The 121,851-nt window shown below is 43.6% G+C and overlaps 3 protein-coding genes across 3 annotated transcripts; all 3 read left to right on the top strand.

Moving 5' to 3' along the window:
* Positions 1-12,081: 12,081 nt before the first annotated feature.
* SMG1 (SMG1 nonsense mediated mRNA decay associated PI3K related kinase) lies at positions 12,082-88,413 on the top strand. The gene is made up of 62 exons (XM_070955270.1): positions 12,082-12,259; positions 19,976-20,139; positions 20,768-20,923; positions 21,354-21,490; positions 22,658-22,716; positions 24,075-24,288; positions 24,864-24,989; positions 25,073-25,145; positions 26,088-26,185; positions 27,305-27,478; positions 28,832-29,056; positions 29,852-29,953; positions 30,212-30,481; positions 31,910-32,040; positions 33,361-33,522; positions 33,907-34,025; positions 34,497-34,584; positions 34,683-34,784; positions 35,443-35,583; positions 35,982-36,181; positions 36,882-37,078; positions 37,335-37,499; positions 38,414-38,568; positions 40,358-40,503; positions 41,067-41,268; positions 42,959-43,068; positions 43,224-43,371; positions 43,466-43,625; positions 44,298-44,418; positions 45,178-45,426; positions 46,362-46,646; positions 47,653-47,797; positions 48,279-48,414; positions 48,824-49,054; positions 49,164-49,341; positions 50,143-50,304; positions 52,505-52,722; positions 53,430-53,584; positions 54,737-54,959; positions 61,749-61,995; positions 63,186-63,415; positions 63,887-64,129; positions 64,940-65,188; positions 66,180-66,398; positions 67,617-67,807; positions 68,497-68,669; positions 69,657-69,936; positions 70,528-70,800; positions 72,129-72,363; positions 73,110-73,333; positions 74,991-75,141; positions 75,881-76,070; positions 76,761-77,230; positions 79,444-79,581; positions 80,191-80,343; positions 81,011-81,190; positions 81,809-82,036; positions 82,565-82,776; positions 83,083-83,189; positions 84,244-84,423; positions 84,548-84,654; positions 85,531-88,413. The coding sequence occupies exons 1-62, from the start codon at positions 12,129-12,131 to the stop codon at positions 85,606-85,608; spliced, it is 11,016 nt and encodes a 3,671-aa protein (XP_070811371.1). The 5' UTR covers positions 12,082-12,128; the 3' UTR covers positions 85,609-88,413.
* Positions 88,414-90,397: 1,984 nt separating this feature from the next.
* Positions 90,398-101,758, top strand: ARL6IP1 (ARL6 interacting reticulophagy regulator 1). The gene is made up of 6 exons (XM_070955082.1): positions 90,398-90,504; positions 94,436-94,569; positions 97,507-97,626; positions 98,483-98,600; positions 99,314-99,398; positions 99,567-101,758. The coding sequence occupies exons 1-6, from the start codon at positions 90,469-90,471 to the stop codon at positions 99,683-99,685; spliced, it is 612 nt and encodes a 203-aa protein (XP_070811183.1). The 5' UTR covers positions 90,398-90,468; the 3' UTR covers positions 99,686-101,758.
* Positions 101,759-104,018: 2,260 nt separating this feature from the next.
* Positions 104,019-116,624, top strand: RPS15A (ribosomal protein S15a). The gene is made up of 5 exons (XM_070955214.1): positions 104,019-104,086; positions 106,754-106,891; positions 108,326-108,405; positions 113,963-114,048; positions 116,484-116,624. Exons 2-5 carry the CDS (start codon positions 106,759-106,761, stop codon positions 116,575-116,577), a joined length of 393 nt encoding a protein of 130 aa, XP_070811315.1. The 5' UTR covers positions 104,019-104,086; positions 106,754-106,758; the 3' UTR covers positions 116,578-116,624.
* Positions 116,625-121,851: the final 5,227 nt, after the last annotated feature.

Raw genomic sequence — 121,851 nt, 5'->3', positions numbered from 1 at the left:
TTCAATAGGGTCTATGACTATTTGCCATGGCCAACTCGCCACGGCCAACTCGCCACGGCCAACTCTCCACAGCCAACTCTCCACGGCCAACTCTCCATGGCCAACTCACCATGGCCAACTCACCATGGCCAACTCACCATGGCCAACACCATGGCCAACTCACCATAGACAACTCACCATGGCCAACTCACCATGGACAACTCACCATGGACAACTCACCACAGCAACTCACCATGGCCAACTCACCACAGACAACTCACCATGGCCAACTCACCATAGACAACTCACCATGGCCAACTCACCATGGCCAACACCATGGCCAACTCACCATAGACAACTCACCATGGCCAACTCACCATAGACAACTCACCACGGCCAACTCACCACGGCCAACACCATGGCCAACTCATCATAGACAACTCACCATAGACAACTCACCATAGACAACACACCATGGCCAACTCACCATGGCCAACTCACCATAGACAACTCACCATAGACAACTCACCATGGCCAACTCACCACGGCCAACTCACCGTGGCCAACTCACCGCGGCCAACTCTCCATGGCCAACTCACCACAGACAACTCACCACGGCCAACTCACCACGGCCAACTTGCCATGGCCAACTCGCCACGGCCAACTCACCATAGCCAACTCACCACAGCCAACTCGCTGCAGGACAAAAGAGTTACACCATTAAATGAATAGGGGAATGGAATCCTTAAAGGATGCAAAAGGAAGGAGAGAATGAATTGTGAATGGCAAAAATTATAATTATTTATTTTAAATAGTTAAATAGAATTGTTAAAATTGTCTTGTAGTGAGTTGTATCATGGTGAGTTGGCCATGGTGAGTTGGCCGCAATGAGTTGGCTGTGGCAAGTTGGCTCATTCTGACTTCAGCAAGACCTGAATAGGTGAAGAGAGCTGACAGAATATCAGTACCATGGACAGCCCCTGTTGGAACACTAGAATTGGGGTATTCAACTAGCTAGCCCAAAACAATGAGATAACAGAGTAACAGAATACACACACTCACACAAACACGCAAAGATATCTATCTATCTATCTATCTATCTATCTATCTATCTATCTATCATCTATATAGCTATCTATCTATCTATCTATCTATCTATCATCTTTCTATCATCTATCATTATCTATCTATCATCTATCTATCATCTATCTATCTATCTAATCTATCTATCTATCTATCATCTATCTATCTATCTATCTATCTATCTATCTATCTATCTATCATCTTTCTATCATCTATCTATCATTATCTATCTATCTATCTATCTATCTATCTATCTATCTATCTATCTATCATCTTTCTATCATCTATCTATCATTATCTATCTATCTATCTATCATCTATCTATCTATCTATCTATCTATCTATCTATCTATCTATCATCTATCATCTATCTCTCATCTTTCTATCTATCTGGCGTGATGTGATATGGTAGGTGTGGCTTGGTGGGCGTGGCAGGGGAAGGATACTGCAAAATCTCCATTGCCATCCCACTCCTGGGGGAAGGATATTGCAAAATCATAATATTGAAAATTATTCCCCAATAAAAGCAAAATCAACATTGTCCGATGTCATCAAACTCCACCTTCCATTCTCACCAGGAGCAGCCTCCGTTCCCACGGGAAAGAAAGTCACCTAGCCAAAACAATCCTCACTATCTATTCCTTCCTCCCACCTTAAGAATGTGGTGAGCCCGAAAAAAACCCCTTCCAAATCAGAGAGAAAAAGAAGGAATAAATGAATATAATATAAAGCTAACTAAAATGGCTATACGTATGTCAATTTCGGGTTCGACAGTCATGTCTTTGAGAAATGTCTTCATTTTGCAGCCTTGGGACATGTTTCTTGATTATTGAGTTATAACCAGGGGTGAAATCCAGCAGGTTCTGACAGGTTCTGGAGAACCGGTAGCGGAAATTTTGAGTAGTTCGGAGAACCGGCAAATGCCACCTCTGGCTGGCCCCAGAGTGGGGTGGGAATGGGGATTTTGCAATATCCTTTCCCCAGGAGTGGGGAGGGAATGAGGATTTTGCAGTATCCTTCCCCTGCTATGCCCACCAAGCCACGCCCACCAAGCCACACCCACAGAACCAGTAGTAAAAAAAAATTGGATTTCACCACTTGTTATAACACAGGTAGTCCTCGACTTACGACCCACAATTGAGCCCCAAATTTCTGTTGTTAAGTGAGATATTTGTTCATGGAGTTTTGCCCCATTTATACAACTATTTTTGCCGCCGTTGTTAAGTGAATCACTGCGGGTGTTAAGTTCCTCACACAGTTGTTTAGTGAATCTGGCTTCCCCGTTGACTCTGCTTGTCAGAAGGTCACAAAATCACGTGACCCCGGGATGCTGCAACCGTCATAAATATGAGTTAGTTGCCGAGCGTCTGAATTTTGATCACATGACTACAGGGATGTTACAACATAATTGTGAAAAACAGTCATCGGTCACTTTTCTCATTGCCGTTGTAACTTCAAATGGTCACTAAGTGAACTGTTGTATGTCGAAGACTATATATTATTGGGTTGCTCGTTAGTTACTTAGGGTAGTTCAGGGGTCTGCAACCTTAAACATTCAAAGAGCCATTTGGACCCATTTCCCACAGAAAAAAAAACACCGGGAGCCACAAAACCCTTCCTGTGCCTGACTATTTCCTGAGGGGCCACAAAACTAGCATATGTAGTTGAATTCAACGTTCTGTTTTCTTCTGAAACTTTTCTTTTCTTGGATTTATCCATGCTTAACCTGCCAGCGGTTGAAAAGCTCAATAAATCACGTGCCGGCAGGTCTCGCACATTGGCGGTTGCGACGCATAGTTTGAGTGACAAGGAAGCTGAAGCAGAGGGGTTGAAAGAGCCACATCCGGCTCCAGAGCTGCAGGTTGCTGACCCCTGGGGTAGTATATAATTAACCAAAGTCGGAGGTGAAAAAGGTAATAAAACAATCCTTTAGCATTTCAAACTTTTGATTTCAGATGCTCGTCGTGGCACAACAGATCTCATGCAAGTGGTTTTTATTTTGGATATTACGGAGAACGAGTTGTGTAAAATTATTCAGGTATCCAACAGGATATGGTGCAACGTTACTGATCAGGTTAACCTGACCAGATTATTGTCCAGCCTTGACATTTCCTAATGTAAACTGGCAAACAAAGAGCAGTTCCAGGTCATTTCTCCTTTATTTGTTTCCTTCTGCCTGGTCTTTACTTCTTTGGGTTAAAGCTGCATTTTCAAGGTTTCCAATGCGTAAGGCCAGGATGCTCTGGAAACGGATATTAAGAATATTTCTAAATATATCTTAGCATGGGTGGTTCCTGTGATTTAAATCTCACCTGAGACCTGACATACATAAATTTGAATACACGCACGCACAGAGACACACAGAGACACAGACACACACCAAAACAACTCCTTTCCTGGATTAGAGGAAGAGAACCTCTCCAGATGGGAATTGATTTTTTCTTCCCTACTCTCATTTAAAAAAAAAAAAATTAAACTACTCATTGAAATTAAACTGACAACTCTTAGAAATTCTCTTTCCCTCCTCCATGTAATCCTGATTTCTAATAATAGCTAATTCATCTCTTATTTCTATGACACTTAATTCCATCTGAGTTTCAATATGCCTAAGGGGATTTTTAAAATCTAATTTAGCTTTTGAAATACCTGGCCCTGTTCAAACAGTGAAAGAGTCATTATTGATTCTATCTATCTATCTATCTATCTATCTATCTATCTATCTATCTATCTATCTATCTATCTATCTATCTATCTAGTGTAATGATCTCTCTATATTATCTCTCTATATTATCTATTTATCTTCATCTACAGTATTTATCTTCTTCATCATCATATCTATTTCTATTATCTATCTCTACTTTCTCCCTCTCCCTCTCTCCCTCCACCCCTCCTGTCTCTGTGGGACTAGAACTCACCACCTCCTGGTAATTGGCTCTAAGTTATCCAGCTGGCTTTCATGCCTAAGGTAGAACCTGAACTCAGGGTCTCCCACTTTCTAGCCTGGCGCCTTAACGATTGTACTGGCTCTATGTTCTACTCTGAGCCACAGTGGTGCAGTGGTTAGAGTGCAGTACTGCAGGCTACTTTTGCTGACTGCCGGCTGCCTGCAATTTGGCAGTTCGAATCTCACCAGGCTCAAGGTTGACTCAGCCTTCCATCCTTCCGAGGTGGGTCAAATGAGGACCCAGATTGTTGGGGGTGATATGCTGACTTTGTAAACCAGCAGTCACCAACTGGTGGTCCGTGGACCGCTGGTGGTCTGTGAGAAAATTTTGGTGGTCCGCAGAAAAATTATTTGCGTTTTTTATATTGCACTAAATCAGGGGCCCTCAAACTACAGCCCCTGGGACAGATACGTGCAATGAACGCTTGTATTGCTGCAGAGAGTCTCCCCCTTCGGAGTCTTTTTGTGCTGGTTGGAGGGGGGCAGAAATTCTGACTTGGGGTCTGCTTCAGCCTCCTGGTGTGGGGCTTTGGGCGAAGGCTGGAGGGAAGCGCCGCTGGTGGCGAAGAGCCGGAGGGCCTCGTTCCAGTGGGACTGCATCATGGCCTGGAACTGGCTGACCATCTCAGCCCGCTGAGCCTCCAGGCGCCGGTACCTGGCCTTGCACTCCCGCAGGTCTTCCCTCTGCTTGGAAAGCCTATGCTCCTAGTCCTCAGTGAGGAGCTCCTGCTGAGCCTCCTTCTCGGCCAGATCCAATTTGAACTGAGCAGCTGTTTTGCCAACTCTTTCTCATGGTGGCTGCTTAGCTCCAATAACTGCTTCCTATAGGGGCCCTAAGGCGCCCGGGGCAGGCAGGCGCGGAGTTGACCACGCCCACCCAGTCACATGACCACCTAGCCACCCAGCTGGTCATTAGGCAGATCATATTAGTAGTCCGCGGGATTTAAAATTATGAATTTTGTGGTCTCTGAGGTCCGAAGGTTTGGTGACCCCTGCTGTCAACCACTTAGAGAGGGTTGTAAAACACCGTAAAGCGGTATATAAGTCTAAGTGCTATTGCTATTTTTGGCCCATGATTGAGAGCAAGGGGCTTAGAATGCAGCAGTTGGCAACGTTCTGAGCAGCTGTCCATCTACCTCTTCCATTGAGATGAATGGGGATCTGGGGGTGATTTGTTTACTGTTCCTCTGCTGCCCCCATCCCCACCCCCGCTCGGTCCAGTCCATGGATGATCTCAGTCTTTCTGTACTTAGCTTTTCTTCCCCCTGCCAAATCTGGTCCCACAGAGTTGTGCTTTCAGAAAGACGTCTCGCTGATGGATGGATGGACTGACATTTTCCGTTAATTCCTTCCAACCTTCTGTTGGGTGGGTTGGAAATTTTACAGAGGGGCCGAAGCTTGCCAAACTTTTCTGGCCACCTTGGGGGAGCGTTCTGAAGCCTTTGTATTTCAGAGAGCATTAAACAGTTTGCTTCCGCCTGACCGGTTTGTTTGAGCCGAGATTTCCTAAGGAGACAAAAATGTACATAATTGCCTTTGCAGTCTATAGCTGGCACTTGGCTGAAGTCCTGGAGCCTTTGAAGTCAAGTGATCCAGGATTTCGGTCCAGGGCACGTGAGCAATCGAAGTCTGCAAATGAAGGTTGTGAACTTAGGACTTGAGAGGGAAGCCTCGTTTGCTAAAAAGTCACACCTCAGTAATAATCCAGGCAGGTGGGCATTGAAAGCTTGGAGCCCCACATCCAGCGGTGGGCTTCAAAAATTTTAGCAAGGGGTTCTCTCCCCGGTTGCTTGGTGGGCGTGGCCATGGTGGGCGTGGCCTAGTTGGCTTCCTGCACCACGGCGGTGGGGGCATGGCGTTTTTGCCCTCCCCGGGCTCCGGAGGCTTTATTTGAGCCTCCGGGAGGGTGAAAACGACCTCCCCAGGCTCCAGAGGCCCTCTGGAGTCCATTTCTGGCCTTCCTGAACTTCCGGTAGACCCATTTTTTGCCCTCCCTGAGCCTCTGCGCGTGCCTTGCACTTACCTGCATCCAAAATGGGCCACGCAAGTGTGGGCTCCTGGGAGGTGTGGGGAGGGGTGGGGTGGGCGGAGCCAGCCAGAAGTGGGATTTGGGGGTTTTCTGAACTGCGCAGAATCTTAGCTAGAGGTTCTCCCGAACCCCTGCGAACCCCCAGCAACCCACCCCTGCCATGCTTTTTTAAAAAATCCACAACATACTAAATTATCGATTAAGACAAAAAAATCTGGATGGTGAACGTAGCAGTACCTGGAGACAGCAGAAGAGAAGAGAAAAGAACTGGAGAAGAATCACAAAATACAAAGACCTACAAGTAGAAGGAGAACAGTTGTGGCAAAAGAAAGCAAGGATAGAACCAATAGTAATAGGCCCCTTGGGTACAATCCTGAAAACATCTGGAATACCATTTGAACCCCATCGGCATTGACATAAAATCCCCATCAGTCAATTGCAAAAGGCAGTTTTACTTGGAACAGTTTACATCCTGCAATCAGCGGTGGGTTGCTCCCGGTTCGTTCCGGTTCTTGCGAACCAGTAGTGTAAGCGGTGGGAGGCTCCGCCCACCCACCTGGACATCATCACGGACAATCTGTGCATGCGCAGAAGTGCGCATGCTCCCATTGCGAACCAGTAGTAAAGGTAAGTAAAACCCACCCCTGCCTGTGATGGTATATTTAGCACCATGAAACAACATCTGTCTACTCCAGGTCATTGGGAAGGCCTCCATAGGTGGACAAAAAAAAAATGCCAAATCCAGTCTGAAAGTCTGGCCAATTGTGTGACCAACTATAATAGCTTATGAAACATAGTTTATGAAACATTTAGAACAATTAATCAGTGGGACGACTTTCCTCCAGAAGTTGTGAATGCTCCAACACTGGAAGTTTTTAAGAAGATGTTGGATAACCATTTGTCTGAAGTGGTGTAGGGTTTCCTGCCTAAGCAGGGGGTTGGACTAGAAGACCTCCAAGGTCCCTTCCAACTCTGTTCTGTTCTGTTCTATTCTATTCTATTCTATTCTATTCTATTCTATTCTATTCTATTCTATTCTATTCTATTCTATTCTATTCTATTCTATTCTATTCTATTCTTCTCTATTTCTATTCCTATTATTTCTATTCCTATTATTTCTATTCTCTATATTCTATATTCTATTCTCCACTCAACTCTCAACTACTTTGAGCATTAATAAATAAGTAACAGATATTTTATAGCTAATAAGGAATAAAAGATGGCTCAGCAGATTGTAGAAACTCTAGGCGAGATTCACTCATGCCAAGATAGTCATGAGCAATCTAGTGGTTTGGTTTTGTTGAGCCTGTTATGATAGTCCTGCCATGGTGGCTTAGAAACCATGGTTTTATAGCTTACCAGGTTGGAGGAATCCTGACCGTTGTGGCTTATGGTGTCAAGGCATAAAAAGCTTGTGAAACCAGCTGATGATTGGTCAAAAGCTTGGAAGCCAAATTATGACAACATAACCTTGAGCAAAATTATTTAAGAATGATCTGTATCTGTTGTTCCTCAGATGGGCTGTTTATTCAGTCCGGAAGATTTATTGCTGTTTTGAAAATTCTTAATTAAGCTTGATTCATTAAAAATCTTTTTTTTTTAAAAAAAAATTAGACAATTCAACAAAGAGGGAGAAGGAATGTAGCAATAATCACACTTACTCTTGATGTTAAGCAACAGGAAACGAGATAGATCGGCCAAATTTCTAGTCTGTGGATGATTCCTTCCTTAATCCACAAGGAATGAGAACATCTGGGCTTCAATGGGAGGTCACTGCAATTATATTAAGCTTTAGTGCATTTTCCTGGATTTAATTCATCCCTTTTGAAGCCGAACGTACTAGAAAACGTTCAGCCATTGTTTCAACATGAGACAGACCACATCTGGATAGAAAACCAAGTTGTGATGAGACCTAAGGGGAACACAGCAGTTTCCTGGTTTCTAAACATCCAAGCTGCATATAAACAGAGAAGAAATAACAGGTGGAAAATGTGAGAGGAATTAATAGTTTTGCTCTCAGGCGAACTGCCATTCTGGCTACAAAACCGGACAAAAGAAGTTTTTCGGCATTGCAATAACGCTGGTTAAAGAATCCGAGTGCTTTGCATACTGATATGCAAAACATAGGACATTTCAAAACGTTATGAATCCCGAGTGGCTGATTCATAGAGTTTTGAGCGCAGAGAAAAAAAAATGCTCATCCTCCAGAATTTTGGCCCAAACTCGGGGCCAAACTAGTCATGCTGTTCCTCGGTGCTTTGAGGGGTTCCATCATAACAAGGGGATGGGGATACAGAACAAACTCTTTAATTTTGATCCTAAGGTTTCGTTTCATTTCTTTCTTTCTTTCCTTCCTTCCTTCCTCCCCCCTCTCGCCGCCTCCTTTCCTTCTTTCCTTTTCTTTCCTTCCCTTTCCCTTTTTTCCCCTTCCCTTCCTTTTTCCTTTCCTTTCCTCCTCTTCCCCTCCTTTCCTTAACTTTTCTTTCCTTAACTTTCCTTCTTCCCTTCCCTTCCCTTTGTCATTTCCCTCTGGGCAGTGTACAATAAAATTCTGAATACAATAAAATACTAAAAGGAAGTAGCGGAAATTTTGAGCAGTTCGGAGATCCGACAAATACCACCTTTGGCTGGCCCCAGAGTGGGGTGGGAATGGAGATTTTGCAGTATCCTTCCCCTGGAGTGGGGAGGGAATGGGGATTTTGCAGTATCCTTCCCCTGAAGTGGGGAGGGAATGGAGATTTTGCAATATCCTTCCCCTGGAGTGGGGTGGCAATGGAGATTTTGCAGTATCCTTCCCCTGGAGTGGGGAGGGAATGGGGATTTTGCAGTATCCTTCCCCTGCCACGCCCACCAAGCCATACCACACCCACCAAGTCACGCCCACAGAACCAGTAGTAAAAGAATTTGAATTCCACCTCTGGCAAAGAGCCATGTTTTCACACCTTTACGGAAGGCCAAGAGAGCGGGAAGGAAGGGGGCTGCCTCAGTTCGGGGGTGGGGGGAGAGGGAGTGATCCACAGGGCAGGGACAGAAACAGAGAAGTCTTTCTTCCTGGATCCTCCCCAGTCAGGAATTTTTTGATAATAGATAGGTGTCTTTGGAAGAAATGCACAGGCCACGCTGGGGTTTACACTCCTGAAATTTTTCCATTCTTTCTTTCTGCCAGCTTAAGAGGCTGCCGTTCCCCCTTCTGTGGAGTCGAGAGGATGCTGGCTTAAGGTTGCTCCCCCTGAATGTGAGCATCCCAAAGAAGCTGCCAACCCCCCCCACCCCTTGCATTTTGTTTTTGAATCCCCCCCCTCAAAAAAAAAAAAGCTACATAAGCAGATGAGGCAGCCCACAAACTCAGTTCTCCGCCTTTAGGCTGAATCAAGCCAAGTTACACCAAGGCTTCTATTTTTAGCATTATCTCTACTCTGGGAGTAGTTGCTAAGCAGCTCACCTTTTGAACTCCTAGGATGAGCCAGGGAGCCAAATAGTTTACATAGAGGTTTAAGGGTAACCTGATAAGAGGACTGCGTGGCGATCACACATGGGGCATAGTATCCACTGGGCTAGATAAATAATTGTGGTGAAATTCGTCGGGGTGATTACGATTTGCCTTTAATTAAACAGGGGAAGCGGTGGCTCAGTGGCTAAGACGCTGAGCTTGTCGATCGAAAGGTCAGCAGTTCAGCAGTTCAAATCCCTAAGTGCCGCGTAACGGGGTGAGCTCTCATGACTTGTCCCAGCTTCTGCCAACCTAGCAATTTGAAAGCAAGTAAAAAAATGCATGTAGAAAAATAGGGACCACCTTTGGTGGGAAGGGAACAGGGTTCCGTGTGCCTTTGGCGTTGAGTCATGTCGGCCACATGACCACGGAGACGTCTTCGGACAGCGCTGGCTCTTTGGCTTTGAAACTGAGATGAGCACTGCTCCCTAGAGTCGGGAACGACTAGCCCATATGTGCGAGGGGAACCTTTACCTTTACCTTAATTAAATAGAGCAGAGCAAAACAACAGCAGAGAAAGGATGAAGGAAGCAATTGTTTGTGCCATCAAGTTGATACTGAGATAATCTCTGTAAGGGTTTGTTAACCAATCTGGATTTCCAAATGTTCCAATGGTGCCTCCATCACTATTGTAACCGAGTCCGTCCATCCGTCTGTCTGTCCGTCCGTCCATCCATCCATCCTTCCTCTTCTTCTCTTTCCTTCCATCTTTTGCAGCATTATAAACTTCTAAAAGGAGCCAAGTCTTTGCAAAATGTACCACCAAACATGCCAATGTACAAGCCTGTTAACGCTCCAAGTTTTTGCATCTGTGCAATCTACAATTTCATCTGCAAAAAAACCCCAATCAAGACATCTGGTGGCAGGTGCAGGAACTACATTACAAAAAGTTAATCAGTAAAAAATATACGTTTTCCGCTGCTCCTGACCCAGTCTACCTGCCTGCCTGCCTGCCGCATCCATCTCTCTGTCTATCCATCCATCCATCCATCCATCCATCATCATGTTTGCTAATGCTTTATTTAAGCTTATATTTGCACATCGGTGATTGCACGACCACTGTAGATTCCACACACTCAAATAAAATAAAACCCACAAGAGGAGTGACATTTGGAGCCTGTGAGCCTCCATCCCAGCCTGACAGAGGAGATGAAGCTAATAAAGGAGAATATTTGTAGCTCAGGATCGAACTGTGGGGTCCTTGGTGCTCCCCAACCTCGGTTGTTTCCTTGCAGATGTTTCATCACCCACCTAGGCAACATCATCAGTGCTAGTAGGAGAGTGGGGTTGGCAGAATGGAGGAGAACTGTGGGGTCCTTGGTGCTCCCTGAGCTCAGTTGTTTCCTTGCAGATGTTTCATCACCCACCTAGGCAACATCATCAGTGCTAGTAGGAGGGTGGGGTTGGCAGAATGGAGGAGAACTGTGGGGTCCTTGGTGCTCCCTGAGCTCGGTTGTTTCCTTGCAGATGTTTCATCACCCACCTAGGCAACATCATCAGTGCTAGTAGGAGAGTGGGGTTGGCAGAATGGAGGAGAACTGTGGGGTCCCTGGTGCTCCGTTTCCTTGCAGACTTTTCAACACCTAGCTAGGTAACATCATCAGTGCTAGTAGGAGAGTGGGGTTTGCAGAATGAAGGAGAACTGGTGCTTGGGTCCTTGGTGTTCCCTGAGCTCAGTTGTTTCCTTGCAGACGTTTCATCACTCATCTAGGTAACATCATCAGTGCTAGTAGGAGAGTGGGGTTGGCAGAATGGAGAACTGTGGGGTCCCTGGTGCTCCGTTTCCTTGTAGACGTTTCAACACCCAGCTAGGTAACATCATCAGTGCTACTAGAACTGGGTTGGCAGAATAGAGGAGAACTGTGGGGTCCTTGGTGCTCCCTGAGCTCAGTTGTTTCCTTGCAGACGTTTCGTCACCCAGCTAGCTAACCTCATCCGTACTAGTAGGGACAATGCCGAGGCCTTCCTCGCAGGGTTGTCGTTCCACCAGGGAGGTGAACTCCCCCCCTCCCTTCCCACAAACGCGCGCGAGAGAGAGAATAATCAGCCGACGTGGCCTCTTCCGTCCGTCCGCGCCGCGCCCTCAGCGAGGCCTTGTGGAGATACCCAACCCCCCTCCCTCGAGTGACAAGCGGCCCCTCCCTCCCGGACCACAACTCCCGACGTGCTTTGCGTCGTCGACGTCATCGTCGTCGTCAGCGTCGGGCCCGTCTTCCCGGCGTGCTCCGCGGCAGCCCGTTTTCCTCCCCCCCCTCCACTCCGCGTCCCCCCTCGGTTTTTTTTTTCCCTTCCCGGCATGCCCCGCGCGCTGCCTCAGCCTGACTAGAATCGGGAGACGCTGCCGTCGCCGCCGCCGCTGCGAGGAGGAGAAAAAGGAGCAGGAGCAGCAGCAGCAGCAGGCGGGGCCGTCGTCTTTCCGCCGCGCCTGAGGGGGAAAAAAAAAAAAATCCCGCCCTCTCCTCTTCCGCCCTTCGGGGGGGTCCCCCTCCGTGTGTGTGTGTGTGTGTGTGTGTGACGGTCGCCCCGCCCTCTCTCCCCGCGCCGCTTCCTCACCTCCCCCCCCCCACACGCCCCCGGCCGGCCATGCCGTCTCGGGCAAGGTAATGAGCCGCAGAGCCCCGGGGTCTCGGCTGAGCGGCGCTTCGTCCTCCGGCGGCGGCGGCGGCACCAGCAGCAGCAGCAGCAGCGGCAGACAACACTATCACCCGCGGAGCTGGAATGACTGGCAACCCAGGTGGGCCCACGACGCCCCCAGGCGCGGCCTAGTGTGTGTGAATGTGTGAGGCGGGGAAATAAGTAGGCCTCAGCCCCCGCTGGTCTTACCTAGCTAGGCCCGGGGTTCCTCCCCCCCGACTCCCTCCTCCTCGGCGAGCCCTGACAGCGCCGTTCCCGCCGAGGAGGCGGTGGCGCCCGGTTTCTGCGGCCTTCCCCGCCACGTTCCCCGGTCGCGGTTTTTTTTTTTTTTCTTTTTTTGGGGTGGGGGGCTTCAAGGCCCCGGCCAGGCAGGCTGCCTCTTTCATGGGGGTCTCTCCATGAGTGGGTGGGTGGGGGGAGCGCTTTTCTTCCTCACACACGCCCACCGCCGGACACCCCCCCTTTTTTCCCCTCCTCTGGGTGGGTTTGTTTGTGGAAAAAGGGGGGGTGGGGGGGTGTCGTTGTTGAGGAGCCTCGTTCGCCCGGGATGTGGTGAGGGGCTTAAGCGGGGCTAGGTTTAAACCTGGTTAATGGGAGGTGCCTTGCAAGGATTGGGGGTGGGGCATGGACATAAAATGGGGTGGTGGTGGGGGGGGAAAGGGTGGTTACAAGCGGAAGGTTTTTTTTTTTTTAGGGGCTGCGGTTTTAAAGTTTGGTGTCTTTATTTGGCTTTATTTTTGGGGTGGGTGGGGGTGAGTTTGGCTGTGGAGGGTCTCCTCAAGCTCATTGCATTGGTTTAATTCTTCCCCTTTTTTTTTTGAAAAATGTTTACTGTCCCAAAATAATAATAATAATAATAATAATAATAATAATAATAATAATGCTTCTCCTTCTCCTCCTCCTCCTTCTCCTCCTCCTCCTCTTCCTCCTCCCTCCCCCTCTTCTCCCCCTCTTCTTCAAAAGGCAAGTGGACATTTTTTTTTTCTTGGAAAAGGTTTCGTTTCTTCTCATCCAAGAAACTTCTTCAGTACTGGACGGAATTGAAGAAGTTTCTTGGATGAGAAGAAGCGAAAATGTTTTCAAAGAAAAAAAAAGTTTTCAAAGAAAGAAAGAAAGAAAGAAAGAAAGAAAGAAAGAAAGAAAGAAAGACCTCAAGAGAGCCCAGTTGCCTTTTGGGGGGAAACAACAACAACAAAAAAGCACCTTTGGGACAATTATGACTTGGGTGATTGAGAATCGCCATAGATTAGGGTTGTGATTCCTTCCTCTGTTCCTCCAAGGAATAGGTTTAAAAAGGGTTGGATTTTTTCCCCCCTCTGTTGGTTTTGTTGGGTGTGGTGGTGGGAGATTGGGGGAGATATTGTCCATTGGATGAGTAGCACACTTCAACCCCTGGGAAGCTGGACAGAGAGACAAGTTGTTTTTTATTGATTATGAGCCTTAGAAGTTACTTTCATTTTGTGATTATGCACCTGGGCAGGTATATTTCGAAAGTGTACGCAAGTTGGCAAAGTGGAGTTCATCAGAACTGTGTTAGAGGGTGATTTCATAAGGTTTTTCTTTCACTCTTCCTCTTCTATTCTTTTAATTAGGCCTTTTCGCAGAGTGATTGGTTCTGCAAACTTTTCTTTCCTTGTGTGGGTATATTGTACGCCGAATGAATTAATGTGCTCTTTGTGGTTCCTGTTTCCTGTTATCTATCGCGCTGTGCTTCTTTTGGGATGGGTGAGAGAAATAGGCCAGGAAAAAGCAGAAGGCATTTTTTTTAAAAAACAAGACTGTTACAGGGAGAGGGGAAAGTATAGGAGATTTAAATGGTTGAGAAAGATCTGTGTTTTGATTCCAACTCTAGGAAACTTCTAACGGGAGTGTAATGTTTATTGAAATGCAGCATCTTTCATATTTGTTTCTAAAAGGTAGTAAAATTTACATTCTTTTGCTGTAACAAACTATCAGCGCTATCTCCCTGGAAATATTTCTAAATATGAAATATTTAGATACGTAGAAAATATCAGTGGCATTTCAATTTTATTTTGCAGGATCTTTAATATGAATTGGGATTTTTTTTTAATTGAGGCTGTTGGATGGCTTGATCCATTGGAATAATTTCACACGACTTTCATATTGCAACTTTGTTGCCTAATTGATAACTTGGTAATAGCTTTATGAGGAGGAGAAAGTCAACGTGGTGGTGTTTGTTAGATGTTAAGGCTCATTTTTTTCTTTTTTTGGAGATTCATACTTCTTTTTTTTAAAAAAATACACTACTGCAAACTTGTGATAACGTAGAAGTGCATGCCCCCGTCTGGAACAATTTGTTATATTTGTCATTTGACATGGAGGTAGACAATTCAAGTGTATAAAAACAAAAACCAATTTTGCTTTGAGAGAAAATATATATAACCCCATGAACAGCTTCCGTATTATTTTAAGATCCCAGTGATTGCTTTAGCTATGCTTGTAAGCATAGCCTTGAGCTTTTTTTTTTTTTTAACTATTATGTAAGAGCAGGTCCTTTTGTGATATCATGATCTACTTTTGAAAATTCCTTGATGTAGCCTGGTGACTTGCTTGTCCAAGAGACTCAAGGCCCACCTCTCCTTGGGTGCATGGAAATGGATGCTTGGGTGGGTTCAGGGAGGGAGGGAGGGGAAATCCGAAGTCTTATCTTCTAAAGGTTTGTGTTTTTTAAAGTAAGATATATTTAGTGGTTTGTTGCTTTGAACAGGGGTTCAGGCTGTGGTTGGCTCAAAACCCCCACGATAAGCTTGGTCTGATGTGTTAAGATCTGCATTTCGAAAGTGGGCAAGGACCCCAAATGAGCTTGATCTTGTGGGGTTTTCAGAGGGGGAAATGGGTGACTAAAGTGGTTTTGGAAAAGGATTGGTCTGATTTGGTTGGCCACATGTGGTCTGTGGATTAGATCTTTTCTGCGGTTGGGTTAGAGAATTATTGGAGGACCAGGCAAACAAAGTCAGGTTTTGGTAAACTTCTTTTTGTGTGTGGGAGACTCTGGTTAGTTTCACTCACTACAGAGCCATATTACGATGTGCCTGATGTTTGATTTAATGTGTTAATGGTGAACCCAGCCATTGCAGATTCTAAAGCATTGTTACGGCTTAGAATGACATGTGAATCTAACCACTGGCCAACATAATCTTGGTGTTTCCTTCTGTATGGACAATTAAAGGTATAATACTGGAGCCTTGACAAATTCTTTGGAGTTTTCTTATACACTCCGGAACTTGTTTCTAAAGTATTGTATACTTATTTATTTTATTTAGTTAGTTATTAAATTGTTTGCCATCCATCTTGCTTCGAAGTGACTCTGGACCACTCAACAACTTTAAAAGCAATAAAACCATAAAAGTTAAATGTATTTCTGAAAACAATAAAAATAGAATTACAACCCAAAGTATACATTGATTTTTCAAACACATAAGGCTAGATTTATTTCAGATATAGAGGTTCACCATTAGAAAGCACTGGAAAATCTATGTGGATATTCAGCCTGCATTACAAGCTCACCGATCTTCCTTATTTAGTGACCACAATCGGGACCAGCAACTCAGTTAAGCAAATAAGTTGCTAAGTGAAACCGTGACTGTGCTTATTATCTGACTTCTCAACCTTGGCAAAATGTGCGAACTTTAACTGCTGGAATTCCCCAGTCAGCATTGAGATGGCTCATGCTACCTAGATATACATTTTTTTAAAAAAATCATATTTAAATGATACAGTACAATGGTGTCAAAATGATTTAAAATTGTGAAAAAAAAAAATTGCCCCCAAAATTGGCACATTAAAAGTTAAAGCATAATTAAGGCAGGTTGTTAGTTTGTAAGGTAGCAGCTGGAGATCACTAACATTTTTTTTGGAAGAAAGGTAATGAAGAACGTGTCTGACTAAGAGACTAAATGGGTATCAATATAGTTGTTATTGTAATGCACTTAAGAAAATCTCTGAATGCAATTTAAATTTATCAAGTTTGAAGTCATGATTGATTCAGAACCAAATCTTACTCAGAAAAATATGTATACAGTGGCAAGAAATGCAGCTCCAATTTTAATGTAAGTGCAGGATTTTCTTGTGACATTCATCTTTTTATGCTTTTTAGAATTCTGGTCCCAGCCTTCTATTTCCAGCATTGCCAGAAAGGCTTCAGATTGGAATCTGTAGGAATGTACATCAGAACTTTCTCTTTTGCACTTCATGCTATTAAAGGAAGGCTGCAGGGAACAGAATTTATTACTTGGTGCCCTTTCACTTCTCTTGTGGACTCATGCCTGCATGGTGACTTGATTGAGAACACGATTTTGGAAGGGATTTTTTTTTTAAAGCTTAAAATGGTAAAATTATATTTTGTCTTTGGCAAAAGTTTTGGCTTTCTCGTTGTATTTTCCAGGGGTAAGCTTTTAAAAATATACATTAACGCTCCATTCGGGTTGTGATGTTCTTTAGAATTGTATATGAATTTTATATGAAATGAACGAATAGATATTTCCTTGATTCCGGGTGATTATATGATTGTGTTCATGTGTTTTTCTTGGGAGCATTGGCCATGCTGAATGAGCTGCTGGGAATTCCGCCTCAGCAATACAGGTGGTCCTCGACTTACAACCATTTGTTTAATGACCATTCGAAGTAACAGTGCCACTGAACAATGTGACTTATGACCATTTTTCACACAACCATTGCAGCATCCCCACGGTCACACGATCAAAATTCAGACGCTTGGCAACTGAGTCGTATTTACGACGGTTGCAGTGTCCCGGGGTCACGTGATCCCCTTTTGCGACCTTCTGACAAGCGAAGTCCATGGGAAAGCCAGATTCACTTAATGGCTGTGTTACTAACTTAACAACTGCACTTAACGCTGGCAGGAAAGGTCGTAAAATGGGGCAATGCTCCCTTAACAGCTGTCTTGCTTAGCAACCAAAATGTTGGGCTCAGTTGTGGTCGTAAGTCAAGGACTTACCTGTATTTAGAGAACCATAGGTTCCCTACCCTGATTCTGATATTTCAGGTGGTGGTTTCTTTCCCTTGCTGTCTGAAACTAAACTTTGCATATTTTGCCTCTATGACGTCCTACTGTTTTTGTTGAAATTATTTTTAAACTGACAGGATAGATATGGTAGATGGGGCTGTAGTTGAGTAACACAGCTGTTCCACCAGGTGGACACCATCAGGTGTTGTAAAAAAAGGAAAGCACTTGGGAAATGAGGTATTTAGATTTGAGATTTTGAGAAATACTCCAGCTTGTAGCTAGGCTAGTGAATTTTTCCCCCCATCATACAGTTTAAATTGGCTCATAATCTGGCTTTCATTTCTCTTCCTAGACAACTTCATAAAGCTTGTAGAACTTTCGTAGCACCTCTCCTGATTTGCTGAGTTAGAATCCGGTGGGGAAATAAAACATTTTTTGTCTTTAATTTGATTCAGCCTGTGATTTAGGATGGCTGCTTAGTAAAAGCATGCAGAAGAGTTCCTTCTGAAACATTTCAAGTATGAAATGCCTCATTCCAAGCATCTCCCAACCCCTCAGTACCCCCCCCCTGCATTTTCACTGTCAAGATGAGGCATTTGAAAATGAAATGCATTTTACGTACCTTAGTAAGTTAATCAGTGAGGTTTTGCCTACTATGCAATCACACAAGTTTGGGCTGTTAATAAATGGCTTTATAGCTTCTTAGGAGTATTTGTTTTCCATTGTCTGTCTGCAACAGCACGTGATTTTTGCAATTTTATGTGTAGGAAAACACGTGTACAGCCCCATCCGTATTTAGTTCCCTTTTAACAGGGGCTGCATTCTTGTATCATACTAAGCCATAATATGTCTTGGCGTAGCATGTTGTATGAACCTAGGCAGTTGACTGATCTATAATGGTTTAGCTTAGTGGTGTATGTAGATTATATGTGACAGGTCCTGCAATCGCACTGTTTTATATGAAAAAAAGACGACTTTAGACTTTTAATTAAATACTCTACTTTTATGGAGATTAAACAAATCCTCAGAATAAATAAAAGCATGTCAATTGCATGATGACTCAGTTTGTATGATGCCAGAATATGCTAGAGCCCTACATTATATTAATATTAAGTTATGGTTTATTTTAACCTTTTTTTCCCCCCAATAAGCCACTGTTACTGATTTGTATGGTCATCTGAACCAAACACATCTATTGGCATAATGTGTAATCCTGTCCTATGCATAGCATTCAGAAATTCTCATTCAGTTTCAGGATTATTAGCAAGGTGTGGCTGCAACTGGGAACGTTAGCTGCCTACTATTTTTGTCTGTTGGGTATATTGAGACAAAATGAGGGGTTTGAAACGTTTAGTATTTCCACACCTCTTGAAAGCGATAGCTGTATTGGCTTTTGTTTTGTCATCCATCCACTCCTTCCCAATGATCTGGGTTCATCATCATCACCACCATCATTGCTTCATTAAGGCAGCTTTATGAGTTAGCTATTTTTGATTCCAAAAGCCATTTTGTTTACTAAAGAAGCGTATAAAAGTCATGCTCACTTCATATTCATGTTGTTGTTTTTTTACTGAGATATGGGATACACGTGCATTATAGTGCGTGACCTACATTTTGTGGGTTTTAATATTTGAAAATTAATAGATCTGTGTGTTCTCTCACCCCACTCCCCAAGCAACTGTTTATTTATGCATGACATAGTTTGATCTTGTGATGTGTTAACTTGGAATGGCATGGAAAAAAATATGTATTGTGCATTTTTCAGAAACCAGTATGCAAAGAATGTTTGGGTATGTGTACTTTTATAGTAGAATAAAAGAAGGAAAGTTAAAAGTGGTTCTTTATTTATTCGTTATGCTACTCATAATAAGAAAACGTTTGTGCATGGTTTTAAAATGGAATTCTGTAATGCTTCTGTATCCGTGTTATCAAGTCCCAGGGGATCACGGGCATACGAACTACAAAGCCCTGGCTGAAAGCTGTCAGAATATTCAGTGATGTTTGCTAGTTTGTCTGTAGAGTTGTGTACATTTCTGCTGACGTCAGTGTAGATACAAGCTAGTATGTAAACAGCTCTGCTTCTTTCTTGGAAAATGACCCAGTGTGGCTATTTAATAATGTTCCTGCCTCGTATCTTTGCACAGTGATCTTGTTCACACCATGGGCACAATGAACCAAAAGAGGATGTGTTTTAACCCTCAATGTAATAATATAGCATCTTTTCCCTCGCTGCATGGTGCTTGTCACAATGGGATGTTCTGAACCTGCTCTTGTTGAATTGTTCTCTGCAGTGGGTGTGAGAAAAGATTGCAGAGGAAAGAGTGTTTAGTATAAATGCTGGGAACCCTGAATCCATATTTGAGAAGGAGCTCCGATGAACTTTCTAAGAAGGAGACACCTTCTGGTTTTATTCTGCTCGTGGTACATTTGCTTCTTAATGCATAGAAGAGCTCTTGATGCTAATCTTTGTGGCCAAAATTAAAAATACCGTCGTCTTGGCTCAGGGGTTCTTTCTTGGCTTGTGCAAGTGTCAATCAACTATTGGTTTTGTCCATCTTAGGACATGATGAAGAACTAATATCAATCAGTTATCTCGAAGGAAAGTTTGTGAGTTCTAATTTGTAACTCATTTATTTTATTTGTCATTTTATTCAGCCTTTTTGGTTTAGATATGTTTAATGTTGTAAGCCTCCCACAGTTGCCTTGTGGTGAGATGAGCAGCAAATGAATGAATGAACGAACGAACGAATGACATTAGATATTCTGAATGTAAACCAACTCTAGGGGCCAAGGTTTGAAAGCACCTCACAGATTTTTTTCTTCTTGCAGAAGTGACAATCAATCAGCTGACCAAGAGAATTTAAAATACTCTTCATCCAGAGACCGGAGTAGTTCTTCCTCCTATGGATTACAACCTTCAAATTCAACGGTGGTGTCTCGACATAGACATGATGATATCAGAGTCTCCACTGACCTCCAGAATGAAGAAAAAGGTATAAAGATGATCTTATTTGATATGAACCAGTTACGGCTGTAAAAGAAATGAGTTAGTCTAGATCAAGGATTTTCAAATTTGGCAACGTTAAGACATGTGGACTTCAACTCCCAGAATTCCTCACTCAGCCATGCTGGCTGGGGAAATCTGGGAGTTGAAGGCCCCGAGTCTTAAAATTGCCAAGTTTGGAGACTCCTGGTCTAGATACTTCATGGCTGTCACCAATCCTCTGGTTAGTTTTTATTGGAATTACTATTGTGCTATGTTGCATTTTGTTATAGATGGGGTAATTGAACCATCACATCTGTGTTAATTAGAAAAATGATTTTTATAGGTAGAAACCTTTTTTTAAATAGCGAGGTATAAAGAATATTGAAATACTGACCACTTTCTGTCCTGGCTTGTTTCCTGGAGGAGGAGGTGTAAAGTATTTTTAATTTGGGAGCAGGAGAAATGATTGGCCAGATATGATGATAGCTTCTTGCAACATCAGGAACTAGTGTTATTGGTCAATGGGGGCCTTTCACCCCCCACCCCCCAAAACATTGTCATCTTCTGCTTTAGGATATGGTGCAATTTCCAAGTGATTCTAATGCTTTCCTTAAAAAAACTGGTTTTAATTCCAGGTGGCTACAGTGTCAATGGAGGATCTGGGGAAAATACTTATGGTCGGAAGTCGTTGGGGCAAGAGCTGAGAGTTAACAATGTGACCAATTCTGATTTTACCAGTGTTCAGCATGGGAATCGTGCTTTAGTCACAAAAGACATGAGGAAAACACAGGGTAAGAACTGAGTGTGCCAGTAGAAAAGTGGGCTGATGCTTTGAGCTGGTTTTATTATTATAGTAACCATAGGAAATGTCTCCTAAAATTAGAACCATGTTCAAGGGCTTGAAAATATGAAATTCTAATACTGGGTATAATTACACTACGGTTTATTTTAAATCAAGTGAACTGTTGCCCTGAGAACATTGTAATAAAAGGGTTTCTTTCTTTCTTTTTAAATTGGGGTGGCCCTTTTTACGGGTTTTGGTTTCTTTCTGAGCAAAAGTCGTACAGCATAGTTGGTTGAAGCTGTTTACCATTAATTGTGACAAAGTTAAACTAAATGTAGCTGATCTATTTTCATGGGAATGGATTGTTTATTATTATGGGGATCGGTCTGATTCTGGGAGAGAAGGACATGCGTGTGTGCCATTATCTCAATTTCTAGAGCGATCATTGTCTTACTCTGATGAGTCTCGACTGTCAAATCTTCTTCGGAGGATTACTCGGGAAGATGACAGAGATCGAAGACTGACTACTGTAAAGCAACTGAAAGAGTTTATTCAGCAACCAGAGAACAAACTGGTTAAGTATTGTTATATATGGCTTTTGTTTTTTCCTTGACTAAGGGCTCCTTTGCTTTAAGCTTGACTTCATGCAAAGGATCATCCAGGTTTCTACATAACAAGACTATGTTACTTTCATTTTTTTTCCTTTTCTCCTTCTTGGGTAGCCTTTGTGTTTTAAGGTAGGCCTTGACTTGAGACCATCATTTCCATTGCTAACCAAGGTGGTTGTAAAGTGAGCTGTGCTTAATTTTATGCCCGTTTTGGCCACAGTTGTTAAGCAAACCATTGCAGTTAACTCATGCGATCATTAACTGAATCTGGCTTTCCCCCCATTGGCTTTTCAGAAGTCAGCTGGGAAGGTCACAATTGGCAATCACATGACCCCCAGGATGCTGCAACCATCTTAAAGGACATTTGTCAAGTGCCTAAATTTTGATTGATTGGACCATGTGAATTCTGCGAGGGTCATAAGTGCAAGAACCGGTCATAAGTGCACTTTTCTCAGTGCTGTTATAACTTTGAATGGTGGCTAAATGAATGGTTATAAGGACTGCTTATAGTTCCTTTTGTCTGTATTTTTTTTTTAAAGTGAGAGACAAGAATTCTATATTTATGCTCCAGCTTACATAAAAAGATGCTGACATGCTAAAGAGAGAAGGGAAGTGGAGGGGAAAAAAAGCTGGACCTATGAACGCTGAAGGCCAAAACAAGCTCATCTCTCATAAGCAAGCATTTATATTCTGTTCAGGCCAGACTGAGCTCCCCTGGCCAGCGGTGGAGTTCATGTAGCATCTGATGGCCAGTTGGACCAGTGGCTAGGAAAATAAATGGTGGTAGCAGTTGCCATGAAAGAAGCCTGCATGTTTGTGCAGATTCTCAGCCGTCCAGCTTGTCTCAAAGGTGCTTTTATTTTTCTCCTTCAAAAGGTGACTGGATTGGGGTTTTTTTCCCCTTTAGGAAGAAGAAGAAAACGTTTCACTTCTCATCCAAGAAGGTTCATTAGTTCTAAAGGTGGGGTGGGGGGAATGAAGCTTCTTAGACGAGAAGCAAAACATCTTCTTCCTCAACAACAACAAAAGGTCCAGTTTCCTTTTGAAAAAAAATATCACACCTTTGAGAAGACAGCCTGAATTTGCTTTGCAGTCACCCTGTTAGTGAAACCTTTCTGTGTTGACTCTTACAGGTACTTGTTAAACAACTGGATAATATCTTGACTGCCATACATGATGTGCTTAATGAAAGGTAAGTTGGAATAAGACAGCTTTGAAAGAATAATCATTTATATTGATTGTTTCCTAGTATGATTCGATGGCTTATTTGTACCCTATGACTATCATTAAGTCTTGTACCTTATGATTCTTGACGAATGTATCTTTGTCTTTTTATGTACACTGAGAGCGTATGCACCAAAGACAAATTCCTTGCGTGTCCAATCACACTTGGCCAATAAAGTATTGTATTGTATTGTATTTCTGATTCGGGTCCATCTGGGAATGGACAGCTCCGGAGATCTCTGCAAGCGTTCTGTTTCCCTTTCGGAGCGTGCCATTTCCAACAGATGGCTTGGCAGCTTCCGGAAAGAAAATCCTCCAACCTGGAAGTCATTCAAGCTATTCTGGGGGGTAATCTGGCCCCGAAACAAGCCAATTTAGGGGATCATCTGAAAGCTGCCAAGCTGCGCTGTCCCCAAATGACATGATCCACAGGGGGTGGAATGTTCTGGCATTACCCTAAAAAGATCAGTGAATTCTGTGCCTCCTTTTAGCCTCAGTGATGAGGAAAGGAGTGGTCAGAAAGCATCAAGAAAAGCTCTTGCCTCTTATCCGATTGCTCAGAGGGCTTGGTACAAACCATCAGCAGAAAAACGGCTTCTGACACCCACCACTCCTTAAGTTTATTTAATGTCCTCCTGCTTTGAAGGTGTTTGTTGAACTGAGGGGCAAGGATGGGAGTAGAAACGTACAGGGAGTCCTTGACTTATGGCCACAATCGAGCCCAACCTTTCCATGGCTAATTAAGTGAATCCACACCCCGTTGTACAGCTTTTTTTTTTTTTTTGCCACTTTAGCCATCAGTGAATCACTGCCGTTGTTATCTGAATCATGCAGTCGTTAAGTGAATCTGGCTTCCCCCAATTAACTTTGCTTGTCAGAAGCCGGCTGGGAAGGTCGCAAATGACGATCACATGACTCCAGGACAGGGCAACGGTCACAAGTACATGCCAGTTGCCAAGCACCCAAATTTTGATCACGTGACCAGGGGGGGTTGCTGTAGTGGTATGTGTGAAAACTGGTCACAAGTCACTTTTTTTAATGCCATTATAGCTTTGAGCGGTCACTAAACAAATGGTTATAAGTCGAGGACTACCTTTATGTATAAATGGGAATTTACCCCTGTGCGAATGAGATGCTGACTTGAATGTATGAATGCATGAATGTGTGAATCCTTGTAGTTTCTGTGTCTACCGTTTTTCACAAACTAACCTTCAGGAGCTCTAATGATCAGTTCCCTGCCATTTTAATTCCAGGCTTGTCACTGGATGAGATGCTATATTTCATAACCAACTGTCTTTTTTTTTTTCTTCCTCTTCATAAATGCAGTAGCAAATTGCTTCAAGAATTGAGACAGGAAGGGGCTTGCTGTCTTGGCCTTCTTTGCGCTTCTTTGAGCTACGAAGCTGAGAAGATCTTTAAATGGATTTTTAGCAAATTTAGTTCCTCCACTAAAGATGAAGTTAAACTGCTTTATTTGTGTGCAAGTTACAAGGCATTGGAGACTGTGGGCGAGAAGAAAGCCTTTTCATCTGTAATGCAAGTAAGAATAAAATCGAAGACTGTTTTGCTTTTCATAAAAAGATTTAAGTCTCAGCTTGTGTCTAAGTAAAAGTTTGTTTGGCTAGTGACATGCAAATGAATGAGAAATTATCAGTCAATGGGAATTATTCTCTCTCTCTCTCTCTCTCTCTCTCTCTCTCTCTCTCTCTCTCTCTCTCCTCCCTCCCTCCCTCCCTCTCTCTCTCTCTCTCTGTGTGTGTGTGTGTGTGTGTGTGTGTGCATCCGTCCATCCATCCATCCATCCATCCATGTCTGTCTCTCTGTCTCTCTATCCATGTCTGTCTGTCTAGAGACATGGAATAGAGTGTATCAAAAGTACAGGCTCAAAATGAAAAAAAGGGCAGCTCATTCTAACTTTGCAAGCAGTTTTTCCGAAATCCTTGCTGCTGACAATTACAGTTTTGTTCTTCTTAGTGGATTGAATGACTTTCATGAATTATACAATAAATGCTGCATTCATCTCCCAGTTTATTTAATTGCTTTTTGGATAGTTGTAGCCATGTTTGTTTTACATGTATTTACAGAACTGTGTTTTTTTTTCTCCCTCTCTCAAAGCTCGTCATGACTAGCCTGCAGTCTATCCTAGAGAATGTGGATACCCCCGAATTGCTGTGTAAATGTGTCAAGTGCATCCTTCTTGTGTCTCGTTGTTATCCTCACATTTTCAGCACGAATTTTAGGGTAAGAGCCTTGCCTTCTCTTTATGCCTTACGGGCTCCATTATGTGTTCCAGGTGGATTAATTTTTGTGTATTGCTTTCCAAGGACACAGTTGACATATTAGTTGGGTGGCATATTGATCACACTCAAAAACCTTCTCTGACCCAGCAAGTTTCAGGTAAGCTTGAAAAATAAAATAACTTTATGAGATGCCCTGTAATGTGCTCTGATTTCCTTGTTGGGCGATCAAGAGTTATTCCTCATATATGCTTTACATCAGTTAGTGCATGCAAAGGAAATGCTGTTACTTGCAAGGTTTCAGTTAAACATTTCAGCTTATTGAAAAACAAATCTGGCTACACTAAATTTCATTTTGATCAGAATCCTACCTGCTTTTCTTCCTCCATCCCCCTTCCCTTCCCTTCCCTTCCCTTCCCTTCCCTTCCCTTCCCTTCCCTTCCCTTCCCTTCCCTTCCCTTCCCTTCCCTTCCCTTCCCTTCCCTTCCCTTCCCTTCCCTTCCTTTCCCTTCCTCTTGAATAGTTGTAATAGGTGTAACATTGATTTCTAAGGCTGTTGCCTACCAAAATCATAATTTAGGTTGTTTATACCAATATAGAGACTGTCAACTACCCTGTTTTCCCGAAAATAGGACATCCCCTCATAATAAGCCCCATCAGGCTTTTGAGTGCATATGCTAAAATAAGCCCCCCCCCCCCCCAAATAAGCCCTCCTTGAAAATATTTAAATGCATGTGCAGCCGGTCCCCGCCATTTCCTTTGGTTAGCGTTAGGGAGACAGAGATTGGAATCAGGTAAGGCAGCAAGAGCAGCCCTGTCTTGCTCCACGCGCCCCAAAATAATAAGACCTCCCTGAAAATAAGGCCAAGCACTTATTTCGGGGTTCAAAAAAATATAAGGCAGGGTCTTATTTTAGGGGAAAACACGGTAAAATGTGACTAGTATTTATTTTTTTCTGCAGTCATTCACACATGATGCATGGTTTTATTAGCTAGTGCTGGTAGTTTTGCTTGCTTAATTTTTATGCCGCTTTATTTTTTTAGATGAACCAGATGTAGCTTTAACCTGACCATGTTTTTCATTGCTCCGGCCCTTTCTACAGGATGGTTACAGAGTTTGGAACCATTTTGGGTAGCCGATCTGGCCTTTTCTACCACACTCCTGGGTCAGTTTCTAGAGGATATGGAAGCTTATGCTGAGGTAATGAGGCCATCAGTCTTGAATCGGAATAAATGCTAGGGGGAAAAGTGAGATACTTTCTAGGGAGTAACTCAGGTTCTTACCTGTGTCTCTGTTGGAAAGTTTTATGAATACTGTGAACACTGTAGCTAATTCCCTGAAGGATCTTCTTTCACTCTTAAAGGGCTCTCCTCTTGTATACCCCTTTATGTCATGTCCCAAGGCTGCTTTTCCAAAAGGCAATTTGGACTTTCTTGGATTTTTTTCCCCTTGAAAACATTTTGCTTCTCATCCAAGAAGTTTCTTCAGTTCTGAGATTCATGGATGAGAAGCAAAACATCTTCGGGGGTGGGGGGAAGTCCAGTTGCCTTTTGGAAAAGCACCTTTGGCACAATCATGCCCTGGACCAGGGGTCAGCAATCTGCGGCTCTGGAGCCTCATGCGGCTCTTTTGTGGCTCCCTGTTGCTGGTTGGTGCCACAATTTTGAGAGGACCTTCCAGTTGGTGGTGGGGGGGGAAGCACAGTGCACCAAGAGGAGAGACTATGGCAAGGGGCGGGTTTTCCGCTTGGTTCCAAAATAGGGCTTTCAGTTAGGACAGGTAGAGGAAAAAGGACACTGCGCTAGGAGGAGACTCTATGGTGGGGAAACCGGGCTTCCGGTCGGCTCCAGAATTGAACGGGGGGTTTCCGATTAGGACCTTTGTGGCTCCCAGTGTTTTCTTTTCTGTGGGAAATTGGTCCAAGTGGCTCTTTGAGTGTTTAAAGTTGCCGACCCCCGCCCTGGACGATTGAAAATCTCCATAGACCTTTTCTATCATGAATTATCTGCTGTTATGGTTGCTTTGTTCCTTAAATGTACCTGCAAGATTAATTTAAACGAGTGTTTCTCAACCATGGCAACTTGAACTTGCTGGCTGGGAATTCTGGGAGTTGAAGTCTCGGACAAAACCGAGAAACAATTCTTTGAACACACCCTTGCTAAACTCCTGCAGAATTTAAATGCATCACTAAAATCTGTAGGGGTTTTACTGACATGAAAAGAAACGTGTGTAAGCAGGGAGATTTGAAGACTAAGTATCCCTGCAATTCTGAGCACAACCTCAACGAGGACCGGCATCTTTATATATTTCTTTATGTAGGACCTCGGCCACGTCGCTTCCGGAGAGTCCGTTGATGAAGATATTCCTCCTCCTTCCGTTTCGCTGCCCAAACTGGCAGCTCTGCTTCGTGTGTTCAGCACAGTAGTGAGGAGTATTGGGGAGCGGTTCAGTCCCATCCGAGGGCCGCCGATTACTGAAGGATATGTAACCGATGTAAGTCTCTCTCAGGTGGTTGAGCAGTTTCATTGGCCAATCACGCCAAGCTAATTAAACATTAAATAATCGTGACTTCGGTGTTCCGTTTTCCGGTGTAAAAAAACTGGAAAAATGTGTTGCTTTCATCTAACACACCTCATTGTGTATACGTAGCTCTCAACATGACTTTTCAAAGTTGCAACAGACTGATCTTGGGACTACTTCTGACTGGGATGGAAAATTCCAAAGGTCCGCCCCCTTCCAAGTCACATGACTGAGCTTTGGGCCTCATTTACGATTGTTGGTAGCATCCCACAATCATGTGACCACATTTTAAGACACTTCTGCTTTTCTACACAATTACGCCCATAGTGAACCATTGGTTTCCTTAATGACCACGGCGTTTGCTTAATGACTGCCACAACAAAATCTTCTAGGGCACCTCGCTCATGAACTTTGGTATCTCTAGAAATTACCGTAATTTTCAGAGTATAAGACACACCCCCTCCCCCCCAAAAAGAGGGTGAAAATTTGGGTGTATCTTATACACCGAATGTAGCCAAAAACGTGGGGCACGGAGGTGGTGATGGTTTGTGGCAATCCCTGCAGCCTGGAACATCTGATTCGGGGTATTCCAGGAGGCCAATCCACCCACTGAATCAGGCTGCAATAATGTGCTGAAGCTGACCTGGCTGTTTGCTATTTGCTGCAAGGACGTGTCAGAGTTTGCAGCAGCAATCACATCCAGCAAGCACACACAAGTAACTGATTCTGCAGGATTCATTAACTTCTCTTTATATATAATATAACACATGAAGTAAATATACAATACCAAAAGCATGTTTTCCAACGTGGTAGTAAATACAAGCAAAAACACAAGCAGAGGAGAGGAGTTTCAGTTTTAGTTTCAGAGCAACATGCAGCTTTAGTACAGAATAGTTGAGCTAAGACACGCCCAGGCTTCTTGCTGTCTCCTTGTTGCTCTCACAGCAAATACTGTTTCAGTTTCCAAACAGCCCTCAACTCTCTCACACTGACAGAATGCTAGCCAGATGAATACCGATGGATGCTGGTAGGCAGAGGCAGAATTTTTTTTCCTTATTTTTCTCCCCAAAAACTAAGGTGCGTCTTATACTCCGGAGTGTCTTATACTCTGAAAAATATGATAAAACATCTTTATTTTGCTGGGATCAGCTTACCTTGTGAGATAGAGCTTTAGTTGCCTCTATGGTGACTTAGACATATGGTGCATATTAACAAAAAAAATAGAATATGCTTGATCAAAATACTTCAGACGGACAGCATGAGTTCAAAGGGGTGACAGTGTACTTTCACTGTAACTAAATTCTCTCTTTTTGTTTCCTCCTTCAGGTTTTGTACAGAGTAATGAGGTGTGTGACAGCCGCCAACCAGGTCTTTTTTTCTGAGGCGGTATTGACTGCTGCCAATGAGTGTGTCGGTGTCCTGCTTGGCAGTCTGGATCCCAGCATGAATATACATTGCGATATGATCATCACTTATGGATTAGATCAACTTGAAAATTGTCAGATTTGTGGTACTGATTATATCATCTCGGTGTTGAACTTATTGATGCTGGTACATACAATCCTCATAATATCTGCATTTAATGATAACAGTTTTGTTCATTTAAAAAAATGTAAGGCCACAAGTGATTAAAAAAAAAAGTAAATTGGAAACCTAAAGTTAATCCTTTGGCTTTGTTTGAGTTTTAAGGGATACATGTTTTGGCCTTAAACAAATTAGTGTTTGCTATCTATTAAAAAATCAGGATGAACAATTCCTTTAGCATGTACTGTAAATGCTGTACAAATTATGTTCTCTACATAATAAACAATATATTTTCTTACTGGACATAATAACACTAAGAAGAAGACCAGTTGGGAATATGTATTAAATATGCTTTGCTATAGTTTGATGCCAGTAATTGTTGTTGAATTACATTTCACAGCTCCTTCATAACTATTTGTAGGGCTTGTCAAGTATTTTTTAAAGAATTGGTAAGCCTAGTAGAAATCTTTTCCTGCTATTAATAAGCAGTAGAAAATAAGGGAGCAAATGAGAGGGCTGCTTTGGATTTTCCATCCAGGAAAAGTGGCATAAAACTACTAACTTTCATAGTTTTAATTCCAACTTTTCTGGACCTCATCCCATATTTAAGAGGTTCCTAAGGGGGTGTGCGTAAGTGCCTATCGTGCCTGTCACATTTTAGTTTTTACATTTAGTTCATTCAATTTTGTAATTTTTGTTTGATGAATAAATAAACACACTGGTTAAATAGGAAACAACATTTCAAACAATTCATGATCCATGTTTTAAGTCAAAGTGAAAATTTACTCACGTAATACTAAAGCCCCTTTTTGTTTTGCCTAGATCGTTGAACAAATAAATACAAAACTTCCATCATCATTTATAGAGAAATTGTTTATACCAGAATCTAAGCTTCTTACACTCCGCTACCATAAGGAAAAAGAGGTAAGCAGCAAATTAAATTTCACACCATGTGAAATGAAACCTTAGAAGATTTTGTTTTAAGAATAACCTTTACATTAAGAGAACACCTCTGTCATTTTATTCTTGCATCAGCAAATCATTCTCACCTGAGACATCACACCTAGCTATAGAGAAGGAAACTAAACTGTGGCTTGAAGTATGTCTTGAATCAGCGTGAGTTACAGGAAACGTTTAAGGGGCAGGAGCCTTCTTGACATGTTGTAATTTTTTTTTTTCAAGGTGGTTGCTGCCGCACACGCTGTATATCAAGCAGTGCTAAGCTTAAAGAACATTCCCGTTTTGGAAACAGCCTACAAGTTGATTCTGGGCGAAATGGCATGCGCCTTGAACAGCCTCCTTTGCAGCCTGCAGCTTCCCCAAGCTTGTTCGGAAATTCTCCACGATGCTTTCAAGAACCACATTTTTGAAGTGGCCAATGCAAAGTTTGTTGTCATATTTGATCTCAGTGCGCTGACTACAATTGGAAATGCCAAAAATTCGTTGATTGGGGTGAGTTATCTCTACCGTTGGGGTACGAATGATTTTTGTGTTTCCAAACTGATGTGGCTGTGGAAAACGTAAAGCAGCCTTGCACCCGTTGTGCAAAGTAAATGTACCTTTGTGGGACCTTGGAGGTCTTCTAGTCCAACCCTCTGTTCAAGCAGGAGACCCTGTACCATTTCAGACAAGTGACAGTCCTGTCTTTTCTTAAAAACCTCCAGTGATGGAGCACCCATAGCTTGTGGAGGCCAGCTGTTCCACTGGTTAATTGTCCTCACTGTTAGGAAGTTTCTCCTTAACTCCAAGTTGCTTCTCTCCTTGATTAGTTTTTATCCATTGTTTCTTGTCCTGCCCTCTGGGGCTTTGGAAAATAGCTTTGGAAAACATGTTGACCCCCCCTCTTTGTGGCAGCCCCTCAGATACTGGAGTGCTGCTATCCTGTCCCCCCAATCCTCGTTTTCTCTAGACTAGCCAAACCCAAATCCTGCAACTGTTCTTCATATGTTTTAATCTCCAGGCCTTTAATTCTAAAGTTATTTAGAACTAGTTTAGAAAGAAGTCCATTTATTTATCTTAAGCTCTGCAATAGTTAGCAGTGAATGCATGGCTCTAAAATAACTACAGGTCTTTATTCACACACAAAAAAGAAAAAGTAACTTTTATTTATTTTTAGAAGCCCTTCAGTGAGTAGGTCTTGTATTTTCTATGTACGTCTTTGTATTGGTATGTTTCCCTTTGCACTGGAAATACAGAAAAAAAATTGCCTCCGGTGCTCTCAGTGTACATGCAAAGCAACAGAACAATGATATCATCATAACACCAATAAAAGGGGGAGTAAAGAATAAATAAATACTACAGCCACATTACATAGGTAAATACACGTAGTCATTAGACAGTACTGTGAGAATTAGGTATTCAGAAGAGTGATGGTCTGAGTGAAAAAACTATCTCTGTTGTTTTGGCTTTAAAAAAAAAAAATGTGTAAACTATCCAGGTTCATCTCTGCCCCTTCCCTTATATCACAGTTTGTAAGATATTTTTCATGACTGCTCTAGCCTTTGTCTCTATTTATTATCGGAGAGGGTTTTAGAAAAATCTTAACTCTGTATTTTGTCATTTTCAACCCTAATTATGGTAGGAACATACAGTGGTACCTTGGTACTCAACTGCTTTGAAACTCGTCGATTTTGGTACTCAATGCATTTTGACACATTTTGTCCCGGTTCTCATCGTTTGTTTGGTACTCAATGCACAAGCTCTACAACTTGTCATCGGCTGCCTTGTGGCTTACTGCATTATTCCTTGTGGGGAAAATTTTGTTTGGTACTCATTGTTTTTGGTGCTCATCATGCCTCCCGGAACCAATTAACGATGACTACCGAGGTACCACTGTAATTTCAATTTATGCTTTACACTCTACCACGGCTTGTTTTTCAGATGTGGGCTCTGTCCCCGACGGTCTTCGCTTTGCTGAGCAAGAATTTGATGGTTGCCCACGGTGATATAGCCGTTCACTTTCCAGCCGTCCAGTACGCAGTGCTGTACACCCTGTATTCACACTGCACCAGGTGCGAAGGGCTTCGTTCTTTAAATAGGAAACTGTGGTACTTACATCAGTTTACAAACGATTTCGATTTTTGTTCTTCTAGTGGGAGATCCTGCTGGACTCTTAAAACAATCCTTGCTGTAGAGTAGAATTCTTTATTGGCCAGGTGTGATTGGACACACAAGGAATTTGTCTTTGGTGCATATGCTCTCAGGGTACATAAGGAGGATAAAATACATTCATCGAGAATAAAAAGATACAACACTTAGTGATAGTCAAGGTTACTAATAAGCTATCAAATCGTACTAGGAGACAAATAAAAACAATATAAATTGAAAGATACAAGCAACATGGTTATAGTCATAAGTGGGAAGAGATAGATACTAGTAAGTGAATAATAATAATAATACAGTCTTAGTAAATCATTTGAATGTTGTGGGAATTAGTTGTTAAGCAGAGTGATAGCATTCGGGAAAAAACTGTCCTTGTGTCTAGTTATTCTGGTGTGCAGTGCCGTATAGCAACGTTTTGAGGGTAGAAGTTGAAACAATTTTATGTCCAGGATGTGAGGGGTTTGTCTCTCTCCCTTCCCCCCCACCCCGTGTGTGTGTGTGTGTGTGTGTGTGTGTGTGTGTGTGTGGATATATGTAAGTTCTATTGTGCCTTCTCCAAGATCTCTCTGTTTGATAAGAGGGGCTGCACTGTAAGATCCCTTGCAAAATATAAGGATTATTTGATAAAAGGATAACCAAGGCTTTGCACATGCTGGATGGGAGAACTCATGCATTTTCTAAGAATTAAAAAGGGAAGCTTAGAATTTGCACAGGTTTTTTTTTTCTTTGTGAAGGAAATGAGATGCTTGGTTGTCAAGAATGAGCCTTTCAGGAGAGAAGGAAACACTATTGATAAGGGGGAAGGATTGATACATAGAGAGTAAGGAAGAAATAGACTAGACTCATTGTCGGGAAAATGTGGCTTGAATCAAAAACAAGAAGAATCTGCGCAAGTGACTCAAGCAAACACCCCCCCCCCCCAATTTACATGAATATAAGAGAAGCTGGGGGGGTGGAAGTAAAGCAAAATCAAACGGGCTTTTTATACAGCCTTCTTGGGGAGTTGATTTCTTGGTCTGGTCTGCAGTGGGACTATCAATGCTGCGTTCTTAGAAGGCAGCGAATGAAGATGGTCCAATAATCTTCTATGGGAATGTTGAGCTTTGGGTTTCAATAATTTTAACATTTATGAACACTGTCAGGCTATACCGCAACATGTGTTGCCTCCCCAAATATACAGTATTTAGCCGGTTGTATGACTAAAATCGAATTCTCTGTCCCTTTTCCAGGCATGACCACTTCATATCTAGCAGTCTCAGCTCCTCATCGCCTTCTTTGTTTGACGGGGCTGTCATAAGCACTGTGACCACAGCTACAAAGAAACATTTCTCTATCATTGTAAACCTTCTGGGACTTTTACTTAAAAAGGATAACCTGACCCATGATACCAGGTAACTAGTAGTTTCATCCGGTCGAAATATTGTTTTCTCTAATAAAATGACCAAAAAATAATTAATGATCAGTGCATGTGAAAAGAGGGCAGGGAAGAAACTTGATATATTTAAGGGTTGTTCCTCAGGGAGGAATTAGATTCCTGGATATTTGTAATATGTGCCTGTTTTTTCATTTAAATCTTGGGTATCGAATTTAATTCCAGAGCAGTGTTTTTCAAGGTTGGCAACTTTTAAGGTTGTGTGGACTTCAACCCCCAGAATTCCACAGCTAACATGCTTAAAGTTGTCATTTGAAACTGCCATCTTTGAAAAGCACGGCTACTCTGGAGAAAGGCATTAGATACATAGTATAAAAATTGAAGAGGATGTTTGTGTTTTTAGGAAATTGCTCATGACTTGGGCTTTGGAAGTAGCTGTTCTGATGAAGAAATCAGAGACCTACGCGCCCTTGTTCTCGCTCCCCTCCTTCCATAAGTTTTGCAAAGGACTTCTGGCAAACAGTAAGAGTTCGACTTTTCTAATTTAAAAAGGGATAAGCAAAATGTGTATCAATTTTCTTGTGAATCTGTTGTTAGAAAACTAGCAAAGGACTTGCATTTTATATTTCTTTAACTGAGAACATTTTACAGTCAACAACATAGCATAAATCACAATTCATTCATTATTTCCATTAGTTAAAGTCTTGCTAAAATATAAATTATATTCATTTGCATACAAATTTTTCTGATCTGATAAAATACATCTTACCCCTCTGCAAACTTCATGCTTTAGTTTTCCCTAGATTGGTTACAGTAAGTAACTTAAACTGAAGATATCTAGGAATTAAGATGTGTAAAAATTGAGGAAATCAAGTACAACTTCTGCCATTCATTGCTCTTAAATATGCTTTTAATATTAACAGTCATTGCTAAAAGATAAATGGATAATATCATTCTGGTGGATAATAAAACTGCCTTAATTCCAAAACGCAGCTCTCTTGGAAGATGTTAACATTTGTCTCCAAGCATGCAACAGCCTTCATGCTTTGTCATCCTCTCTCCCAGAAGATTTACTCCAGAGGTATTTAGCCCATTAACCTTTTTGTAAATTCATTGTTCTGTTCAGCTATTGTGCGAGTGCCTGCATTACTGTGTTGTTTTCACTGTTTTGTGGCACAGGTGTGTCGACGTATGCCGCGTTCAGCTGGTCCACAGTGTTGCTCGGATCAGGCAGGCATTTGGGAAGCTTTTAAAGTCTATTCCTTTGGATGTCATATTAAGGTAAGTAAGTGAGTTGCCTTGGGTGTAAATTCTTAGAATTGGTGTGTGGAAAAACAAGATCAAGTGACGTAGTCGGATCAGGGGTGAAATCCAGCAGGTTCTGACAGGTTCTGGAGAACCGGTAGCGGAAATGTTGAGTAGTTCAGAGAACTGACAAATACCACCTCTGGCTGACCCCAGAGTGGGGTGGGAATGGGGATTTTGCAGTATCCTTCCCCTGCCATGCCCACCAAGCCACACCCACAGAACCGGTAGTAAAAAAAATTGAATTCCACCACTGAGTCAGATACTTCCAGTTCTAATCTTAAAATCAGTTGCGTGCTGAATAGGGAATTCTGGGAGCTGCCAAGGTTGAGAAACACTGCCCTAGATCCTTTCCCAATCCATGGTGAGAATTTGATGGATTAGGAGATATATTCTTCAAGATGTGAGGGGTCTAATGCGCTGCGCACCGGGTCAGAGGTCTTTTTCTACCTATTCTGCATACCAAGTCGTCGGTCATATAATGTGAGGCCCATGTAAAAGCCATTTTTTTTAGTGTGTGGAGGAGGGTTTGACATTTACAGGTGACAGCTGGGAGGAAGCTTTGTGTCTGTATATTTGCCTCCCAAGTTCTCACTAAACAATTTGTATTTTTTTTCCTTGTAATTTTTAATAGCAATCATCACCATGCAGAAATCCAAGAAATCTCCCTAGCCATTCGGGGACACATGAGCAAAACTCCAAGCAACACATTTCACCCACAAGACTTTTCTGATATCATTAGTTTCATCCTGTATGGAAGTTCTCACCGAACAGGGTAAGAAGCATCTGTGAACTTCAAAGCTACAAAAAGAAAAAAAAAGAATATTATTTGGTGAGGTGGAAGAACAAGGAAAAATGGGTACATTGGCAAGAGATAGTCAGTTACTGAGAAATTATACATAATATATTGTATTAAATAACTTAGCCTCTACGAGAGGGTTTTGCTTGCGGCTGCGGATGGAAAAGAGGAACTGACACCCCGAGACATATAGATAGAATGAAAAACTGTTAATTTTATTTGATATTAAATCTGAGTAGAGCCACTGAATACTGTTGTACAGTAACAGCTGCTGTTACTGTAGATAACATTCCTCTCTTCATCTAAATGAAATATAATTCAGTTACATTGTGTTAACTTTTGCTCACCTGCCTTAACAACCAATTCTGTTTCAGGAAAGAGAGCTGGCTAGAAAGGTTATTTTATAGTTGCCAAAGATTGGACAAACACGATCAATCCAGTATTCCACGCAATTTATTGAAAACAGAGGCTGTCCTTTGGCAGTGGGCTATTTGGGAAGCAGCCCAATTTACTGTCCTTTCAAAGTTAAGAACACCCCTAGGCAGAGCTCAGGACACGTTCCAAACTATTGAAGGTAACTGAAAAGATTTATAGTATATTTTCACACTTTCTATCTGGGATGACTAGACATTTTTAAAACATGTTCATAAACAGTATGCGTGTGCGCTTCCCAAAAATTGAGGGGCATTTTGGAAATAATGTGCTTAGGTTTTTAAATTGAAACCTGCCTTAACTTAAAACGCATAATGTGAAATTGCATTTTTAAAAAGCATTCTAGTTCACTTATTGCTGAAATTTACAAAAACATTTCATTGAATTTTTTTTTCTAGACAAGGCACAGCATACATAAAATTCCTATGCATTCTAATCTGGTTATTTAAAAAATTAAAAATCCTTTTCTAATGGGATGGCAAATCAGACATAAGATTGTAGCCTTGGTTTTGTACAAACAAATTAGTGAATATTCTCATCAGAGCTCTGTGAAGGATGCACTTTTCTAGTATTTTCCTAGCTAGTTACACCTTTATCCCTATTGTTTTCTATGTGAGATAAACTCAGAATTTAAACAGTCATTATAATTACGAATCTATGGACAACTTTCGTAAACTTGTATATAAGGATGTCTTGTGCATTCAATATGATTCAGTTCAAAATGCTCAGTGTGGCCATGGGATCTTTTCTGCAATGAAGGGATTGCCTTTTTCAAGTTTGGGTAGAAATAGTTAGTCTGAAACATTGTACCCTGATCTATTCTGAATCGGCACTGCTTCCAGGTATCATTAGAAGCCTTGCGGCTCACACCTTAAATCCGGATCAAGACGTCAGCCAGTGGACTACAGCTGACAACGACGAAGGTCACAGCAGCAACCAACTGCGGCTGGTTCTGCTCCTTCAGTACTTGGAGAACTTGGAGAAACTGATGTATAATGCTTATGAAGGATGCGCCAATGCTCTTACGTCCCCACCAAAGGTAACTCCAGCACCCCCCCTCTCCTACTTACGTAGTAGCCTTAAAACATCCAGTTGCTGATCAACAGATCAGTTGTTGATCGGGGTTGTCTTCATGGTCCAAAGCTCCTTCTGAAGATAGACTCTCCACAGTTATGTTCCAGTTTGTTTGTTTTTTTGTTTTTTTACTGTTTTTACGGTGTATAGGTAAATCTTCCTGTTGTACATCTGTGAGTAAACAAGCAGTAAGTGTGATTTCTCCCTCTCCATTTACAAAGGTAATCAGGACCTTCTTCTACACAAACCGTCAGACCTGCCAAGATTGGTTAACTCGTATTCGGCTTTCCATCATGCGCGTTGGGTTATTGGCTGGACAGCCTGCCGTCACGGTCCGTCATGGTTTTGATTTGCTGACAGAAATGAAGACTAATAATATATCTCAGGTAATGACACTTCTGGGCATAATATTTCATAGTCTTCTGAATAAATCACTGGGGGAGCCAAAGGTTGCTGGCTTACTTATGTCCCATTTCCCCACCCCCATGCAGAGTAATTATGTGAGGTATCACTCAAGACGGACTTGTTATAAGAATCACAAGGACTAAAATTTGTTGCTAAGTAGTGTCCGATTCTTGGTGACCCTATGGACCATAGCACGTCAGGACCCCCCCGTCCTCCATGGTCTCCCACAGTTGCCCCAAAATTCCTGATCACTGCATCTGTCAGAGTATGAATATTCATGGACTGGAATAGATCAGCCAATGGGGACTGAATGAAGACAAAGTAACAAGGTCAGCCAATGAATAGGCAGGGTAACAGGCTCAGCCAATGAGGCTTATTTTGAAACAGAAACTGAAGTCTGAAGTCTCGGCTTGGCGTAGGCAACTGAGTCTGTGCAGAAGTTTAACTGCCCTGTATAGAGGAGGCTCTCTTTGTTTTAAGCTCTGTGCTCAGCTCTGAAATGAAACAAGCCTGGGCTTGTCTGTCTGCTGAACTGAAACTGATTTCTCTACTTGTTACCACATTGAAAGAACTCTTGTAAAATTTACTTCATCTGTTACGTATATAAAGAAGTTAATGAATCCTGCTGCATCAGTCTGCCTGTGTGTGCTTTCTAGATTTGATTTTTGCAACAAACCGATAGGATCGCTGACCTTAACTAACCATCTGATCCTCTTCCATCCTCCTTCCCCTTTTGCCTTCAATATCTTTCCCAACATCAGAGTCTTTTCCAGTGGCTATGGAAATGTCTTCGGACAGTGCTGTGGCTGAGATGTGCACTGACCCCCTAGAGTCAGACATGATGGGATTAAACTAATAGATGAAACTAACCATTTTTTGATCTCTCTGCTCCTAGGGAAATGAATTAGAAGTAACTATCATGATGGTCGTAGAAGCCCTCTGTGAACTTCATTGCCCCGAAGCCATTCAAGGTATAGCTGTCTGGTCTTCAGCTATAGTTGGCAAAAACCTCACCTGGATTAATTCTGTAGCTCAGCAGGCTGAAGGACGGTGAGTGGTTTATACAACAATGGTGAATAAATATACCGTATTTTTCAGACTATAAGATGCACCTAAATTTAGGAGAGGAAAACAAAAAAGTTTTTGGCTTCCCTTTTTTTGGTCCTTTTCCAGCTTTTTTTGGCCTGTTTGGGGGATTTTTCGGCCCATTTTCGAGGCTTTTTTCAGCCCGTTTTGGGGGCTTTTTTGGTCCATTTTTGAGGCTTGTGTTGGCCCATTTTCCTCCCAAAAAAGGGCCAAAAAAAGCCCTGAAAACGGGGCTGAAAAAAGCTTCAAAAAGTGGCTGAAAAAAAAGGTGTGAAAATGGGGCGTGCGGAGGCCAAAAAAGCAGCTGGTGGGTGGGTGGGGCTTCAGCAATATTCGGTCTATAAGACGCACAGACATTTTCACCCCCTTTTGGGAGATAAAAAAGTGCTTCTTATAGTTCGAAAAATATGGTAACTTTTTCCCCTTTTCATGTTTAGACCCTTCCATGAGGGGAAGGGAGATCAATTGGCATCGTGTGGGTTATGTTATCTTTATGGATGTGATGTCGCAGTAGGCGTCCATTTATTGGGGTGCATACTTTTCCAGAGCATCTATATAATCTAGAAGAACAGAGAGAGGTGCTCGATATCTTTTGAAGAACTGTTTTAAGATATAGTGCGCTTTGTTTGATGGGTGTCATTTATTCTCATCATAGGCTACTGTGGTTATGTGGGGCAGTATTGTAAGTACCCTGTTTCCCCCAAAATAAGACATCCCCTGATAATAAGCCCAATCGGGCTTTTGAGTGCATGGCAATAAGGCCAAGTGCTTATTTCAGGGTTCAAAAAAATAGAAGAGAGGGTCTTATTTTTGGGGAAAACATGGTACCAGCTGGGAGTAGATTTAGAACAGCAGTCTCCATAGTCATTTTATCCATCTCAATGACTATGGAGTTGAAAGAGAGAGGATTTGGACTATTATGAAATATGGAATAAAATGTACAGTTGGCTCGAAAACAGAAATCAGAACAAGATGTGTTTTAACTTAATACTGATGAAACTCAAAATGGGTAACTAAATAACATTAAATAAAGAGATGTAAATATAAACGAATATAAATATGTAGATAAGAACAATGAATATTACAATGTATGTATATATACATTGAAGTAATGTGATTATTCTACTATTGAGAAGTAAATAGAAATGATAGAATAGAGAACTACAAAAGCAAAATACGTATGTCGATACAGAATGCTGTAAAATTACCATTGACGGTATGTAATGTTCAATACGTTATGTCTTGATGTGTTTTATTTTATATATGTGTGATTGTTTTTTGTGTTGTTTTTAAAGACAAACTGTTTAATAAAAATTATTAAAAAAGAAAAAAGAACAGCGGTCTCCAAATTTACTAAGTTTAAAACTTGGGGATTTCAACTCCCAGAATTTCTCACCTGGTGTAGAATTCTGGGAGTCGAAGTCAAAAGTCGGAAAGTTGCCAAGTTTGGAGACCCCTGGTTTAGAAGCTAAGGGGTGGTGGGAAAATATAAATTTGTAGCGTTTTTCTGAATAGGAGAACAGCGATGAACAGGATGGTGGGTTCATTTACCGCTCTTTCTTTCCCTTTACTGGGAAGAGCAGCTGGAAAAGGCAAATTTGTGGGCTAAATCTGCGCTTCTGGTCTGCTCGTTGCCAAGCTATATGCGGGGCCGTTCCTGCCCAGCGAGGAATGTTCTATTATGGGATGGATTAAAGCAGCATAAGTAGTCATGGGAAGTTTTTCCTAATTCCTGCAACTGACATTCTTGAAGGTTTGAAAAGGCGGCTGTTGAGTACCAGGAGCATCTCTCTGCCATGACGGGGGTTGATTGCTGTGTCGCCGGTTTTGATAAAGCCGTCCTCAAGTTGGCCAATTTGAACAGTGGCAATAATGCCAGCCCAAAACACTCCCTAAATGGTGGGTATTAATTTTTTTTTTTTTTTTTGAGAGACTGTGTTTAGTCAGTTACTGGCAGTCTGGGACAGTCGTGAGTGTAGCATAGAAGGAAGGGTGGTATGTCTCTGTGTGCGTAGGTGGAAATACTTAGAAATGAACATGCCCATAAGTCTAAGAGTAAACTGCATGTTCCTTAAATGGAACAAGCAAGAATAAAAAGTTGGCACCTTTGACTTGGTAGGATCTTATTTTGGGGATAGTTCATGTGTGATGGTTCTCCATAGGAAGCAATAATGCAACCTCTCTTTAAGGAAGAGAAAAAAGTAGCAATGTCGTTTTCTGTACCTTTGCCCAAGAAACAAATATTGCATTGACCAAAAGTAGCCTAGGTGAGAATTGTGAGGCAGGAAAATAAAACTCTTTCCAAAGACCACAATAAATGGTCGAGCTTTCATCCCAGAAAATGAATTCCAAGGTGTGTGTCGAGAGGTAACATATTGAATTAAATAAATAAAATAAAACATTTGAAAATACTGTGTCTTAAGTTTGTGGAGGGCACTAATGGTAGACTTTGGCTTATGCAGGAGATTCGCGGAAGATGGTGCTGACTAAGGCAGGGGATTCTTCCCCTGAAGTCATCAATTACCTAGGGAACAAAGCTTGTGAGTGTTACATCTCCATCGCAGACTGGTCTTCGGTGCAGGAATGGCAGAACGCGGTGCATGACTTGAAAAAAAACAGCAGCAGCGGCTCAGTAAATTTGAAAGCAGACTTCAACTACATCAAGTAAGTTCCGCTGGCTTCTCAGCCGTGCCGTGCCACGAGGAAGTCTTTTTCAGGCAACAGATGTGCTTAGGATAGCTCATCTGTGTGACAGACAAAAGGAAACCAAGAGGAGATGATAGTTGAGGTTTTCCTGGCGAGGGCAGACTTCTGATTTTGAGCTGTAATAGTTCTGTGCCCTGCTGTTACATTTGGTTCTGCCTCCTGGTTCTCCATTACTAATTAAGATTAAAATATATATATATAGGCCAGCCTCCCAGACAGAGGTTTAAGGAGATAAGCAGTGTCCTTCTAAGTCACACCTCTGGCCCAGAGATAAAATTCGACCAGATTGGACCGGCTCGGACGAACTGGTAGGGACGATTTGAATCAGTTCACCAAACCGATAAAAATCACCCCTGGTTGGCCCTGCCCACGCCTGCCCGCTCACCTCTTCCGGCCGCTCGCTCGGCCCTTTCAGCCGCTTGATATTCCACAGAATTCAATGTTAAATGCAGCAGAGAGAATCTGAACTTTTCTCCTTCCATTCACAGTGGAGCTGCTGCAGCCTCTCCCTTTAAGGTACTTCGACCCCTGGGAGGGAGGGGACTGGGGGGGGGACCATAAAGGGAGCAGCAGCTCCGCTGTGAATGGAGGGAGAAAAGTTCGGCTTCTCTCTGCCACAGCATTCACTATGAGCCTTTCTGGTGCTCATACACACATTTTTTCCTACCGGGTTCTGTGGGCGTGGTTTGGGGGGATGTCATGTGACTGAGTGGGCATGGCCATGAGTGACATCAAGTTGGCCATGCCCACTCAGTCACAGGACCCCCCCCCCCAAACCACACCCACAGAACCGGTAGAGAAAAAATTTGAATGTCACAACTGCTCTGGCCCATTTAGTCTAGCAGCCTGCTCTCACCGTGGCCCGCAAACTGCACAAGGAAGCCTCTCAGAAGGTAGCCTTCAGAGGCAGTCCCACTACCTCTCAAGAGCCATGGTCACGGATCTCCAGGCATTAATCCAATATAGCAGCTCCTTTTTTGCCCATCTAAACTTGAAATAGTACTGTAATAGCAATAGCCCTTAGATTTATATACCGCTTCACAGTGCTTTCCAGCCCTCTCTAAGCGATTTACAGAGTCAGCCTCTTGCCCCCAACAATCTGGGTCCTCATTTTACCCACCTCGGAAGGATGGAAGTCTGAGTCAACCTGGAGCCTGGTGAGATTCGAACTGCCAAGTTGCAGGCAGACGGCAGTCAGCAGAAGCAGCCTGCAGTACTGCACTCTAACCACTGCGCCACCGCGGCTCATAATATGGACCACTTGCAAAGATTTTGCACTTTGCTCATTCTGAACGGCATACCTTGTGACCTTGCCAAAACAGATTTAACTATTTACATTTTAGGATAATCACTCCAACAAGCAATGCCCTCTGGTGTAAAATTCTGAAGGGCAAGGTTGGATGAAAGGAACAGATGAGGCCACAGAGAAAAGTAAAAGGGAAAACCCATTATTTTCCTCTCTTTCTTTTTCTAGCATGTAGACATTCAACCAACCAATCAATCAATATCTTCCCCTCTCCCAAATAGTAGCCTATCACAAAGAGAAAGACCAGTCTTTGTAGAAGTTGGAAGTGACAATTGCAGAAATAAAAGCAGAAAGCAGCTTGTTGCTGGGCTAAATTAAGAAGCGGGTTTCATTTTATCGCAGGTCCCTGAGCAGCTTTGGAGCTGGAGAACTTGCCGAATGTACAGAACAACTAGAACTGCTTCCTGGGGAGGACATCAACCTGCTTATTGGAGGGGCCAAAGAAAAAATAGGTACTCCAAATTAAAGCTTATGTTGACTCACGGGGGGTGTTCAGCTTAATTTCCACACCCATCCATTGGTGGTGGTGGCTTTATTGTGGGATTAAAACAGCCAGCCTGAAGTCGATGGATATTAGCAACTCTATATCTGCTGACGCTCGTTGTAGATATGAAGAAGCTCCTTCCAAACGTGTTGTCTCCCGATCCCAGAGAACTTCAGAAAGCCATTGAGGTTCAGCTGTTGAGAAGCTCCGTCTGTTTGGCCACGGCTGTAGGCTACCTCGACCAGGACCAGAAATGGCAGCCCATGACAGAGTGAGCATGGTGTGGTGGTCGGGATGGTCGGGATAGGTTTTATGGAAGGCTAGCAGCTCGAATAATCCTTGGGTGTGCCCGCTTGGTTTTCCAGGAACTTGACCAAGTATTTGAAGCAGACGTCCCGCATTGCTCTTGGGCCTTTACGGCTGTCCACCTTGACCATTTCTCAGTCTTTGCCCGTCCTCAGCACTCTGCAGCTGTACTGTTCGTCCGCTTTGGAAAACACGGTCTCAAGCCGACTGTCCTCCGAGGTATTTGTCTTTGCCCCTCCTGAACAGGACAGGACATCAGATACGGAGGGGTGCTATTGCTTGTGACCTGCCCTGGCCAAATGTGTGAATTTAGAAACTCCAACCTTAAAAGACCTCATTATACGATGGAGAACAAAATCCATACCAGACAAAATACTTTGAGAATAACCACCCTAGACTCTTTCAAATATTAACATGCAGCAATTAGGGTTATGGGGTTAAGATCAAAGTCCTATTCTGCAGTTACCATGTTGCTTTTCTTTTCTTTTTCTTTTTTTTTGGGGTGGTGGTGGTGGATTTTATTGTCATAACCAATCTTGCTTTTTTCCATAAAAAACATTTAAAAGATCTGTATGGTTGACCGTCTTAAATAACTCTGGGCAGGTCACAATAGCAGTAAAATCCTAACTATAATTCTAACTCTGAAAACATAATCATGAAATGATAAAAATACAACTATTACTATAATACCAGAAGTCAGCTGGCATCACCACTGACTTTTCATTAGTGTATTATCAAACACCTATGATTAATGAAGAGGTGTGCTAGCAGAGGTATGCAGCACATACTTTAAGAATGTGTCAGGATCCGTGTAGGACTGATTCTATTAGAAACTGGAGGAAAAGGTGCCTTGCAGCCCATCTACTACTCACACCCCTTTGTTTTTTACAGGATTGCCTCATTCCCTTGTTCAGCGAAGCCTTGCGTTCATGTAAGCAACATGATGTAAGGCCGTGGATGCACGCTTTAAGATACACCATGTTCCAAAATCAGTTACTGGACAAGCTGAAAGGTATAGATGCTAAACCACGTGCATTTTGATAAGGAGATCCTAGAATTGTCCCTTTGACAAAAGTGTAGCAGTTCTATTAATCTGCAGTTTGTTTCTTAGAAACTCTCATATTATCTCATGAAGGTCTGTTCTGGGAGAATCTAAAGCTATTCCTCCCTATGGTATAGTTAAACAGAATTGCAAAATCTCTCCACCTGATTATCTGCCTTAAAGTTTAAAAAGAAGGAAAGACTTACTTAACCAGGATTAGTTACTCTTGGATTTAAGAGAACCTAGAAGTTGAGATCATACTTTTAAATAAAGGGAAACACTACTTAGATCCAATGCTTGGCAATGTTACTCAAGAGGAGAGATAGATATCTTTAATCAGAATAAGAGGTGGAAGGGACCTTGGAGGTCTTCTAGTCTAACCCCCTAACTCCTGCTCAAGCAGGAGACCTTATACCATTTCAGATAGCTGCCTGTCCAGTCTTTTCTTAAAAACCTCCAGTGATGAAGCAGCCACAACTTCTGGTGGCAAGCTGTTCCACCGGTTAATTGTTAACCGTTGTCACTGTTAGGAAGTTTCTACTTAATTCCAGATTGCTTCTCTCCTTGATTAGTTTCCATCCCTTGTTTCTTATCCTGCCTTCTTGGTGCTTTGGAAAATAAATTGACACCTACCCACCCTTCTTTGTGGCAGCCCCTCTTCTCTTCTCTTTGTAATTTGTCACATCTGATTCTTTTTAGTTCACCACTTTTGGACTTCTGTGTTTTCAGAGCAGAGTATTCCAGTTAAAAGCCATTTAATGGAACTGGGGCTGACTGCTGCAAAATTTGCTAGGAAACGTGGGAACGTGGCCCTGGCGACGCGATTGCTTGCCCAGTGTAGCGAAATTCAGCTAGGGAAAACCACCACAGCCCAGGATTTAGTCCACCACTTTAAGAAGCAGCTGGCACCGATTCAGATGGACGAAAAATGGGGCCCTGAGCTTGAAATAGAAAAGACCAAACTGTTATACACAGCTGGTAAGTGATGCTTGTGTAACTTTTTCAAAAATCACTTTTCAGTACTTGTCATGTTTTCCTTAATTCATTAAATTTATATGTTGCCCATCTCACTATCTCAGGGGGTCCCAACCTTTTCTATACTCCACACCCCTAGAACGCTTCTGATATATTCTTGAACCCTTAAAAAATAATTATATGCATATACATATACACTATAACTTTGAAACTTCTAAACCCAAGTTTTCACACCCCCTGGAATATTACCTTGCACCCACGGTTGGGAACTCCTGCACTATCTGAAGCGACTGGATTTATCTGGCTTTAATGAAATTTTTAATGAAACCGATAACTTGAGAAATTAACCTATGTCTAATTTTCCACATGGGACTCAGATTACGATGAAAATTTAAATGTGAGTTTATCTAAATTCATGGTAAGAGTCAGATTGGTGTACTGATGAAGGCACCAGGCCAAAGCCAGGAGACTGTGAATTCTAGTGCTGCCTTAGGCACAAAACCAACTGGGTGACTGAGGCACTTTCTCTCAGCCCTAGGAAGGAAGCAATGGCAAACCATTTCAAAAAAACCTCGCCAAGAAAACTGCAGGGACTTGTCCAGGCAGTCTCTGAGAAGGGAAAAAAGATACAACAGTCCTTTGTTACATTGGTAGAATACCAAATGAGGATTTTAAACTCCTTTTAAGATGACTCTCAAATTCTCTTCCAAGTTGGAAAGTGGCAAGACATTTTGAGAAACGCCTCTGCATCCAATATTCTGGGTTAATGCAATGAATGTTACAGTGTTTTGGTTGTTATCAGTAATGCTTTATATCTGTCTCTTTGTGCCCCCCTGTGGGTTGTTAAGGCAACCTTCGTCTCTGAAATGTGCAGAGCTGAAATGCCAGCTTCTCGTTCTACCAATGTCTGCCACTAAAACGGCCTTCCCTGTTTTCAGGCCAGTCCACCCACGCCATGGAAATGCTGAGCTCCTGCGCCATATGCTTCTGCAAATCTGCCAAAGCTGAAAGTGCTGTGGCCAAGTCCATTCTGACCTTAGCCAAGTGGATCCAAGCCGAGTGGAAGGAAATTTCAGGACAGTTGAAACAAGTGTACCGGGCGCGACAGCAACAAAATCTTGCGGGCCTTTCCATGCTATCTAGAAACATCTATACCTTGATTGATCTGCCATCCGTTAACTCCATGGACGAAGAGTATCCAAGGATTGAAAGTGAATCCACAGGTAAAAAAGACTCAAAGCTGGGCCTTTTTTTTTGGTGCTTTGTCTACATAGGAGGTAGAGGGGACGCCGTGGCTCAGTGGCTAAGACGCTGAGCTTGTTGATCAAAAGATAGGCAGTTCAGTGGTTCAAATCCCTAGTGCCGTGTAAGGGGTGAGCTCCCCTTACTTGTCCCAGCTTCTGCCAACCTAGCAGTTCAAAAGCAGATAAAATTGCAAGTAGAAAAATTAGGGACCACCTTTGGTGGGAAGGTAACAGCGTTCCGTGCACCTTTGATATTTAGTCATGTCAGCCACATGACCACGGACGTCTTCGGACAGTGCTGGCTCTTCGGCTTAGAAACTGAGATGAGGACCGCCCCCTAGAGTCGGGAACAACTAGCACATATGTGCGAGGGGAACCATTACTACATAGGAGGTGGTTGATGGACCAATAGCAGATCCCACCTCATCCCCTGCACACCCTGTTCCTATTCTCCCCATTTTTATACAGTAATTTTAATCATAATTTATATTTTTATTGCTACTATACCCATCCTCCTTTTTTATGGCCCTGTAATCCCTTAATTTGGGGTAGAGTGGATGGAGTTGAGCGTTTACTGATCAGATGCCCTTTTCCTACGCCACATGGAGTTCACAGCAAATATTTTTTCTTTGTGTGCCCTAGGAGAGAAATATCTACCACTATCTACTCTCAACTTTCTGAGTGGGAGGCCACCACACTGTTCTCTGTCTGTCCCTCCCTCCCTCCCTCCCTCCTTCTGTCTCTGTCTCTGTCTCTGTCTCTGTCTCTCGTTTTATTGTAAGCCACCCAGAGTCACCTTGTGGTGAGATGGAGGGCGGCAGACAAAACTAACAAATAAATACATAGGTCTTTGATAGTCTGGCATCATGCCATTCAGCTGACACCTTTATTCTCTCTGCTTGTTTAAAAATAAGCACTCAGAAGGTGGACCACTGGCCTTTTTTCTCTTGAGATAACCACACCATGCTTTGTTCTCTTTCTCCAGTCAACATTGGTGTTGGAGAACCTGATTTCATTTTGGGGCAGCTGTATCGTCTCTCATCAGCCCAGGCTCCCGAAGTAGCAAAATCGTGGGCTGCTCTAGCTAGCTGGGCTTACAGATGGGGCCGAAAGGTGGTTGACAATGCCAGGTAAATCCAGTTCTTTAAATTGATGTGTGCTGTGAATACGTCTCAAGAAGTGGTGGAATTCAACTTTTTTTACTACCAGTTCTGAGGGCGTGGCAGGGAAAGGATACTGCAAAATCCCCATTCCTTCCCCACTCCTGGGGGAAGGATATTGCAAAATCTCCATTCCCACCCCACTCTGGGGGTCAGCCAGAGATTGTATTTGCTGGTTCTCCGAACTACTCAAAATTTCCGCTACCGGTTCTCCAGAACCTGTCAGAACCTGCTCAATTTCATCCCTGGTCTCAAGTTAATAACTTTCTGTAAATGGACTTCAAGTGGAATCAGTATAAGCCTGTCTTGTCTAAAGCAGGGAATGGTAATTGAATAAGCAGACTGAACAGTAGGATATTTGGGGAAAAAAATAGTTCTGGCAAAGCTGTGTTAGCACCACAGCTAACACAGCTGTGTTTCCAACTTTTGGAAAAATTCTTTGATGTTACAGTCAAGGAGGTGTGCGCTTGCTGCAAGGAGAAAAATCTGAAGTTCAAAGCCTACTTCCAGAAAATATTGCAGAAGACGACAGAGAGAAAATCTACAACATTCTTGGACAGGCAGTCTGCCGGCCTGCTGGGATTCAGGTTAGTCTAAAATTTGCAGCTGAATAATGGTTGAAAAGTCAGATACGGTACTGCCCTTGGTTACAGACTTAGAGCTGATTAACAGTTTTATATATGGATCTGCTAAATGTTAATCAAAAGGCCAATGTTACTAGATCACTGTTGCATGGGTATTTCTTTATATAACTTATTTGAGGGCCATGCTCTCTTGTATAATCAGAAAGGAACAAGATATGGTACTTAAAGTATTGAAAATGTAAAAGATGTCACTTTGGTGTAAATCAAGGGACACCATGAACCTACCTAAAACTGGCTTGCTTTAAAAATTACCCTTGACTGAAATATGACAAAGAAAGTTTTTATTTGCCAACTTGTGATCTGCTTTTGGTGTTACCCGGGGGAGTAATCTTTACATTAAATCTCCCTTCAGGATGAGGATATAACCCTTCAGATTGCAGAGAATGAAGACAATGAGGAAGACGATATGGTGGACGTGATCTGGCGCCAGTTGTTGACAAGTTGCCCCTGGCTCTTGGACCTGGAAGAGAACTCAACAGAGGGACTCATCAAAGTGTGGAGGAAAGTTGTAGACAGGATCTTCAGCCTTTATAAACTTTCCTGTAGTGCCTATTTTACTTTCCTGAAACTTAATGCTGGCCAGGTAGGCAATTGTGCATTTTGATCAGTTTGCCAAGAGAGCTGTTAAGCCGCCGAGGTTGTAAAAAGAACTGTTCTCTCAGCAGAGCTGGTTTCCTCTTTTGGCCCTGTAGGTTCCTCTGGATGAAGACGATCCCAGATTGCACCTCAGGAATATTTCAGAACAGAGCACTGATGATGTCATCGTAATGGCCACCTTGAGGTTGTTAAGGCTGCTTGTGAAACATGCCGGGGAACTGAGGCAGTATCTCGAGCACGGACTGGAAACGACTCCTACAGCTCCATGGCGAGGTATGGACATTTTTAGCAGTTCAGAATTCTATTTTCTTCGTTTCTTTTCAAGCTGTTTGAGAGAAATAAAACCGACTTGAATTAATAGGCTACAATTAATTGATTGTAATTATCCCCATACTGATTATCTTTGCATTTCATGGGGCTAAATTTTGAACATGGTAGACCTGGTAAAAATACAGTTTTCCTCCCTTCCTTAAGGAACTTAAGGAATTTTATTCATTTGTTAAATTTATATGCTGCCTATCTCATTGTTGACTATTGAATTGAGTGTTTTCTTTTGTGATATTGTGGGATACTTCACAATTGTGTGTCCATTTCTTACCCTGGGCTTCACAGCTTCATGGTACAGAAGTGGAATCTTTTGTGTATTTGGAACTCAAAAGATATTTTCTTGACAGGGTGTGAAAGTGTATGATAAATATAGAATACGAGTGAGACAATATTGCTAAAAAGGCCAATGAATTTTACAGATATATCAACCAAAATACACGTTTCAAAATATTGGCTATATTCTGCCTTGTTTTGAGTTCACCCCTTAAGAGGTCTGCACAGACTGGCTTCTGCTGGGCAAGATAGCTATTTGCAGTAGCACTTCTAGCTTACAAGCATTTTCACGCTTGAGCTGTAAGACAGTCTAGGACGGTGCATGTGCTAACAAGAGATTATACTCAGTAGCAGGTTTTTCAAGGCAGTAAGACTTAATTGCAGTTTTAAGTGGTCAAACGCAAAAACAACAAATCTTTTGGTTGTGGCATGCCAATCAATTCTTTACGCTGTCTGCTTTTTGTCTTCGTAAAGGCATCATTCCTCAACTCTTCTCGCGTCTAAATCACCCGGAAGTATATGTTCGACAGAGCATTTGCAACCTTCTCTGCCGAGTAGCCCAAGATTCTCCTCACCTCATCCTGTACCCTGCAATTGTTGGCACTATTTCTCTGAGCAGCGAATCTCAAGCCTCAGGTATATTTGATTCGTTATCTTTTGAAATGCCTCATTTCTCTAGGTCGTTTAATCTTTTAGCCATGTTGCAAGTCTTTTTGCCAGCAAATGGTACGTATTGCAGGCATTGTATCTATTTCACAATGTTTCTTTAAATGCCACAGCATCTTGCTAGGGCAGGGGTCCCTAACCGGAACTGGGCTGCACAAGCAAGTAAAGTTTCATCTGCACATGTGCCGGATCTAGGTAGTCTGTGAAATTACGCCCCCCCCTTGGCGCCCCCCCTCCCCATGCCAGAGAACCTGTACTCAGCACAAAACACATTATCTTGGAAATTCTGACGTGAGCAGGACATAATAATAATAATAATAATAATAATAATAATAATTTTATTTCTATACCGCCCTTCTCCCGAAGGACTCAGGGCGGTGTACAGCCTATTTAAAAACACAAACAAAACAATGATATAAAATTTAAAATAATTAAATAAATGGCTCAAATTTAAAACCCCAATAAATTTAAATACCCCAATTTAAAACTATTGTATTGATAGTCCGGCCTGGCGGAACAACAGGGTCTTCAATGCGCAGCGAAACACCCGGAGGTCAGATATCTTACGAATTTCCGGGGGCAGTTCATTCCACAGGGCTGGGGCTCCCACAGAGAAGGCCCTCCCCCTGGGCGTCGCCAGCCGACATAACTTGGCTGACGGCACCCTGAGGAGACCCTCTCTGTGGGAACGAACTGGTCGGTGGGAGGCTATTGGTGGCAGAAGACGGTCTCGGAGGTACCCGGGTCCTATGCCATGGAGCGCTTTAAAGGTGGTAACCAACACCTTGAATCGCACCCGGAAGACCACCGGGAGCCAGTGCAGCTCGCGCAGGAGGGGTGTCACATGGGCATAACGGGTTGCGCCCATAACCACCCGCGCGGCCGCATTCTGGACCAGCTGGAGCTTCCGAGTGCTCTTCAAGGGGAGCCCCATGTAGAGAGCATTACAATAGTCCAACCGGGAAGTAACAAGGGCATGAGTGACCGTGCGCAGGGCGTCCCGATCCAGAAAGGGCTGCAACTGGCGAATCAGGCGAACCTGATAAAAGGCCCCCCTGGCCACGGCCGTCATATGCTCTTCTAAAGAGCATCTCTTATTGATGCTGTGTCACTCTTACGGCAGTTCTTCCCCGTCTATTCAAAAGGTCCCCCCCCCCTTTCTGAAGAATAGACATCTAAGAATAAGAAAGCTGTCAGGCCTGGAAGCCATCTTTTGCATTGGATCTTCAGGCCTGCCACATTTAGTGCTGTGGAAAACTGGGAGGGGCGGATTGTATGGAGCAGGGGAGGTATCTAGCCATAATAACATTCTTTTCTCTGAGAGTCAAGGACGTCCTGCCCTGCACCTGGAATGCTGTGACTGGGAGGCATCTCCAGTTGGGACAGTGCATTGATTGGACCTTGTGATGGACATGGGGGTGCAGGGGGAAAGGGACTTGGACTTTTCTATGGGTGGAGAAAACCTGGAAGCTTTCAGATTCGGGTTTTCCCAGATGTGCCAGTATGACATCTCTAATAAAATGGAATTTTGAGGAACCTGTAGCCTCGGGAGTCTTCTTTCATTGGGGGGTGTTACTTGGAACCCTAACAAAAGCCCCATTTTATAAGCATGGCTTCCTTTGTAGGTGATCTCCCAGACACATACCGTGTTTCCCCGAAAATAAGACCCCATCTTACATTTTTTTGAACCCTGAAATAAGCACTTGGCCTTATTGCCATGCGCTCAAAAGCCCGATTGGGCTTATTATCAAGGGATGTCTTATTTTGGGGGAAACAGGGTACACATACACAAATTTGCCTTATGCCAGATTTCATAAATAGAGCAAATTGTACAGGTAGTCCTCACCTTATGACTGACCTGAAAAGGAGCACGTATGACTCAGATGTAAAGTTCTGACGGTTAAGTCCCCTTCTGCAGTCAGGCTCCATTATGGTTGTATGTTGAGGACTACCCGTATTGATATTCTGTTGGAAAAATGGCATCACCCCTGCGGGTGAACACTGATTGTGGCTCAGATCCACCATAGCTTATCTTTATGTTGGACCAATATGGTCTTACACTAGTCTGAGGATGTGTAGATAATCTAACCAAGTTAAGTCTGGCTGTCTCTGGTCGGCTTTTGGATTTTGGCCTAGTAAGGCTTAACCCTCTTTTCTCTTGAAAACCTAGGGAGCAAATTCCCCTCGGCAATCCCTACCTTTTTGGGCAACATTCAAGGGGAAGAACTGCTGGGCAGTGAGTGTGATGGGGCAAGCCCTCCAGCTTCTCAAGAGAGCCTAAAGGATGAGGCCAAACTGGGCTTAAATGAAGACCAGGCAATGATGCAAGACTGCTATAGCAAAATTGTCGAGAAACTGTCAGCGGCAAACCCAACAATGGTGTTACAGGTATAGTTTCTGTCTTACTTTTGCTGCTTGTGTTTAATTCCATGCTTTAACAGTTCTGGCTTAAAGCAGGAAGGAATCAGTGTTCTTTACCTCTGGGAAAAAGAGCCTTGGGAAATCCATTTCTGCCTTCTGATCTAGGCTTCCCCAGCAGCACCAAGCCAAGTCCTCGTCCCGATAAACCCCCTTTATTTAATTTAACAGTGAATTTAACATTCAAGATAGTTCACAATTACCGACCTTTATCAGGCTTGGAGAGTGGCCAGGCCGATATATTTCAGACACCACAATACTTGGCAAGAATGCAGGAATGAAGTAATTGTCTCCTGCAAACTTCCCTCCCCTTTCGCTCCTCTATTATTCCCTATGGGAGGGGCCCTTCATTGTCCTCCTGTGGTTTTACTCCCAAGTTGACCCTTGTTCTTTAGCTGTTTCCTTCGTCTGGCAACTCTGTGCATGCGCACACTGGGAACAGGCTCCAGCTGTTCATCTGCCCCACTGATCTCCGACTCCGAAGGCAGCTGATAACTGGCATACGGCCCTGGCCCCCTCTCTGCCTCCGACACAGAGCCCTCATCAGAGCTTTCCCCAGACTCCAGGACTGGCCCATGTTCTTCCCCAACCTCCTCACTGTCCGAATCTGCTGCCAGATCCGCTGGTGGGCCACAACAGTACCATTAAAAGAAACTTTTGCATTGATGTCAATCTAGGTTCAAATGCTTGTAGCCGAGCTGCGCCGAGTCACCGTTCTCTGGGACGAACTTTGGCTGGGTGTCCTTTTGCAGCAACACATGTACGTCCTCAGGCGGATTCAGCAACTGGAAGATGAAGTGAAGAGAGTCCAGAATAACAACACCTTACGCAAGTAAGCTTTCTCTCCCAATGCACAAGATGACGCGCTGCCTCCTGAAATGTCCTCTGAGAAATTAGTTGGATAGTTTCTCAAAGAACTTTTAGCAAAAAGAAAACCTTCCGAGTTTCATACTTTTCCCTGAAAACAGGATGCTCTACTTCCCAAATTTGCAGACAGGTTAACTGTAAATCATAAGAGACGTTGACATCTGTACAAAAAGTCCATAGTCTCTTCTGCATACAGGTAGTTCTCAACGTATGGCTTTAATTGAGCCCTGAATTACTGTTGTACATTAAGTGGGTCACCACAAAGACCGAGCCTATGTTATGACCTTTGTTGTGAATCCATTTTCCACAACGGGTGATTGTCAGCTGTCCAACTAGTGAGCCCAAAATAAGGAAACTTCAGGAGCTTTGAAATCACAAAAGTAAAACTTTTATCTGATACACCATTTTGGTACTGAAGAAATAAAACCAGCTCTTGTTTTCCCGGGCAAAGGCTTGCTTAATTTAAACAGTAGCTTCCCTTTCTCCCACCTCTGAGTGATCACATTGTCTAATTATGAGACATCCTTTTGTTATGGGAACAGTCCATCTCTTTCTCTAGCACCTGCAGTGGTGACCTTGATGGTTTCCAGGCTCTCATGATCTGTGCACAGCTTCTCAGCATTCCATTCCATCCTTCCCTGTCCTCCAGTTCATTGGCGAGTTGAAAAGTGATAAAGAGTTTGGAAAAAGCAAAGTGGTTCAGTCTTGACAGTAGTTTTGCCAGAAACAAAAGCCTAAATTTGGAGTCATGTGAACACAGGATGCTGCAAACCATAAATGAGGGTTAGTTGCTGAGCATGGGACCTTGTCATCACATGTCCTTGGATGGGGCCAAGCTGTCGAAACTTTGAATCTGGGTTACAAGTAATCCTGGGGACATCTGTCCTAACTTTGAAAGATCACTAAGTGACCAATCATAAGTCGAGGACTACCTGTGCCTTTTTATGACTAGGTAGAAATTAAGGCTCAGCTTTTTTTTTCCAGATTTGTAACAGAATGCTAATAAAAACTGGACAATTTTTAGGGGGGGGGAAATGGTGCCAATAATATCAGTTGTTCTTCAAACCAAGGGACAGTTTCCCCTAATTGCTCTTTGTTTCTCTCCTCTTCCTTTAAGAGAGGAAAAAATAGCCATCATGCGCGAAAAGCATACAGCCTTAATGAAACCCATCGTGTTTGCTCTGGAACACGTGCAGAGCATCACAGCCGCTCCCACCGAAACGCCCCACGAGAAGTGGTTTCAGGATAATTACGGGGATGCCATTGAAAACGCCTTGGAAAAGCTAAAGAATCCTTCGAATCCCGCAAAGCCGGGAAGCAGCTGGATCCCTTTCAAAGAGGTAGGGTTTTTTCACTCCCTGCTTATTTAGTTGACGTTGAAGCAACTTCACTATGTGTGCCTTAGATCAATGGTTCCCAACCTTTCGGGCACCAGGGACCGGTTCTGCAGAGAGAGGTTTTTCTGTGGACCGGAGGTGGCATGGTTTCGTGTGCTGCCTGCATCCCACGGATGGGGCTTTGCTTGTTTGTGCGGCCTGGTTGCTGCTACGCCATGGACCGGGGACCCCTGAATTAGATAATTGGGTGGGGATACAACAGAGTATCAAGGAGTTCATTCTTGATTTGCAAAGTTTGGTGTTGCATCCCTCTCCAAGTGAATTCTGATTCCCAAGAAGAGGGTACTTGGAAAGCTGACTAACGTAATCCATAGATCCCAAGATAAAGCTTCAGATCAAGTGAAATTCTCCCTATATCATGAGACAAAACATTTTTTTAAAATGGTTCCTTTATAGAATGTAGAGTTAATACATCAACTGGAATAGTTCAACATATTGGATCTTTTCCTGTGCGCTGCTCCCACTATCCATGGATGGGAGTTAATGCTTCAGCCTTTGGCAAACAACTGAGTGTTCTTTAAGACAAAAAAGACCTTCCCCAGGGACTTCCCCTTTTCCCTTTGCCTAGCCACACCCCCAGTCCCATGATCCCCAGTCTTCGCTCAGTTGTTTGGCAACGCTGAAGTGTTCTCCGGGAGCTCCTGCCTTAAGGTATTGGTTTCCCTTATTCCTGGGGTTTTTCTTTGAATTTTCTTCACCCTTCCTCAGGGGCGTTTAGGACTTTATTTTATTTTTGAGTATCCTTTTCCCTCGGGGTCTTCCTTTTATTTTAGCTTTTTTCGTCGAAATTTGACTTCGCTGAAGCGCCGCTCGCAACAGCGCTGATCAGCTGGGCGCCGGATCGGAAAGCCGAGCCGCCCACGCTGCTCATTTGCACACGGCGCCAAATTCAAAACTGCTTGAAGCCCCAGCCTCACTGAAGCAACCAGCAGCTGTGCGGGGCATAGAGAAGAGCGAGCGGCTCGGATCCACGCCGCTCGAGCCGAACAAGGCAGCGTGCAGCCGCGGTCCGCCCGGCTAGCCCTGCCAGCCGCCGCCGCGCTACAGGAAGGCCGAACCACAGCGCAATCAGGCACGGCAGCTGGCTGGACCCTCGGGCCTCCAGCATAAGACCGTAGCCGGCGGGGGGGGCACCCAAGCCAGCACCACGTGGCGCCCGCCATCTTGGATTCCACGCGGGCCGCCATTTTGGGAACAGAGGCCTCCACCGACCCCTAGAGGCTCTTCTACGCCCTCCCTCTAGGGCGGTACCACAAAAAAAAAAAAAAAAAAAAAAAAAAAAAAAAAAAAGAAAGAAAGAAAAAAGGGTTAGCTGGTGAGACCTTCGGGCTCCCAGCTGCCACCTCCCAATCTAAGGCGCAGAGCGGTCAAGCCTCACCAGCACAACACCTGGCTTGGAGATTGCGGGCACAAACGGAGAGGGGTGGTCTTGCTCCCAACAATTGGCCATGTCTGACCCCCCTTTTTCCTCGGATCCAGAACTGGACTTAAGCCCGCCTCGCAAGGGGGCTAAGTCCTCCAAGAAGAGCGCCCGGAAACGGTCTGAAGGTACTGACCGCAGATCTAAATCCGGAAAGGGGCTGACTTTCCAGGACAAGGATGCCCAAAGACGCCATGAGGCGCTAGAGCGGCAGTGCGCTAAAGCCCAGAGGGCACTGGAGTTGTCACCTAACAAGGGGCCAGGGCCAGAGAGCACGGCTGCTACCACACCCAGAGAGGCAGACCCAGCTCCGGTCTCCTGGACGGAGTTGGCCCAGACCCCGGTGACCCCGACTGTAATGGAGAGAGGGACCCAACAGGACGGAACCCCCACCCCCGTACGGGGCGGGCCAGCACCTCTCTCCCCGGCAGGGCCGTCTCGGGTCCCGGGCGTAGGAGCGCAAGGGGCATCACCACCGCCCACACAGTTGGATTTCCAAGCCATGTTCTCCACGGCATTATCATCCTTCCTAGCCGCCAGTTGGCAGCAGGCGGTACCTCCTCCGCAGCCGGCACAGGTCCAGGGACCACACCAACAGATCCAGAACAAGTCCCGCGCCCCCGCAGCACCAGAATCCTCCTCTGAGGAGTCAGACCAAGAAGACGAGGCCCCTGAGGACGTCGAGTTCTCAGAAGACGAAGGGCTGAACCCGGACACACCAGTCTTCTCCGGGCTTTTTCGACCGTCACTATTTAGGTCGCTCCTCCACAAGGCGAGACTCACAACTAACCTGGGTATGCCGGGGGATGTAGAACCAACCCCGCCCTCTACAGCGGGGCCACACGATGCCCTTTTCAAGTCGTCTAAACAGGAGAAGGACTACATCCCCTGTCCTCAACTATTTTCTGACGTCATCCAAAATGCTTGGGGGCAACCAGCTTCTCAAACTACACCAAGTAGCCTAGACAAGAAACTTTACTGCTCAGCCCCTGAACTAGAGGACCTGCTACTCCTCCCGACGGTGGACCAACCGGTCGCAGCACTATCATCCCCATCACTAGTTTCCTCAGAGGCACTGGATGGGCTCAAGGCGGAGGAGAAGAGGACGGAGTGGGCCTTCCGTAAAGCACATCAGGCAGTGGCCTGGGCAATCAGAACATCCACAGCCACGTCCTTTTTCAATAGAGCGGCCCTCATCTGGCTTCGCCAGATGCAAGAAAGACTCCCTTCAGACGACACCCGGCTGCACCAAGACATCAATAAGATTATAGCAGCCACCGAGTACGCATCAGATGCCTCCCTGAACTCAGCAAAGTTCGCTTCAAGGGCTCTAGCCTCCACCGTTACGGCAAGGAGGCTGTTCTGGCTCCGCCCCTGGAAGGCGGACCTCAAAGCCAAATGGAAGCTGGCCGCAGCTCCCTACAAGGCTCCCAACCTATTTGGAGCAGCCCTGGATCCTGTCCTAGTCGAGGACAAGGACAAGAGGAAGATTTTGCCATCGGCTTACCGCCGCCACGAACGGAGATACTCACCTTACCCGGTCCAACAGCCCTTTCGCCCCAGCTCAGGGCCCAGGGGGTCCTTCTCACAACGCTCCAATTACCTGGGAGGTGACAGATCACAAGATAGACAACATTTCCGAGACCGGGGCAGGAATCAACAATCCAGAAGACCCTTCCGGGGGGCAGGCTTCAAACCCACCAGAAGAGGCAAGTGACTCCAGGACCAAGGGGCCCATAGGGGGAAGACTGCTTCTCTTCCACCAGCAATGGGCCCGGTCAACATCGGACTCGTGGGTAAGGCGCACCACCTCATTTGGACTATCAATAGAATTTGTAGGTGCGCCGCCGCAACGATTTGTGCGGTGCCCTGTCCCACAGTCCTCCGAACTGCGGGCCCTGATGATACAAGAACTGACCCACCTTCAGGAGGTCAGAGCTATAGAGACAGTACCACCGGCCCTCCAGGGCTCCGGGTTCTACTCGAGCCTATTCCTTGTCCCCAAGAACTCGGGGGGATGGAGAGCCATCTTAAACCTAAAAAGGCTGAATCTGTCTGTGCGATACCACAGGTTCAAAATGCACTCACTACAGTCAATCCTAACGGGGGTGAGACGGGGGGACCTCCTCCAGTCAGTCGATCTTCGGGAGGCCTACCTTCACGTACCCATTCACCCGGACCACAGACAGTTCCTGAGGTTCGAGTACGGCGGGCAGCACTTCCAGTATCGGGCCATGCCCTTCGGACTGTCGTCGGCACCCCGCACCTTCACCAAACTGGTGGCGGTGGTAGCAGCCAAGCTCCGGGCCATCCCGGTCCGAGTCCTCTGCTACTTAGACGACATCCTGATACTCTCGTCAACTCACGACCAGGCAGTCAGGGACCGACACCTAGTCCTCGAGACGTTCCAAACCCACGGATTCACTATCAATCTCGAGAAAAGCCAACTTTATCCATCCTCTCGAATCCTGCACCTAGGGGCAGTGATAGATTCCTCCAGAGGCCAGGTCTTTCTTTCACCAGACAGGGTCCAGAATCTCCAACAACTGGCCATCCGAGTCCAGGCAGGGAGGAGGGCCTCCCTCCTACAACTATCATGCCTGCTGGGGAAGATGGTTTCCTGCTTCGGCATCGTTCCGTGGGCACGCAAACACTCGAGGGCCCTCCAGTGGTTCCTGCTTCCCTTTCAACGCTCGGGGAGGGCAAACTCGAAGCGCAAGGTTACCCTCACCCCCAAGGTGAGACGCTCTCTCAAATGGTGGACATCCAGCACACTCTCCAAGGGGTCAGAGTTCCTAGACCCGGACAGACTGATCCTCACCACGGATGCGAGCCTGCGGGGGTGGGGAGCACACCTGCACAACGGGGTGGCACAGGGCCAGTGGTCCAGGGTCGAGCAGCACAGCAGCATCAACCTGCTGGAACTCCGGGCGATCAGATTAGCACTGCGCCACTTCCAGGCCACGGTGCAGGGCCGGCACGTGCTGGTCCTGACGGACAACATCTCGGCCAAGGCGCACGTGAACAGAGAGGGAGGCACGAGATCCCGCTCCCTGATGTTGGAATCAGAGGCCCTATTCGAGTGGGCGGAGAAACACCTGCTATCGATCAACGCAGACCACATTTCGGGGTCGGCCAATGTAAGAGCAGACTGGCTCAGTCGAACAACAATAGACCAGGCAGAATGGCAACTCCACCCTCGCCTCTTCAGCAAGCTCACCGCCAGGTTCGGGAGGCCAGTGTTGGACCTGTTTGCCTCTCCAACCAACACCCAGCTCCCCCGGTTCGTGTCACGCTACCCGACGCCACAAGCAGAGGACCACGACGCTCTACACTGCAGGTGGCCAGCGGGCCTCCTTTACGCGTTCCCGCCAATCCCGTTGATCCCACGCCTGGTTCGAAAATTGCTGGCAGAGAAGGCCAATCTACTCCTGGTGGCCCCAAACTGGCCCCGAAGGCCGTGGTTCGCCGACCTGGTGGCCCTGTCGGTGGAACAACCGTGGGTGATCCCACCACATCAGGTGGTACTGTGCCAGGGCGAGGTCAACCATCCAGATCCTCAGTGGCTTCAATTAGCCGTCTGGCACTTGAGCGGGTCATCCTGAAAAAAGACAACTTACCTGATAGCGTCGTCAGCACCATTCAGGCAGCCAGACGCCCGTCAACAACTCGTATTTACGAGGCGACATGGAGGGCTTTCTGCAGCTGGAGTTCCGGTCACCACGTGGACCCCACCTCAGCATCAGTTCAGGACATTCTAAGCTTCCTACAAGCCGGGTTAGACAAAGGGCTGGCCCCAGCTACCCTAAGGCGTCAGACGGCAGCTCTATCAACCGTCATATCCTGTGCACCTTACCAGACTCTATCACACCACCCACGTATCAGAGGGTTCCTCCATGGGGCTACGAACCTCCACCCGCCGACGGTGCACCGTTACCCAACCTGGGACCTGTCCCTAGTCTTACAGGCCCTAACGGGCCCTCCCTTCGAACCTCTGGCTTCCGTCAACCTCAAACACTTGACCTTCAAGGTGACTTTCCTACTAGCAATCACCTCAGCGAGGCGAGTCTCAGAGCTAGCGGCTCTGTCCATCCGTAGGGACCTCTGCATCTTTAGAGAGTCCTCGGTGGTCCTCCGTCTAGACCCGACTTTCATCCCAAAAGTGAACTCCTGGTTCCACCGGGCACAGGAACTTACCCTACCGGACTTCTGCCCGGCGCCAAAAGACCACAGGGAGAGAAGGTGGCACACCCTGGACGTCCGGCGAGCGATCCGGACGTACATAAATAGAACGGCGCCCTTCCGACGCACTGAAGCTCTCTTGGTCTCGTTCAACCCGGCCTCCATGGGCCAGAAGATCTCGTCCCCCACGGTCAGCAGATGGATCAGAGCCTGCATTGCCTTAGCTTATGACGTAAGCTCCAAGCCGCTACCGCACAACATTCTTCCCCACTCCACTAGAAGTGCGGCCACGTCAGCAGCCTGGGCTACGCAGGCTTCAGTAGCGGATATCTGCAGAGCGGCAACCTGGTCCTCGTTGTCGCCCTTCATCCGGCACTACAAGATAGACGCTTATGATTCAGCCGAAGCGGCATTCGGCCGCCGGGTACTCCAACGAGTGGTGACCGGAGAGAACTCTGTGGGCAGTCAGCCCCCCGCCCTAGGGGTTTAAGCTTGGGTATATCCCATCCATGGATAGTGGGAGCAGCGCACAGGAAAATGGACGTTGTCTTACCTGAACGTCCCTTTTCTGGGCGCTGCGTACACTATCCATTCCCGCCCGTATCTATGGGCTGCCTGCCCGACTGTAGAGGGCTGTTTTCCGTTATGCAGTTAGCCACGTTGTTTTAGTTTAGTTAATAAAGTTATGAGTGTTACTACACCACTAGTTGTCATTGATCCTTCTTTTACGCCACATCTTCGCTCAGACTGGGGATCATGGGACTGGGGGTGTGGCTAGGCAAAGGGAAAAGGGGAAGTCCCTGGGGAAGGTCTTTTTTGTCTTAAAGAACACTCAGTTGTTTGCCAAAGGCTGAAGCATTAACTCCCATCCATGGATAGTGTACGCAGCGCCCAGAAAAGGGACGTTCAGGTAAGACAACGTCCATTTTCCCCCCCTTCTTTTTAATAATTTATTTATCTCCAAAGTTAAAATATAAAATTGGGAAAGAAAAAACAAAACAAACAAACATCAAATGCTGACAGTGAAAAAAAAAATATGTGTACAAAATAATAACGGAATAAGGAAAGGGACCTTGGAGGTCTTCTAGTCCAACCCCGTGCTCATAACGGACCTTTCCTTAAAAAAACAGGTGATGCTCAACCTTCAACAGAGAGCCCAGAAGCGGGCCAGCTACATTTTGCGCCTAGAGGAGATCAGCCCCTGGCTGGCTGCCATGACCAACACGGAGATAGCTCTCCCCGGAGAAGTGTCTGCCAGAGACACCGTCACCATACACAGCGTAGGAAGCACGATCACCATTCTGCCAACCAAAACCAAACCGAAGAAGCTCCTGTTTCTGGGCTCTGATGGGAAAAACTACCCGTATCTTTTCAAAGGTAAGGCTTTTAGGGCTAAGGAATTATTTTAGCCCTGAGGTAGTGACTAGAGATGCCAGAGTTCTCTTAGTCTGTTCTGACCTAGGCTTCCCAAAAGCACGAAGCAGACTCCTTGTCCCAACAAAACCCCTTTTTATTAAGCTAATATGAATTCCTCTCATTCACATCCAGCAACGTCCCGGCAAACAGTCTTTCCAGGGTGAATTTACAACCACAGACCTTATCAGGCTTGGAGAGCTGCCAGGCCGATATCTTCCAAACGCAATGCTGTACAAGAAAATACTTGGCAAGGAGTCTCTGAGAGTCACAAACATATCTTCACTCTAATGAAATGAACTAATTGTCTCCTGCAAACTCCCCTCCCCTTTTGCTCCTCTTTATTCCCTATGGGAGGGGCCATTCACCGTCCACCTGTGGCCATACTCCCGAGTCAGCTCTTGTTCCTTAACTGTTCCCTTCTCCTGGCAGCTCTGCGCATGTGCACATTGGGAACAGGCTCCAGCTGTTCTTCAGCCCCACTTATCTCCGACTCCAAAGGTAGCTGATAATTGTCGGATGGTCCTGGCCCCATCTCTGCCTCCGACGCAGAGCATTCATCAGAACCTTCCCCCGACTCCAGGACTGGCCCATGTTCCTCCCCAGCCTCCTCACTGTCTGAATCTGCTGCCAGATTCGCTGGCGGGCCACAACATAGTCTCTATTACTCCCATTGGCCATTGGATCACTTTAATTATTAAGTTGGCAGGTGCATGTGGCTTACAAGAACCCAGTACCACTTTTAGGAATCTGTAAATACCCAGGCAGAGTGCTGAGCAGGAAATATTGACTGTACAAAGATACAGGTAGTCCTTGGCTTACAACTGTTTACTTAGCGAACATTCGAAGTTGCAACAGCGCTGGAAAAGTGACCTTACAACCAGTCCTTGCACTTAAGACTGTTGCAGCAGTCAGGTGATTTGCGATTCGGGCGCTCGGCAACCAGCATGTATTAACGATAGTTGCAGCGTCCTGGGGTCACGTGATCGCCATTTGTGACCTCCCCAGCCAGCTTTACAACAGAAAGTTTGGGCCTCAATTGTGATTGTAAATTGAGCACTACCTGTACACAGGCCTCAAATCCCAAGGGAGCCTGTGCTGGGACCAAGGAAGGAATGTCACACGTAACCCTCCTCCTCTGCTTTTCTGCGCAGGCCTTGAAGACTTGCATCTGGACGAACGCATCATGCAGTTCCTGTCCATCGTCAACACCATGTTTGCTACGATCAATCGCCAAGAGACGCCTCGTTTCCATGCCAGGCATTACTCGGTGACTCCCCTGGGAACAAGATCAGGCCTGATTCAGTGGGTGGATGGAGCCACACCTTTGTTTGGGCTCTACAAAAGGTGGCAGCAGCGGGAGGCGGCGTTGCAAGCCCAGAAGGTAACACAACGCAGGAAGGGGGTTCCCACTTTTGAAAGACCGTGCATTGTTTGGCATTCACACAGATAGGGCTTCATTTGTTTCCGCGGCCCGGGTTGGTGGCATGGTGCAGACCAGTGCTGGTCCATGAACTGGAGGTTGGGTACCCCTGGCTTAGAGCTTAGTAATCAATATGGTATTATTTCTCCATTACATAATAAAGTGGATACAAGATGGATCAGCTGACAGGCACGCCACATAATCTTTAATTTAGAAGTGCTGTATTTTCTTGTCCCATCCAGAATAATATGGTTTGAAATGGGAATAGTAAAAGGGTAAATCCTTAAAGATTTATTATCCATCATTAATTATTGGGTAGCTGATAATGCGTAATATTACATTCAACGTGCGGCACCATTATTCTAATCACATTCTTTGGATTGGAGCTGAGCTGGGCAAAGCACATTTAACAAACTGTCGTTTTATGTGCAGGATTCTTACCAGGCCCCACAGAACCCAGGAATCGTACCCAGACCCAGCGAACTCTACTACAGTAAAATTGGACCAGCCTTGAAAGCTGTTGGACTTAGTCTGGACGTCTCCCGTCGAGACTGGCCCCTGAATGTCATGAAGTCCGTTTTGGAAGAGTTAATGGAAGCCACACCACCCAGTCTTCTAGCTAAAGAGCTTTGGTCGTCTTGTGCCACACCTGATGAATGGTGGAGAGTGACCCAGGTAACACACTAAAGACTTTGGATGTATGTTGTGTGTGTTAGATAACACTGCGCCCCCCCCCCCCCTTTGACACTCTTTCTCAAGGCTCTGGTTTTGCCAACAGGCCTGGAGAACCCAGAGTGCGATGGAGCCCATCAAATGGCTTATTTGACCAATTGTTGTCACCAGGGGTGGAGGGTTATTGCTTTTTATTATTATTTTTTTTTTTAATGAAAATTTTTATCTTTGTAAGCCACCTGGAGCCACTGAGTGTGAGTTAGGCAGCCATATATATTTTCTTAAATAAAAATAGATTTATCTGTACCGCTCAACTTTTCGGTTGGATTTGCTTTCTTTTTTAAAAAAACGAACAAACAAACATTCAGAGTCATTTCCAAAATGGTTTCTCCCCCTTCATAAAGATATAATAAACAGTCATGATTTCAGAGTTACGTAACGACTCTGGAGGTCCATTAATTTTTATTGCAACACTGGCAGTTCTACCAAATACTCGTCCATGTGCAGGAGGGGGGCTTGGAGGACGATTCCAGGTCCAGGTGTGACAATTCCCCAACCGGCTGTTCCACAACCCTGGAAATGGGAGAAACAGGCACACACAATTCTCCCTGTCTGTATGACACACACACCCCAAAGACATGATTTCATTTACCGTGAACGCATTCTGTGCATGTGTTGACCTTGTTCCCTTGAGTGGTTTTCCTATTCAGAACGCACTTAATGTAAGCATTGGAGAGCAGGGGTGTTTGGGGAAAGGAGATGGTGAGAAAATATATTTATTTACAGTTTAAATTTTTGTTTCCTCTTTCCAAGTCGTACGCACGATCGACTGCGGTGATGTCAATGGTTGGCTACATCATCGGTCTCGGAGACAGGCATCTGGATAACGTGCTGATTGACATGACCACAGGAGAAGTTGTGCACATCGATTACAACGTTTGCTTTGAAAAAGGGAAGAGCCTGCGAGTGCCAGAGAAAGTCCCCTTCCGGATGACCCAAAACATTGAAACTGCCTTTGGAGTAACAAAAGTGGAAGGGGTTTTCAGGCTTTCTTGTGAACAGGTAAGCGGGAAGGATCAGGGCTGAGAAATGGAAGATTAGATCCTTGAGAACCTTTCTTTCTCTTTCTTCAGAAGTAATGGTATTACTTGCAGTTACTCCTCAACATACAACCGATCACTTATCGACCGAAGTTATGAAAGTTCTTCCTCCTCCTCCTCCTCCCAAGATGTACTTATGACTTGGTTCCAAAGTTCCGAGGCCACTCTCCCCCGTCGTCATGTGACCACATTTCAGACACTTGGCAACAGCTCACATTTATGAGTGTTTGCATTTTTTTCAACATTTTAGCCAAAAACCAGTATCAGTAGTTCAGCAAAAACATCCCATAGCAAATAATAGATTCACTTCATAACTGTAGCGTTTGCCTTCGGAAAAAGATTGCTAAATCTGACCCGGTTACATGATGACCTGCTTTACAATTGTCATGACTTATCGTCCATAATGAGTGGTCTCCATTATGGTCATAAATCGAGGATTGGCAGTATCCCCTTTTGAAAGAGACCTGCCTAGGCCCTGCTGCTGCTAAGATGTTGATCTGGGCTCACGGGCAGGGTGGGCTGTTTGGGGTTTGCAGGGGTTCGGGAGAAGCTCTAGCTAAGATTCTGTGCAGTTTGGAGAATCCCCAAATCCCACTCCTGGCTGGTCCCGCCCACTCCGCCCTACCCCTCCCAGGAGTCCCCACGCAGCCCGTTTTGAATGCCGGTAAGTGCAGGGTGCGCGTGGAGGCTCAGGGAGGGTAAAAAATGGGCCTACTGGACGTTCGGTAGGCCTCCAGAGCTTGGGGAGGCTTTTTTGCCCTCCTGGAGACTCGAGAAAAGCCTCTGGAGCCTGGGGAGGGCAAGAAGCCTCCTCCCCACTGGCCGTGGTGCAGAAGGCTGACTAGACCATGCCCACCATGGCCACACCCACCCAGCAACCGGGCAGAGAAACCCTTGTTAAAATTTTTGAAGCCCACTCCTGCTCATGGGTAATGCAGCTGCTCTTGAAACAGGTCCTGCACATCATGCGCCGAGGACGGGAAACTCTGCTGACATTACTCGAAGCTTTTGTCTATGACCCGCTCGTCGACTGGACCGCAGGTGGCGAAGCAGGGTTTGCTGGAGCTGTGTACGGTGGCGGGGGGCAGCAAGCAGAGAACAAGCAGAGCAAAAGAGAAATGGAGAGGGACATTACCCGCAGCCTCTTCTCCTCGAGAGTCGCAGAAATAAAGGTATCGGTGTCCCTTGACACGGGTTTGCGTTTGAAAGACCTAAATGTATTAAATTTGAGGAGTACCGTGCAAATATTAAGGGACACGGTGGTTCAGTGGCTAAGACACTGAACTTGTCAATCGAAAGGTCAGCAGTTCAGCGGTTCGAATCCCTAGCGCCATGTAACAGGGTGAGCTCCCATTACTTGTCCCAGCTTCTGCCAGCTTAGCTGTTTGAAAGCATGTAAAAAATGCAAGTAGAAAAATTGGGACCACTTTTAGTGGGAAGGTAACAGCATTCCATGCGCCTTTGACATTGAGTCATGCCGACCACATGGTCACGGAGACGTCTTCGGACAGCGCTGGCTCTTTGGCTTTGAAACAGAGATGAGCACTGCTCCCTAGAGTCTGGAGAGAGTGAGAAAGAAGCTCAAGATTGCCCTTCCTTGATTCTCTTTCATATAGGGGGGCGGGGAGAGAATCTCTGTTAGGCTTTCTAGGTTTTCTTATTCTACCCATTAACAATAAAGTAGAGTAGCAAATAGTCCTTGGGTAAACTGTTTCCTAACCTGGCTTATTTTTAAGGGTTCACCATTACACTATTTCAAATTTTCTTTCACACAAAAGTCAATATACCGTATTTTTCGACTGAAAAATGTCTCTGAAACCTCTGTTTGAGAGGCTGAAAAAAAAAGCAAGGCGCAGTGTTCACAACCAATGAACCTGTTGCTAAAGTTCACCCCCGGGATCAGCTGATCAGCTTTTTTCTTATTTTCCTCCCCAAAAACCAAGGTTCATCTTATACTCCGGTGCGTCTTATAGTCTGAAAAATACGGTATATATTTTAAATTTTAAAATGTTTCTCAGCTACAGATATGGAAACGAAATATCCTAAATTATTGCCATAATAAGAATGAAATGATTCTAATTGCTGAGCCATGGTGGAGCAGTGGTTAGAATGCAGCATTGCAGGCTAATTCTGCCCACTGCCAGCAATCCGATTCCCACCAGCTCAAGGTTGACTCCTCCTTCCATCCTTCTGAGATTGGTAAAATGAGGATCCCAGAGTTTTGGGGTCAATATGCTGACTCTGTAAACTGCTTAGAGAGGGCTATAAAACACTGAGAAGTGGTATATCAGTCTTATTGCTATTGCTATTTTGTTAATTTACATCTGCTAAAACCCAGGAAACTTACAATATTTAGTTTACCTTACTTATAATGTAACATTTGTTCACAGGTCAACTGGTTTAAGAACAGAGACGAAATGCTGACTGTCATTCCCAAACTAGATAGCAGTTTAGGGGAATATTTACATTTGCAAGAGCAGCTGACAGATATTGAAAAATTACAAGGCAAACTATTAGAAGAGAGTGATTATTTGGAAAGTGCCGAAGGAGTTGAGCACCCATCTCACACACTGCAGCACAGGTAGTTATTTTTGCTAAATGATGCTTACGTTTGGTGAGTCTCAAAATAATTTATGAAACCCTAGGCAACTATACTTGATAGACCATGCTGTGGGTCTTTAAGATGAGGAGACCTGGATACTAACTTGTTTGGTACATCTATCTATCTATCTATCTATCTATCTATCTATCTATCTATCTATCTATCTATCTATCTCTATCTATCTATCTATCTATCTATCTATCTATCTATCTATCTATCTTATCTATCTATGAAAACTGTCAAGGCTTGCAGTCATGTCAGTGAAGTGTTCAGGGATTTTAGAAAAATGTAAAAAAAAAGTTAAGGAATCTGGAAGTTCATTATGTTGGGCTTGGCTGTTTACTTATGTTGATCCCTTGTGAAAACACTCTTGATCAACTGTTTAAGAACAATTTTCACCTTGCAGGGAGATGAGTGGCAAACAAATTTAATAAATAAATGGAAATATTATGATGCGACTCAATTCAGTATTTTTAAAAGACAATTGCTAAACCAGCTCTAGATTTTTAAAATGGTCTGTTCAGAAATAATTAGTTTCAATCCACTTAACAGATGTGTCCAAAGAATAATATATCAGATGATGTAAAGTTGATAATAGCTGTCTAGAAATGTTGAGTTCAGCTATATGTCTTCATACCCCCCTCCTTCTTTTAAATTCATAAATACAGATATTCTGAGCATACCCAGCTGCAATCTCAGCAGAGAGCAGTGCAGGAAGCAGTCCAGGTGAAACTGAACGAATTTGAGCAGTGGATCTCACACTACCAAGCTGCATTTAGTAACCTGGAAGCTACTCAACTTGCAAGCCTGCTTCAGGAGATCAGCACTCAAATGGATCTTGGTACGAGATGGAGGGTTGGGCCTATTCTGAGACAGCATGTGGGGATAGGCCAACTTTTTTTTTTTTAAAAAAAATGTGTTTGCTTTATTTCGTACATACTCACAGTAAGGTGCAGTCATTGCAAGTAGTGGTTTCAGAGGCCAATATAGGGAGTCCTTCACTACAGCCATTCATTTGGTTGTTAATTAAGTTGTTAATGGCCAGCTATTGTTTGTTTTGTTTAAATAATTTTTGCTTGGTGCAGGGTTCTACTGACGACCCTTTGAATTCCAGAGAGCATTTCTCTCTGACCCAAAGGTGCTTTTTCCAAAAGGCAACTGGACTTCCTTGGTTTTTTTCTTTGAAAACATTTCGCTTCTCATCCACGAACTTTTTCAGAACTCAAGAAGCTTCTGGGATGGGAAGCGAAATGTTTTGAAGGAGGAAAAAAAAAAAAACACACTCCAGGGAAGTCCCAGGTGCCTTTTGGAAAAAGCACCTTCGGGATAACCATGACCGGGATGATTGAAAATCTCCATAGGCCAGGGGTCCCAACCCCAGGGCCGTGAGCTGTTCAAAAATGAGCTGCTAAAGCTGTGCAACCGCGAATGCATGCATGCGCGAGCGGCTCACGCAAATGCAGTTTAGTGCATGCGCACACTGAACCATCCCTTCCCCCAGTGGTGGAATTCAATTTTTTTTTTACTACCGGTTCTGTGGACGTGGTTTGGTAGGCGTGGCAGGGGAAGGATACTGCAAAATCTCCATTCCCACCCCACTCTAGGGCCAGCCAGAGGTGGTATTTGATGGTTCTTCCGAACTACTCAAAATTTCCGCTACCGGTTCTCCAGAACCTGTCAGAACCTGCTGAATAGCACCCCTGCCTTCCCCCCTTCCCTTCCAAGCTGGTTCAACAAAGCCGAAAAGGTTGGGGAACTCTGCCATGGATGTTTCCCTCTAACATGAGTAGATTTGAATGGTTTCCCCTGGTGTTTCATTTTTTTTTAGGTCCTCCAAGCTACGTGCCTGCCACCGCCTTTCTCCAGAACGCGGGCCAGGCCCACTTGATCAGCCAGTGTGAACAACTAGAAGGAGAGGTTGGTGCTTTTCTCCAGCAGAGGCGCTCAGTTCTACGCGGCTGTCTGGAACAGCTGCACAACTACGCCACTGTCGCGCTACAGTATCCCAAAACAGTGTTCCAGAAGCACCGTGTCGAGCAGTGGAAGGTCTGGATGGAAGATCTCATTGTAAACATGACCATCGACCGTTGCCAGGAACTCTACCGGAAGTAAGTTCTCTCTCTCAAACCTACAGAAGCAAGGATCAAAATAATTAATTTCCTCCAACGTGCATTAGATCACTATTGGCATGTGATAATACGCATTATTTTCCTAAAGTATTTTGACCCCTGCATCAATTGTACACTTTAAAGAGTGGTATGGTGGCCTAGAGGTGGAACTCTCACCTCACAATCTGGAGGCTGTGACTTTGATCCTAGGGGAGACAGATATTTCTCTCCCTGGGCACAATGAGAATGTATCTGCTGAACAAAACTCCGCATTGGCGACAGGAAGGGCATCTGGCCAGTCAACACTCTGCTAGCTCCATTCAGTTGCCCAAACTCCACCCTGCAAGGGATTATGGGATTGTTAAATGATGATGATCAATTGTGCACTTTAACTTTGCCAAGCTCGGCTGCTTTTTATTACTCTTTTTATTATGCCATTTCCAATGTTTTCTCTGAGCAGATTATAGCTTTTTAACATTGGGACACAGCTCGTGGTCAGTGGACCAGCATTGGCATTATAGCAAACCATGTAGCGGAGTGTTCCTTTTTTTAAAAAAAAAAAAATCGTTTATAATTTTGTTGCTTTCCCAGGTATGAAATACAATATGCCCCTCAACCTCCTCCGGCGGTGTGTCAGTTTATCAGTACGACAGAAATGACTTTGCAACGCTACGCGGCGGATATCAACAGCAGGCTGATCCGGCAGGTAGAACGGTTGAAGCAGGAAGCCGTCACGGTTCCAGTGTGCGAAGAGCAGCTAAAGGAAATTGAGCGTTGCATTAAAGTCTTCCTCCACGAAAACGGAGAAGAAGGTTCCCTGAGCTTAGCGAGCGTCATCATCTCTGCCCTCTGCAGCCTCACCAGGTGAGATGCTTGGCAAAAATGGACTCACAAGTGGCTCATGCGTTGAGGGGGGGGGGTGCTCTTTCTGTTCTCAAAACGTCTTTGCTCTTCTAGTTTTACAGGTTATAATGTTTAAATTAGATGAATACCTTACCTCCGTTTTTATTTATCCTGTATGGTGCTTAGTGATTTATATTAGGATAACCAGGTTGTTGTTGTTAGTTGCGAAGTCGTGTCTGACTGATCGCGACCCCATGGACAACGTTCCTCCAGGCCTTCCTGTCCTCTACCATCCCCCGGAGTCCTTTTACGCTCACACCTACTGCTTCGGTGACTTCATCCAGCCACCTCATTCTCTGCCGTCCCCTTCTTCTTTTGCCCTCCATCGTTCCCAGCATTAGGCTCTTCTCCAGGGAGTCCGTCCTTCTCATTAGGTGGTGAAAGTATTTGAGTTTCCTCTTCAGGATCTGGCCTTCTAAAGAGCAGTCAGGGTTGATCTCCTTTAGGACTGACCGGTTTGATCGCCTTGCAGTCCAAGGGACTCGCAGGAGTCTTCTCCACAACCAGAGTTCAAAGGCCTTAATTCTTTCTTATGGTCCAAGGACAACCAGGTATTTTGTAGTCTGAAGTTGAACAATGGTTTTTAGTTTAAAAAGTGACATACTGATAATCCTTGACTTGTGACCACAATTGGGATCAGAATTCTCATTGCTAAGTGAAGCAGTTGTTAAGCAGGCTGCATTGAATTTTATGATCTTTTTGCCATAGTTGTTAAGTGAATCATTGTAGCCTTTTAAGTGAATTGTGCGGTTATGAAGTGAATTTGGCTTCCCCAAATTGATTTTGCTTGTTGGAAGTCAGTTGGGAAGGTCGCAAAATGACAGTCAGATGACCCCAGGACACTGCATCCGTCGTAAATTCATGCCATTGCCAAGCACCTGAATTTTGATCCTGTGATTGTCGGAATGTTGCCGACAGTTATAAGTGTGGAGACTGGTCTTAAATCACTTTTTTTCAGTGTTGTAACTTTGAAAGGTCAGAAATGAATGGTTGTAAGTCTTTCTCATAATTTCATAAATAGCTACTGATATATCGTAAAACTATGACCTCAATGACATTTTAGATGCCACATTTTCTTACTTGCATTTTACTACTCGTACTTTACTCTTTTATTTTACTTATTTCCCCTTTGTCTTGGTTTATATTCTTTCTTTCAAATGGTCAGTAACAAACTGCCTCAGATTTCATTTTTAATACATCCCATCAGCTTTCAAAATAAAAAAAAAACTCAAAACAGGGTGGGGAGGGAGAACATCTGCCTTTACCAACCAAGTTAATTTCTTACCTAGGCGTAATTTAATGATGGAAGGGGCCGCATCCAGTGCCGGAGAACAGCTTGTGGACTTGACGTCCCGCGATGGAGCCTGGTTCTTGGAAGAACTCTGTAGCATGAGTGGCAACGTCACTTGCCTTGTCCAGCTACTCAAACAGTGTCACCTGACCCCTCAGGATTTAGATATTCCTAACCCTGTTGAAGCATCAGAAGCTATTCACCTTGCTAATGGAGTTTACATCTCCCTTCAGGTAAAATGTGCTTTTAATACATCTGGTTACTCTGCAGAGATTCTGTTGGGATAAATCATAACAGAAGAATACTTTGATCGAATTTGGCACAGTGGTTAGAATGCAGTACTGCGGGCTAATTCTGCTCACTGCCAGGAGTTCAATCCTGACTGGCTCAATGTTGACTCAGCCTTCCATCCTTCCGAGGTGGGTAAAATGAAGACCCAGATGATTGGGGGGCAACAGGCTGACTCTCTAAACCACTTAGAGAGGGCTATAAAGCACTATGAAGTGGTATATAAGTCTAAGTGCTATTGCTAGTATACCGTGGGAGATTCTAGGGAGTGGCTGTCCTAACTCTCTTCCTCTGTCTCCTATCCAGCTCCAGGCTGTGCTGTCTCTTATCTCGTCCCTCCCCTCTTTCTGGAAGGTGCTCTCCCCTTCCTGGGAAACTCCTACCTCACTGTCATTCTTCACACCATCTCTCCCTTCATGGGCTTCTTCTCTCACAACCATCACCTTAAAATAAAAATTATTTGAAAATAGGGGATCAAGCTCATGCATATATGTACACGTGTTCTCCTATCATTGCGCTGAAGACAATTTGCTTCTTCAGAAGTATTTAAAACACTTGAGGCTGCAGGGTTTTTTTTGCTTCACTTGACCTGCCAGGGAAGATGTGGAAAAAATACCTAATTTAAGCGCTGCTGACTTTTTCTGTTTGGATGCTCTATGGATTTGAAAGTATTTGTGTTTTTTTCCGACAGGAACTGAATTCAAATTTCCGTCAGATCATCTTTCCCGAGGCTCTTAGGTGCTTAATGAAAGGCGAATATACCTTGGAAAGTATGCTGAATGAGCTTGATACCCTCATTGAGCAAATAACCGATGTTCCTTTGCAAAACCTGGTGGAGTCTCTCCAGTCTTACTTAAGGAACGCAGCCATGGGTCTGGAGGAAGAAACACATTCTCACTACATTGATGTGGCAAGGTAAGGAGCGGACGGCTTAACCTTCATTTGACCTTGAATTCATTCTATCCAAGGAGGAGAGGCTTTTTATGAACATCTGGGGAAAATAGGATGGATAAAAGAATCAGAAACTCACATCCTGACCTTTTTTAAATAGGTTAGTCTACTCTACATAGGGCTACCTTTGTAGACTGCAAGCCCCAGTTGATACATAATGCTACAGCCCTCTCGTGTTTTATGACAGTCATAAAACACGAGAGATTGATTGTCAATGAGCTGACTGGAGGCTAAAACATAATAAAGAATGGTTGCAGGAACTGGGTATGTCTAGTTTAATGAAAAGGATTAGGGGAGACATGATAGCAGTGTTTCAATATCTCAGGGGCTGCCACAACAAAGAGGGAGTCAAGCTATTCTCCAAAGTCCCTGAGGGTAGGTCATGAAGCAATGGGTGGAAACTAATCAAGGAGAGAAGCAACTTAGAACTAAGGAGAAATTTCCTGACAGTTGTAAATGCTCCAACACTGGAAGTTTTAAAGAAGAGATTGGATAACCAATTTGTCTGAAAATGGTCTAGGGCAGGGGTATCAAATTCAAGGCCTGGAGGGTGGGGGATGCGACCCACAAGTTGCTTTGATCTGGCGCATGGGGCCGCCCTGGAAACAGTGAAGGACTGGCCTCCGGTGCCTCTGCCAGCAAAAACGGAGCTTGGAAGGGCCACGTGCAGCTCACCTGAGCTCCGTTTTCGCTGGCAGAGGGTTGCAGGAGGCCGTCCCAGCCGAAAACAGAGTTCAGGATACAGTTTTCGCTGGCATAATACTCGGGCCACCACAGGCGCCCCCAACAGGAGTGATGTCGAGCTGGCCACGCCCACATCGGCCCCCCAAGGTTAAACACAACCCTGATGTGCCCCTCAATGAAATCGAGTTTGACATCCCTGGTATAGGGTTACCTGTCTAAGCAGGGAGTTGGACTAGAAGACCTCCAAGGTCCCTTCTATTCTAAATTCAATTCAGAGTGTTGAATTTTAATAGAATAATAGAATAGAATAGAATAGAATAGAATAGAATAGAATAGAATAGAATAGAATAGAATAGAATAGAATAGAATAGAATAGAATTCAGTTCAGTTCAGTTCAGTTCAGTTCAATTCAATTCTTTATTGGTCATGTGTGTTTGGACACACAAGGAATTTGTTTTTGGTGCATGCCCATGTACCTTCAAAGTCATTTGCTCATTGTTTCAAATAGGGATGTTCAGGGTGAGAGAAGAGGAGCCAGTGTTTTTCAGTTATGGTACCCTTCCCTTTAGAACAACATCCCTTCCCCCCCACCCCCCCAAAGTTCTGTATGACACCTTCTCTGCTGACATTTAGAAAGTGTTTAACAGAGAATTTCACAGAGTTTTTAAATGGTCAAGCAAATGGCTGGGAGGACTGTGAGTAATGCTTCTAACCTTGTGGAAGTTGACTTATTGGTGTCTCTTGTGCTCGTGGTTTATTTTAATTTCTATTATAAACCACTAAGAGTCTTGGAGGAGTATGGTGCTTTTATAAATACAGCTAGTGAATAAGTGAATTTGTGTAGGCAGCAGCCTCAGGGCAGCCATGGCCACTCCTCCTATCCACATGTCTGTTCAAGATAAAACTAGCTTAAAGTGTAAAATGCTTCTTTCTTTAGGATGCTTCATGCCCAGTACGGCGAACTGATTCAACCCAGAAATGGCTCTGTTGATGAAACCCCCAAAATGTCAGCAGGCCAGATGTTACTGGTAGCATTTGATGGAATGTTCGCTCAAGTGGAAACAGCGTTTGGCTTATTGGTTGAAAAGGTATAGATTTACTTGCAATTTTTTTATTTTTGGGGGGGGGGAGTACTTTTGAGTCAATCTTGACTACATGGATAAGTCCTAGCAATGTTTTTTTTCAAAACAAGTTTGCCAATTCCTTCTTCCTAGGGTTGAGAGAAAGTGACTGGCACAGTCATCCAGCTGGTTATATGCTGAAGGCAGAACTGCTGGTCTCCCAGTTTTTAGTGCAGTGTTGGCGAACCTTTTCGGCAACGAGTGCCCAAACCGGAACGTGCGTGCATGGGTGTGCATGTACGCGCGCTGCAGTGCCGGAAACCTGAAGACCAGCTGGGCAGTGCGTGTGCCAGCCAGCTGATCTTTGCGCACGCCGGAGCATTGGAAACCCGAAGACAAGCTGGCTGGCGACTGCAAGCAAGCCTGTTTTATGGGCTGTTTTTAGACCCTTTTTTTGGGCCAAAAAAAAAAACGGCCTGAAAAAGGCCCAAAAAACAGCCTGTTTTTTGGCCATTTTTTTTGGCCATCTTCTGGTGCTCCGGCGCCCACAAAGCCAAGGTGGCCAGCATGCCGGAAACCAGAAGAGTAGCTGGCGATGGCATTCGTGCCCACAGAGGGCCCTGCGTGCCACCTCTGGCACGTGTGCCACAGGTTCGCCATCACGGTTCTAGTGCTTTTAACCACTGTAGCATCCTGGGTCTCAGCAAGACTTATTAAGGTAGGTATGAGGCAAGCTAACCTTCTGCTTAATTTAATTGTCCTACAGCTAAACAAGATGGAAATTCCTGCCGCCTGGCGCAAGATTGATATCATCAGGGAAGCCCGCAGCACTCAAGCCAACTTTTTTGATGATGATAACAATCGGCAAGTCTTAGAAGAGATTTTCTTTTTGAAAAGGCTGCAGACCATCAAGGAGTTTTTCAGACTCTGTGGCACTTTTTCTAAGACTCTTTCAGGTAAATGTGTATAGTTTTCCTTAAATGTTTTTTCCCACTACAGACCTGCTTAAATAGTACTTCTTGCCTTGGGCTTTTGAATAAAAAAAAACAACTCGGAGGCAAATATTACTAACTTTAGATGGAAAAAATAGTAAGTAATCAGAAAATTGAATCGCAAAGCTGTGATCTACCTTACTAGCAAAGTTGAAAATACGGATTTGTGAGTGTTGAAAGTTGCAACGGTAGTGGAAAAAGTGACTTATGACCGTTTTTCACACTTACGACTGTTGCAGCATCCCTGTAGTCACATGATCAAAATTCAGAGGCTTGGCAACTGGCATGTATTTATGACGGTTTTAGCATCCCGGGGCCATGTGATCATCTTTTGCAACCTTCTGACAAGCAAAGTCAAAGGGGAAGCCAGATTCCCTTAACAACCGTGTGACTAACTTAACAACCACAATGATCCACTTAACCACTGTGGCAAGAAAAGTCATAAAACGGGGCAAAACTCACTTAACTGTTCTTGCTTGGCAACAAAAATGTTGGGCTAAATGTTGGTCATAAATGGAGGACCACCCGTATTGTCCCATTACGATGTCTGTTTGATCTAAAACATCACCATTGTTGGTCCTACCAACAAAGTTCTGGGGGTACGCTTGTTCTAAAGGTGTCACCCTATTTTTTTTCCCCCTCCTCCCTCCCCAGGTATCAATTCAATGGAAGATCAAACCACTGTGAATGGACCGGTGCCCATGGTCAATGTAAAAACCTTGTATCGGAATTCTTGCTTCAGCGAAGACCAGATGGCCAAGCCAATCAAAGCTTTCACCGCTGATTTCGTCCGCCAGCTTTTAATTGGCCTCCCCAATCAGGCTTTGGGACTCACCCTGTGCAGCTTCATTAGCGCCCTGGGGGTGGACATCATTGCTCAAGTTGAAGCCAAGGACTTCGGAGCCGAAAGCAAAGTCTCGGTGGATGACCTGTGTAAGAAAGCCGTGGAACACAATATCCAGATCGGCAAATACTCGCAGCTGGTTATGAACAGAGCCACCGTACTGGCCAGTTCGTATGACACTGCGTGGAAGAAGCATGACCTGGTCAGGAGGCTGGAGACCAGCATTTCTTCATGCAAGACCAGTCTTCAGAGAGTTCAGCTGCACATTGCCATGTTCCAGGTTGGTATGGTTCAGGTCTAAATCAGGGGTGGTATTCACTTACCTTTGCTACCGGATCGCAAATGTGAGCTCATGTGGGCCTCCTCCACACATGCGCAGAGCCTTATGCGCATGCACAGAGGGTCAAAAATGGGACGTGATGACATCCGGGCAGGTGGGCGGAGCCTCCCGATGCCGGCGCTACCAGATCACGCAATCCGGATAGAGCCGGCTGAATTTCACCACTGGTGTAAATCCTTCCCATAAACCAAGGAAACTGGATAATATTGGAGAAAAAAACTGTGCTCTGCAAAGAAGAGATTTTCCCAGATCGGAGCTCCTTGAGACCACAGCTCAAAATACTTGCCCTACAAAAATGGACCGTGTCAAATTAAACAAGGCAGTAAATAACCTGATTATTTACCGTATTTTTCGGAGTATAAGTTCCCCCCCCAAAAAAAATTGAGTGAAAATCTGGGTGCGTCTTATACTCCAAATGTAGCCCCGCCCAGCCTCTCAAACGGAGGTTTCAGAGGCTGAAAAAAGCCTCAGAAATGAAGCTTCAGAAAAAAAGCTTCCAAACAGAGCTTCAGAAAAAAAGCCTCCAAACAAAGCTTCAGAAAAAAATCTTCAGAAATGAAGCTTCAGAAAAAAAAGCCTCCGAAACAGAGCTTCAGAAAAAAAGCCTCTGAAATGGAGCTTCAGAGGCTTTTTTTCTGAAACTCTGTTTCGGAGGCTTTCAGAGGCAGAAAAAAAGCAAGGCACAGAGCTCACAACCAACCTGTTGCTAAAATTCACTTCTGGGAACAGCTGATTGGGGGTATTTCGGGAGGCCGATCCACCCGCCAATCAGCTTTTTTCTTATTTTCCTCCCCAAAAACTAAGGTGCGTCTTATACTCCGAAAAATACAGTACTTCCTTGTTTAATTCCACATGGTCCATTTTTTGTAGGGCAAGTATTTTGTGCTGCGGTAAATAACCTGATTATTTACTTATTTATTTGAATTCTACAGCCGCCCATCTTAGCAAATGATCCTGGGCATGAAACATACATGACAGCTAAAATCTGAAAAATCATTTGAAAGCAGTAAAAACAATAAAAACCATTAAAACACTAAAAAACATTAAAGCGTCTAATTCGAGTACATACAAAGGAAGATCTCTGGCTTGTTAAACTTTACAGCCAGAAGGCGAGACCCTTGGCGCCGAGGGCTCGGGAGGTTTTCTTATAATAGTGCTGGCAGCACATTTTTTTATGTTACTGTTTATTCTGCTGCATTGGCCTTTGTTTTTTTGAATCTGGGTGGATTCCCACATCATGCTAATAAGCTACAATGTAGTTTGTTTTCTTTTGGCTCAGTATGTTATAAATAAGTCGCAATATCCGTCACTGTTACAGTTACTACTTCTAATAGTTTTATGTTTTTAGCAGCTTTGTTGGTAATCTTTTTTTATGTTGTTAATAACTGGGAGCGATTTTTTTTATTATTGTTGTTGTTGAATCCAGTGGTATATTACGTTGTTAGGTTGCCCGGTCAGCCAGATTGCCTGGATTTGGAGGTTTTGTTTTTTTTTTAAATTAATTTTATTAATTTTCTATTAATTACATTTCTTTAGTGCTTAATAAACATCGTATTGTCTGGGTATTTAATTTACTTATTTTACCACTGGTTGGAAAAATGGGGTGGAAAAATGGGGTGGAAAGCAGCAGTGGGTTCTACTTACCTCTACTACTGGTTTGCAACGGGACCACGCATGCGCAGATCACCCATGATGATGATGTGGCGGGTGGGCAGAGCCTCCCACCGGTTTTACTACCGGTTCTATAGAACCGGACCGAACCGGGAGCAACCCACCACTGGTTGAGAGTAAGAATGGAATCTGCATTGTTAAGCTAATTAAATACCCTGGATTTAGAGTTTTTGTCCACCCATTGAACCCTTCCCAAGGACCAGAGATAGACAGATGTTTGTTGTTTGATGGTGTTAGAGGTATTGTGAAAGACGTAGATGTTCCAAATAAAGCTGCCTTTTGGTGATGATGATGATGATTATCTCCAGATATGTGGTTTTACACAGTAGTTAAATGAACCATAGCATGGCACAGTGTGCAAACCAGGTTTACGTATGCCACCGAGGTGGCAACTGTAGAACTGTAGTAGCGATGTTGTAAATTGCTGAATCTCTAAAAGGCTGAATGAACATGCTCCTTTCTCCCCCCTCTTCTTCCAAAAGTGGCAGCATGAGGATCTCCTCCTCAACCGCCCACAAGCCATGACAGTCACTCCTCCACCTCGTTCTGCCATTTTGGCCAGCATGAAAAAGAAACTTCATACACTGGGACAGATTGAAGCTTCCATTGCAGCAGTTCAGGTAAGCTGCATCATCAACCCCAGCTACATGAGGAAAGGCAGAATAAGACATTAATGTGTCAGGCGCTTAAGAAAACTGAAGCTGGTCCCTCACATAGGGGAAAGGTGCTTCCAGATTATTCACCCCCTCCCCACTATGGGTTAACACAGCTCTTTTCCTACAAGTCTGCACCTTGCTTCTTTTTTTGAAAAGGCTATCCCAAAGGTGCTTTTTTCAAGAGGCAACTGGACTTTCTGGTTTTTCTTTGAAGACGTTTCGCTTCTCATCCAAGAAGCTTCTTCTGCTCTGACTGGAGGGTGGGGAATGGAGTCAGACCTGAAGAAGCTTCTTGGATGAGAAGCGAAGAAAACAAAGTCCAGTTGCCTCTTGAAAAAGCACTTTTGGGACAACCCCAAGACCTGGATCACTGAGAATCTCCACAGACATTTTGAAAAGGGTGTTTTTAACTACGCCAAGGAAGTGGCCATGCAGATGACTCGAACACTTGATTCCTCTTAACTAAAGAGAGAGAGAGAGAGAGAGAGAGAGAGAGAGAGAGATTACTTCTGCACAGGACCCAAGTCTAAGCAAAAATGTTCAGACTTTTAATCCGTTTCATACTTCCTGCAGGAAAAACTGGCCGCCCTTGAAGCAAGCATCGAGCAACGTTTGAAATGGGCTGGCGGGGCCAATCCAGCATTAGCTCCCGTTTTGCAGGATTTTGATGCCACAATTGCTGAAAGAAGAAATCTTGTTCTTAAAGAAAGTCAAAGAGCCAACCAGGTATTGGGAATGGCGTGATTGGGTTAGCTTTTTTTGTGTAAGCGATAAAAATCGGCAATTCAATATTTAGGACAAATTTTGTGTGATGTGGTAAGGATAGGAGGCTGTAGGAAAGAACCCAATCTTTTTGGCTATAGAGCTGAATTCCATAACACGATGTCAGAAATAACATGGTCATTGCATAGAATTGCTGTTACAATCTAACATAATTCATTAAGTAAAATTTAAAAAATAATCTTTGGGAGTCACTTTAGTTTTGGGATGAAAAGATAATGACTTTTTTAAAAAAAGGATGCTGTAGTTTCCCAGTTCATTATAATACGTACATCATTCAGTGCCACTTAAAGCCTAAATATCAATTGCAAGAATAGGGGGACTCAATATTTAGGCGACACTTTTCTTATCCTGAGAACAATTTGATTGAGTTTTGTGGACTGTGGAGAATGACTGAGAAGGAAATCACATTCTTTGGTTTCCAGATAACATTTCTCAGAGAATAAGAAAAACTATCCAGGGGAGATGGAAGAACTAAAGATTTCCTCCCCACCCCCCCCGGCCAAAAAAAAAAAAAAAGCTTTGAATTAAGTTTCAGAAAGATCTTAAGAGAAAGTTTTATGGTTTAAGATAAACCCTTTCCTCCCTTTCCCCCCCCCCCCCTATCTTGCAGGTCACTTTCCTTTGTAGTAACATCATTCATTTTGAAAGCTTGCGTACCAGAACAGCAGAAGCCTTAAACCTCGATGCTGCTTTGTTTGAACTTATCAAGCGTTGCCAACAAATGTGCTCCTTTGCATCACAGTTTAATAGCACCGTTTCTGATCTGGAGCTCCGATTGCTTCACAGAGTGGTACGTAGGGGAAAAGGGGTAAGAAAAGAAAAGGGGGTGGCCACTTTAGAACAGTAGGTACTTTCAGTGGCTTCCTCCCTTACAATTGATTTCCCTACACTTTTCCCCCCTCTTCTGACCCCTGAGTGGTTTGATTCTGTTTTTAACAAAGTTCAGTTCAGTGGTGGAATTCAATTTTTTTTACTACCAGTTCTGTGGGCGTGGCTTGGTGGGTGTGGCCTTCCCCCATTCCCACCCCAGTCCTGGGGGAAGGATTCAGCAAAATCCCCATTCCCACCCCACTCTGGGGCCAGCCAGAGGTAGTATTTGCCAGTACTCAAAATTTCCGCTACCGGTTCTCCAGAACCTGTCAGAACCTGCTGAATTTCACCCCTGGTTCAGATGTTCTGCAATGCTGTGCTCACTGAATAAAAATGTATTTGTTGGTTGTCTTGGTTACATTTTTCTGAGAAACTGAATGAGTCATACTGGACTTTTTGTCTTCTTAACCTTCACAAGAGCCTGACCTAGCAGACAGTCATCGGCTTAAAGCGGCTTGCAACTTGTGGCTTGAGTGGGCTCCTTTCAGGGTAATTTGATAACCTCGAATACTATCGGAATATTCCTTTTTTTCTTTAGGGTACCAATCACGACCATCCCATTGGTAGCTCCGAATGGCTAGTCATAGCTCACAAGCAGCTGACCCAGGACACATCGGCTCAGAGGACGGCACAGGCCGAAAAAGAGCAGCATATAGACACTGTGTGCGAAACCATTCAAAATCTGGTTGATAGTATTAAAACTGTGCTCACTGGGCACAATCGACAACTTGGGGATGTCAAACATCTGCTGAAAGCCATGGCTAAGGTAAGATCCGCACTCCGGAGTAGCGGTAGTGGACTCACTACCTGAGGATAGGATCCCTGAAGCTAAGAGGAGATCCTGTTAGAATTTTTCTTTGAGCTTTCTGAAATTTTAAGAACGGCACCTGACACCCAGCAGCCACTGGAATTTTGGGTGAGTGCCCGATGGGTGTGTATAACGTTGAACCTCTTCATTTTATTGGGAAGACTACTCAAGTTTGCCTCAATCTGAGTAACTCCAAATCTTTTATCGAAAGGAGCTAGAAGTGTTATCTACCAAAAACTGGGAAAACGTGTAGAAAACACATAGAGAAATAATAGATATTTTCTAGAATAATCTGATCCTGCAACCACAGGGATACCGCAATGGTCGTAAGTATCCCAGCAGTGTCGAAGGCTTCTTCAACCAAATCTTTCCATACATTATGGGTCCTAAACAGTAAATAATGTATTTAATTGAGGGTTTTAAAAATAAATAGTTATGGTCATTCATTTCTTAAAAGTCCTTCATGGGTGTGATTTTTTATTTCAGGATGAGGAAGCTGCTCTGGCTGATGGCGAAGATGTTCCTTATGAGAACAGTGTTAGACAATTCTTGGGAGAATATAAATTATGGCAAGACAATATTCAGACTGTTCTGTTTACACTAGTTCAGGCTATGGGTCAGGTGCGCAGTCAGGAACATATTGAAATGCTGCAAGAAATTACGCCCACTCTGAAAGAGCTGAGAACTCAGAGCCAAAGGTAAGCAGATGTCCCTGTTTATCTGTCTATAAATTAAAACGCAATTGTTAACTGTATCGGAGGTGTAGTTGCCGTTAGCAACTGAAATTGCTAGACTGCCCAGTGCAAATATGATTTGGCATTCTCCGTGACGAGCATTTCAACAAAACCAGAAAGCCACCCTGGCAATAAAAGGCATTTTCATAATACATCAGGTTACAGATGTGCAGTTAAAATGGTCGGATTGAATTCCTTTAATGTCCTTCGGAGCTCTCTCAACCTCCAAGGTTGAGGTTATTGACTGATTCTTGTTTTGTTTTTTTTAAGTGTCTACAATAATCTAGTGAGTTTTGCATCGCCCTTAATCACGGATACGCCGAATGAATGCTCCAGTCCGACGTCTGTTGCTGTGTGCCAGCCAACATTTGCCGCAGGTAAAATTGGTAGCAGATTTGATCTCGCAATTCCCCTGATCCCGAGCATCAGGGCCAGTGAGAATCATCATTCACTTTCAAGTAGGAGAAGGATAATAAAATAGGCTCTCTCTCCTCCTGGAAAAATGGGAAAGGTAGGAAGCTGTTCCTTGAGAGGGTTAACCTCCTCCCCTTTGTGCAGACATGGTTTAGGTTCCAATTCCTTTTTTTGGTAAGTGAAAAATAGTTCCACCTGGTGGCCTAGGGGTGGAGCCCTCGCCTCACAATCAGGAGGCTGTGAGTTCGATCTTAGGTAGAGGCAGATATTTCTCTCTGGGCACACTGAGAATATATCTGCTGAACAAAACTCCGCATTGGCGACAGGAAGGGCATCCGGCCAGTAAACACTCAGCTTTATTCAATTGCTCAGACTCCACCCCGCAAGGGATTACGAGGTCATTAAATGACCAAAAAAAAAAAAAAAAGTACGGAGGAAGAACACTTTGCAGTAATAATCAAGCTGTCAATTTAACTTCCTTTTGACTGTTGTGCTACAGTCAGTATCAGCCTCTCCACAGAACTATAGGTAGTCTTTGAGTTAATGACCACAATCGGGATTAGAAAATCCATGCTTGAGCGGTACAGTCGTTAAGTGACTGCACCCAATTTTACAATTTTTTTGCCACGGTCATTAAGCGAGATAGCGCACGGTCATAATTTGCAACCTTCCTCTGCCAGCTTACCCATTGACTTTGCTTGTTGGAAGGACACAAATGGTGAGCACTGGTCATAAGGCGTTGTGTTCAATGCTGTCCTAACTTTGAAATTGCCACCTATTAATTTCTGAGGGATTAATGGATGTGTCGGCCCCCATATATACTTCAAAACACCTTGCATCCGAAGTGCGTGTTTTAGCAATTGGTGCCAGATGTTTGCTACTAGGTTTGGGGGGGTTTTCTTTGGAGGACGGGGTTGGATCTGTCGTAACGCCTTTCCTGCTTTTTCTCTTTGACTGTAACTCAACCTTAGTTCATTTTTACAACCTTTTCAAAACTTTTAAATTGCCTTTTATTAGCGGTCCGTAGCAATACGGGACAGAAAACCCAGCCAGAGATCATGTCGCAGAATACAAGAAAACTAATTCAGAAAAACTTGGCGCCGTCGGCAGATACTCCTCCAGGCACAATTGCAGGAGCTGGGAAGAGTGTTATCTCTAGCCCTAAAAAGGCCATCAGAGATCCTAAAACAGGCAAAGGTAAAAACAGAACAGGCTTAAAAGCATCTATTAATATATTGTGTTGCTAGCATGAATTTTCATATAATGTGCGTTTAACACATGGTGGGGGTGTTTCTCTCTCTCTCTCTCTCTCTTTTTAAAGCTGTGCAAGAGCGGAATTCGTATGCTGTAAGCGTGTGGAAACGTGTCAAAGCCAAGTTGGAAGGCCGGGATTTGGATCCCAACAGGAGAATGTCTGTTGCTGAACAGGTAAGTTCAAGCACTGTCCAAAATCCAGATGGTAGCTAAAGACCTTAATTACTAATTTACATTCTAGCATGAAAGAATGGACTTTTCCCCAATTAGATTTCCTACAAAAGCTCGTCATGTAATTGAAGAACAATCTATTGTATATTAAGGCTACAGTTTAATATGTCAGCTATTTAACCACACCGTCAATGGGACATGCTGACTTGATGATAAACTAAAATATTTTGGACTTCCACTGCTGGCCAGATCTAGACACAAAATTAGACAACCTTCGTTTTTCTGGGTATAGATAGACCTTTGGTTAAAAAGAGGCCTTAGAGATTGGGGCATCTTTTTTGCTGTCCCCATAGACAGGTATTTCTTGACTTATGACCATCCAAATTATGCCACTGCAAAAAGTTACAATAGGTCCTTGCACTTACGACCATCGCGGTAAGTGGTTGCATGATCAAAATCGGGACACTTGGCAACTGGCACATATTTAACACGATTGCAGAATCCTCAGGTCATGCATTCAACCATTGGCGATCTCCCCAGGGGGGCTTCCTAACAAGCAAAACCAGTGGGAGAAGCTGGACTTGTTTAACGACCGTGCCGAAAGGTTGTAAAAGGGGGCCCAGCTCCCCTTTTAACCACCCACGTCACTTAGCGGACGGAGGTCCCCGTGCCAATTGTGGTCATAAGTCAAGAACTATTAAACGTCGTCTCTAGCAGGGAGTGGGTGAATGTGGGAATCGGTTTTTAAAAGCTGATTTTTATTTATTTATTTTCTCCTAGGGAGCATCGGGGGTTGGTTTTTTTCTAATCAAACGTTCAAAGCGGCCGGTCGTCTCTCTGCTCAGGAGGGCTCTAACTTTCTGACTTGCCATTCCTTAGGTTGACTATGTGATTAAGGAAGCCACTAATCTAGATAACTTGGCTCAGCTGTATGAAGGTTGGACAGCCTGGGTATGAACAGGAAGAGTTCGGGTCAGTTTGGTTCAGCGAGGCGAGCGGCATCCATCAGAATCAACCGGGCCTCAGGCATGCATAGCAGCACCCACAGCTGGTGGTAACGCCTTTCTGGGGCTTACTGTGAGGAGACCTCAGCAATCTCGGTGCACTGGGAACGTCAGCCCTGCAGAGTAGCTGCACTCAGGGATCTGCTAAACACAATGGCCTGGAAACCCCTTCCCCCACCCTCCCACCCTCTCTCTCTCTCCCCCCTCCCACCCCCTCCAAGGTCAAGAGTGTGGAAGCTCATCGCCTGAACACGCAGGGCCGTCTTTCTGCTCCAGAAGAACTGCAAAAGGTGTCCAGGGTTTTGGGGAGGGACTAAGCTGCAGAAAAAAAGGGAATTTGGGAAACGCTTACAGACCGCAGAGTGATTTGGAACTCAGTTCCACCTGACCCTGTGAACAATGCAGGAAAAAAAAAACAACAACGACGACCACGACGACAACAACAAGTGCGCACCCTCTTCCCCCTCCACCCCGGGTGGGGGGAAAAAAAAAAATAAAAAAAAGGAAAGGAGGGCAGGGCGTGAAGAAACTGCAGCAAAGGAAGATTTGAGAGATTTGAGTTCCTTGTCGCTCTTAGTTGCTCAGCAACGGCGCTGGTTGAGTCGACCAGTTGGTGCAAAACGAATAAATAAAAAAATTAAAAAAGGAAAAAAAAAAAGGAGGAAAAAAAAAATAAACAGCTACACGAGATGAACTTCAGAAATAGACTGAAATGCAAAAAAAAAAAAAGCTGTACATCAGCTGTATTGGAAGAACCCTCTGAGAAGAGAGCCTTTTGTCTTTATTTTTTATTTTTTGGTCTTTTTTCAAGTTCTTTTTTTTTCCTCCCCTGGTGTCTTCTCTATAACTTAGTTCGGTTATTTTTTTTCTTTTTCCAGAGAAGCGTTGATTTCAAATCCTTGGTAATTCACTCTTTCAGTCAAAGGAATCTCTTTTGTTTTTTGTTTTGGGCGAGCCAAATTTTCCCAAAAAATAAAAATAAAAAAGCACAGGGAAGGCTGAACATTTAAAAGCCATTGCCTTCTGAATGGGCTGATCCAATGCCATTTTTCTGGGGGGGTTGGTTTTTAAAGCGAGGGGTTTTTTTTTTTCCTGCTTTCCTTTTGGTGATCCTATCATGTACAGTTTCCTCGGATTCACTGTGCATTTCAAATAACACACTGAACAGGCATCCGATGTCCATCTGCTCCTCTTCCTGCTTGCAGTGCGTACTCCTTTGTTTAATTCAATCCTCGGCCTGCCTACCGAGCTCATTCTGTTGTGATTTGCTGTAGTTTCTTTTGTAAATGTAAGCTACTCTGATGTAACTTTTTACCTTTTGCAAACGAGGAAGGGGAAAAAAAAACACACACACAACACACGAAAGCAACTTACAATATCTTAAGTAGCCTATTTTATGTTGTTGACAGAAAAAAAAAATCAATAAAAGTGAAGTTTTAGTGGAGGTAGTTTTATGCTGATTCACTTCGAATTTTTGATTTACACACGGACGTAGAGTGTTTTCGATTCGATCTGGGGATTTAAAGGCAGATGTATAAACTGGACTTTGTGGGGTGGGGTGGGGGAAGGGAGGCGGGTTCTTTTCAGATAAAATCGTATAAAGGTTTTGTGTGGCGTTATTTTTCCATTTAAGACTTCCGAGAGGTGGTGTTCTGTATAATAGATTTCATAGTGGGGTTTTTTTCCCCCCCAACCCGTTTTCCTAAATCTACCATGCACTTTTTGAATGGTGGGTGTGAGAGATGTTGCGTATTTTAAAAAGGCACTTTAAACCAGTCTGTTTCCATACATCTTCAGTGTTTTGCGTGGCTGTGAAATAAAAAATTTCGTTACTCACGAGCTGGTTTTAGTGTTGCCTAAGGAAAAAAAGAATCAGGTTGCTTCCTGATTTCACTTATTGGTGGTGTCCGTGGACTTGACACCCGAAGGGCTCACATCCTTCCTCCCCCGCCCCTCCCACCCCAACCTCTGTATGTGAATTTAAATCTAATTTGAAAGAGCAAATCAAGATTCTGCACATCGTCTCTGTAGTATTTTGAAGATTTAAAAAAAAAGCTTTTCATGGGAGGAGGAAATATTCCTTTACAGTAACGCCCACCTATTCATCAAAGGTAATGCTTAGGCCTCTCTTTTAAAAACAGCCTATGACATAAATAAGGAGTTTTTTTTAAAAAAAAAAGATCATTACCAGTATTTTATAATGTAGAAAGCCCTTTGGCTTCGTTAGGGCTATCTGATAAAGAATTGACTTGATGCTGTTATGGAGAAAAACCTTTCGACCTCCTCAAAAATATCTAAAGATTGACTTGATGCTGTTATCTATTTTTCATACAGGCTTTTTGTCTTTTTTTTTTTTTTTTTTTTTGGTAACTTGCCCTGAGTTGTTGTGTGCAACTGCCAACATATTTGCTAATGCTTGTGAGTAAATGTATTTGGATCTGATACTCTTAACCCCTTTGCCACGTTTTGCAAAAATGAAAAGACGACTGAATTTCTCTTAAAAAGCCGAGTCGGAATTCATCCAGCTGGCGACTGCAGTGTTGTTATCCTTCCCAGCGTGAAGCATCATTAACCAGCAGTCTGCGTATGGACAACAGTTGGGATTAAGAGGATTACATATTTTATTTCTTGGAAGCTGTGAGTGGAACAGGCCACTTACACCCATATTTCATGTATGCGTATACTTTTGTTCAAAAATGAAACTTGTACCGAATGGGATCTTTACTGCATAATGTAATAAAAATTTTAAAAAAAATTACCTGTATTAATTCTCTGTATGGCTTTCTTTCTTTTGGAAACAAGTTTCAGAGTACGAAAGCTGCTCTACTGGATGTGTGTGGAGATTCTCAATCATCCAGGTCATGGTTGTCGTGAAGGTGCTTTTTCCAAAAGGCAACTGGACATTCTTGGTTTTTCTCTTTGAAAACTCTTTCGCTTCTCATCCAAGAAGCTTCTTTAGTTCTACTAGTTTTAGTTTAACTAGAACTTGAAGAAGCTTCTTGGATGAGAAGTGAAATGTTTTCAAAGAAAACAAGAATCCAATTGCTTTTTTTGGGGGGGGGGAAAGCACTTTTGGGATTTCTCTACTGGAGGATTATGAGCATCTTTGGGTGACTCAGTACCAACTTGGAATACTATGAAAATCTCATCCCATCATGGAAAAGATTGAAACTTTAGTATGTCTTATCGCACAGAGTTTCTACTAAATTCCCAGGTATACACCGGATATATAGGAACACCTGTCATATCTCTGACTTAATTTGGAAAAGACAATCTTTTGTTCTTCCACTGCCTGTTCCAGATTTCAGCTTTTTGGAGGTAAATCCTCTGATGTGCCAGTGATGTTTGGTGCTTCAGAGATCTCGAAGATTGGCAGGTTGTTGGCAAGAGTCGAAGAGGAACAAGGCTTTGGAATTCTTCAGAAAGTTTTGTTCCTGGAAGATCTGATTTTACACGTTGCTCATTTGGAGTAAAAAAAAAACAACTTCATTTCCAATCGGCTATTTTTTAATTTTTTACTTGAGGATGTTGCATGAACCATTGTTAAAGGTATGTTCCGCCCCCCCCCCCTTTGGAATGCATAATCACAAATGAACTTATACAAAAGTTACTATTTTCTCACCCACCCACTAAGCCTTTTTCCAGTGTAAAGTTTTACCCACTTACAGGTCCGGACTACATCCTTTAAAAACACAAAAATACACGAATACAAGGTGAAAATCTAGTTTGCGTCACCCTCCCGTTGTGCTTTGCCTTTAGATACACATCCTTGTCCTGTTGAATGCAGGTTCTGATTTTTGGCGATGCGCAAAAGTAGGCCTACTCATAGTACCATCATTAAAACAATGTTGTCTAGTAGTTCCAAGAGAGAGAGCCTTCTCTGTGGGAGCACCTACTCTTTGGAACAAAATACCCCCTGGAGTACGAATAATCCCAGATCTACGCACTTTCCAACAGGCAGGGCTAGCATAAACATCTAAATTCTAGGCCAAGGTCTTAGCAGATACACCAAGTTGACTCAATTTATTATTTACTGTTTATAAAAAATAATTATATGTATATGAAATCTTAATCTGTTCACCGCCCTGAGTCCTTCGGGAGAAGGGCGGTATAGAAATTCAATAAATAAATAAATAAAAGTAGTAAGCTTGCATTGGGAAGCATCTTCCCACTCTGGGAAGCTTCCAACTGAAATTTTGCTAGTAAAGGAATCGCGTCCTCTAAAAGTGTCCAGTCCTTGGTGTTCTCTGAGCTTGGCTGTTTTCTTGCAGACGTTTCATCACCCATCTAAGTAACATCATCCATCTCCACCTTTAAAGGTACTTTTGTCTTGCAACAAGTCAAAAGCACCTCTCTCTCTCTTCTTCACCAAGCCACCCAACGGGCGTACAAGTTACTTAGACGGCAAGCCGATTCAAAAGGCAGGAGGACAGTTCCCATCATGCCCGCTGGCTGGGGCTTATGGGGGCTGAAGTTCAAGCCCCCTTGCGGGCGTCCACTGACTTCCCTCAGCCGTTAAAAGACGTTTTTTTTTTCCCCTCCCCGAGGGCGGGGCTTGTCTGCCTCCTCCTCCTCCTCCCCCCCCACCTTCACGCGCCAACCCGACCAACGGCAGAAAAGGAAAGAAAGCCGGAGATCGACCCCGCCTTTCGAGCAAACGGATAGCTCTCCCGTCCAATAAGAAAGAGGCGTGGGCCCCTTCAGGGGAGGCGCGGTTGCTTCGGGGAAAAAAAAAAAGGGGGCGTGGCGTGGCGGCGCGAGGCCAGAGGGAGCGACGGGACGACGAGGCGCGCTGCTGCGGCTGCCGCACAAAATGGCGGAGGGCGATAACCGGAGCACCAACCTGCTGGTGGGTGAGGGGGGAAGCGGCGAGCGACCGAAGAAGGGAAGGAAGCGGACGCGGGGCCGAGCGAGGAAGGGCAGGGGCGACGGCAGGAAGGAAGGAAGGAAGGAAACGGCTGCCCGGAGCCCAGGCGGTTGCGGGCAAAGAAGCCCGTCTGAGGCGGACGGGAAAGAAACGAAGGCTGGTTAGCCTTGAGGCGTCTCTGTCTGAGGCGCCCCCCCCCTTTTTTTTCCTCTTCCAGACGCCGCTCAGTTTCTCAAACCGTTGCGCAAGACGGCGTGGAAGATGGTGGGGGGGGGGAGGGAAAGGAAAGAGCAGAACGTCCGCAGAGCCCCCTCCCCGACGTGTGAACGTGCGCGCGCGTTAGATGCGTGTATTCCCCCCGTGGGGGGGGCGGGGGGGGTTGCTTTCGGCATTCCGTCCCGCCCCGCCCCGCCTGGTGTTTTTTCCCCCCCTTTTTAAAAAAAAAAAACAAAAACCGAGGGAGCTGACTCCCTCGACACGGGGCTGGATTTGCATTAAGAGTTTGGAAAAGGGGGGTGGGGGTGGGTGGGTGGGTGGGTGGGGGAGGAGGAGAAAGAAGAGAGGGATGGCTTTGCCAGACAGAGCAGCAGGTTGTGCCCCATGGGTTTGCTTAGCTTGTAATGGACACGGGAGTTATGCAAACTGAGCCTCCCAACACCCTCCTTGCCTCCAGAAATGGTGAGTGCTCCCAACACTGGAAAATGTTAAGAAGAGATCTATCTATCTATCTATCTATCTATCTATCTATCTATCTATCTATCTATCTATCATCTATCTATCTATCTATCTATCTATCTATCTATCTATCTATCTATCATCTATCTATCTATCTATCTATCTATCATCTATCTATCTATCTATCTATCTATCATCTATCTATCTATCTATCTATCTATCTATCTATCTATCTATCTAATCTATCTATCTAATCTATCTAAATATACATGCCGCCCTTCTCCCGTAGGACGTGGGGCGGCTCGCAAGATAAAAACAATACAACAATGCAATACTAAAATTAATCAATTTAAAAATCCCCGAACGATTAAAAAAGTCTCGCAACAGATTGGACAACCCTTTGTCTGAAAGGGTATAGGGCCGTGATGGCGAACCTATGGCACGGGTGGCACGCGGAGCCATTTTGGTGGGCACGCAAGTATTGCCCTAGCTCAGCGCCAGCGCGCATGCACGCACCAGCCAACTGATTTTCAGGCTTTTTGGTCCCACCGGAGGTCGGGAAACTGGCTGTTTCTGGCCTCCGGAAGGCCTCTGGGGGGGATGGGGAAGGCTGCTTTTGCCCTCCCCAGGCTCCTAGAAAGCCCCTGGAGCCTGGGGAGGGGGAAAAAACGGGCCTGCCAGGCCCACCGTGCCATCGCGTGCCAAAAGCAGGGGGAAATGGGGGGGGTCACGTGCGTATGCGCAGGAGGGTGGGGCGCATTGAATTATGGATGTGGGCACCCGCACCCGCAACCCCCCCATGCTCCCCCCGCTTTTGGCACACGACAGCAAAAAGGTTACCCATCACTGGTATAGGATTTCCTGCCTGAGGAGGGGGGTGGGTGGACTAGAAGATCTCCAAGTCCCTTTCAACTCTGCTATTCTATTCCATTCTATTCCACTCCACTCTCTATCTTCCAATTATTTCTATTACTCTATTCCACTCCACTCTATATTCTGTTCCTATTATTCCTATTACTTTATTCCATTCCACACACTGTATTTCTATTGTTTCTATTATTCTATTCCATTCCATTCCACTCTCTATATTGTATTCCTATTATTTCTATTATTCTATTCTATTCCACTCCACTCTATATTCTATTCCTATTATTTTATTCCATTCCACTCCACTCCACTCTCTATATTTCTATTGTTTCTATTATTCTATTCCACTCCATTCTCTATATTCTATTCCTATTATTTATATTATTCTATTCCACTCCATTCTCTATATTCTATTCCTATTCTATCCAATTCCACTCCACTCTCTATTTTCTGTTTCTATTCTCTTCTGTTTTCTCTTCTATTCCTTTCTATTTCTATTCTAGTTCTGCTTGATAAAGCCCTGCCAGACCAGTTTCATTGTTTCCTGCCCTCCAGATAGCCTGCAATGGCCAAGCCAATCTGGAAGTTTCCAAGATCTTTAAAACAGCCCAAGGTTGTTTTCCCCGAAACATAAATGCAGATAGCCCTCGACTTATCACCACAATTGAGCCCAGAATTTCCACTGCTCAGTTAGACTGTGATTAAGTGAGTTTTGCCCCATTTTGTGACTTTCTTGCCACAGTTCTTAAGTAAATCACTGCAGTTGATAAGTTAGTAATACAGTTGTGAGGTGACTCTGGCTTCCCCATTGACTTTGCTTGTCAGAAGGTCCCAAAAGGGGAGTTATCAAGCCAGTTGTCAAGCCTCCGAATTTTGATCATGAGACCACGGGTATGCTGCAATGATCGTAAGGGTGAAAAACAATCATAAGTCACTTTTTTCATTACCATTGTAACTTCAGTCATTAAGTGAATGGTTGTAAGCTGAGGACTACTACTAAACATACCACAACATACATTATCCTGTTTTTACCCCACCTTTTTAATCTATAACTCAAATGGATAGCCACATATCAGTGTTCTGTTTTGCTGTTAGCTCTACATCCTACCTTAACTCAAATGACATGGAAATATTTCAGAGAGCTATTGAGGCTTAAATGATGACATATTTTCCCACTAGAATGCAAGTTTGTCCTGATTTACAGAATACGGAATAAGAGAGTTGGAAGGGACCTTGGAGGTCTTCTAGCCCAACCCCCTGCTCAAGCAGGAGACTCTATACCATTCCAGACAAATGGCTGCCTGATCTCTTTGTAAAGGAGGCAGACATGCCTAATATTCCTGCTGCCTTTTTTCCCCCTATGACCACCACCTGCAGGGGGGTTAAGAGAAGGACTGGCTCAAAGTCGCCCAGTTGCTTCCATGTCTAAAATGGGTCTAGAGCTCACCGTCTCCTGGTTTCTAGCACCTTCACCCCTACACCAAACTGGTTCTTATGGGAGTTATTCTCCCCAGGACTTGAGATAATGCCTGGAGGGCCTGCCTGGAGGGCCGCATTCCCTGAAGCAGGCTGAGGATTGTGGGAGTGGTGACCTCCAACTGTTTGGAGGATACCAGCTTTCCTTGGAAATGACGATTATTAGATTATGTTGGACATGCCCAAGGCAAGCCTAAAGCTGACACTCATCTGGTTTCTAGGTCAGAATGTTTACCATTATATCAAACTGGCTGTCTACTTGCATGTGGGCTGCCAACGAGTGCTACAGAGCATAACCACTTTCACTTCCCAGGCCCATTTTTTAGGAATCTCATTGCCATTTGATTGACAGTTGTTGTGAAAGCCTGCATGCATACAAGGTGATAGAACCTTAAGAAGGAATCACTTTGAAAAATGCAGCATTTGGCAGCTCTTCCTTACATGTCTTCCTGTTGGATTATATAACACCCACCATATCCCTTTTCTGCAAATGTGATCACAATGTACTTCTTGCTTGCTGAACTAATATATGCCCAGAGCTATTTAAAGAAAAAACAAAAAGAACATGAGTTTTGTTTTGCTGGTTTTTCTGATAGAACGGTAGATTTTCCTCTGGTTTTTCGGTGATACTTGCTAAGCTAGCTATGATAATAGGAAGAGGAACAAGCAAGATGTTTTGTTAAGGGTGCCAAATTTGCTTCAGTGATTCAGCAAGGTCAGGTACACAACATTTAGCTAAACTCATAGCTTTCACCTTTTTTTTTTTTTTTTGAAATTACAAGTCTTCAGTTATAAATTATTCTAAATTTAACATCAAGAAATAAATCTTGCAGATGTCATTATTTAAAAATGTCCTGCTTATGGAATGTACGTACCCTTTAATATTTTGCTGCAGGCTGCAGAGACAGCTGGCTTGGAAGAACAGTTGCAGGGATGGGGTGAAGTGATTCTGGTGACTGACAAGATCCTTCGTTGGGAAAAAACATGGTTTCCAGCTGCCATGCTTTCGGTCGTGTCTCTTATCTTTCTGTAAGTTACATCACTTCAACATTACTTTCCAACAACACTTTTAACTAAATTAGTAGGTATGTTTTCAAGACACCTCAGTGCTATACCAAAGTGAAGAGGGTTTATTTATGTAACTAAAAGTAGGCTGCCACAGAACGTCTTGGGGTCGACTTAGGGTGCTGTCTTAATTTTCTTTAAAAGAAAGATTGGCTGGGAAATCGGGAAACAGCAAAACAAATAATGAGAAGGGGTTTCTCTAAAACTAATCTGCATTTTAAAGCAAACTTGGTGCTAGTACTGTTTCATAAATTGACGCCACAGTTTCAATTAGGTGTGCAAAAGATTTAGTCCTCTTAAGCAGAAGGGCTCTGAAAATGGTTTGCAAATATCAGTACCAAACGGAGGTGTACAAAATGAGAATCTTCCGGCACCTGAAATAGACTGGAATTTAGGATTTGGGCCAGTTTAGAATATGCTATTAGTAGAGCTGGTACTTTTTATAAGACATAGTACAGAAAAAATGATGTGATGGGAGGGAAAAAAAGACGGACTTACGAACCAGATTGTAAATTTACACTTCATATTACGGGCAGTCTCAACTTACAACCACACACACCTGAGCCCAAAATTACTGTTGCTTAGTGAGATGTTTGTTAAGTGAGTTTTGCCCCACTTTAAGACCTTGCCACAGCTGTTTAAAAGAAGTTAAGTTAGTAACATGGTTATTAAATGAATCTGGCTTCCCCCTTGACTTTACTTGTCGGAAGGTCGCAAAACATGACCCCAGGACACTGCAATCGTCACAAATAGGAGTCCATTGCCAAGCATCTGAATTTTGATCAAGTGCCCATGGGGATGCTGCAATGGTTGTAAGTGTGAAAAATGGTCATAAGTGACTCTAGAGTGATGCTGTAGCTTTGAACGGTCGCTAAATGGACTGTTGTAAGTTGAGGACTACCTGTATAGCCAGTTAGTATAGAAATAGTTGAGGAGGCTTAACGGAATGGCTGCTTTGTGAGATTTGAGGAGAGGTTGGTCTCAACAGAGGTAACACAATAGCCTGTTTTTCTTCACTGAACTCCTGACACAAGACCTGCTGGCTGAGTGACAGCTGAAGTAAGCCGAAGGCAGCTGATCTCTCAGCAGAACTTATGAAATAAGATGCATGACTGATTGCAGATACGGGAAAGGCTGGTACTATTCCCTTAGAACACATTCAGGGTAAGAGCCCTGGCTTAAAAAAACTGCTGCCAAAAGTGGGGGGCGGGGGAATCCGCAATAGCAGCATAAAATCTGAATTTGGAAAGAACAGGTTGCTTGTGTTAAACTTTGCCGTGACTACAAATCACAGGATGAAGTTAAAGAGATTAGAATAATTTATTTAAGTACAAGCATTCTAAGAACTCAACAATGTTACATTTCCTTATTTGGCAACTGTTTGCAGTCTCCCAGCCCTGTGTTGTACCAGAGCCATAGTAAAGGTGATATCAATCACATGGCTGCAGTTATGTCCGGTGTTAAACACATAGCAGCTGGGTCCGAGGGTTGTAGGAAAAACTTTTTTGAATCCGTTTTTTTCACTGAACAGCCTTTCTATCCCAGAGGAATCTTTTCTTTGATGGCAGTGAATTCTGTTTGCAAACATGTAGCTGCTTTAAGTGTCAAAATAGATTATACAACTTGCCCCTTGTAACATACTTGCTTTTTTAAAAAAATTAGAAGTGGGAGCCATCAGTGACTGAATCTAGATTTTTTTTTTAAAGTGGCTAAATCTACCATTCATTTAATTTATAGCAGCAATATTCACAAACCAATATAGAAATCTTAGCAGGATTTATAGTTCTGATACTTTGATGTCCATTTTTGTTTGAGATGTTGTTTACGTAGGCTTGTAAGTCTTAAAAATAATGCTGCCTGAGGGTGATGGATTACAATACATTTAGAGAATATCAGGTTGTAGAGGATACCAATTGTTACAATTCAGTCCTAGTTTCTTTGACAGGTTGGTAATGAACTTCTGTGTCTTTCAAAGTCCAATAGGTTTTCTCTTTGCTTCAGCTCCCTCCTAATACCTGCTAAGCTTGTTCTCCCATTAGTCAAGTTATGTTTCTATTGCAGAAACAAGATACGTTGCAAAACAATTTTTTTTCAGAGCTGTACTTGTACTTGTACCTGCCCCTTTCCCTCTCCCTCCAATGCATTCATTACGTATCAGTTGCAATTTTTAATTAAAGTGCACCATGCATACTAATCCTTGTATTTTGCCTTCTAAGAGGTAGGTAGAATTTCATGTTATTTAATTACAAGTGCTTGTGGAGATGTTGGAGGTGTGTTTGTAGAACATGAATGTGACTTGTAATTTCGCATGCAGATATTGTTGGCTGAGAACCCAGCAAATGATTGGTAACAAATACTGGATCAATTCTGATGCAACGAGAAATGTTGCATTAGTTAAAATTAATCTGATTCTAAATTAAAATTTAATTAAAAATTGAATTGCTGTCCCTTCTATTTGAGATGTCTAATGGATAAAATTGCTTGAATCTGGTTTGAACTGAACGTTGCCTTGTACACAGCAGTCTAACTTGATTACCTGGTTTGAACTTATTGGTTTTAAGGAAGTGGACATGAGGCGGCAAGCTAGATGTTTGGATGACTGCAATGTGCTGTACATAGGACTGCCCTTGAAGACTGTTTGGAAGTGGCAGCTGGTCCAGAATGCAACAGATTAGTTAGGAGTATAATTTACCGTAGTATGCTTAGGTATCCTCACAACTGTAGAAACTACGCTGGGTTTCAGTAGGCTTCTGAGTGTAATTCAAAACTGCTGGTTGTTATTCACCGGGTCCTCTATGGCCCAAGGTCGGGTAAGTTGCAGGTCTGCCTGTCTCATTTGGATTATATACGTTTTGCTTTAATTGTTGAATTACTATCTCAATTTTCCCTTTGTTTCAACAGGTTGATCTACTATTTGGACCCCTCTGTTCTTTCAGGCGTTTCCTGCTTTGTCATGTTGCTTTGTCTGGCTGACTATCTTGTACCTGCTCTTGCTCCTAGAATCTTTGGCTCCAGTAAATGGTATGTCTGAATACTAAAATCCACGAATGGTTCCTCTTTAAAAAGAAATAAAATCAAAAAATCACTCAAGAAAAGAAAGGAGCGCTGATCAGCCCTTTGCTGTGTGAACTGTATGTGTTGGTAATTGGGAATAAACAGCCCTTTGTGAAAATAATCTACCTACTCCTGACTTCCCACTGTTGCCAGCATGGCCATTGGCCTGAGTCATGGGTGGGCAACTTTACAACTTGTGGACTTCAGCTCCCAATTCCTGCTCGCTGAGGAATCCTGGGAGTTGAAGTCCTCTGGTTGTAAAGTTACTATAGTTGCCCACCCCTGGGTTGAGTCAATCTCCTCTTCGATTTTTTTCTCTTTCTTATTTTACTTACTTCATAAACAGCAGACTCAGAACATTTTGAGATAATGCAGCTAAGGGACTTCCCTGCTGCAAATCATCGTTTGCTGACCCAACTAAATAAAATGGAAGGAGGGAGCATTATGTATGTTAACCCCTTGAGTTCCTGTTACAAAAAGTAGGATACGAACCAAATAAATATTCAGTGGGAAACTACCATCTTAAATTAAACTTCAGCTTGCAGTTTGTGATACATTCTTCATCCCTATGTGGTCAGTGCAAATTGATGCAGGTTCTATAAAATACAGAAAATTATAGAGAATATATTGGATCAACTTAGATCTTAAATGTATGGAAAACCTCTAACAGATAATAGCCAGGGGTAAAAAGGCTAAGGAGATACTTTGTGGGTGTAGGAAAAATGGAAGGAGAGTAAATGAAGGATGAATGTGTATGCAGGGTTGAATGTTTTGTTCAGGAGAGGAAAAGTATCAGTGTCTTGCTTTGAAAACTTTCTTAAAGGACAACTGAACAACAGCAGCGCTTCCATGAAATCTGCAGCAACCTGGTGAAAACACGTCGCAAAATCATTGGCTGGTGGAAACGCCTCTTCACATTTAAGGAAGAAAAGCCTAAAATGGTAATTTATTTGTTTTTCGGAAGGTGTTCCAATCCCATAACATGATTAACTCTGTCTAGATTACAGTCTGTGTAGTAAAATCAAAGTCTATGGAAATTTTCAGTCGTCCAGGTCATGGTTGTCCCAAAAATGTTTTTTCAAAAGGCAACTGGACTTCCTTTGTTTTCCCTTGAAGACATTTTGTTTCTTATCCAAGAAGCTTCTTCAGTTCTAACTTCATCCAAAAACTTCAGTTCAATTCTTCTCATCCAAGTAGCTTCTTCAGTTCATGAAAAACTGAACAGAACTGAAGAGGCTTCCTTGGATGAGAATTTGTCTTTTGAAAAAGCACCTTTAGGACAATAAAATCAAAGGCTTTAATCGCTGCACCTGATTTGCATTTGTTTAACGGGCATCCATCTTTATTTAAATGTAAGTTTTGAAATGCGGACTTTAAAAAGTGTACCTACCATCTAATAATTATATTTTGTTTTTACTTGATAGCAATAACTTTACCAGGAGTCCCTGACAGGATTTTTATGCATTTATGTTTTGAGGATAATCAGATTGTCATCTCTTTGAATCAGTACGTAAAATAAAATCTTCCCCAGAATGAGCCAATGAGCTATCCGTATTTATTTTGTTAACAGCCAGGAAGAACTGCTGAACTGAATAAAGCATTTTATAATGCCTTCAGAAGCTGTATTTGATAATGATTATGATCTCTCTTCTAGTACTTCACAACTATGGTGTGTTTGTTAGCTGTGATCGCTTGGATAGGACAGCAAGTTCATAACCTCTTCCTCACTTATCTTGTTGGTAAGCAATAGATAAAACTGACAGGCCTGGGGAAAAAACAAATTGGTAGTTTTCCTCTGCCAGCAAGTGGGAACATTTAAATTAGCAAATGCGGGAAACAAACTTGGAACAGAAAAAGACTTAAAATGATAACTTGTTTTTATTTTGCTTTTTTTTTTTTTTTTTAAGTGTGCTTCGTCTTGTTGTTCCCTGGATTAAACAAACACGGGGTAATTTCCAAATACGCTGGAATGGCAAAAAGAGAGGTCAACAAACTCCTGAAGCACAAAGAAAAGAAAAACGAATGAAGTGTTGCTTGCTCCCTCACCCAAATGTATAATTCTGTTCTGGGAACAATTCAGATGACTCGCTGCGTATTTAATAGTATAGAAGTGCTTATACCAGCCATTGCCTTTTTTAACTTTAACGTGGGACCCTTTTCTGCTGTTCAACTCCCAACCACATGGTCCCCAAACCCCACATTAAATACAGTGTGTTAACACAGACTGTCATTCTTTTTCTAGTAAGTGTGATTAGCAATCTCTAGTGTAATAAGGCTGTGAGATCAATAATTATTGGTGATGGTTAAGCTGATTATAATTGTGTGGAGCTATCCCGTGTTAATATTTTCGGTGTAAAAGATAGCTAAACTTCTGTATTCCTTCTAAGTGTTTTATGGACACACACACTGGACTGACCAGATGTATTTGGCAATATCCTCCAGATTAAACGAATACAATTCGTATTTTAAATTGTGGATTACAGTGATTTGAATAAGCAAGGCTGCTAGAATTGTGCATCCAAGTTAACTCCTATCTCCGTAATAAAAATGTATTGCACTGGAAACTATACAGGAAACAGGCTTAGGAAGCGAAATCAGCTTTTTTTGTTTGTTTGTTTAAATTGCTGTAATTTTGATGTCGTGTTCTGATGATTTTAACAAACAACACATTCTAAAAAATGTGTTGAAAAATACTTGATGCATCCATCTTGTGAACATGTTTCTCTTTGTTTTATTGCTATTTTGCTTTTATTTTGAATTAAAAAAACTGTCCTATTTGTCTCCAATATGCATCTAAATTTCATAATTTCAAATGAATGAACAGTATTATTCCCAGTTTGAAACCAGTCTTGAGGACACTTAATGCTTTGTGTTTTTTAAAAAAATTACATTTAGGCTTTCTTTCCAGCAAAATAAGGGTTGTTAGGAAATTTAATGCTTTTTCATTATTGCCTTAGATCTGTCTCCTTCAAATTAATAAGTCATCAGTATAAATTTTTACAGTTTTCTATTAAATAAAGGAGCACATTTTTAAAAATCTGCTTTGGGCAAAATTGGTTTGGCTGGATAAGTTGGACTGTGTTTTTCCTTTATTTGCCTAGAATTAATATGAATATATCATAGGGACTGGATGATGATCAACACAAAAACTAGCCAGATCAGTCAAAAGTATTATTCCTTGCTGGGCTTAAGCACATCTGATTTATCTTGATTCTTTTTTCCATGGCAAAATTTGCTTTTGCCAAAGATACCAGTTGCTTGACTGGTAAGTGCGGGATGAGAGAGAGGCCCAAGGTAATTATTATCTATATATTGGCGATGCAGATATTTGGTTGAGAGATTTAATTCAAATCAGTTGTAATAACTTAAAATTATTAGAATCTATTTAGTGCTGCACAGAGCTCCAGATAAATTAATTTCAATAGGATACCAAACTCACGGCAGTTTGTGGTATTAGAATTTATTTTTGGAGAAATTAAACTTGGCTGAGATCCTGCTTCTCCAAACCAATTGAAACCTTTTCGTTTTGAGGATGCCAAATTGGTTCAACATTGCAGGAATGACTTTCACTTTTATTAACGCCATCTTTACTTTTAGATATTGGATAGATACTTAAATACTACTCAACGTTCTTATAGTAAGAAAGGCTGTATCTTTGTCGGGTGAAGACTTTGAGATTAGAGCCCTGTCAGAGCAATTTATTTCTCTAAAATGTGCGCCCTTTCATTGTAGTAAAACATACAATAGCAGAAGCACAAGCAAATGACAAAAAAAAAATGTTTTGATAAAATGATTTGAAGAAGTCATTTTTAATTTTTTTTTTAAAAGCACACACTATATTTACTGTCACTCCCCTTTTTAATCATTTTTTTTCTTGGATTGTAATGCAGTGTTTTAAATGAGCAAAATGATATTGTAAGAGGAAAAAAGCTCACCACATGTAAAAGTAGGACAGATAACATGTGGAGTGGAAGTTAGGATAAGTTTTGCGTGCTGGTCATTTTTTGTCCTTTCCTTTGTGTTAAATGTGTAATATAGATGGATGTTAATGTATATTTAGGAAACTAAAAGTTGAATAAAAATGTGAACAGAAGAAAAATGTGAGTAATGTTTTATTGAAGGTCAATGCCTGCCCCGTCTCTAGTTATTTATCCAGAAATCCCCCAACGAAACGTGTCTGCTACTCTCAGGACAGTAAGCTGCTGAGATCTTGATGATTTCGGTTTCTTCTCACTTTTTCTTAACTTGCTCTTTACTTGTTGACAAGCTGGACACCATTTTGTGTCAATGTTGAACCCCAGCTTATTTCTATAATTGCACTTTGAACACAACGTGAAGTTAAGATGAGAGAAGATCTATCCGGGTTAAAAACTCTGACTTTTAAACATCCCACAGGTGCTTTTTCAAGAGGCAACTGGACTTTCTGCATTGTGCAGAGAATGCAAATGACCAGCTGTCTGCAAGGAGTATAAATCCTTCCATTCCCTACCATCCAGTCAGAGCTGAAAAAGTTTCTTGGATGAGGAGCGAAACGTCTTCAAAGAAAAACCAGAAAGTCCAGTTGTCTCATGAAAAAAGCACTTTTGGGACAAACCCATGAACTGGAGGACAGAATCTCCATAAACATCTGACTTTTAAATTAAAAAAAAAATCATTGAAGTATTCCCCAAACATTTCTTTGTGCTACAAAAACAACCAAGAAGCCAATCTCACATTTAATTAGCTTGCTGCATATCCCCAACCCGCATAGGTTCAGCTTGTTCTGCAAAATTACATTTAGATTGAGTAAACCATGGTTCGTTCGACGTGGCTACCGAAGTTCATCAAGAACAATTCACTTGTGATTTCTCTCTCCCTAAAATAGTGATTGAAGTCCACCTATCTTGAAGTTGTCAAGTTTGAAAAATCTTGCTTTAAAATTACTGCAAAGTACAGTCTACCATTCACAGTTAAGTCAAACTGAAGTTTAAATTCCCAGGACAAAGTAACGGTAACTTATATCATAGAATTATTAGAATTCTGCAGTGCTTTGTGGGATGCAGGGCAGCCATGTTGTCATTGCAATTCCCTTACATTAAAAAATAGATACAGATAAACAGTTGGATGGGACCTTGTAGGTCATCTAGTCCAATCCTCTCACTCAAGCAGACCCTACACCATTTCTGACAGATGGCAGTCCAGTCTCAAAAGCTTCCAGTGATGAAGCTCCCACAACTTCCAAAGGCAACTTTTGTTCCATGGGTTGATTGTTCTGTCAGAAAATTTCTCCTTATTTCCAGGTTGAATCTCTCCTTGATCAGTTTCCATCCATTATTCCTTGTCTGGCCTTCAGGTGCTTTGGAGCATAGGTTGACCCCTTCCTCTCTGTGGCAGCCCCTCAAATATTGGAAGACTGCTCTCATGTCTCCCCTGGTCCTTCTTTTCACTAGACTAGCCATGCCCAGTTCCTCTAACTGTTCTTCATATGTTTTAGTCTCCAGTCCCCTAATCACCTTAGTGCTTTTCTCTGCACTGAATCTCCACATCTTTTTTACATTGTGGTGACCAAAACTGCATGCAGTATTCCAAGCGTGGCCTTACCAAGGCATTATAAAGTGGTATTAACAGTTCACGTGATCTTGATTCTATCCCTTTGTTTATGCAGCCTAGAACTGGGTTGGCTTTTTTGGCAGATGCTGCACACTGCTGGCTCATATTTAACTGGTTGTCCACCAAGACTCCAAGATCCCTTTCATAGTTACTGCTATTAAGCCTGGTTTCACCCAGTTTATATGTCTGCTTTTGGTTTTTCTTGCCTAAGTGCAAGACTTTGCTTTTCTCTACCTTGAATTTAATTTACATTTCTACATCTCCCCCACTTCCCCTCAAAAATCCCCTGAGCTGGAGTTTGTGGCTTTGAGACAGAACTGAAAGCAACCCTCCTTTTCATCAGAGCCAGGGAGTCAAGCTATTCTCCAAAGCACCTGAAGGCAGGAAAAGAAGCAATGGGTGGAAATTCATTAAGGAGAGAAGCAACTTAGAACTAAGGAGAAATTTCCTGACAGTTAGAACAATGAATCAGTGGAACAACTGGCCTCCAGAAGTTGTGAATGCTCCAACACTGGAAGTTTTTAAGAAGAGGTTGGATAACCATTGGTCTGAAGTGGTGCAGGGTTTCCTGCCTAAGCAGGGGGTTGGACTAGAAGACCTCCAAGATCCCTTCCAACCGCTATTCTATTCTAAAAACAAAGATCGACCCCTCTTGCCTTTCCATTCTCTATAGTCTCCAATCCCTTCCCGACCGGGGGGGGGGGGGGGGGATCCGGAAGACTTGGATCCGGAAGTTCTCTGTGTATCCGCTCCTTCCTGGTTATCTTGCCGCCTCGAATTCCCATAATACCCCGCGCGCGCGCGGCCGCCTTCCTTTTTCCGCCATCTTGCTGCCCTGGTGAGTAACGAGACGCTTTGGGTCCCCGCTAAGATCCGTCCCGCATCGTCTCCATCCCGTTTCCTCGGGCCGTTTGAACGCCGGTTCCGGCAAGCCGGGGCTCCGCTCGATTCGTTCGGCTCCTTCGGAGGAAGCCGCGCGGTTCCTGGCCCTGGCGGCGCCGGCCTGAACCCCGGCCGGGGGTGGTGGCTGTGGTGGCAGCGGTGGCTGGTTAGGAGAGGAATGCCTGAGAGTGGAGCTTGGAAGGCAAGCTCGGGAAGCGAGCTGGGCTTGAGCCGGCGGCACAGGCCTCAGGTGGGAAGGAGGGACGGAAGCCGAGAGGGGCTGGCCAGAACTTCAGAGCCCTGTTCGCTTCCCACTAGATTAAACACGTGTCGTGTGAACCCAGGATTCCCGGGTTAATCACGTTGTGGGTAATGCAGGGCAATGCAAAAGAACCCCCTCTAAAACCTTGCTTTGGGGGGGGAGGGCTGGAAAGGGGGCAATCCTGGCTAGTGAAACCCCTCCACCAATTTGGGCCAGGAGGCTTGGGATTGGAATGCAGCAAAATCTAGGTTTGCATTGGGGCTGAGACGCCTTGGATATTCTTGCAGGGGGGGGCGGCAGGCAAGCAAGCCGGGTTCCCCCCTTTTTAAACCCGTGTCCCAAGTTTGCAACGTGGGCTGTCCGACTTGTTGCCCCAAGTGCCCGTCCTGTGTAGCCTTGTCTTCCATGATGGTTGAGGGCAGAATTAATGGCACATCCCTTCCATCCTTGCAGGCGTGGGTTAAGAGTTCAAAAGGATGGTTAGCTTGCCTATTCAAGGCAAAAAAACCCCCAAAACTATATGAAGCCTCAGATATTTTGCAATTCAGTGCTGAAATCCATTTTTACATCCATGTCACCCTGCACATGGATCTATCCTGTGTTCCCCCAAATGCTGGACAAACTCCCCTGATTCCCAACTAGCATAGTGGTTGTGGTGTGGAACATGTAGTGACATGCAACTGGGAGAGATACCAACTTGGGATTGTCTGTTTTGTAGAAAAATAATACCAGTTGCCCATGATTTTAATTTTTAATCGTTTGATTTTTGCAGATATTTTAAGGGATAAATCCAAAGGATAGGGACCAAAACTTGCTCCCTGTTCCAACTTTAATCTTCCCTCCCCAAATGTATCTTTGTGTATATATGCAAAATAATAGCTTTCAACACAGACAAAACCAGTTCATGTTTCTGGATAAGGAAAACGTGGTCCTTTCTAAATTCAGTATTTAATGAGATGTTTCAGGAAGATAGTACCAGTTTAATCTCTGCATTTTGGTGCCAATTAATTCATGGAGTTCACAGCAAGTTTCTGATAATATATACCAAGAAAAGGTTCTACAGTTCTGTTTTAAGTCACCTTGGTTTGCGTTTGAAAAGTTTTCTTTGATCTGTATTAAAAGGAGATGAACAGAATCACAATCCCTTGTGAAGTCAAGATCTGAAAGCTTTTTTGTATTCAAACTTACTGTTGCTGAAATAACAACTGGATTTAAATAGTGTTTGTTGACTAGCTCGCAAGAGTGAGCTAAATTTATATTTTATCATCCTGGATTGATGCAACGTTTTGCAAATAGATATTCACACTTTGGGTTATTTTTGTGCAATGGCTTTCAAACTTTCTAATGGAGCTTTTTTTTAACATAGCACTTCATCTTTTTTAGTTTTTGTTTAGTGATTGTGGGTACAAGCCGGCCAAACTTTTAACTGGAGAAAATAAGCAAACTGTGTTCCATTAACATCTGTGGAACTTTATCCTTAACTTGGGCTAAATTGGTTTATTGTAAAGTCAGTACTTTAGATGCTGAACATAATTTATAGACAGAATTACTAATTTTAAAAGGAATCCGATGAAAAAGCAACTACTTTTAAGAGAGATGATTTAGCTTGGTAGAACTGTAACATGCTTTGGATGTTTCCTCTGAGAATTGAATTTACAAATAATTCAAATAGTGCTTTCTTAGGAGTTCTGTTTTCTTTCATGTTTAATCTCTAAGCTTTATAATATAATATTTGCTGAGTTTGGAAGAAAGCCAGTTTGCTTTGTAAGTTAGCTGGGCCTTAGTATGGAAAGTTGCAACCCAAACAGGCCCATCCTACCCCCATTCAACACTACTTAAAGAATGAAATTACATTTAATGTCTCTGCTGAGTTCATTATTTTGTTGTCTACAACATACTTCTTGGAGGTTAGAGATTATGTATGTAATTCATTGTATCACTTGTCATTTCTAAAGCCTTCATGTGTTCAAAAAGTGGAATTTTGAACAATCTTGCAGCGTTTTGTGTCGCACTGAACATTCGTAAACAGCCTGTTAAAACCAATGTTTCTTACACTTTTTTTCTCTCAGGATCCCTTTCCTCTTTTAAAAATTATGGAGGACCCCCCAAAAAGAGTTTTTGTTTGTATGAGTTGTATTTATTTATTTATTGAGGGAGGGAGGGAGACAGACAGATAGATAGATGTCACTACTGCTTCTCAGTAGTTCAATGGGATTTTAATAATCCGTGGAGGCTGGCAAATAATTTTGAATTCGTAAAACCTTGAGAGGGTCTTGGGGGACCCCAGAGATCCTCAGACCACCCTGTGTTAAAGTGTAATTTGAAATTCCAAACTCCTAACGAGCTGTGTTATTCACGCAGGCATCATGGTGCGCATGAATGTTCTGGCAGATGCGCTTAAAAGCATCAACAATGCAGAGAAACGTGGAAAGCGTCAAGTTCTCATCAGGCCGTGCTCCAAAGTAATTGTTCGGTTCTTAACCGTGATGATGAAACACGGTAAGTACCAGTACGTACAAACTCACCTGTAATATTTAGGAAAATACCCTTGTATTTTCAACCTGGGGCTGTTAGAAATGGTCCAAAATCATCAACCTTTGTGTTGGGAAGACGGATTTTAAAAAATTGGAAGACAGAGCTTGTTTAAACGAGTCGCCCCCCAATTTTACAACTGTTTTTGCCGCAGCTGTTAATCGAATCATAAGGTTGTTAAGTGAATCCGGCTTCCCTCATTAACTTTACTTGTGGGAAAGTCGCAAATGGCGATCTTGTGTTCTCAGGATGATTGCAACCATCGTAAATACCGTCCAATTGCCAAGCACCCGAATTTTGATCATGCAGGGATGCTGCAATAGTCATAAGTGTGAGGACGAAATCACTTTTTTTCAGCAGCTGTGTAACTTTGAACAATTGTTAAATGAGTGGCTTTAAGTCAAGGACTACCTGTATTGGTGTCTGAATGTAGATCATTTCTGGTGATCTTTTATGAGCTCTTATAATCAGGGATTTGAACTTGGAACTTAGAATAGAGCTGGAAGGGACCTTGGAGGTCTTCTAGTCCAGCCCCCTGCTCAAGCAGGAGAACCTATACTATTTCAGATAAATGGCTGTCTAGTCTCTTCTTAAAAATCTCCAGTGATGGAGCGCCCACGATTTCTGAAAGCAACCGATTCCACTAGTTACTTGTCCTCTGTTAAACTGTTAAGAAGTTTCTCCTTAATTCTAGATTGCTTCTCTGATCAATTTCCATTCATTGCTTCTTGTTCTGCCTTCAGGTGCTTTGGAAAATAGGTTGATCTTTGTGGCAGCCCCTCAAATACTGGAACACTGCTATCATGTCACCCATAATTCTTCTTTTCTTTAGAGTAGCCCAGGGGTCTGCAACCTTAAACACTCAAAAGAGACATTTGGACCAGTTTCCCACAGAAAAGAAAACACCAGGAGCCACAAAACCCTTCCCATGCCTGACTATTTCTTGAGCGGCCACAAAACTAGCAAATGTAGTTGAATTAAACGTTCTGTTTTCTTCTGAAAATTTTCTTTTCTTGGATTTATCTATGGTTGGCCTACCGGGGGTTGAAAAGCTCAATAAATCGTGTGCCGGCGAGTGTCACACATTGGCGGTTGTGACGCATATTTTGTGTGACAGAGCTACAGCAGAGGGGTGAAAGAGCCACATGCAGCTCCAGAGCCGCAGGTTGCTGACCCCTGGACTAGCCACACCCAAATCCTGCAGCCGTTCTTCATATGTTTGGGCTTCCTGTTCCTATCTGGTATTAGCATTTATTCTAGAGCGGATCTCACTAATTTAAGGAATGCTACTGTGAAATGATAAATGATTGGGTTTGTTTCATCCCAAATAGTACCCCGTGTTTTGGTTCTCAATTTCATTGACGTTGAAAGTAACGGATTGTGTGTTCTTTAAATTCACAGGCTACATAGGTGAATTTGAGATCATTGATGACCACAGAGCTGGGAAAATTGTTGTGAATCTCACAGGCAGGCTTAACAAGGTAGGAATTCATGCTAGGTTCAAATTAATTTTGGGAAGATGTACATTTTGCCTGTCTTTAAATTTATCTCACTTGGAGGAAAAGTCCTACTGTGCATATTTTTGTCTGCGTGTCACTACAAAGTGTCCAATGGGTTTGAAGCTTTTTGCTCTTGTGCTTTGACCTAAAAGAACGGTAGGTCCATCTCATCTTCAGGGGTAAAAGACAAATCACACAGACGGAAGACAGATGGAGAGCAAGGAGAAGGGCTGTTACAGCCAGTTCCATAAAATTAGCAGTGTAAAATTGTGTGGCTTCTTGCCATTAGCAAAAAGACAAGGACAGATCTCCCAAATCGGACTTCTAACATCAGTCCCTAATGTTCCTTAGACTGCCAGGATAAAGAAACATTTCTAATAATCCTGTAAAATCCAGTAATCTTTCTTCAGGCTTCGGGCTGTTAAAGATCTCTAAGCCTCCACGAATGCTTAAACTTCCAGGATGGGGCATCTATGGAGATTCTCAATCACACAGGTCATGGTTGTCCCAAAGGTGCTGTTGTGGTCCACCAGCAGCCTGCGGAGCTGGCTGCAGAGTCAGACAGTGAGGAGGCTGGGGAGGAACATGGGCCAGTCCTGGAGGCTGGGGAAGGCTCGGATGAGGGCTCTGCGTCTGAGGCAGAGATGGGGGCAGGGCCATCTGGGAGTTATGTGCCGACTCCGGAGCCTCCAGAGTCGGACATATAGAGAGGCAGAGGAACAGGAGGAGCCTGTTCCTAGTGCGTGCATGCACAGAGCTGCCAGAAGGCAAGAACAGTTAAAGCTAAAGGGAGGACTCGGGAGTAAGGTCTGGAGATGATTGGCCCCTCCCATAAGGCTTAAAAGAGCAGCAAAGGCACGTGGGCCCTTTGCAGGAAAGCAACGTTGTTAATTCTGTTCCCAGTCGGCATCTCTGATTCTGGACTCCGTGTGGCTTTGCCAAGTAGGTCTTTGGCAGTGTGTCAAGGGTGATAAAGGTTGGTGATTATCCCGATGAACTTCTCTGGAAGGACTTTCTGCAACTAATTGGGACTCAGCTGTGAATGAACGTAATTCACAGCTGTTGCAATAAAAGAGGTTTTTGGGACTACTCGTGTGTTTTAATGACTCAGGAAACCGAGGTCACAACAGGCGCTTTTCCAAAAGGCAACTGGACTTTCTTGGTTTTTGAAGAAGAACTGAAGAAAGTTCCTGGATGAGAAGCAAAATATTTTCAAGGAAAACCCCCCCAAGAAAGTCCAGTTGTCTTTTGGAAAAAGGCCTTTGGGACTGTTCAGGATAGAGGCAACGTTAAGCAACCGTGTCACCAGCCTGCTGCTTTGCTCCATGTCCTGGAATTCAATGCTCATGTATCATTGCTAACAGGCCACATCAGAAAATAAGGCCATCAAATTTCATCAAATTTCTTAGTGGCTTCTTAAGTCGTCTCCATCCTGGAAGTCCGAAAGGTGCTTTTTCAGAGCTGAAGAAACTTCTTGGATGAGAAGCGAAACGTCTTCAAAGAAAAACCAGAAAGTCTAGTTGCCTCTTGAAAAAGTACCTTTGGGACAACCCCGACCTGGAGGACGGAGAATCTCCATAGACTCCATCCTGAAATTTAAGCGTTCGTGGAAGCTTAAGAGATCTTTAACAACCCGAAGCCTGAAGAAAGATTGCTGGATTTTACGGGATTATTGGAAATGTTTCTTTATTAAGTAATGGACTGCCCAGAAAAACCGAGGTGACATGTTTATGGAAAATGCCTAGGACTGTTAAGGAGACGAATCTTTCACAACTTCATCTGTGGATTCTGCATTTCTGAGTCAGATACAAAGAGAGTGATTGCTTTTTCTAGTTTCCCGTAAAGGTCAAATGGAACAGCTCCAGTGATAAATTTTGAGTTCTGTGCCGAATTATTAGAATGATAAATCTGTTTAATCTACACAGGCATTCTTCCTTCTCCCATGCATGAGCAAACATGAATTCTGAACAGTCTCTTTTATATAACTTGCTAGAAGCCAGCCCTTTTAAAAAAAAAAATTAGATTGAGGTTTTCATAACAGGAAGATTTTCTAGACAGCCTTGTTGCGTCAGAGATTCGTTTTTAGGAAATTTGAAACAAATAGTGTTTCCCCAACATTGCTTTTGCTCTCTTCCTGGAGAATTGCTAGTACATTGTTGTCAAATTCAGCGTCTGTTACCTCGATTCTACCCTTTTTTGTACAAATCAAAATTCATTGTGTTAATTTGTCCCAAAGTTCTGAATTATTTCTTACTGGAGTAACTCCAATGTGACTAGCTGTGGGCTCCTATCACCCTAATTAGCACTAAGCAATATACCGTATTTCTCTGAGTTTAAGACACACCAGAGTATAAGACGCACTTTAGTTTTTGGGGAGGAAAATAAGAAAAAAGCTGATTGGTGGGTGGATAGGCCTCCCGGAATACCTCCAATCAGCTGTTCCCAGAAGTGAATTTTAACAACATGGTTTGTTGGTTGTGAGCCTTGCTTTTTTTTTCTGCCTCTGAAACTCCATTTCAGGGGGGAAAAAATTGCCTCCGAAAGCCTCCGAAACAGCTTCAGAAAAAAAGCCTCTGAAACTTTCTTTCAGAGGCTTTTTTTTCCTGAAGCTCTGTTTGGAGGCTTTTTTTTCTGAAGCTCTTTCTGAGGCTTTTTTCAGCCTCTGAAACCTCTGTTTGGGAGGCTGGGCAGGGCTACATTCCGGGTGGGGGGGGGGAAGAAGATGCGTCTTATACTCCCAAAAATATGGTACTTTTTTTTTTTTTTTTGGAGCAAAAGGAAAATCATAAAATGATGAAACTTTTGAGGCAGTCGTAACAATTCCATCTTTTCCCCTCTTTTTCTTTTTTTAAATAGTTTGCTAGAGGAAGAATTCCATGAAAATCATGCTGCTCTGTGAATATGAGCTAGTTTTAAACCTAGCACTGAGCTGTTTTATTTCTGGCATGGGAAAGATTTTATTTGTGTCTTACAGATCCCGCATTTCATGTTGGAAGTCTTCAGCTTTTTAGGTTCCTCGAGCCAGAAATGGAGAGTGGTCTGGCTCACAAGGGGAAAAGGGATGCTTTTTAGGCGGTGAGGCCCTTTTCTATTGGTGCAAGCAGGAGGTTGGAGTCCCATTAGCTTTTCTTGCCAGGATTGCAATATAAAGGTAAAAATTTCCCCTGTCCAGCCATACCTGACTCTAGGGGGCAGTGCTGATCTCGGTTTCTTAGCTTAGGGAGCAGCATTGTCCGAAGACACTTCTGTGGTCATGACTATACCCCAAGATGCAGAAACGCTGTTACTTTCCCACCGAACGTGATACCTATTTACCTGCTTGCATTGGCAGACTTTCAAACTACTAGGTTGGCAGGAAAAGGAGCTCAGCCCATCACGCAGCGCTCGGGTCTCAAACCCGGGCTGTCAAGCTTTCCAGCCGACAAGCTCAGCATCTTTAATTGTTTAGCTTTTCTTGCCAGAATCATTGTCCAGGATTATAATGTATGTCTCTGCAATTCTGAACCATCCTTTCTGCCACATTTGGGGCCAGGGTTCTGACCTAGGCTTCCCCAGCAGCACGAAGCAAAAACCTCTTTTATTTAATTTACAGTGGATTCCTCTGCAGCAAAGTCTTTCCTCTCCCACAGTCTTTCAAGATAGTTCACCATTACCGACCTTTATCAGGCTTGGAGAGGGGCCAGGCCGATATCTTTCAGACGCCGCAATACTTGGCAAGAATGCAGGAATGAAGTAATTGTCTCCTGCAAACTCCACTCCCCTTTTGCTCCTCTTTTATTCCCTCTGGGAGGGGCCCTTCATCGTCCACCTGTGGCTTTACTCCCAAGTCGACCCTTGTTCTTTAGGTGTTCCCTTTGTCTGGCAACTCTGCGCATGCGCACACTGGGAACAGGCTCCAGCTGTTCCTCTGCCTCACTGATGTCTGACTCCGAAGGCAGCTGATAACTGTCAGACGGCCCTGGCCCCCTCTCTGCCTCCGCCGCAGATCCCTCATCAGAGCCTTCCCCAGACTCCAGGACTGGCCCAGGTTCCTCCCCAACCTCCTCACTGTCAGAATCTGCTGCCAGCTCTGCCAGAGGATGAGCAGCATTGGTCAGTGCCCAGCTGCTAAGCGATGTCTTCCTACCTCTGCAGCGTTGGCATTGGGACAGGAAGGTTAATTGCTAATTCAGGTTGCCAGGAGTGAGTGGAGATTCTTTTCCCTCTGAAGTGCAGCTATAATGCCAGCAAATGCTACCTCTGATTCTCTCTCCTGACAGAACCAAACACTCCTGCAGTAGCTTTTGAGATTCACGACTGCTGTCGTCTTTGTGTCGGATGGTTCCTTTCACTCAAATTGCAGACCGGCTCGCTTGTGGATTTATTAGGCTAAAAGCACAGTTGTGTGCTAAAGCTAGAAACAAGCTGATTTTGTGCTTCGCAGTTTCTTTTTGGTGCCTGCCGGGGTGTTGGGAGAGTTTATTCTGCTTTAAATTCAGCATCTTTAGAGCTAGAGCCACAGAACTCTGTAATTCCATATCCTATCAATATTCAGTGGCTGTATAGAACTCTGTTGTGAGCTTGTGTTAGTGGCTGAGTGGTGTCTGAAAAACGGTTTTTTTTTCTTCTAGTTGCTGAAAGGGGATGAAAGAATCATAGGATTGGAAGGGATTTTCTACCAATGCAGGAATCCTCAGATCATTTCAGACAAGTGTCTGTCCAAATCTTCCTTTTTTTTTAAATAGAAAACTACCAGTTTTCTCCAGAGTGCCTACAAGTCCAGGAAGCAGCATGTTCTGCTCTTAATCCCTTTCGTTAGTCAGGACAACTAATTCTGATTCTGAGTTTGAGTCATGCTAAAGGGAAATCATGTAAAATCATGTAAAAAGGGACGCAATGGCTCAGTGGCTAAGACACTGAGCTTGTCGATCGAAAGGTCAGCTGTTCGAATCCTTAGTGCCGCGTAACGGGGTGAGCTCCCATTACTTGTCCCAGCTTCTGCCAACCTAGCAGTTCGAAAGCAGGTAAAAAATGGAAGAAAAATCGGGACCACCTTTGGTAGGAAGGGAACAGGGTTCCGTGCGCCTTTGGCGTTGAGTCATGCCGGCCACATGACCACGGAGACGTCTTCGGACAGCGCTGGCTCTTTGGCTTTGAAACGGAGATGAGCACCGCCCCCTAGAGTCAGGAAAGACTAGCACATATGTCTGAGGGGAACCTTTACCTAACCAGCATCCTTGCTTATTTGTGTTGCCGCAGTCAGGCCCAAACCTAAATTAGTTCCTTTACATTTATATCTAAAAATAAATAAATGAATAGAATTACTTTCCAGATATCTGTTCCATTATGCCCTTTTCTGTCCCCTTGTCTGTTGCACTACCACTTCACAACTACTTATAAAAGTCTCTGGGTAGGACAGAAGAGGGAAAAGGCTGGGAGGATTTATCCATAGCTCTGAGGCCACTTAACTCCACAGTCAAACAGGGACAGTACAATGGCATAAGCCACGTTGTGTGCACCAGTATCAATCTTCTTCCTTGCTTTCTTCCCATTTGGACAGTGCGGTGTGATCAGTCCCAGATTCGATGTCCAGCTGAAAGACTTGGAAAAGTGGCAGAACAACCTGCTGCCTTCACGTCAGTTCGGGTAAGCAGGAGTCCCCCCCCCACCCCACCCCCAAAAAAAATTGCTGAGAAAAATGAAATTGTCGACAGGTTGGGAAGGTGATCTACTGTTTTGAGCCCTGCCTTTTGTTTTAGTTTAGTTTACTTTATTGCCATTGCACCTCGTACAATGACATTAAATGCCAATATTCAGTGTACATTATAACTATAAAAATAAAACATAAACACACATCCTTTGCATTCTATACAATTGAATTGAAGACCCCCTGATGCTGCATTAATATTGCACTACACAGTAGAATTCAATTTATTTATTTATTGGATTTGTATGCCGCCCTTCTCCCGAAGGACTCAGGGCAGCTCACAACAATAAGAAACAGAGAATACAAAAGTTAAAAGACAAATTAAAACAGAATATCCAATAAGTAAGGTTAAATGTGGGAATACCAATCCAAATTTAAGATTTAAAAATTTAAAAGACTACAAATCAGTTTAGAGTCAACAATATAGTTACCGCTCTGGGATAGAAGCTGTTTTTCAGCCTATTTGTCCTCGTTTTTATTATCCTGTACCGTTTGCCAGAGGGTAATAGTTCAAAAAAAAAGGAGGTGCCCAGGATGAGATGGATCTTTAAGAATGTTTTGAACTTTCTTAAGGCAGCGGGATCTATAAAGCTCTTCCAAAGAGGGGAGAGGGCAACCCATGATCCTCTGGGCAATGACGTTGACCCTCCGGAGCGCTGTCCTATCTGCCACTGTGCAATTGACAAACCATACACAGGTGCAGTAAGTCAAAATACTCTCTATGGTGCAGCGGTAGAAGGTCACCAGCAATTTTCCATTCAGTTGTTGTTTCCTGAGAAGTCTCAGGTAGTATAATCTCTGCTGGGCCCTTTTGACCAGTGCTGCAATGTGAGCGTCCCAGGTCAGATCCTCTATTGCTCCTCCTGCTTCTTGTTAGAACTTCACGGAGAGCAAAAATGACACTCTGGCTTCTTAAAACAGGTGGTTGACCCTACACATTTCATGTTAGAAACTTCCCATTTTAATTTTGAGCTGAGCTTCGTTAAAGCTGGGCTGTTCCAACTCGGCTAGTCGTGCAATGTTGTCAGAACTGGAGAGGGAAGCCGCTTTCTGCTTATTTTAACCTTCGCAAGATGTGGGCTTCACAAATTTAAATATGCAATCGGTTTGTAGTGCTACAATGAGCAACAGTTTTTGGCTGTTTTTAGGGGTTGGCTGTCATTTACTGATATATTTTTTTTCAACCCTATGGGGCTAAAGCAGGTGTGTGGTGGTTAGAGTTACAGAGGCTGGGGCAAAATTGAGCTGATATTGGGGCTAAATTGAGAGCCAGTTTAGCCTAATGGTTAAGGCACTAGGCTAAAAAGTGGGAGACTTGAGTTCATTGTTTCCTTACCTATGAAAGCTAGCTGGGAGACTTTGGGCCAATCACCAAGAGACTGAGATTTCTAGCCTGCCATAGGCATGAAAGCTAGCTGGGAGACTTTGGGCCAATCACCAGGAGACTGTGAGTTCTAGTCCTGCCAAAGGTATAGCAACTGGATAACTTTGGACCAGTTCTTCTCTCTCAGCCCAACCCCTACCTCACAGGGTTGTTGTGAGGGAATTTTAGGAGGAAGTTTTGTTAGAGAAGTTCGCCACTTTGAATTGTAAAAATAATAAAGGATGGGTACAAATGAACAATGTGTAATTAGGATCCCTTAAAGCAGGGGTGTCAAACTCGCGGCGTCACATGACGTAGCGGGACTTTTTCCACCTTTGCTAAACTGGACGTGGGCATGCCCAGCGCATAACTCATCCGGCCCTTTGGCCGGAAGTTTGGCAACCCTGCCTTAAAGCTTATCAAAAGCTATAGAATAGAATTAGAATTAGAATAGAATAGAATAGAATGGAATGGAATGGAATGGAATGGAATGGAAATGGAGTGCAATGGAATGGAATGGAATGGAATAGAATAGAATAGAATAGAATAGAATAGAATAGAATAGAATAGAATAGAATAGAATAGAATAGAATAGAAAAAAATAGAATAGAATAGAATAGAATAGAATAGAATAGAATAGAATAGAATAGAATAGAATAGAATAGAATTCTTTATTGGCCAAATGTGATTGGACACACAAGGAATTTGTCTTCGGTGCCGAAGCTCACATTGTACATACTTTATGCCCCTGTTTTGGCTTTCTTTCCTCCCAAAATTGGAGAATTCAATTGCCAAATTTGCGGTCGCATTTAAAGCGCTACCAACCACAGGGTGCTTTGAGGGGGGCTGCAAAATTGGCACCAATGGATGTACGCAGCCCCTGTGGCAGAGCTTTATTCTTCTAAGGGGGGTGGGGAGGGGATCAGTTCTTCCAAGCCAGTCACGATTTTGTCGCCTGGGACTAAATGGCAGGCCACATTTTTCACCGGCATCTCCCTCCTCTCTTAATAGGTACATTGTCCTGACCACGTCAGCTGGCATCATGGATCACGAGGAAGCGAGGCGAAAGCACACAGGAGGGAAAATCCTGGGTTTCTTTTTCTAAACTTGTAAAAAAAAAAATCAGACAAATTAATAAATTGTTGAAAAGGACACTTTGCAGCCAGTGTCTTGAAGTGGATCCTTATGGGTCAGCATTCCGCAGGTGCCTAGAATATTTTCTCTTTCAATGTGTCACCCTACCTAAAGTCCCCTTGTTTTTTTTAGATAATAGCAATGACCATACAAAGTGTCAAAGTAAATCCGTGCCTGGGATTTTAACATACTTTATGCAACTAGTGGTATTAGTCTCCACCGTGGTGGTTGCAGAAGGACAATTCTAGCTCTGAATTTAAAACATGCTCTCTCTCTGCATAATGATCTGGCTGATCACAGGAAGCCCTAAAGTTAAGTATTCCTCTGTATTCACATTTTTCCATGTTTTCTGGCAAAGTTCCTTGCATGTAATGGTTATTGCAATATTCTCCCTCCTGGTGGAGCCCCACCGGAAAAATGCATTGTATTTCTTCATTTTCTATTATCTCAGGTTTTTTCCAAGTTAAACTGAAACGTGCGATGGGAAATTTATTTTTAATAGTATATGGATTGTTTTTGGTTGCAGGATTGACTTCCGTATCTTCTAACTTTCTTTGTGAGGTATTTGTAATCAAAATGAGAGGGATATTTTTTTTCCTGTGCCAGGCCAACTTTTCCGCATACACTAAATTTCCTTGCTTTTCATATAACTTGAGCTCAGTTTTTCACAGAATGGGCCACCCTCATCTCCCATCAATGTCCACTCTTTTCTGTATCACACTATACAGGTTGTCCTCGATTTACAACCATTCGTTTAGTGACCGCAATGGCAACAACACTGGAAAAAGTGATTTATGACATTTGGGGTCATGCTCAAACAGAAAAGTGGCTGTGCATGCACAGACATGCACGAACGTATGCATGCACAGACATGCACTAATGTGTGCATGTGCAGCAGAGACCCATAGACCAGCTGGCCAGCGGGAGGCAGGGCATCCCTACACCGGCAGCGCGGCAAGAGGTAAGATCTTGTTCTTTCGTCAGCTTCTGTTTCGTCGTTTGCAGGGAAACAGAAGCTCATGAAAGAAATGACGCAGAGATCTGACCTGAGGCTTTGGTGCGCGTGCCAGCAGAGAGGGCTCTCCGTGCCACCTCTGGCACGCGTGCCAAAGGTTTGCCATCACAGCTCTTAAGATGTGTGAGTGAAAACAATTCCCATCCCAACAGAGGGCGCTCTTGGCCTTAAAATGGCTCCAAAAGATTCAGACATGGTTTTGTAGAAACTTTATCCTTTTTTTCACCCTTTCCCTAAATCTGGTATTGTGTCCAAGACCCCAGAGCTCAACAAAGCAAAAGTGTCAAAAGAGTTAGGTGTTTTAGCACCTGGGTTGAAATATGCAAAATTAATGGCAGTTTTGAACGTGCAAATTTCCAAAAGTCCTCAAGTTTGTTGATAACTTCTTTCAACCTTCCCCAAGTGTTCTCCAAATGGGTAAGGATTATAATTCTGGGATTACCCAGCCATCTGATTTACATGCTGATGAGACATTTGGGGCTTTATAAATTCCAGGTTATCTGGAAAATTTACTTGGAGCGGGTAAGTTTACAATAAAGTTTACAATAGGGATGTGGTGGCTCAGTAGCTGTGACGCTGAGCTTGTCGATCAAAAGGTCAGCACTTCAGCGGTTCGAATCCCTAGTGCCGCGTAACGGGGTGAGCTCCCGTGACTTGTCCCAGCTTCTGCCAACCTAGCAGTTTGAAAGCACGTGAAAAATGCAAGTAGAAAAGTAGGGACCACTTTTGGTGGGAAGGGAACAGTGTTCTGTGCGCCTTTGCCGTTGAATCATGCCGGCCACGTGACCACGGAGACGTCTTTGGACAGCGCTGGCTCTTCGGCTTTGAAACGGAGATGAGCACCGCCCCCTAGAGTCGGGAACGACGAGCACATATGTGCGAGGGGAACCTTTACCTTTAACGAAGAGAAGGACTAGGTGTGATATGATAGCAATCTTCCAGTACTTGAGGGGCTGTGACAGAGAAGAAGAGGGTGGACCTATTCTCCAAAGCACCTGAAGGCAGGACAAGAAGCAACGGGTGGAAACTTAATCAAGGAGAGAACCAACCTAGAACTAAGGAGACATTTTCTGAAAGCAAGGACAATTGATAGGTGGAACGACTCACCTCCAGAAATGGTGGGAGCTCCATCGCTGGAGGTTTTCAAGAAGAGACTGGATAGCTGTTTGTTCAGAATGAATCTTCTGCTTGAAGACCTTCAAGTCTCTTCCAACCCTATTCTATGTTCTAACCACAGAAGACCTCTGGAGGATTTGAGACAAGTCTTTCATACGCAAGGACCACTTACGTTGGCTCTTGCAATGGATTGGGACAGCCTGGTTCTGGATCCCACTCAGCCACAGATAGCAATAGCACTTAGACTTATATACCGCTTTATAGTGCTTTACAGCCCTCTCAAGTGGTTTTACAGAGTCAGCCTCTTGCCCCCAACAATCTGGGTCCTCATTTTACCCCCCTCGGAAGGCTGGAAGGCTGAGTCAATCTTGAACCTGGTGAGATTCGAACTGCCAAATTGCAGGCAGCCGGCAGTCAGCAGAAGTAGCCTGCAGAACTGCACTCTTAACCACTGCGCCATCGATGCTCTCTGGGAAACCTTGGGCCAGTCCAGCTTTTTTCCAGACTCTTTTTAATTGTAGGGAAAATTGGTTCCTATGAATAACGCTTTCATCTGTGGAATGAAAGTCAAGATATAAATATAATATTTAAAAATGTTGTTTTGCTTCCATCTTCCCTATCATGGATTCAATTCTTCAGTTCAAGCTTGTTTTAGGCTGCTCCGTGAACTGTAACAGAAGAGAGTCAATGGACTATGAAATGCGAAGGGACGTTGCCATGTTTTTGAAGCCGAAATATGGCCCCTTCCATCCCAGGGAACGCAGCTGGTTGACTGCCTCTGTGGAATATTATTGGAATTCCCAGTTAAAGTTTTCCACTTGGTCCCATAAAAAAAAAATCTAAAAAGGAGATGAAGTTGAGGTATGCAATTGAAGGTTCATATAATAAACCAAGTATTTCCAACTTGTAGACCGCAGGTCTCATTTTTTCCAACATGCCAACAGAATATATATAACCTGATATTTTCAGATATGGCTTTGATCTAGCTTATTTTTCCTTCATGCAGTAATCCTCGACTCTCAGCTATTTGTTGAGTGATCATTCAAAGGTACGACAGCACTGAAAAGGGACTCGCAATTGGTTTTCACACCTACGACCGTTGTAACATTCCTATGATCATGTGATCAAAATTCAATCGCTTGGCAGCTGGCATGTACTCGTGACAGTTGCTCTTTTTCGAGGTCACATGATCACCCTTTGTGAACTTCCCAGCAAGCAATGTCAATGGGGGGGGCAAGCCAGATTCGCTTAATGACCGCATGATTCCCTTAACAACTGCAATGAGTAGCTTCACTGTGGCAAAAATAGATCGTAAAATGGGACAAAACTTAACTTCACAACAACTTTAGTTTAGCAGCAACTGCAATTTTGGGTTCAGTTGTGATCCTAAGTCAAGTACCATCTATCTATACTTTGCCCCCAGATCAGAAATTGGGTTCTTTGGATATACCAAATAGAACAGACTAGAGCAGGGGTCAGCAACCTGCGGCTCTGGAGCCGCATGTGGCTCTTTCACCCCTCTGTTGCGGCTCCCTGTCACTCAAAATAGCTCCCATTCCTCGTCCCAGCTTCTGTCAACCTAGAAGTTTGAAAGCAGGTAAAAAAATGCATGTAGAAAAATAGGGACCACCTTTGGTGGGAAGGGAACAGCGTTCCGTGCACCTTTGGCGTTGAGTCATGCCGGCCACATGACCACGGAGACGTCTTCGGACAGCACTGGCTCTTCGGCTTTGAAACGGAGATGAGCACCGCGTCCTAGAGTCGGGAACGACTTTAATGAGGCCCAATTCTCTACTACACCTCTAGTTCTGAAGGACATCTTGGTTTATGACCTTAAGGGTTTGTTTTAAGACTGGGAAGGGATTTCCCCCCCCCCCCCTAACCTATGTATATCTAACATTTCTTTCCTGGTTTGTTTGCCTGTTCAGATGGATGGCCTTCATCTCCAAGTCCTTAACCATGGCCATATTGCTTGGGGGGGATTCTGGGAATTCAGAAGACCTGATGGGCATCCAGGATGGAGAAGGCTAATTTAATCTCCCGAAGCGACAATATTTTGCTTCCTAATAGGGGCAGATCCAACGTGATAAAAAAAAACAATCTATTTGTATATAACATACTAAGTCAAGGTTAATCAAACTTCTAATAGACTGGAGTCTTTTTGTTATTTTATCCCAAAGCCAGGCATTTCATCTGGATGATGGGTAATTTCCACAATGCAATAAGATATGTCATAGTTTGGGTGACATACCTTTTTGGCAGAGACACGGGAAACGAAGTGCCCCATTTATTTCACAGGAAGCTATAAAGAGAGGCCTTGATTTAGTGCCATTTTAATCAAAATTCTGGCTTCGCTTTAAAGTACCTCTTCGGCAATTTGCTAGCTTCTAATAAAGACTCAATTTTCAATAACCTTGTGTGGGGTTTTGCTTTTTTTTTTTTTTTTTCCTTTAAAAAAATGTATTAGTCTTTTAAAAAGGCTGCCTTTTGTTTCTTTACTATTCTCCTTATGAATATAATTTTCATCAGCGTTGGTCTTGTTTCCTTAATAATCTCTGGCAGGAAGGTTTTACATAACAAGACATAATGAAACGCAGAAGGAAGAGTTAAGCAAAATCAGATGGTTTGAAAATGGCACATTTTTAGAAGAGACAGTTTTCTTGGTTTTGGGTATTTTTTAAAAAATTAGCACCACACCAAGCAGCCTTTTCTAATCTCTGCATCCTCCATATGGTTTGGATTACAAAACCCTTCCCTGCCCAGATAGTGCAGCCAAGGAGAATTCTAGTTTAACACTCTCTCTCTCTCTCTCTCTCTCTCTCTCTCTCTCTCTCTCTCTCTCTCTCTCTCTCTCTCTCTCTCTCTCTCTCTCTCTCTCTCTCTCTCTCTCTCTCTCTCTCTCTCTCTCTCTCTCTCTCTCTCCCCCTCCCTCCCTCCCTCCCTCCCTCCCTCCCTCTCTCTCTCTCTCTCTCTCTCTCTCTCCCTTTTAAATCACAGGCTCTTGGCAACTATCTGGATTAGTCCTTGCAATTTTCTTGAAAAGGGTTTTTTTTTTTTTTTTGGGTGGATGGGTGTTGCCATTACCTCCTTCCTAGGGCTGAGACAGAGTGACTG

The sequence above is a fragment of the Pituophis catenifer genome, unplaced genomic scaffold (genome assembly GCF_029215685.1).
Source record: "Pituophis catenifer annectens isolate HBS135680 unplaced genomic scaffold, rPitCat1.0.hap2 SCAF_16, whole genome shotgun sequence".
In the NCBI taxonomy this organism is placed as follows: domain Eukaryota; kingdom Metazoa; phylum Chordata; class Lepidosauria; order Squamata; family Colubridae; genus Pituophis; species Pituophis catenifer.
The sequence above is the reverse complement of the archived record's forward strand: the minus strand, read 5'-3'. Positions and strand labels throughout refer to the sequence as shown.

Coding starts and splice junctions, on each gene's coding strand:
- SMG1 (XM_070955270.1), top strand. CDS start 12,129: ATGAGCCGCAGAGCCCCGGGGTCTCGGCTGAGCGGCGCTTCGTCCTCC. Junction 30,482..31,909: donor CCAAAAATTCGTTGATTGGG/GTGAGTTATCTC, acceptor CTTGTTTTTCAG/ATGTGGGCTCTGTCCCCGAC. Junction 83,190..84,243: donor CCAGCCAACATTTGCCGCAG/GTAAAATTGGTA, acceptor GCCTTTTATTAG/CGGTCCGTAGCAATACGGGA.
- ARL6IP1 (XM_070955082.1), top strand. CDS start 90,469: ATGGCGGAGGGCGATAACCGGAGCACCAACCTGCTG. Junction 97,627..98,482: donor ATCTTTGGCTCCAGTAAATG/GTATGTCTGAAT, acceptor ACTTTCTTAAAG/GACAACTGAACAACAGCAGC. Junction 99,399..99,566: donor CTTCCTCACTTATCTTGTTG/GTAAGCAATAGA, acceptor TTTTTTTTTAAG/TGTGCTTCGTCTTGTTGTTC.
- RPS15A (XM_070955214.1), top strand. CDS start 106,759: ATGGTGCGCATGAATGTTCTGGCAGATGCGCTTAAAAGCATCAACAAT. Junction 108,406..113,962: donor TCACAGGCAGGCTTAACAAG/GTAGGAATTCAT, acceptor CCATTTGGACAG/TGCGGTGTGATCAGTCCCAG. Junction 114,049..116,483: donor CTGCCTTCACGTCAGTTCGG/GTAAGCAGGAGT, acceptor CTCTCTTAATAG/GTACATTGTCCTGACCACGT.